Here is a 144,179-nt window from a genome sequence, read left to right as displayed (position 1 = left end):
AGAACAATCATAGAGTGGGCCTGATCAATCCTAGTTGTCGTTATTTCTTTCAGACTCTCTACCTTGCCCTTTTGTGATCCTAGCAATCCACCTTTAAGCTGTATGGTATTGTTATTACCTCCATTTATCTAGTGGTCAAACTTCAAGCAATCTTAACCCTTTGAGAGATGGCAGAGACATGTGTTTCTCAAATGTATGCTTTACATTGCTGTGTCTTTTTTCTCCCCCTACCCCATAACAACACTTATGGTCTTTGTTTGATGGAAATGATCTGGTATTAGTCATTTATACTCTAAGGCAATACTGCTCAAATTTAAGTGTACACCAGAATTACCTGTAGGGCTTATTAAAACACAGATTTCTGGGCCCGCCTCCAGAGTTCCTGATTAAGGTCTGGAGTAGGAATTGAGAAGGTGCATTTTTAAGAAGTTCCCAAGTGATACTGATGTTGCTGGTCCAAGGATCACATTTTGATGTAAGATAATTTGCCACGTTTCTCTGGTACTTGTTCCAGAGTATGTTGTGATTGGTGTTGTAATTTATATAAAATTTTCCAAGATTTATCAGAGTGAGACTCCTAATTAACAATCCCTAGATCGTAGATTAAGATTATGCAAACTGTCAAATACTCCTGACACTGAGCAGGGCAACCACACAATTATTTTCCTAATTCCAGGGAAGACAATGAAATCAAAATCTCAAGTTAGCATGTGAGAAGCCTGGCCTTTTAGCATTAACCAGTTCTTAACTAGTCAATCACTCATCTGTCCCTGGTTTAGCTTAAGCATTTCTATTTAATTTCCACTTGCCTCCCTTGCAGTCTCAGCTCATCTGTTGAACTTGGACCTACCTCTTCTCACCAAGAATCTGTTTCCCACCCGACTCCCCTGACATTGCCACCCTTAGAAGCCAACATGCCTTTTTGCTCTCTAGTCATGGGCTCTCTCCATCTTAGCTCCTAAGAATCTGAGAAACTTTAGTCTAACTACTTCCAGGTCTGCCAGTCTTCTAGATGTATGATAAATTACTTCTTGGCTGTATCCTTGGCATATCCTTGGCACACATCCCTGGGTAAGCAAAAGTGCCTCCTCAGTAGATGGCAGTAGAAAAGGAAGTTTTCACACACAAGAGTACATGGCTGAAGAAATGACAAGTCCTGCTTCCTTTGACTCTCTGATATTTTCATTAAGTGCCAACCAGAATGGTCTCTTAGAGCTTCATATAAGATGGTACACTGCAGAAAGACATTGCCTCTGGGGAGAAGGGGAGAAAAGTCCAGAGGAAAACAAGCAACCAGAAATGCAGGCTGCTCTACCAGCAGAGGGCGGCAGACCACATTACAAGGGGAACTCCACCGAAGGGGTCCACTGAACTACTATTATTGTTTCCATGTTATTAAACCTCATGGCCAGAATACTAACCAGCACTGAATAAGAAAAGAACACAAGACTTTGCGTCTTAAAAGGCAGATTCCAGCATTTTCCAGTTTTGGGACCAACCATCCAGAGTCTCCATTTTCTTATTGGTAAAATGGAAGGAAAAAATAATACCAATAGCAATTGCACGTGGCTTATTAACTTCACCAGTTTTCTGTGGGGATTGATAAATCATATGTATTCCCATTAATCCCAAAGGCTACCTCAGCAATTCATGCCACAGGATCCAATGCCCAAGAATTCATTAACCTTTTCTTGTATTGTGGAATGATACTCTGAACTCCCTCCTGCAGGAACAGAAGGGGTTTCTGAAGTAGGGGTCCATTCATAGAGGAACCAATTCCCTCTTCATAATTAATTGTACATGCCACTCCACCCCCAACCCAGGCACTGAAGTGAGGCTGGCAAACGAGAAGCCTGGAGCCACAGTGCAGGGAAAGATTTAAGAGAAAATCCAAATCTAGGGCTGTCTTTCCAAAACAATTACTAGAAAATTGCAGAACCTGTCCGCCCCAGGAAACCTCAGGGAAAATATTACTTTGATTGTGTGATTGCATCTTTCACAGAGCATACAAGAGCAGCACCAGGCACTGCAAGGCAGAAGCTGAGAGCCCCAGTAGTTACATTATGCCTTTGCGGAGTTGCCATGCTTAGCTTATGTTGAAAGAAGCACAAAATTAAAATGCCAAAGTTACAAATCACAATTCTGGTTTAAACTACAGGACAGAGTTCCAGATGATTTCCTTCTATTTTTATATGACAGGCTATTAATTGCAATCACTGCACACAATTTTTATTTTAGGACAGCTTACATTTCTCTTGCCTCCAAGCCCCAACCAGCATTGTACTCTTCTGCTAAAGAAATTTCTCTGACCAATCTTACTATATTTGCCTCACAGTCTTTTCAAGTTGATACCCGAGAGTTAATTTACACCTTTCAATTTTACAAAAACAATCCCGAAACGTACTAAGTGATCTATCCCATTTGAATTAAAAGTTTAAATTCTAATTTTCAGTCTCTCGTATGGAATGGACAAATGGGAACACTTCATGGGGAAACTCAGATGAACTTGGATAATTTTTCTATACTTCAAATTACTTTCTCAAGGTATATGTGCTGTTGCTTTTAAATCTACCTCTATCTTTAAGTTCTGGCTAACAAAAAAATAATTATAAATAGTGCCTTTTACAGGGAAAAGACACACATTACCATTGAGTTCTTCCTCAAGGAATTTATTAATGTAAGTAACTCTAATAGAACCATCATGGGAAGTTCTGTCTTTTCTGGACCTTAGGAGCAAATGTAGGAAACTTTTTAAAGTATAACTACTAAATATTAGAATTTTTAAAAACTAGTATGTATTGAACACCAACGTGGCTTTCTTTTGAATATATGTGATATGTGCCACTCACTGTCTGATCCCTGCCCTCCAGACACACAGTAGTATCACTTGTACCTGCCCAGTAAAGTTAGGAAAGGCCAAGTAACTTGCTCTGGCCAATGATATGAGAGAGACAGTGGTGAATTGCTTCTAGTCAGAATGCTTTAAGAGCCAATATCTGATTGGCCTGTCCCTTCACCCTACCACAGGATCCAGCAATATTCTCCTATGATGGAGGCCCCAACCACCTGGCTCTGAGCGGGGAAATCATGCATCAAAGTCACCTCCAAGATAAATATGTGGTATTGATGACATTGGACAGTAAGTCTTTGTTGTTTTAAGCCATTTAGCTATCAAGATTGTTTACACCACAATATAATCCATCATATCCTGACTGATGCATTTCAGAAAATCTTAACCTCTATCATGCACAATGCTTTCTGTGACTGGTGAAAGTCAGGGAAGGGGTCATGGAACAGAACTGCAAAGGAATATAGTCCTTTAAAAGTGGTAGGAAGAAGCACATTTTCAGAGTCTAGACATATCAAGGTTCAAAATTCAGCTTGGATTTGATTAAAAAGGCAAAAATCTCTCAGCCTCAGTTTTCTCCACCCTAAAATGAGAATAACAATGTATGCGTGTCTTAACCAAGAACCTACCTGCAAAATGTCTTCCACATAATAGATTCTCAAAATTGCAGCTGGTTTTATCACCTATTCCTATAGAAGAGATTCCGACAGCAGGAAGTACAAGAGCAGAACAAACATTTCCAAGTGTTCATCTTTGAAAAGTGTTATGTTAAGCATTGCCACTTATATTTTCTAGTTTAACTACAAGCCTTGTACAGAAGATACAAATTTTATTAATAGCAATATTGGCATCTTATGCATGCAGAAAGGGATAAATGTATAGATATTAGTACACAGAGTCAACAGTAGAGAGGGATTTATTTACATGCTGGATTTATGAAATGGTGACCTTGAAACTGTTATGCAAAAAACAGACATTAATCCTATTTTATAAAGTATACAAAACTAGAAACAGGAGTGGTAACAGATAAAGAACACTCAAGAATTAGAATGGCTTTTAAAGCAACATTTGTCTGTGCCCTTCTCATTAAGCCAATTTTAAAAGGTGAGGTATATTCCTGACCCCCAAAATTAAAATCCCTCACCCTAATCAATCCGACATTGAACATTGAGATATATCACCTTCCTCCACAAGCTCTCAAAGATTTTATAAACCCCAGGGTAACCAGAGATGAATTCCTTAATAAAAATTCAATTTCTAGGGTTTAGAGATTATTTACTCCTTGATTATAGAGTAATTTGTGAGCCTTGCCCAACATGGCTACATAACTTCTTCCTCTGGCAATGGGAGTAAAATTGATTGAATATTTTCACAGAATAACACATGAGTTAATCCAAATTTTTTTTCTCTCAAGTCTCACATATCGCCTTCTTATTTACTTTCTGTCAAAATAATCCCAGCACGCCAGCCACAAGGCAAAAAACATAGGCATTGATCTAAGAATTTTCATCTTTGTTTAGTAAATAATTCTGTGTTAAATAGATTCATCTTGTCACACCAAATCCACCTAGGAAGAGGCGGGGAAAAAAAGGTAACTCAGTCCTGCCCATTTGTTTTCTCTTTGTCAAAAATTTGCCGACACAAATCCTTGCTACTCATTTGTATAAGTGCAAATTTTCCTTATTTGTACAAAATTTTCTTATTTTGCACTTCCAGAGCACTAGTTATCTATAGTGATTGGTCAGGACTTAATAACACCCCCAAAGCCAGAAGAGAAGCATCCACCAACCATGCCTCGTGACTGCCTGCTGAGCAGGCCAGTTGGAGACACTGGTTCTTTGATTCAGCCATGTTTCATGGAACACTGGCATGTCCATATGGACACTGCAATGCAGGACATTCGGAACTTAAGGAAAAATCCCATTATGTTCTCCCTGACTTTATCACTTCAGGTCATAAATACTTGGACAGCATGCCTCTTTCCCATGAGAGAGTTTTTACTGAGAATGAGAAACATGAGCACATGTGGGTCTGCAGTAGAATTCCAGTAAATGGTGCCCCCTGAATGACCTCTCTGACCAACTGTTAATCATTCATCCAAACTTCAGTGGGGGGAAAAAAATAACAATAAAAAACTCAAATCGCACAATACATTTTAGGATAATCCCAAGCAGCGCCCATGAGCCCAATAACATGGAGAGGATATTTCAAAATTAAAAACCATCATTAATTTCTCTGGGGCTAGGACAGAGGACACAATAAAGGAGCGCTCTAATTGAAACTGCCCAGAAGTCTCCAGTCAGTGCTTCAGGCTCAAAGTCCCAAGCTCTGTGTGGAAATTGGCTGGGGTAGTCTGCATTTCCTTTGGGCCACATGCTGGGAATCTGGTTGCAATCATGGTTGTTATAGACCAGAACCAGACTTTGGTTGATGGCGTATGAAGTGGGATAAGTGCTATGTGTGCAAATGTACACAATTCATTGAGTTTGCTCTCAGATTCCCATACAGTGCTCATCAAAACAGGACAGGAGCTGCCCTCGTCAGGAATATCCGACCCAAATAGTCAGTTACAAGATAGGCCAAGGAGATGACAGCCAGAGAAAGGAATTCCAAAATGACAGATGTTTGACTGTTATAAGTTCAGAAAAGCAAAGAAAATGAGAAACAGAAGCATGAAGCTGAGGTTAGAAAGGCCTTGCCACAAAGCTGCTGCTCAGAAAGCACAAATGCCATACACCATGTTCTAAGAAAACGATCGACAAGCAGGCTGTGTCCAAAATGCTTAAGACTAGGGCGACCAACATTTTAGTCCTAGCCTAGATCACAAGTCAGAAAGACCTCCTGGTAAGAAATCATAAACATTTGGTTTGATAACATCTACAGAGCCTATTTTAAAAACAAATAGGGCTGAGGGTATATAATTCCTTGGTAAAGCAGGTGCTTAGCACGCATGAGGTCCTGGGTTTTATCCCCAGCCATGAAAGTAAATGAATACAAACAAAAGCTGAATTCTGGGTCCTTTCTGAAGATTTTCATAAAGGGGAGCTGGCTGGGAAGCAACAGAGGTATAAATTAGAAGGCACACTAAAACTTTCTAAACAACTTCCTTATTTAGCTCTGTCACCCCACCCCAACTTCTCCTTCTTGACACATACTTTCTCTGTCTCTTAAAATACCCCAGCATGAGCTGACTGTACTTCTCACTAATTGGTCAGCATCTTTCCTTTGTTTCTCAGATAGTTTCAGGCTCTTATATTCAAATCTCTGTGCCGCCTTTAATTTTTTTATTTGACCATTTCTCCAACTGGCTATAGAAGTTCTGCAAGGAAGAATCCTAGCTCCTGACAAGATAAAGAAAGAAACTGTGTCTATTAATTGCCCTTTAATGCTAATTCTTCTTTGTACACACACACACACACACACACACACACAGATGTGCACACACATGCATGCTTAGCTATAGTCATGGGCTACAGGGAGAAGGAGAAGCCAAAGTCATGAAGATGTCTGATAATAAACTGAATCTGTCCACCCACACTCCACACAACCACCTCCATTCATTCCCATGCTCTTGTCAGAATTCTGGCCATTACTGGACTATGTAAATGTCACAATGCTGCTGAAACTTAATGACTTAAAAATGATACAAATTTATTCTCTTCTGTAGGTCAGAAGTGTGAAATGAGTCATAAGAGGCTAAGAGAGAGGTGTTGGCTGGGCATGGTCTTTCTGGAAGTTCCAGGGGGGAAAAAAAATCCATTCCTTGCCATTCCTACGAGCAGATTTTTCGCAGGCTGGTGGCTGCATCGCTCTGGTTCCTTGCTTCTTCTGTTATTACATCTCTTACTACTTACTGTGATCGCCTGCCTCTCTTATAAGGACTACTGTGATTACATAAGACTCACCTGAGGGCTGGGGATGTGGCTCAAGCGGTAGCGCGCTCGCCTGGCATGCGTGCGGCCCGGGTTCGATCCTCAGCACCACATACCAACAAAGATGTTGTGTACGCCGAGAACTAAACAATAAATATTAAAAAATTCTCTCACTCTCTCTCTCCTCTCTCACTCTCTCTTTAAAAAAAAAAAAAAAAAAAAAAAAGACTCACCTGAGTAACCCAGAACAAGATCATGTCTGCAAAGTCCCCAAGGTCATGTAAGATAACATTCACAAGGCCCACAGGTCCATTTGTGGACAAAACTGGGGCTTGTTATTCAGCCTACTATACAGGCTCTCAGATGTCACAAACTGCATCTAAAAAAAATCAGTACAAATTCAATGCAAGGTGATTGCAAAATGAAATTGCCAGACTTGCAGAAGGTAAATAAATTCAACTGACAAAAGTTATGGCTAAGAACCACTAGAATTATGAACAAAGCCCCTGGCAAATGAGGGTCCTGCTGAGATAGAATTCTTCACAACTGAAAAAAAATAGAAAATTAGCAAGGATAAACAGCTGGGCACAACAAAGCACAAATTATTTAAATATCACCTGATTAAGAAAGAGTCAGAAAAACTGATAAAGCCCTCAACCTCTTGTTCATGATAGAAGAATGTGAAATAAATATCACATATAATCATACAATTGTCTTCAAGAAAGTTTTACTAAAAAAAAAGAGTCAATTTTGATTCATTCCATCTAAACTTATAATTGAATTATGTTAATGCTACCACAAAAAGAAAACTATTTTCATAATTTTTACTTTTATTTTTCAAGATAAATAACCAATTTAAATATTTTTCACTATTTACTAAGAAGTGTTGGTCTCCATTCTAAGTGACTTCATTTTCAGAGACTGTATTACAGTAAAAACTAGCCCAAGGATATGGGTAAGAGATAACTAAGGAGTAGGCAAGAAGCCTTTGCACAGCTGAGTAGGAGACTGTGAAAGTAAGACATGCCAACCTTAAACAAAGCCCCTTTTCCCCTACCTGAGCCAAAGATTTCTCCTGTAACTCAAGTCGCTGCCTAAAATTTCATCTGTAAGAGGAAAAGCACCAGTCTGGTAAACTTAATAATACAAAGTGTTCTCAAAGATTACATCAACTCATGGAAGCATCATTAAATTTGTTTGTGTGTGGATAAGTGCATGCTGGGAATTAAACCAAGGGGCACTCTGCCACTGAGCTACAGCCCAGCCCTTATTTTATTATTTTATTTATTTTCATTTTCATATTGAGACAGAGTCCAATTGAGTTGCCAAGATGGCCTCAAACCTGGAATCATCAGAATTACAGGCATGTGACACCATACCTCATTCACTAAATGCTTTTTTGAAAGGAAGGGGAGCTGGAAGTGGTGGCACACATTTGTAATCCCAGAGACTGGAGAGACTGAGGCAGGAGGATCACAAGTTTAAAGCTAGCCTCAGCAACTTAGTGAGGCCCTAATCAACTTAGCAAGACCCTGTCTCAAAAAAAAAAAAAAAAAAACTTTTTTAAAAAAAGAGCTGGGGAAAAAAAGGGGGGCTGGGGGTGTGGCTCAGTGGTTAAGCACCTCTAGGTTTAATTCCTGGTACTAAAACAAAAAAAGAAAGAGAGGGGGAAATGCAACATATATTGAGTAAATCCAAAGCATTAATATTGCATAGAGTTTGTTCTCACTAATCTTCTGGAAGTTGAGTACTATCCACTGATTTTTAGAGAAGTAACTGAGTTTCTATAAGAGTTGAGTAATTTGGGGCTGGGGTTATGGCTCAGGAGTAGAGCACCTTGCCTCGCACATGCAAGGCCCTAAGTTCGATCCTCAGCACCACATAAAAATAAATAAAAGTATTGTGTCCAACTACAACTAAAAAATAAATATTTGAAAAAAAAAAAAGTTTGAGTGATTTTCCCAGGATCTCACAGACAAGAAATAGCAATGACACAGTTCTTTCCAGGCCCAAAGCCCATGCTATTTTAACTATGTCAGGTTTCTTTGGATAGTGCATGCTACAACAGGTGCACATTAGTGTCCAGGACCTGTCTTTCCCTGTCATAAGGAAACTGACTAGATTTGTAGACATTGACTGGACTAGAACGATTAGCATAAGCAGGAACATCTGGGTCCATGCCATGTCCAAGACTTGTCAGACACTGGGAAATAAGGAATGCTTTCAACCTCTCAGAGATCTCTTGTTTTGTAAAAGGTAAATATTATTAATACCTGCATCATGAAGTTGCTGACTTCAAGAAAATCACCTTAAAATCCAGGTGAATAGCTAGGAAGATTCAATTATTAATTTAGGATGTCAGCCAGGCATAGTGGCACATGCCTGTAATCCCAGCAGCTCATGGGGTTGAGGCAGGATGATTGCAAATTCAAAGCCAGCCTCAGCAATTTAGCAAGGCCCTAGGTAACTAGTGAGACCCTGTTTCAAAGTAAAAATAAAAAGGGATGGGAGTGTGGCTCAAGAGTTAAGTGCTCCTGGGTTTAATACCTGGTAGCAAAAATAAGTAAATAAATAAATTCAAGATGTCCATTCAAAGCTATCTCAACAATGCACCAATAAGAATATTTGGAATGAAGCAAAATAATTGTTTATTTGGTTTATTTATTCATTTGTATGAGTACCTGGGATTGAATTCAGGGGCACTCAACCACTGAGCCACATCCCCAGCTCTCTTTTGTATTTTATTTAGTGACAGGGTCTCACTGAGTTGCTTAGCACCTTGCCAATCCTGAGGCTGGCTTTGAACTTATGATCCTCCTGCTCAGCCTCCTGAGCTGCTGGAATTACAGGCGTGCGTCACCACTCCTGGATGAAACAAATTAATTCTAAAGTTAATATGGAAATATAAATTTACCAAAGTAGTGTAGAATATTCTAAAAAAGGAGAGTAATGAGAAGATAAGCCCAAGAGGAAAGAAAAAGATAACTATAAAGTTATACTAATTAAAATAGTTGTGATATTACACATGAAAGGATACAAGAAGAGAACAGAACAGTCCTTACATACTTACATCTCAGGAATGTTTTAAGATATGATAAGAGTTTCTTTCCAATTCAGCAAGTAAAAGATGAATTGTTCAATAAATTTTTTAAGAACAACCAAGTAGTGGGGCTGGGGATGTGGCTTAAGTGGTAGCGTGCTAGCCTGGCATGTGTGGGGCACTGGGCTCGATCCTCAGCACCACATAAAAATAAAATAAATATGTTGTGTCCACCGAAAAACTAAAAAATAAATATTAAAAAAAAGAACAATCAAGTAGTGATCTAAGGAAAATATATTTCTGCTTTTTACTTTTCACAAAAGTAAATTATGTATAAATGATTTCAAAATACAAAATGAGAATGCAAAATTGCTAAATGGAAACATGGCAGAAATTTTAACAATCTCAGATTAAGATGGTCTTGAAACTATTTAGAGTTTTAAATTAAAAAATAACAATTTTTAATTTCTGCATGAAAAGAAATCATAATATGGAGAAAAATAGCCCCATGGTTCCTTCTGTTCTTCTTGCATGTCTCAAGGTATTTTAACTTGCTAGTCCTCTGCCTGCATATGCTCTTTCTCTGCCTTGCAAATAAGCAGAAGAAAATATTTGCAAAATATGTAAATATCTCAACAACTCAATAAGAAAATATCAGCAACTCAAAAGAAAAATGGGTGAACATGGTAACTCACAAAAAATGAAATACAAATAAATGTCTTTCCAGCATATTAGAAGGTAGTCAGCTTTGCTCAGAATAAGTGAAACTCAAATAACACTGTAAGATTCTTCTTTTTAATTGTAGGATTGATTTAAAAAAATTGTTTATTAAAGAAGTGAAGCATGAACTCTCATACAATGTTGGTGAGAATGTCATTCTACCTCTTGGAACATCCTCTTAATAGGCAAATTTGGAGTTATCTAAAAATATAAATATACATATTTTTACTCAAATTCCATTTGCATCAAAATTAATTATCTGTGAAATTTTCATATATTCTTATCCTAATATAGCCTATGATAATATTCTCACATATATACAACAAATATATTTAGGAAAATTAAATGCAACAGTTCTTGGTAACAAAAACATTCTGATGTAAAAGTGACCTATTAGTTGAAGACTAGTAAAATAAGTGATATCACATAAATACAACATTCTGCATTCATTAATACAAGTGAAATAGCTCTAGGTGCATTGAATGAACAAATTATACTTTTATGTGAAACAAAGTAGAGAATAGACTATAGGGTATCCCATCATTTGTGTGTATATAAGGTACATAAGTGTATAACTATGTGTGTACACTGCAAAGCCAAGGATAGAGGAAGACTTCTGTGTTTTAAATTTTTATCACTTTATACATATATATATATATATATATATATATATATATATATATTTTTTTTTTTTTTTTAAGTTGAGAAAGAAAATGTTCAAGCAAGTCCTTGAAGTACTGGGGCAGATTATCTGTGATTTACAGTTGCCAGCACCACTGAGCCTTGTTGTTGACATGGATAATGAAGAGTTTTGCACTGAAATTCAATGAAGTCCTAAATTCAGTAGGAGAGAGCATGAAGCATTTCAATTGCACAGTCAGTGTTCGTTGTTGTATGGCCTTGTTTCATGAAGTTTTCAATTCCTTGTCTTGAAAGCTGTGCAATCTTGAAAGAGGCATTTACATTTTTAAACATCAGTTTTCAACTATCAATAGGGACAAATTCTTGTGAGGTCACAACTGGGTAATATAACTGGAAGTTATCATGTAAAACTGAATGGGCACCATGTAAACCTAGAGACATAAATAAGCTAGTTGATATCTAATTTGTGACAAATTAGAAATTTCGTCTGCATAAAAGAAAATAACCTGGAAAACGTTAATGAAGGCCATGTGATAATAAGGAGTAATTAATTAGAAGAGCCCTCAGCTGCATCAGACAAAGATGCTCAATGAGCTCAAGAAGGGGGCACTGTTCACACATGTGCAAAGACATTTGGGCCTGGGGAAGACATATTTTTCTATTCAACTTGATCCCCATTCAAGAAACTATGTTTCCTCTTTGAGGTATTCAATGAATTCAACCCCTTACTCTGGCCTGGCAGATGCTGAACACAAAAGATAACCCAGCAGATGCTGGCCATAGAGCAAAGGGCTCAGTGGAAGGCAGAAAACTGACAAGCCATTTCCATGTGAGTGGGAAGCATTTCATCAATGAAATTTGAAAGTCCTATTTCCATAAAATTGTTAAAGATGTTTGTTCTGATTGACTAACCCCAAATGAAAACTGAAAAGAAAACTCTGCAAATAGGACCAAGGGCTCTAATATTAAAAAATGATAATTCACACAAAATAAGAATTTATGTAAAACTTTAAGAATGACCAAAAGAGAACAGGGTAATAAAAGTAGGGGAATCTGGATATAAAGATTTTAATGCATATATGCAAATTTTCCTGAAAATCCTATCATGAATAAGTGGGTTCTGGGGCTGGGGATGTGGCTCAAGCGGTAGTGCGCTCACCCGGCATGCGTGCGGCCCGGGTTTGATCCTCAGCACCACATACAAACAAAGATGTTGTGTCCGCCAATAACTAAAAAATAAATGTTGAAATTCTCTCTTTCAAAAAAAAAATAAATAATAAGTGGGTTCTGTGTCCCCTCTCTTTGAATCTGGGTTGATCTTAGTAACTGGTGGTAGGGAAACCAAACTATCCCACCAAACACATCCCATGCAGAAGTGCCAAGATTGTACACAAAGACATGCTCAGCCAAGACCCCAGCTTCGCCAGGGCCCTGCTGCTCCAGTTCCAGCTCATCTAAGGGCAAGGACATGAGAGACCAAGAGGCACAGCTTCCCAGCTGAACTCTTCCAAATTTCTGATCAGGAACTATTAGAGATAGCAAAAATGGTTGTCAGTGTCCTAAGCTTTTCCATTTTAAACTGATTTTTGACAAAACAGTTAATTGGAACAAAGGGTTATCCAGAATAGATTTGATTCCATAACACATGAGATCTTAATCTTTTTTGTGCAATAAAGAAAGAACAAGTAAGAATGGATTGAAATATTGTCTTTAGACCATTTCTTCTATTAGCTATTAAACAAAAAAAGTAGATAATTTAGGAAAGCAACTTAGCCTGAAATTCAGTAAACAAGCAAATCCTGATGAGTCACTTTCTGCAGTGAAATCTCAACCTGGAGCCAGATGAACCTGATGTATATTATCCCAATAAGCCAGATTCAGTGATGTAAAGAGATTAAAGAAAGACTACATCTTATTAACCTTACTCATCTCCATTCAGTTGTCTGAGATCAGCCCCCATGCTGCTGAACCCTTCTGCAGTTCTAACTTCTGATCCAGTTTGCGGGCGAAGGGATAATGGTCACCATTCATCAAGGACTCACAAATACTAGCTCTAATTCCACAGAAGAGTCCATGGGGAGGGTTTTCTATGCACAATTTAGTAATAAGGAAGGGAAGCTTAGGATAATGAAATAACTTTATGAAGTTAGCATCCATCAAGTGCTGGCTGTGCAGTCTCTGCTGCACATACCATATGCATCATCCCACTGGATGCTCACAGCCACGTTCTGAAAGGAGAGAATATCATCACCCCACTTTACAACAAATGATACCTATTTTCAGAGAGGTTAGTAACTTGCCCAAGGTCACAGAGTGGGAGCAAGAAGGTGGGTCCAAAAGCCTGAACAAAGCCTGCCTACTCTGGCAACTTCAAAGCCCAGTCTTGGACCACAGGAGGTTCTATTAATTCTTAAAAGCTACCTCTGTAGAAGAAGAAAAGGAAAGCAATGATTTCGACATCAAGAGTGTGGTCTTTGGAGAAGGAAAAGAAACCTCTCCCTCAACTCACATCACTTGTTATTAGATTATTGAAACATACATACTTTACAGGTGGGTCGATTTTATAATGATGTCATCATAAACTTCAATGAGTTTACTTTAGGGCCCCAAGGGCTCCATCGGAGGAATGGATCACTCAGATTTACTATAACAAATAGTATAAGATCCAGCAGTGAGGGGCTGGGGATGTGGCTCAAGCGGTAGCGCGCTTGCCTGGTATTCGTGCGACCCGGGTTCGATCCTCAGCATCACATACCAACAAAGATGTTGTATCCACCAAGAACTAAAAAATAAATATTAAAAATTCTCTCTCTCTCTCTCTCTCTCTCTCTCTCTCTCTCTCTCTCTCTCTCTCTCTCTCTCTCTCCTCTCTCACTCTCTCTTTAAAAAAAAGATCCAGCAGTGACTTGGGGAAAGCTCTCTGGAAACATACAGGCTTATCTTGCCCTACCTGCAAAGAATGTCTCTGTGTCTGTAGGCCCAACTGTCATTTGGTTCCACTTCAATTAAACAATCAAAGCAGAATAATTTAAAACAAATACAATCAGCTGTACAGTCCAGACTCAGCTCTGCCTCCATTACAAATGTGATCAGCACATACCCTAAGCTCTTCCTGTTTCTTTGGCATATATTCATGAGTTCATTGTGTTTTGTTTGCTTTTTGGGTTTTTTGTTTGGTTGGTTGGTTGGTTGGTTGGTTTGGGTTTTTTTTGTTTTTGTTTTTGTTTTTTTACAACTTTCACAACTGATTTTGCTGGCAGTTTCTAAGGTTAGCAACATCACCTCCATCAGACACCTCTTTTCCATCTCCTAGATGGGATCTTACACCATCTAGTCCCAATCATGTTTTCTTGCTTATTGTGTAAATTGCATTCATCACTCTAAAAGGACTTGAAACACCTTGACTGCTCTCTCTTATGTGGAACTTGAAATGCATTGATTTCTGTTGCCGTAGCCCTAGCTATATGTTTATTATCTGTCAGTTCTAGTTTACTTGGAAGTTATCTGTACAGAACCTGGCAGTCAAAGGCTGGCTCATTAAATAGGGAATCAAAAGCCATAGTCCATCTGCACGATGACACTTGCCATGCTGCCTCACAGTTCCACTCAACGCTTCTACAGGGAAGGTCCCTGGTGTTCAAGAGCTCTTGCTCCTTCAGGGACCAGCAGAAAAGCCCTCCATATACCTCCCACTCCTAGAAGAGAAGTTTTCTCTTCTTGGGATCACATTCAGAATATCCTGTTATTGTATCCACCATCATAGATACATGTCACATTGCAAAGCTATATGACCTTCAGTTCCAAGGGTCTCGTAAAATAAGGAACATGCTTATCCCCAAGTAGGTCCAAGGCAACTCTCTCAGAGAAATAAAGGCTCTCTGGAGGGCAAAGCGTGGGTTTTGGAGCCAGGTAAATATGGTGTTAAAATGTCATTTAACTTCTCTGGAAGTGTAGTTTTTTTTCTCTGTAAAAGGTAAAAATAGCCCACTTTCAGGGTCATGTATAACTCAGAAAAATATCCAACAACAGCTTGTTTTGAGGCTTAACAGAAGGTCCTCAGTAAACAATTTTTGTTATGAAAAAGAAAAAAAAATCTGGTACAATAGCTTTCTTTAAGATATTTGCTTTTTAACAAAGTTACACATGCATGTATTTTCAATGGTCAAACGGAGTTATTAGTCCTGTTATAAAAAAATTACCCCTTCTGCTTTGCGAGCAATGCAAAACTTTTCCAGATTGGTTGGATCTGTTTGCAATCCCATGGGCCTGAAGGCTCTTAGATTCTGGAAAAAAAAATTCTTTTCCTTCAATTCTGAGTTATTCAATTCTGAGTTATTTTTTAGGTTATTTTTTGTTCTACATTCTGGCTTATTTCCTCAACTTTCTGTTCCTTCCTTTGTTAAAACTGAATTTGAATGTTGATCATGTCCTCAGCCAACAATAAAACTGAATTCTTCTCCAAACTGGCAAAAAAAGAGAAAAAAAAAAAAAAAACCTCGTAAATTAGTGTCGTACTCAGATAAGAGGAGAAAAAAAAAAAAAAACTATATGTGAATGTTCCCAATGAGTGTCCCAAGTAATGAAATTAGAATGATTGGGTCAGTATCATGGCTTCCCCAGCTTACAACTGTGTCCAATGACGACATCAGAGCCATGCTGTGGCAGGGAGCAGTCATGCCCTGGGCATCTATTTCAAGGTCAGAGATGTAACATGCCTGAACTCTCTTGTAACCTACTGCAGAAATGAAGTTAATGGACCTGTCTAATGTGTTTTTAAATAATTCTCTTTTTCAACAGGTATGAAATCTTAGAAGACATAAGCTTCATAAATTTGGATTTAAGGTACATCTTGATTATTTTTCGTGTGCTGACTATCAGGCAATGACCCCTAGGACTATTGTTTAGGCTTATTTCAACAAACCTTTATTGTTCACTTCCTAAATGCCTAATATTGTATTAATGTGCTATGAAGTGACCAAAGATGATCCTCATTCTTTAATAGTCTAGAATATAATCAAATACAGGTGACTCTAACATCTTTTTTCCAGTGATTCAGAGGGCACTTGAGAATCTTTGCCACATCCCAAAAGAATCACTGTGAACATTAGTTAATGTTCTCCATAAATATGCTTATTCAGGGAAGGCTGAATAGTGTCTGTAAGATACACAAATGGCAAGAGACTGAGTTGCTCCCTTCTCTGTACCTCCACAGTGTTCATGGAATGCTGTGGAATGTGGAGGCTTGTTATAGTAACCCTTATGCAGAGATTGCCCTCTAGATTTTGAAGCGGGTCCCATTCCATTGTTGTACCTTCAGTACCTAAAATCAGGTAAGGTCTGTGATGTACACTCACTCCATGTGGGGAGTTAGATAATGGGCGAGTGGATAGATGGGTGGATTTCTACCATAGCCTTTCTATCTACTGCCTTAGAAAATGGGTGGCAGTAAATGCTAATACTGAAGATACTACGTAGCCCCTTAGAGCTGAGCATTAGCTTTACATGTAGTGATGCTACCATTTCTATAGCTGGAAGTGTGTGAATAAAGGGTTAACTCCAGGCCTTCGCTGAGGCAGGCCTGCTTGAGAATGACCTCTGTCACGGGTCCTGTTTCCTTGGAAACAGTAGAGTTAAGATAAATGGGGAACAGTTGTCTCTCCTTCATTGTGTGAAACAGAACCTGGGCTGGGGGATCTGTGAGCTGGCGTGCAGGCCTCAAGCTTGATGAAAACCATACACAAAATTGGTGGGGACTGTGGCCTCTCTGTAACAAGGTTACCCCCCACACCTTGGCTCTCACACTTGGCCGCATGTGGGTGAAGGGGCAAAGATAGTTGCTATTAGGGTGGTTGCTATGCCTCCCCAAGGCCTGAAAAGGCTCTGTCCCTTTGTGCTGTTGCCTGTGTTTTTTTCGGAAAGCTCAGTAAAGTGGTATTAGATTAAAGCCTGTGGTGTCTCCTGAGTGTAATTTCTCCATTTGAACTCATAACTGCAGCTGAGCTGTCACAGTGGGTAATCTTCATACCTGGGTACTTTCAAATCACTCTCAGCACAGAGAAGAGAAAGTTGAAATAAAAAAGAAGAAGTCGTAGTCAAAATCTTCACTACTTCATTCCCAAAGATGGAAAATGAGCTATTCACAAATATGTGGGAATGTTGTGAACCAGACCAGCTCCCAAGAGGGCAGTACACTTGATGGCCATGTCCCAGCAAAATCAGAATGCAGAGGATTAAGGTTAATCCAAGTGGCAATGTCTGGAGTAGGCACTGCACAATTTAAACTCCATCACCAAAGAAAGGCCAGTTGGGAAAGGAAGTGCAAAAGAGGAAAAGCAGGATGAGGATAATTGCATGACTAGGAAAAGGTCAAAGGGGCACCTTCCCTGAAGGTCCCTCTGGATCTGTGAAACAAGAGGGAAGAAAAGCATATGTATGCTCGTTGAAATTAAAACCCCTCTTAGGTTTTCCTCTCTGCTAAATTCTGGCTTGAAAATAATTCTAAGCCCCTTCCCCTCTGAATGAATATTTAGCCTCTTAAAGATGCTTTGCCTGGGGGGTTGGTATGTGCCTTTAAGACAGAAAAGCAGGGCCTAATATTCCCTGCAGTCTTTCTGTTTTGTTGTGTTTTGTTTTCCCAGCACCAAACAGAATTGACCAGCTAATAAATCCTGAACCAGCTGCATGGGGGACAGGAGAACACCACCCAAACAAAGCACCTGGCTCAGAGTCCTTAGAAATCATGCCCACTGGGCTGACCATCTTTGCTGTCAGTCAGACATCATCCCCTCTTTTATAAAGTATTGAGAGTCCACAAAGAACAAATCAAAGAGGCTCTAAATTTCTCTGACTCAATTATTTCATGCATTTGATTCCAAAGAGCAATGTACTACAGGCCACTTTCTTCATATATATTTTTTAACTTTATTTTATTTTATTTATTTTGTTTAGAGAGAGAGAGAGAGAGAGAGAGAGAGAGAGAGAGAGAGAGAGAGAGAGAGAATTTTTTAATATTTATTTTTTAGTTTTCGGCAGACATAACATCTTTATTTGTATGTGGTGCTGAGGATCAAACCCCGGCCGCACACATGCCAGGTAAGCGCGCTACCGCTTGAGCCACATCCCCAACCCATATTTATTTATTTTTTAATATGGTGCTGAAGATCAAACTCAGTGCCTCACATGAGCTAGACAAGCACTCTACCTAGCCCCTCTTCTTATATTTTTAAAAACATAAACCATCTTCCGTGGCCACAACGCTAGTCCCACTTCACATATATATATATATATATATATATATATATATATATATATATATATATATATTCAAATTTCTGATATTTTTTTACCTTCATTGTAATTGTATTTATTTATTTTTATGTGGTGCTGAGGATCGAACCCATGGCCTCGCATGTGGTAGGCGAGTGCTCTACCACTGTGCCACAATCCAAGCCCCCACCACTTCATATATTTTTAAAAATGTAAACAATTTTCAGTGGATTGATTCCAAGACATACTGATAGTCGTTATATTAAAACAAAATTAAGGTAGTTGTCTGTGAAATTATTCAACTTCTCCTAAAAAAATCCTAATTGCAAAATGTTTAGGCTAGATATACTACTGTTATTTTAGGTAAAAATGGCTTATTACTATAGTCTTCTGCATGTCTAAACATTTGGGAAAAAAAATCACCTTATTTCATATTTACAACAACCTGATGATAAGGTAAAGCAGATATTACTATAACTATTCAGCTTTCTTAGAAGCAAAGTGGTTTTAAAATTTAACACAAAAAGTTGTTAAATGACCTTAAATAACAAAACAGACCCTCTGATTTCTGACAAAATACTTCTGGTTCTACAAAATTTAAGTCAGTTAAACCAAGTAAAATGTGTTACACCTATCTCTTTCCCTCAGAAATGTCCATTTAAAACTTCCCGTATGTGGTAACTAAGTAATTATTCTGTAAGCTATTACTTTCACGATTCAAGTTTTTGAAAACTCTAGACATTAGTGTAAAGTTGGTAAGAAATTTATTCTATTTCTTCTTTATTTTCCAGGAAGAATTTCTCAGGCAAATACAAAGTCTAAAAATTCACATAGCTCAAGAGTAAGTTCAAAAAAGTTAATTCCAGCAATGGGAATACTTTAAGTTCCTGAGAATCAAAAGTAAAATTTGGACCCAATTCCTTTAGCACTCATTTTTAACTGTTCAGCAAGCTCTATATTTTGTTTCAGAACATACATAGTGGGTATTTCAACCTACTGAGCTAATCTTCAGATTTGCTTTAAATTCTTCTGGAAGATTCACACTTTTATAGCTGGGAAAGGAAATTAATGACTTCTTTAAAGGATGGAAAAAATATTTATAATGGGACTTAGGGACAGGAGCTTTGCAATTAAAAATACCATTTAAACATTTTACTTAAATCCAACTAAAGTGGAGTGTCAGCGCAATTCTATTCGTTAATTTTGACATGATTTACTGCACATAATCCCCTTAAGTCAGAAGCTGACCTCCACAGCATTCAAACTTCCTGTGGGATCAAAAGGAATAATAAGAAACATGTTACTACTGTAAAATAAGCAAGTCTGGTGTTGTGTGCAGGTTTGTTCCTATGTTGTCAAATAGACAAGCATGCGGCAAATACTCAGCAATAACAAAATAAATGTCCAGAGACCTTTTTCCAACCCACAAGCAGACAACTCAGCAACTTCAAACAGGTTTTTTTTCTTTTGGAGCCAATTCACTTGCAGTGTAGGCTGATAAAGCAATATTAATCTCCTGCTTTAAATCAAGTTTCTGTCACTGGGCTCCATTAATCTCCCCCCTGTTATCAAGTGTCTCCATGGCAGGAAATTATATTTCTAAATTGAATTTTGTTCTGTTTCGATGTAGTAAGAAATATTTTCCAGACTACTAATAGGATGCATAAAGATTGTGACTTTGACAATACCGTTAGATAAATAAAAGCTATAAATTAAAACCACCTTCATTCACTAGCCAGCATAATAGCAAAATAGAAAGCATTGATTACCTGGAAAGAGTAATCAAATAAAAGATTTTAAATGAAAAGTGAGGTAGCAGATGGTTAACTTTTTAATTTACCTTTTTATAGCAATTGCCCATAAAGGTAAAAGAAAAAAAAATCAATCCAATGGGTCTCTTGCTGCTAATAAAACACATATTGATTCTTAGTGCATATGCTTACTCTACAAAATGCTCGAACTTGGATCTTCCACAGGTAATGGAAGCAGATACTGTTTATGAGCACTTCAGAGGAGACAAATTTACAGTAAAGAAATGTCTTTGGGCTAGATTTATTATGAAAGAACAAAAACCTACAACCACAAACAACAAAGAGATTTCATTTTATGGGCAGAGATCCACTCACAGCCAGGACAATTTAGCCAAGTGGCAGTTCAGTGTCTGAGAGAGAACTGCAAAATAGCAGTCTCCTTTTTTTGTTGTTCTTGGTGAACAATACAGTGATTTCGATAAAGTTCAGATTTTTTTTTTCATTGATATAAATTGCTTTGTACTTTCCTCCTTAAACATAGGTCTGGGTTCTCTTTGACAGTAGTAACTGGGGGAAAGTCTCTTCAAAGTGTAATTGAAAGCATGGTCCCAAATGACCATTTAAAACTTCCCATATGTAAAGAAACAGTGAATGGAAGAAGCTTTGCATTGTGCGTCAAGTAAAAAGCTCAGAGAACACATAATTTATGTTAGCAAGATATGTGAAGGATAAGCAGGATTTGACAGCTACACAAAGGAGTCCAGGGAAGTTTTCCAGACAGAAGAGGTGAATGGATACCTGCATTCCCTTCCCACTCCAACCTACGGATCGTGGCCTAAAGAGGTAAGATATATGAATCGGATTCATTCTTCATCCAGAGCTTTTCAAACTTGGAATTATGATGGTACATTTAAACCACTATTACACATACTATCTTCATCAAGTTAAGTATTTTGATGCTCCAGTAAATTAAACCCCTAACAGATATTTATAAAGGATAAAGGAATAATTTGATGTCACAGATCTTAAAGTTTACAAAAGTAAAACTAAGAATCTGTTGGGTAATAATCAAGACCTTCAAAGTAATAAATGTTAAACCAAACTGAAAAGCAATCTGAAATGTAGTTGCATTACAGAAAAGGAAGAAATACATGTTCTTCAATATAAATAAAAGCAGGTGGTAAAGGAAAGACAGCTTATGAAACACACATCCTCCTCCTTTACCCTTTGAGCAGACCACATGTGAGAAAGTCAGAGGATGCAGCCTCCCAAAGGAGACAGCACAAGTCACATTTCTTTGTGCCCAAGAGAGAATGATCAGTTTGGAAAACTATAAGGCTTATGTTTTATTATTGTTGTTTAACACAATTTTGACAGGAAAGCAGACAATAATATCCTCCTGGGAGAAATGACAGCAAAAGAGAATGACAATCATTATTTTTCTATATGCTACAACTTGACAATGTACTTTGCATAAACACCATCACCAGATGTCTAGCCTCTGGACCCACTTTTTATTAGAAAGGCCAGTCATATCATTGAGTGTGATATACACATCAAGCATTTATACCACGCTCTGTTCAATGCCTAAAGGTTTGGTGGGGTTCCACTTGGAATTAACTTGCGATGCTCAAAATTGAGATTATTTAGACAAGTCCCAACTTAGAGCTGAGCCCATCTGCCGAGATGTTGCTTCATAATGAAATGTACTTGCTAGTGGCTAATTTTCACCTCAAACTCACCTATTAGTATATAAAATGTATAACTCAACTGCTACTTACTAAGAGGAAACAAAATCTACACTACCTAAATGAAATCTAAAACTGAACTCATGAATAAGGGTGTAAAGTGCTTTGGTCTTTCAGTAGAGAGATTCTTGAACTGCATCAACTGAGGTTCTCCAGCATCAATCATCTTCCAGACTGAATGTTTTTAAGATTTTCATTTTCATCATGAATTAGTCTCTTCTTAAAAGGAGCTCCTTACTTACTTAGAAAACATATTTACACACCTAGTTGTGTTGGTCCAAAGGCCTCTCATTCTAAATGTCTACAGGTAAAAAAGAGAAGTGTTAGAAGCCCATCTCACCTTGCCTTTTCTTGAAACCTAAAAAAGGCTGTTCAACCAACCACACTCCCGAATGTCAGGATATGGTCTGAGGCTTCATTCTTCCTCTGCAAAACAACGTTTCCTCAGGAAGGAAATCTTAAGTAAAAAAGATATCAGGAAACTAAAGACTGTGCCAGTGATCTGTAAAGAACTCAAAATACTTCAGAGAGCAAAATGTTCAAGCAAGGTTTATTTTGGTTTTTGTTTTTTTAAGAAATCAACTCCTGAGAGTAGCCAAGGTATCTCTATCTCCAAAAAATAAAAAATGGGCATTCATTTTCATTTTAAAAAATACTTCTTTAGGGCTATGGATGTTGCTCAGTGGTGAAGTCCTGGCCTAGCATGCATGAAACCCTAGGTTCAATCCCCAGCATCAAAATAAATAAATAAAATGTCTCCAGTCACTTCCAAGTACAGTTTTAAATATGTTGAGAGCTTTGCTTTAAAAAATGATGCTAGATTCTATAGGGATGCTTCTTGGGCCATTCTCCTTGAAGGTCAAATTGCTCAGGATGCCTCTAAATGAAAACCTCACTTTCAGAAAACACTAATACTTTAAATCTTGAGCTGAATAGGAGAATTGGTGCTTGATTTTAAAGAAGTTCCTCAATTTCTAGTTAAGTAGAAGAAACAATTCTCAGGGTTAACAAAGTCTCTTTGAAAATCCACCACTATAAATGACTTATTCATTAAGCATAAAAGCTTACGGAGGGAAGAAGGTTCATTTACATAGCTTCTTAATACACATGGTTCAAAATAGCCAATATTTATATTAAAAGGCCAAAGCTGATCGATTTTGTTGTGTGTATCTTCAGATCTAGCTAGACCTACAGTTTCCTTGAATTCCTTCAACTAAACTCTTCCACAGAATGCTAAGGACAAAGCAGGATACAAATAAGCTAAAAGAACAGAGTCCTTAACCCTGACCAAATTTTAGGACTTTTGAATTCTTTGCTATCATTTTAAAATTTAGACTGTACTTGGTGGCTCATGCCTTACCATCCCAGATACTTGGGAGGCTGAAGCAGGAGGATTGCAGGTTCTAGGCCAGCATGGGGAATTTATTTAGCAAGATTCTCAGCAACAAAGTGAGAGAATGTAATTCAGTGACAAATCACCTCTGCGATCAATCCCCACTACAAAATTTTAAAAAATTAAAATTAAAAAAGAAAAAGAAAAGAAAATTTCCCACAAATATCCAAATTTCTGTTTCCTTTTGCGTTATTGGGTATTTTGTGTTTGGGGGTTCTCAACCCCATTGTAAGGCCCAGTCATGCTGGGTCTTCATTCCCATCTGTCAACTACTGATTGGCGAACAATGGCTGCTTCTTAATCCCTGAGTTAGATAATCTACAAAGTCCTTCCAGGAACAAATTTTATAATCTAAGTATGACTGTAGCAACTTTGCTGTAAATTTCAAATCGAAATAGCATTTATAGAATAGAAGTCCTGAGCATGAAGCACAGCATACCTCTTTGAAGTAAACTGAATTCCTGAATTGTGATTATGTAAAATGACAGAGCTGAAGTCACTTGGGCTACACAAGATGGAATACCAAAGAAACACAAGATGGAAAACCAAAGAAAACTTCTTCAATGGACCCCTTGATTAGATTTATGAATGTGAGATAGAAATTTTATCCTCATATACAAAGAAGAAGGTGAACATAACTGAGGGATTAAAAAAGGAAAAAAGGAACATTCTATACCATTGTGGTAAAGAAAAAAAGAAGGAAATCACATCCAGGGAAGACAAAAAAGGAAGGAATTATTGTTTAATCCCTAAATTTAAACAAGCTCAACAGACTGACCAAGAAAAAAATTAAAATTAGCAAAATCAGGAATATAAAAGGGATCATTACCACTGATTTTATAGAAATAAAAAGGATTATGAAGGAATACTATTAACAACCATATGCTAATAAATTAGATAATTTAGATGCATCAAATGAAAAATTCCTAAAGAAACCCAAACTACTGAAACAAAATAAAAATTAAATAGAAAATCTGAAAAGATATGTAATAGGTAAAGAGATTAAATTATTAATTAAAAACTTCCCATGAAGTAAAAGCCCCTGACTGGACAACTCCCTTGCCTGAATTGTACTCAACACTTAAACAATTAATACCAATTCTTTACACTTTTCAAAAATATAGAACAAAAAAGAACACTTTCCAATATTTCCTATGAGGCCAATGTTAGTTACCCTGATACCAAACTAGGCAAAAACATCACAAGAAAAGAATAACCAATATCCTTTTTTTAAAAAAATAATATCCTTTTTAAATATAGATGCAAAAATCTTCAACAAAATATTAACAAACCAAATCCAGCAACTGATAAAAAGAATTAAATACCTAAGCCAATAGAATTTATTCCAGAATAGCCTGGGACAAAGTTAGTTTTGCATATAAAAATCAATGTATTACACCATATTATAGAATAAAGGAAAAAATCTCATAGACACACACAAAAAATATTAACATAATCTAACACCCCTTCAATAGACACACACAAAAAATATTAACATAATCTAACACCCCTTCATGATACAGCCTCTTAAAAAAACAGGAATAGAATGCAACTTCCTTGACCTGAGAAAAGATAACCCATGAAAATCCCACAACTAATATTATATTTACTGATGAAAAACTGAGTAGTTTCCTTTAAGAGCAAGAATAAGATGAGGATATCCACTCTCAATATTTCTAGAGAGGAGGCTCTAGCCAAGGACATCAGGCAAGAAAAATAAATAAAGTACTCATATTGGAAAGGAAGGAAGATGTAAAACTTTCTCTCTTTACAGATAAAATTTATATATATATGAGAAATTCACAAAAAAAACATCAGAACTAATAAACAAGTTTCCCAAATTTGCAGGATTTAAGATGAATATTGAAAATCAGTTGTATTTCTATATGCTAGCAATTGGAATTTTGAAAATAAAGAGAAGATTTTATTTAAAATAGCACCAAAAAGAATAAATTACTTGAGGATAAATTTAATAAAAGAAATATGAGACATGTACACTGAAAAGTACAAAACTGTTGAAAAAAATTAAAGACAACCTACGTAAATGGAAAGATATCCTATGTTCATGGATCTCTGGAAAACTTGTCATTGTTAAGATAGCACTACTCCTCACATTGATCTACAAATTAAATGCAACTTCCTTTAAAATTCCAACTGGCTTTTTAACAAAAATTTACAAAATGATTCTAAAATTTACTATGGAAATGTAAAGGATCTAAAATAACCAAAATAAATTTCACAAATAAAAGCAAATTGGGTAAACACACACTTATTGATATTAGCATAGGATAAGCAAATAGAAAGATGGAATAGAATTCCAAGTCTATAAATAAACCCATACATATGACCAACTGATTTCAACAATGTGTTGAAATGATTCTATAGGGAACAGGAGTCTTTTCAACAAATGATACCAAGAACTGAATATTCATTTGAAAATGGGAAGAAGCTGACTCCTTCTTTACACCATATACACAAAAAATAACTCAAAATGAATCATAGGTCTAAATGTAAGAGCCAAAACTATGAAGAACTAAAAAAAAATTAAATTCCTATGATCTTTGTTTAGATAGTGTTATCTTAGATATGACATCAAAAGCATACACCACAAAAATAAATTGAATTACATAAAATGCTAAAACTTTTATGCTAAAAAGATATTTTCAAGATAGTGAAACTGCAGAGAAATGAAAACGTTCCTCCACACAAAAACTTTCACGTGAATGTTCATAGCACCATTATTCATAATATTCAAAAAGTGGAAATAATACAAATTGCCATCAACTGAAGGATAAAACGTGTAATATACATACAATAGAAATACAATTATTCAGGGCTGGGGTTGTGGCTCAGAGGTGGAGTGCTCACCTAGCATGCGAGAGGCACTGGGTTCAATCCTCAGCACCACATAAAAAAAAATAAATAAAGGTATTGTGTCCACTTATAATTAAAAGCAAACAAATAATTTTTAAAAAGAAATACAATTATTCACAATAAAAAGGAATGAAGTACTGATCAACATGCTACATGGATAAATCTTGAAAACAATAAGTAAAAGAAATTGGCCTCAAAAGACCACAATTCCACTCATCTGAAATGTACAAAATAAGCAAATCCATAGAGGAAGAAAGTAGATCAGCAGTTGCCTCAAATTAGAGAAGTGACTGCTGGTGGGTACCTGGATTCTTTCAGGTATTGAAAATGTCCCAAAATTAGATCATCATGATGATTGCACAAGTCCATGAATGGATGGATATGTAACAATGCTCTTTCCTGAAAAGATAATTTACATTAAATTCACTACGATTAATACCATATAACCAATGTTTTCTGAGCGTGGGGCCACATAAAGATTGTGTTCACAGGGCAAACTAAACTCCTCAGAGAGAAAAAGAGAAGCCCATCAAGCCTTGTCCTCATATCCTCCACTTTCAACATCTTAGTTGACCTCCATATTCAAAAAGGTAAGGAACCTAAATATAAAAGCAAACTGTGATAAAAGTGAAGATGTGTATGAGTCTTTCCTCTTCTTGCACTACTTCCAAAACTAATTATTTGCTAACACCACGGATGGGTTGGAGGTCAGTTCAATATCATCTCAGCTTCCATTTTATCTACAGTGTAAGTAGGCTGATAATGTACATTCAGGCATTAGGCTTAATTTCACTTAAATCAGATGTTCCATTTAGTTTTATAAAATGGAAATCGGATTTTAGCATACTGTTATTTCAGCTTCCTTGTTGCTCTTGTTTTTCTATTAAATCCCTGGATCCATTCAGAAAGGGGAAAGAGGGAGATTCCTATATCCCAAAATACCTTTCATTGTTCAGCCCAGAAGACAAATCTTTTCTACTCCAATTCTACTGGTGGTCAATGTTAAATGCATGTAGAGCAGAGTGGAACTTCAAACACTGTTAATTATTTAGCAGTGCATTGGGTACAAATAGAGTTACTATTAAAAGCAATGTACTCTCCTCTCCCTCACATATGCCTGGGATCACTTTTGTTTGACATTTGTGCTCCCTCATGTTATTACAAAACCATACCCCAGAGCCTTGCTAACGCAGTTTTCTCTTCACTATCTTCAATGTAATTTTCACATCAAGGTGTTTCTATAGACTGGACCGAGTTAGAGTTCAGCTTCTTCTAGCCAAAGTGTTTAAATTTGACTAGACAGCAGCAATTGCTTTTTAATCTAAGCAAACTGATCTGTCAAAGCCAATCAACTCAGGGAAGTTATTCCAGGAGGATCCTAATAATCCCGATGAATCACACTGCCCTGTGTGAAACTCAGCCACTGAACTCTTGACATAGTGTGTCACAAGTACTTAGAGGAATAAGTACATACAGCTGAACTATGTGTTGACATACACACTCTAGCCTCTCATGCATAAGCTAATGATCACCACATTTAGTCTGGTGAAGGAGCACAGTGTTGTGTGTGGTGGTGTCAATTCATGTTTAATGATGTTAGAGCAAGTAGGCTTCATGTTGCATAACCCAGGAACCAAGGTTATACTTGATTCCTCTAGATGTACATAAAGGGTTATTTAGAGCTCTACAGTTACTAAAAACTTTAAGGATATAAAGTTGTTTAATGTCACAACATTGAGAGGTCAGAAGGTGGCAATATCATTTACATCGTTCATTAGTCACAGAACTGAGAATTAAACCTGGATCTTGTTTTTCAGATTTTGATGTTGTCCTGATGTCTTAAATTGTATTATTGGAGATTTTTTCCTATTGTTAGTATGACTGGGTACTATGGCTTGAGCCTTTGTCCCTTCTAAGACTCATGCACTGGAACCTTCATCACCAATGCAACAGTGTTGGGAGGAGGGCCCTAAAGGGAGGTGTTCAAATCATAAAGGGTATGTCCTCATGAACAGATCAATGCCCCAAAAGGCCTTTGGGGAGCATGCCCACTCCTTTCTGCTCTGCTGCCATGTGAGAAACAGCATCTGCCTACTCTGGCGAATGCAGTATCCAAAGGCACCATCTTGGAAGCTGAGGCAAAGCCCTCAGCAGACACCAAACCTGCCAGTGCCTTGAGCTTGACTTATCAGCCTCCAGAACTATGAGAAATAAATTTTTCTTTATAAATTGCCCAGCCTCATACTGGAGAACAAAATTGACCAAATTATATTGTTATATTGTATGCATATACAAATGTGTAACAGCTAATCCCATTATAATGCATAAGTATAATGCACCAATAATTTTTTAAATGAATTACCTAGTCTCTGGTATTCTGTTATAGCAACACAAAACAGATTAAGGCACCAGCATTGGGTATGGAGGTGTGAGATAAAGTAAAGCAGTACTTCTTGGATCTCTTTGCTTCCACAGAGAACTCTGGCAAACTAAGGTAAGAAATGAAAAGAACTGGGCTGGGATTGTGGCTCAGCGGTGGAGCTCTCACCTCACACAGGCGGGACCCAGGTTCGATCCTCAGCACCACATAAAAATAAAGGCATTGTGTTGTGTCCATCTATACCTACAAAATAAATATTAAAAAAAAGAAATGAAGAGAACAGGCTCAGTATAGTGATGCACATATGTAATTCCAGCTACTCAGAGAATTCAATGCCAGCCTTGATAACTCAAGGAGACCCTGTCTCAAAATAAAAAATAAAAAGGGCTGTGGATGTAGCTTAGTGGTAGAGTGTGACTAAATTCAATCTCCAGAACCAAGAAGAAAAAGAAAAAAAAAAAGTAACAATGAAAGTATAAATTGGCTGGAAGGTAAACTTGAAAGAGTAATAATAATAGTACTTAAAATAGCTAATATACATTGGGCATTTAATATTCTTCATTAGTTTAAGTGCTTTTTGGGTATGAATTTATTAAAGTCTCAACATTACCTTATGAAGTAGGTACTACTGTTCTGATGAGAAAAGTGAGGCAACAGGAGGTTGGTTAACCTACCTGTGACTACACAGCTAGTAAATATTTGAAGAATCTAACTAAGGCAAAATGATTCTCCAACTTGTGCTCTGATTCCAGTGTGACAGTAATAATGATTTGAGAGGGCTTCTTCAACTATAAAAATTTCAGTAGTTTTCTGACTCAAGAGCAATAATGAATATTTCCATTTCAGGCAATATTACAACCTCAGTAATTTGACTGACACTTCCACTGAAAATATGCAAAATTGATGCATAAAATCAAAAGGAAAAACTTTTTAAATGTGCCTATAAACTGACAAAAAGATAAGGGGCACTGAAGTGACTAAAAGTACTTGAAAATGTAAACACAGAAAGGAAAGCTGAATCCCAAAATCAGTTTCACTCTAATGATATTCACTTATCCAGATGACCTTGATATTTGATTTTCTTAGAGTCATGGGATATGGGGATACAAGCCGAAGAAACCTCATTGTAAAACTGAACCTAGAGATCTCACTTTCCCACCTTGGAGAGAAGAGGAAAAACTGACTTCTCAATCCTAACAGAGAAAGAAAAATCTCTCTCCTAAGAATTCACAAAATAGACCTTCATTTGGATTTCTAATTCAAATTCCGCTCCCCCCGACCCCCGCAACAAATTGCAGATTAAGAACATGATTTAAAATAGTTCTGTGCTGGGAGTGCACTCCAATGTCTGGCAGAATCAATAGCAAACCAGCTCTAAAGGCACCAACCTTCAAGTAAAAGTCAAAGAATTTCCACAGATAAACTACCTCAGAACAAAAACTCAAGAGCAGAAAATCACAAAACACGCAAATAAGCAAAGCACCTGGTGTGCGGAACCAGCAGACATCACAGTCTTATGAACAAGACCTGAGCAGATATTAGGTGGTGCAACTGGACAGTAGGGAAGGGCAGACGTGGTCTCTCATGGTGCTCTTTGCATTTACTTCTTGCTCTGTCTCCCTGCTTCTCTGATGTCAGTAAGGATGCTTTCAGAAATCAAGTAGGCACTCATGCACACATAATGTGGAAGGACAGGAAGACCGCCATCCCTGGGGTGACCCTTGACTGATGGGGTATGAAAGCTAATGGATAAATGATCTCATCTTTCACCCCTTTACAAGGACAATTTTACAATGTCAGCTCTTCCAAAGGTCCTGATGGAATACAGTCTCAGATGCCCCCAGTGCAGCTCAATCTAGGCTCCCTCCTTCATTGGCTTCTCTCCTTCCTGTTTCACTTTGTCCATCCCCCACTCCCCATTCCTTGGAATTGCCTCCCTCAATAAACTACTTGCCTGAAAATTTTAAATATGAACAAGGAACAACAGATTATAAAACATGAACTGGATGACTTGGAAAAAAGAACCAAATAGACCCTCTAGAAATTAAAAAAAATAATGAAAAATAATTTTTAATAAAAATTCAAAGGGTGATGAAACAAAAGAATGTATACTTTATAAGAAAGAACTAATAAATTGAAAGATAAAGCAGATAGTTTTGCATAACAGAACAGAGACATAAGCATATGAAAAATATAAAAGAGATGATAGAGTAGAAATTCCACTAAAGTCAAATTAGAATTTCTGAGGACAGAATAGGAAAAATTTTAGGAGATAGCATTCAAAGAAATAATGATTAGATTTTCCAGATTGAGTTATTCAAATCTGTAGGTTCATGAAGTCCTAAATTACAAGAGGAAAACAGAAAAACTGGACAAATAAGAACATGAATGAAGACAGTGGAAGTAAACATAAAGACAAGAGTAAACATATTTATGTAAATGCAAAAATAAATCTAATAAGGACACTATCAGAATGAATGAATTTTTTAATTTTTAATTGATTTTTTAAAAATAAATGATAGTGGAATGCTTTACAATTCTTATTACACATATAGAGCAAAATTTTTCATATCTCTGGTTATATATAAGTATGTTGACACCAATTCATGTCTTCATACATGTACTTTGGATAATGATGTCTATCACATTCCACCATGATTGCTAACCTCTTGCCCCCTCCCTTCCCCTCCAACCCCTCTGCCCTGTCTAGAGTTTGTCTATTCCTCCCATGTTCCTCCTCCCTACCCCACTATGAATTAGCCTCCTTTGAGGGGGATAGCTGGGTCAAATGGTGGTTCTATTCCCACTTTTCTAAGGAATCTCCATACTGCTTTCCATATTGGCTGCACCAAATTGCAGTTCCACCAGCAGTGTCTGAGTGTACTTTTTTCCCCACATCCTCGCCAACGAATATAAATTTTTTAAATCCAGCTTTAAAATGTTTTCAAAGAATTCTGCAATGTAAGTATAACATACGACTGAAAAATTAGAATGAAAAATTACATTTTATACACACACACACACACACACACACACAAACACACAAAACCAAAATAGAATTTAAGGCAAAAATCTAGAATAACCACAATTCCTACACATGAATGAGAATATACTGTTTGGTATACCACCACTTTGAAAAGCAAATAGGTTCATCTATTAAAGTTGGAAACGTAAATTCTCTGTGACTCACAAATTCTACCATTAAAAAATAATGCTAAGTGAAGTTAACCAATTCCAAAAAACCAAATGCTGAATGTTTTTTCTGATATAAAGAGGCTGATTCATAGTGGGGTAGGGAGGAGGAGCATGGGAGGAATAGACAAACTCTAGATAGGGCAGAGGGGTGGGAGGGGAAGGGAGGGGTATGGGGTTAGAAATTATGTTGAAATGTGATGGACATGATTATCCAAAGTACATTATAAAGACACAAATTGGTGTGAATATACTTTGTGTACAACCAGAGATACAAAAAAATTGTGCTCTATATGCGTAATAAGAATTGTAATGCATTCTGCTGTCATATATAAATAAAAAAATTAATTAATAAAACTCTAGCACATGTACAAATGTATAAGAATATTCATAGTAATGTTGTTTCAATAAAAATGGGAAACGATTTAAATTTCTACCATAAGCAAGACCACAATAAATAAATACTGTCCTTCTCTGGAAATGTGTGAAATTTCTGTGGAAAAAATAAAACATGATCACAGGCATATATGTAATTCATTTCACTAATGTTTTCCAGAATTCTTTCTAGAGTGGCCCAACCAGTCAATGCTATAAACAGTAGAGCTCAAGAATGCCATATCCTCTCTAAAGTTTGGTATTTTCTAATATTTGCTATTCTGATGTAGAATCTAATGTTTCTTTTATATCATCTTTTTCATAGTAGTTTTGTTAGCCAGTTAGTCTTCTCCTTCTGTGAACTGCCTAACCATATCCTCTGTCTGCCTGCCTATTGGGTTTCCTGTCCTCCTCCTTGTTGATTTGCAGAATATGTTTACCTATTCTATATATTATCTGTTGGGTATCAACTGTTGGATTTAGACATCATAGATATCTTTTCCTAGTCTCTAATATGTTAAGTTTGTCTATGCTCTTCTTCAAATGAAAAAAAAATCCATAATTTACAGTAGTCAATTTTCACCTAAAGTTTTGGGCATGGGCTGGGGCCATGGCTCAGCGGTAGAGCACTTGCCTAGCATGTGTGAGGCCCTGGGTTTGATCCTCAGTACCACATGAAAACAAATAAATAAAATAAAGGTACTGTGTCCAACTACAACTAAAATGTAAATATTTAATTTAAAAAAAAAAGTTTTGGGCATTAGGGGTCTTAAGTCTCTCCCTATAAGTAGTTTTAAACTTTTATCTATAAAGCTTTTTTGCATTCTTTGAAATGCTATTTCATAGATTGTAGCTTTAGCAGCTACTGTAAGTAGTATCTAATTTCCAGTTACATTTACTGGTTGGTTATTGCTGATAAAGATTAATGTTATTATTCTTATCTCCAGTCAGTTTTAACAGTCAGCTCATTCTGCTTATTTCTTATACAGAAAGAAATCATAACATCTAGAAATAATTTCAAATTTGTCTCTTCCTTTCTAATCCTGATTACTCAGTTCTCTTCCTAACACTATAGAATTGGCCAAACCTTCAGTGTTAAGCCAAACAGTGATAGTGATAGTGTTTTCATCCACTAGAAACAGCAAGGAATATATTCTCCCTCCAGAAAGAGACCTATTGACATCTAGATTTTAGCTCAGTGATACTCATTTCATTGAATCTGACCCCCAGAACTGATGATATGTGTGTGCTATTGTAAACCACTAAATTTGTGATAATTTGTTACAGAGGCAAAAAGGAAATTAATACAATATGTAATTCTTATTATACTTCTGTATTATAAATTGTGGCATAGAGAAGAAACTTGCCCAATGTCACACAGTTGAAGAATCTGATTCCTGTTTTAAAATGTGATTTCCTGGGAGTCTTCATGGAGAAAAATTGCTCTTTCTATGCTTGGCTTGGTGGGCCAGGAATGCACTGTAGTTCTTTGAAGGGAGTTACAAAGATTCCAGAACTCCCTGGCCAGTTATACTCTTATGAAAGTGTATTTGCATTCCAAACTCAGGCATCTTCACTCTTGTCATTATCTGTGGCCTTGGGCAGAGGTTTTCTTTAGACATTTCTTCCAATACCTCCTTATAGAGGATAAAAAGAAAAAACCTTGAAAAAACTTTTTTCCTCTTTGACTCAATCCCCACATTCCTAGTGGGTTTTCCCTCAGCAATGAGATGACTCCCGTGTCTGTGCTGCTGACCCTCCACCTGTGCACAGCTCCACTGGAGAAATGGAATGTGGAAGTCCTCCCTGAGTTTTAGCCTCTTGTCAAACCATCGCAGTAAGGAATTAAGGGCTTCACTCTTATTTTTGGCTTCTTGTTTTAATTGGCTACTCCAACACCTGGCAGCCCAACTCTCTCCCCCAGTTCTACTGAGCTTATAATGTAAAGGCTGGAATTGAAATCCAGGGTTGAGAGTCAGCTGCTGGAGAGTTAGAAGGGTGAGCTTGCTTTGGGTCAAACTGGAGGAACTATTCCTGTGAGCAAAGTGGGGAAGGAGGGAACATCCCGGCAGCTGCCTAAGCTTCTTTTGCTTAGGGGAACTCCTGCTTTCTCTCCCTGAGGGGTACAGGTTGTTCCATTGTGGTTCACTTTTGAGAAAAAGGAAACTGAACTCAGTAGAGTCATAACACCCTTGGCCATCTGCATGATCTCTGCCCTATGTATGCTTTGTCCAGTCACCTGCCATCTGCCACTGTGGACCTCTGACCTGCGCTGATGCTGATAACCCTTAACTGTCCACACTCCACCTGATAGAGAACAAGGTCTTCGGGTCACTTCCCCAACTTCACCCTCCTTCAGCAGGAAGAGGCTTGGAGATGTCGTTGCCCATTTTTCCATAGAAATTGAAGCTAGAAATTGAGAGCAGGGAACAGTGGTCCACTTTATGCTTTGAATATAGCCCTTGCTGCTCTGCCACTGCAATTGTTTTTTAAATGGATGTTTCTTTTTCTTCCTCTCTCCCTGCTCTTCCTTAATCTCTCCCCTTCCCAATTCTCAGGGAAACAGGATTACTTTTCTTCCCCATCCTAGACAGACTTAATGTGTCCTTGAGTATACACCCACCATAGGAATGAAGTAATCCAGACTTTGGGAATGTCACCAGAAGATGTCAGAAGTCACTGTCTCCAAAATTAACAAGTGAATTACAATTCTAACAGAGAACAAGTGGAATATAGGCTTTGAATCACCTTTTTAAAATCCCCCTGTTCTGACTGATGGGCAGATTCACAGCCTCTGGGACAAGAGTTCCCTAAGTGCTGACAAAGCTATATATGACAGCAGGATGCACTACAATTCTTATTACACATATAGAGCACAATTTTCATATCTCTGGTTGTATACAAAGAATATTCTGTGTTTCTCCTTTGATAGAAAAGCAATAACACTTCTTTTTCCTTTTTCTAAAAAAAAAAAAAAAAAAAGAAAGAAAGAAAAAAAAGAAAGAAATCCAGGCCACCTAGGTCCTGGACATGATGCTCTACTGCCCCCATTTGTGTTAGATCATTGTAGTACAAGGAGCTGATGGTGGCAACTTAGACAAGGGCAAAAGAAGCTGACTGATTTAAAACTGATCTTCAACAGGTAAATTCAACAAAAGTTGGTGATGAGCTACATGTACTGGAGAAAGATTAGAGAGAGGAAAGGATATGAGAAGTCTTCTCAGGTTTTGGCTAGAGTGATTAGGTGGCACCCATCTGCAGAGACTTCCTGGAGAGATTAGGATGGGTAATAGGCGGCACGAGATGGCAAAAAACTAAAGCTCCTCTCTGGACATACTTAAGGTCTGAGATTCCTAAAGAAGCAAAAGCCAAGTGAATACATCAAGCAGGCCATTCTATATGAAGCTTTGGAATTTGAAGAATACCAATGTATTTTTTCTCTATTGCTAGACATTAGGAAAAGAGAGAGATTATTTACAGGACTACTGTACAAACGCCACCTCTCCTCACTCCTATAGTAAGCTTTCAAAAAGAAATCAGATATTACTACTCTTCTGAGAAAAACGGAGGGCCATCTTCAATGTGGACAACTAGCAACCTCCAAATCATGGAACTCAATAGAATCAGGACCTAAGTGCTGACAAAACTAATCATGCACTAATTAAAAATTTAAAAATTTAATAACTGTCATACATTAGCCTTATTTTCTATTTATCATTTTTACCCTTCCCAGTTATTTGCTCAATCAACAACCTGATCAGTTTATTTGACTCTAAATCTACTTTAGGAATTCAGTTGGGTCAGATATTTGAAGCTGCCTTGGACAATGAGTTTACATTAAACCCATCTCCTGCACTAACATATTTCTGCAGCCAGTTTTTACAACTTAATCATATGCCACACTGCACAGTTTTAAACTCTGTTTTAAAATATGCCTTTCATCTGCCCAGCTGAATTTTATTTCCTTTGAGGGCAGTATCTGGATCACAGTCCCTAAACCAGTGTTGAGTACATTCAAGGCATTCAATGGAATTTGTTGAACTTATTTGAAAAGTAACTGTCTAGCCAGCTCCCACCTAGGACCGATTTCTCTCCATTTCAATCAACTGGATTCGATTCCCTCACACAGTGTACATGAAGTCATTAGATTCTCAGTTTCTAGTTTTAATGGTTTTGCAACATTAGATGCACAACATATTTTGAAGCACCAAGTATGCTTGAAATTGAACATTTTTATAAAGATAATAAAAGTTAATGACTACCCATGATCTATGATCTGACAATACATCTGTTCTTTCTCATTTTGAGATGATAAAATACCCACCCCAGCTCGTTGTGGCACAGTGGGAAAAAAAGAAATATAGTCCTATTAATCACTCTTAACTATCAACTTATTAAGCTATAGTTTCTCAACAGGCTTTTCGTACATGACTGTTAATAGGCTGCAGGTGTTTTTGTAAGTCATATTATAATGAAGTTATGTCACAAAGAGACAGCACGGTGCAATAGAAAACCTAGCAGACCAAGAATCAGAACATCTAAGTTTCAAATTCCAGTTTGGTTAACAAGTAACTCTAAAACCTTGAATAAGTCACTACTTATGCCTTTCATCTGACCAACTGAATTTTATTTCCTTTGAGGGCAGTATCTGGACCACAGTCCCTAAACCAGTGTTGGCATTAAATGGAATTTGTCTGACTCCCAGTTTCCCCATCTGTGAAATGAAGGGACTGATTGGAAATTAAAGTTGTAATAATTTGTACCAGATCAGTAGACAGGTAACCTAACCCAAAACCCAAGAAATTTATAATGGGCATTCTAACAGAAATCTTCCCACATTATAATAACTTAAAACAAATGATAAAATTGGGACTTCTATTACTATTACTGACCTTAAAAGACAACTCCATTGCCTAACAGCTGTGGAAGGACACAAAGACAGCGAAGCATGTTTCACATTAAAAAAAAACTTTCCTACTGAAATATGATAAAATCCCTTAAATTGTGTTGAAAATAACTAACATTCAGTATTGGCTAAAGACCTACTGATAAAGATAGCTGTATAATACAAAAAGTTCCACTCCATTTGTTACAAACATTCTAAACATTCTAAATGCAAGCTAAATTAAAGCTTAGCTCACAAGAGTATAGAAACCACTGACATAGTTTATACAATACTATAGTTTATACAATACAGGGAGTCACTGCTCAAGTTCTGGGCCCTACAAATAGAGCTTGTGTCATACAGAAGATGAATTTCTTCCTTTGTTCTTAGGAAGAAGACTGGAAGTTAACAATTATTAAAATAATTGACTTTGGCCATACCCTTCTGCCTCCCTTTCTATCCCACTTACACTCTATCAGGACATCTAGTTCTGACTATGGATGTAGCAATCCCACTCTATCCCACCTACCAAAGGGCTCTGTTTCCAGAGCACTTTCTTAAGCCTCCAAGCAATAAGTCTATGACCAAAGAGTAACATTACCATAGCTAGACTATAAACAATTTTTAAAGAGACAGCCTATTATCTATAAAAGCAAAAATATTAGAAATCCTTTTAACAGAATATTGTGCCATCACAAAAATGTTTATGAATAATTTTAATTGCATGAGAGATGTTTAAATAATGCTAAGGAAATAAAGAAGATACTAAAATACTATGTTCTTTATGAATTCAACATGGCAAAAAATATAGAGGGGACCTGGCAATATAGCTCAGCAGTAGAGGGCCTGCCTTGCATGCACAGGTCCTGGGTTAGTTAGATCCCAGCACCAGGGGTAGGGGGGATACAGAAGGAAATGTAATACAATTATTGGGTAGTAGAATCATAATTTATTGCTAGTCCATACTTCTCAGGTTTTCCCATATCAATTAAGTACCATTTTATTACTAAAAAAGAAAAATGAGGAGAGAAAAGTGTTAATTCGAATAAATCTCCAATTGGTAGAATTTTAGAAAGCTAAAAACTGTTAATTATCAAGCAATGTGGAAACAGCTTTGTGGGCAAGGGAGCATTCCCTTTTTCTGACTGTTTACAAAAGACTTTAATTAGGAGAGTTATTTTAAATTAACCAGATTAATTTAATTAGTTGATTAAGCTTATAAATTATAAGTTTTGTGACTATGAAAATATTACTTATCACTACTGCTGTGACATTTCACAAATTCAATAAAACCTACTACTAACAGTTCTTTTCCATATTAGAACTGGATGTTTCTTTTAATACATACATATATGTTTTCTATAATATAGGAAATAACAGACATATGATTTATATAAACAAGAAAAAAAAGGTTAGGCAGTGGAAAATGTCCATCCCATCTTATCATTCTTTCCCAGATATAGAAATAGTGTCTTGTCTTCTCCCCAGAAATTTTCTTTACACATATCCTCATATATATTTTATTTCACAATGATCATTTCTATACATCTATTACTACATTTAATAAATCTTAGAAATATTTACATATCAGTATATATTGATCCATTTCATTGTTAATAACTAATTGATATTCTATTCTATGGATATATTATTAGCACTCTATTAGACATTGAGATTATTCCCAGTTTTCTCATCACACAGATCAAAGACTGTGTGCCTTTTACAAATCTGATACTGCCAAATTGTCTTCCAAATAATTTATACCAATTTATACTCCAGAGGGATATTTCTGACGAGCACAGATTCTGTACAGCAGTCTCCAAAGTTTTCAATAGCCAGGAAGGTAACAAGAATCAGTAGTGAAGCAGGTTAGAGTAAACTGGAGAGCACCTCAGCCATCAAATAGCAGCTTCCACTCAATTCCAGGGCACTAATACTGCTTTGTAGCAATGTGCACCCAATGTTTTCAGATTGTCTCATTTCTTGAAAGAAACCAAAAACCTGGACATCTGCAGGAAACCTCTAGGTTTTCTTTATGTTGATAACTCAAAATTTTACAATTAGCACGACAGACAAAGCACACACGTGTAAGTAGGCATCATTTCAACTTGTAACCTGTACTTTAAAACTTGCTTTTTTCCCCACAACCAACAGACTGTCACAATAGTAGGGCTGTGGTTAGCAGATGATTTTGAAGCTGGAATTTCTCTATATTACATTTTGGATTTGGATTAGCTTATCTATGCTAAGTATTAAATTGGTTTTATTAAGTATGTGGTCACTGTCTCCTCAAACTATTTGGGATAATGCCCACATATTTTTATTAATCAGTTTCCAACAATATGCTTCCTTGTCTTATATTTTCATTCTATGAGAATGTTGTTCTGTTTTCTTCAGATTGGTCTTTTCCACCTTAAATACTTGCAAAGGGGATCAATCTGACAATGCAATTTTTTATAAACAAAAATAGGCGTTTGTAAACATTAGAGTTATAAGCAATATAATACTAAAGAAGTTATAGTGACCTGTATGAAAACTCAAGGACTATTTTATAATTAAATTTGGCCTGAAGGGATTTTATGTCCTATTTTCTTTGTTTCCTTTTCTTTCACACTTAGGTAAAGGAAAATCATTGACTAAGTTGGTCAAAGAAATCTGAGTTAAAGACAAAACCTGACTGGTAGGCATGGTTTGAGCATTTAAAAGCTATTAGAGCTCTCACCACAAACAGTAGGACTCCAGGAAAGGAGAGAATGAGCTAGTTGCCATTTATTCACCAGCCTCGAGAAAAATGTCCATGCAACAAGGTACGCTGTGAAAGCATTAATAGACCCCAGTCTTATGGTATTTCCCTCTTAGGATTCCCCCCTACACTCACCAGGGATTGAATTCAGGGGCAGTTAACCACTGAGCAACATTCCCAGCACCAATCCCGCCCCCCTTGTTTTTCACTTTTTATTTTGAGATAGAGTCTCAGTTGCTGAGGCTAGCTTTAAAATTGTGATCCTCCTGCCTCAGCCTTCTGAGCCACTGAGAGTACAGGTGTGTACCATCATGCCCAGCTCTCTTAGGTTCTTATCTAGCTCTGATAGATAAGAACCTAAGAGAGAACCCAAGACCCAATGAAAACATGGGATCCTTAATTTCTAAAAATCTGAGTACTTTGCCTCTTGGTACACATGCCTCTTTCATATATAAGAATGATGGTCTCAGAAGCTATAAATGTTTAAAAGAGATAAAAAGATCTCTTTTAATTTAGAATTAAGATGGCCAGTATGTGCAATGTTGCAGATAAACAACACTAAAAGAAGTACATGTTACAATGAGGGTTCTGTGGTTTGAATGTGCCCCTTCCAGAAGTTCATATGTTGGAAATAATCCCCAAATCCATGTTAATGGTATCTGGAGATGGGACTTTTGGGAGGTTATTAGGATTAGATGAGGTCATAAGGGTGAGCCCCTCTGATAGCATTTATGGCATTAAAAGAAGGAGAAAGAATTATTTTAAAATAGCAAGTTTATTGAGTCTTGCCACATGACACCCTCCACTATGTTATGATAGAGAAAGTACTCACTAGATGTTGAGTAGATGTCAGAGCCAGGCTCATGAGTATCCCAGCCTCCAGAACCATGAGACAAACAAACTAGTCTTTATCAATTACCCAGTCTCAGGTATTTTATTACAGCCACAGAAAATAGATTTAGACAGAGGGACCTCAAATTTATCCCACCAGGGACACTTACTGATTCTTAGAAGCTTCTAACAATGTTACAAAACTTTTACTGCCTTTTAAAAGATTCTTTATAAAAGACAAATGGAAAGGTTAAGTAACTGATTAAGAAAAAATGAATCTGCTAAGCTTTTCAGAGTTATTAAGAGTTATTAAGAAAGAAAGCTAAAGTGCTGGTACTCTGGTGAGTTTGTTTTCTTTAGGAGCCAAGGCATAGAAAATACTTTCTCTGCCCTATTTGTTAACAGGTTCTGCCCTGAACTCAGTAATCTAGCTAAAAATACAGAAACTAAATTGCAAATACCACTCATGGTACTAAATCGGATTCCAAAATACAACTTTCTGGCATTTCGTTGGTTATTTTTGAAAAGCTTTTTAAAACAGTCACATCTATAAGGGAAAATCTCCATTTTTAAAGATGTCTCCCTCTCTGCACCAGGAAAAGGAGGAGGATTAAGTCACTGGAAACTCTTACAATGGAGCAGGCACTGACTTAAATTTATATAGCAAGCCTTTCCTTTGTTTAGGGTGTTTTTCTGGCCATCTTTTCTTTATTGGACCAATGTCCTTTTTGGTTTGGGAAAATTAAACTTTTAAGTCTGTTCTTTTGAAGTGTAAATTCCCTACATTGTTTTATCCAAGAGTCATTCCTTAGGAAATACAAATTTAAGTCTGCTAACTGCATAGGCTGTTTTAGTCAATTTTTTCACTGCTGCAACTAAAAGACCCAATCAGAGCAATTGTAGAGGAGAAAAAGTTTTTTTGGAGGCTCACAGTTTCAGAGATCTCATTCTATAGACAGCAGGCTCCATTTCTCTGGGCACAAGGAGAGGCAGAACATCATGGCAGAAGAGTATGACAGAGGGAGCAGCTCACATAATGGTCAGGCAGCAAAGAGAGAGAGAGAATCCACATTCCAGATACAAAATATTTACCCCAAATCCCAAAGTCACACCCCCAGTGACCCACTTCCTCCAGCCACACTCCACCTGCCTCAAGTTACCACTCAGTTAATCCCAGGGATTAATTCACTGATTAGGATAAGGCTATAACCCAATAATTTCTCCTTCTTGCATTATCTTACACATGAGCTTTTGAGGGACATCTCATATCCAAAGCATAACACTAATGAAATAGGTAACCAAGAGACTGACAGTTGAAAAGGGTGAGAAAAACTATTTGGAAACTGTTAAGTTAAAAATCAAATGAAAGGGCTGGGGTTGTGGCTCAGTGGCAAAGTGCCTGCCTTGCACATGTGAGGCACTGGGCTCAATCCTCAGCACCACATAAAAATAAATAAACAAAATAAAGATATTGTGTCTATGTACAACTAAAAAAAAACATAATGAAAGATGAAAGATCTATTTCTATGTTTATGTATGTCCATATGTTATGTTATGTATATGTGATATTTTTCTTTCTTGGATGATGTTGCCAAAATTTATAAAAAGCTCTATCAAATTGACTTGAAAAATAAGTGCTTATATACAGTTATTACCCCCTTCTCCATGGGGGATCCACTCCAACACACTCAATAAATGCCTGAAACCACAGAGTGTAAACCCTATATATTTCTTGAACACAAATGTTTGCTGCTAAACAGAGCAGGCATCTTTAGGGGCAAATGACTACACTTTTGGGGGGTGGGGATAGAAAGCTGCCATTCCTTTAAAAGACTTTTTGTGCATTTTTAATGTTGCCTGTTCTTTTTCTTTCAGCTAAAACTTTTTGGAGCCAGACATGGTGGCATCACCTGTAGTCACAGCACTGAGGAGGCTATGGAAGGAGGATCCTTTGAGTCCAGGAAACAGAAAACTATCTGGGCAACATAGCAAGACCCTATCTCAAATTAATTAATTAACTAACTTTAAAAACTCTTTGGGAAAAACTTAGGAATAAGGCAAGGTCACTGAGTCACTCTGACTCATTCTTTTAGGAGACTTTAGAGTAAACTTGGCTCATTTTGATACTGAATTGAGCATGCCCAAAATTCATCTTTTCATTTTGAAAATTGCTTTCTGACCTTAAACTATGCATGCTCAGAAATGTGGCCACTTACACATGTACTTTCCTATATGTATATATACAGGTTCCTCAATAAAACCTCCACCCCACACCTTCTTTGGTCAGCAAAAGCATTGCTTTGCAAATAACTCCAGTGCTTTCCTTACTTACAGCAAGTCATACAACCTCCACCCTTATCTTCTGGTTGTGCTGTTTGGCTTTGCAATCACCAAGATACAAATCTTTGTTCACATAGGCACTACAATAGTGTTAAGTGACTTATGCCTGGGTAACACATACAGCATGGATCCGCTGGACAAAGCAATGATTTACTGCCAGATGAGATGGAGCAGACTGGTGCAAGATTTCATCCTGCTACTTAGAACAATGCATAATTTAAAATCTATGAACTTTTTTTTTTTTTTTTTTTGGTGGTGCTTAGGATTGAACCCAGGGCTTTGGGCATTCGAGTTAAGCACTCTACCAATTGAGCCATATCCCCAGCCCTCCAAAACCTATGAACTTTTCCTGGAATTTTCCATTTGATAGTTTCGAACCAGGGTTGACTGCAAGGTAACTGAAATCACAGACAGAAGAACTGTAGATAAGGAGGACTATTGTATTATCCGATAAAAACACGAAATAACTCAAATATTTTTCAGGTTTATGTGACATGGCTAAATCTTTGGTAAATAAGACTAATGTTGCTGGCTTAATGAAAAAGGCTGTGATATCTGAGAAGAAAAAAGAAATTTAGCTTTAGACTTCTTGTTTTGATGATAGGCCTGACAAGTAGATGCTGTGAAAATGGTTAACAGGGAAATAAAAATTTGAGATGATGGATAGCTTTTTTCTAATGTCTCCTGGAATTTTCACCAGCAGTCTAAGCATAATTGTTAAGAATAAGTAAATTAAGGTGTTAGTGGGATAAAAGTTTAGAAATTAACTATTTAATAATAATTTTTTTATTTTTTTTTAGTTATTGATAGACCTTTATTTTATTCATTTACTTATACGTGGTGCTAAGAATCAAACCCAGTGCCTCATGCATATCAGGCAAGCACTCTACCACTGAGCCACAATCCCAGCCCCTAATAATTATGTTTCATATCTTTACCTAAAAAGTTTTTCAAATCTTCTAAAAGTAACTTATACCTTTAGAATTTTGTTAATTTAAGCTGAATGATGAATAGTCATTGACTAATCAGATCATTTCCAAGTAAGATAAAGTGCTGAAATATTAATTGCTGAACATAAAGATTATGTTATTTTTGGCTTCTTTAATTTTATTGAAAGACAAAATATAATTGGATCTGTTAGTAAATATGTCCTGTTCCACACTGAAAAAACTAGGACTGGAGACAGGCAGCTCAGTGGTAGAGCACTTACCTCCTATGTGTGGGGCCTGGAGTTCAAACCTCAGCCTTGAGGAAAAAAAAAAAAACCACAGTGTGTCTAAAAGGAAAAAAAAATGTTCTACATATTTCTAGAAATTATGAAATGTATTTTCATAAAATTCTGGTGTACAAAAGTTAAAAATCCTATTTTCTGAAGTTTCACTATAAGTTAAGGTTAGCAGAAATAAAAATTCTAATTAATACATGGGAATTTAAACAACCCCATATGTGAGGGAAGTAAAACATGTTTGGGGTAAGAGAATCTTAAATGAAAGATGTGTTTATGTTGACAGAGAATAATTTTTGTCCTACAGTAAAATGATTGCTGTTATAAAATGACAAAGAGGCAAGACAAATAACTGAAAGGACATAAAAAGATTTAGAAGGAAGAGTGATTTTGTGGTAGACACTTTATATGACCAAGATGGCCCCAACTGGAAGAGAATTGCTTGTGCTTTTCTAAAAAATTGAGCATTCAAATAAAAAGTATAATGATGCAAAACAAAAATTTGGTCCTGTCAAAATGTTTTCTTGGCTACTGATCTGCTCTTAATAGGAAAGGGTTTTTCTTTATACCTAAAGGAAAATGCCTTGGAAACAAAAGTTCTGTTTTATCAAGATGGTTTCCAGTGGTTCAGTTTGTCTTTATTAAGTCTCTGATTAAGTCTTTGATATTAAATCATTGAGAAAACTGAGTCTTCTGGATTATAGAGCTAAGGTTTTTTAATCTGTGTAATCTTCTATATTTGCCTTTAAACACTATTAATTTTCACCTTGGTTAAATGGATGACTATTGTTCACCATGACCTGTGTTCGTATTTTGGTCAAATGTCTTAAACTTTTGATATTTTTTATGAACTTCCCAGAATCAGATTCTAAATCAACACTTTTTCTTGACCTTAAATTAACTTTTGGATTTTCCAGTTCCCTGGAAAGCTGCAAAGGATATATACAAGGTGAGAACCTTAAAGAGAGAGAGAGAGAGAGAGAGAGAGAGAGAGAGAGAGATTCTAAACAAATTATATTTACCTGATATGCTAGATTATAGGGGAGCACTGACAAATAAGAAGTGCTAAACCTTCTTTAGATATACTTACATGATTTTATTAATATGCTTCAAAAAGTAGATGAATTTCATAGAAATCTCATATTTTTGTATAGTATTATTAGTCATAATTGTTAATTTTTAAATGTAAACAAAAGAAAAGGCTGATTTTCCTTGCTTTTTTTTTTTCATTATTAATGTAAAGAACTCTCATCAGACCTGGCCATTTTAAGTCTTGTCCAAAGTTAATTGCTCTATTCTGATATTTTTATGGAAGCTCTTTGCAAGAAACTGTAACCTAAATTGTTGAGTCTTCAAGGTGATTCATGGAAAGGACTCTGATGAGTATAGGTTTCTAGTAACTTTAAGATCATACTATTAGACTGGATAAGAATTTTCAGAACTCTTAATAAATAATGTTACTCGTTTATAAAATTGCTAACCCATGATGGAGATTTGGACCAACTTTTTCTTCTAATAGGCACAGTGTGTCTGGTTTAATTCCTTTCTTTGATCCACTTTGAGTTGAGTTCTGTGCATGGTGAGAGACAGGGTTTAATTTCATTTGGTTGTATATGGATTTCCAGTTTCCTCAGCACCATTTGTTGAAGAGGTTATCAATTCTCCAATGTATGTTTTTGCCACCTTTGTCTATTATAAGACAACTGTAATTATGTGGGTTAGTCTCTGTGTCCTCTATTCTGTACCACTGGTCTACCAGTCTATTTTGGTGCCAATACCATGCTGTTTTTGTTACTATTGCTCTGTATTATAGTGATGCTACCTGCTTCACTCTTCTTGCTAAGGATTGCTTTAGCTATTCTGGGTCTCTTATTTTTCCAGATGAATCTCATCCCCAACTTCCTTAGTAAGACTCCTATAGCACAAGAATTAAATCAAGAACAATAAATGGGATAGCACAAGAATTAACATCAAGAATCAATAAATGGGATGGATTCAAACTAAAAAGCTTCTTCTTGACAAAGAAACAATCAGTGAGATGAATAGAGAGTCTACATCTTGGGAGCAAATTTTTACTACTCACACATCACTAATCTTGAGGGTATAAAAGAACTCAGTAAGCTAAACACCAAAAAAAAACAAACAAAACAATCAATAAATGGACCAACAAACTGATCAGACACTTCCCAAAAGAGGATATATAATCAACAAATATATGAAAAAATGTTCAACATCTCTAGCAATTAGAGAAATGCAAATCAAAACTACTCTAAGATTTCATCTCACTCCAGTCAGAATGGCAGTTATTAACACAAACAATAATAAGTGTTGGTGAAAATGTGGGAGAAAAGGAACACATATATTGCTGGTGGGACTGCAAATTGGTGCAGCCAATATGGAAAGCAGTATGGAGATTTCTCGGAAAACTAGGAATGGAACCACCATTTGACCCAGCTATCCCTCTTCTCCGTCTATACCCAAAGGACTACATATGAGCATACTAGCATACTACAGGGACACAGCCACATCAATGTTTATAGCAGCACAATTCACCATAGCTAAACTTTGGAACCAACCTAGATGCCCTTCAATAGATGAATGGATAAAAAAAAAATGTGGCATATATACACAATGGAATAAATAATACAAGAGAATAAAATCATGGCATTTGCAGGTAAATGGATGGAGTCAGAGAATATAATGCTAAGTGAAGTTAGCCAAACCCCAAAAACCAAATGCCGAATGTTTTCTCTGATATAAGTGGACTGATTCATAGTGGGGTTGGGAAGGGAAGCATGAGAGGATTAGATGAACTCTAGGGAGGGGTCATGGAGCTAAAAAAAGATGGTGGAATGAGATGGATTTCATTACCCTAAGCACATGTATGAAGACATGAATGGTGTGAATATATTTTATATACAACCAGAGATATAAAAAATTGTGCTCTATATGTGTAATATAAAATGTAATGCATTCTGCTATTATGTATAACAAATTAGAATAAAAAATTGCTAACCCAATATCAAGCAGAACAAGAATTAATTAAATACTAAGGAAATACTGAGGCAGATTTTCATGCTGGGTCAGGCAGTACTAAAATTGTGAAGATATGCAATTGGAATGATATCTGATTGATCCAAGTCAAATTACCCATGACAATTTGTTTAATAAATAGTGCTATACCTGAATTGAACAAATAAAATTGGTACAAGTTATAAATCTAGTACCAAGCCAAGGCTCATGAGTGCCTGGACAGCCACCAGTCTGAGTCTCTAAAATTTCCAGTACTAAAAGCTCTTCACTTTATGACTCCTCATGGAAAGATAAATGATCCAAATTATGAGAAAATATTGGTATGGTGACTGTTCTAAAATTGCTAAAAAGGTTTATGACCAATGTTCCATTTATGTAACCCACAACCCTGAGCAGACAAAACATTAAGTATGTTTCTATTACCTAATGGGCCATTTGAAAATTTACAGGGGACTTCATTCGACTGGCAGTTTCAGTGCATGTTTTCTGGTTGTATAGAAACTTACTCATGCAGGAAACCTGGTGCTGTAACAGGTAACTAAAAGGTTATTCAGAAATGTGTTTCTCTTGTGGGGAATTATTGGAGACATCAGCAACAGGGGTGTATCCATTTCACTGGATAAACTGTAAAACAGTAAGTAAAATATTACAATAGCCCTAGGCAAAGCTAACTGAATCAACTGAATTGCCTTGGCCAAAGGTATTATAGGTTGACCCCACTGTGGAAAACAAAAGTCCATCCCTTTATGAAACAGGCACTGGGAAGCCTATGCCCAAGATAACAGGATCTCCTCTTTCCCCACTCTCCTAAACTCCTATGAATAAATGATGCCAGGCTTTAATGCATGATGCCCAGGGGCATTTTAACCAGGTAAAGGAAGCTTTTTGTGAGTCAACAATGGAGGACAATCAAATCCTTCATGATCTGTAACCTAGATACTTCGGGGCAAGACCCCAACGACGCGGGGCAGCCGGGCACCGAGGGCCGACCTGAGGGCAGCGCCTCGGGCCGCGTGTGCGCCCCTCTAGTCCCTCTCATCCGCGGCCCCCACGCCGTGTACTACCGAGCCCGCCACGCACACAGCCATGGTGGGTCGGCTGAGCCTGCAGGATGTGCCCGAGCTCGTGGACACGAAGAAGAAGGGCGACGGCGTCCTAGACAGCCCGGATTCGGGGCTGGCCCTCAGCCCCAGCCACTGGGGGCTGGCGGCGGCCGGGGATGGCGCTGGCGGCGGGGAGCGCGCGCCGGCCCCCGGAATGCAGGAGCCCGATGCGGTGGTGACCCCAGCGGCCCCGAACCCAGCCTCTCTCCCCAACACCCTGGCTGTAAGCTGCTCACCAAAGCTGTGCCCCCTGTCCTTTGGCGAAGGTGTGGAGTTTGACCCCTTACCATCAATAGAAGTAAGGTACACTTCCTCAATCAAGTATGACTCGGAGCGACACTTCATTGATGATGTGCAGCTGCCCCTGGGCCTGGCAGTGGCCTCCTGCAGCCAGTCACCTGCATCCCCAATGGCACAGGGCGCAACTACAAGGCTGAGGTGCGCTTTGAGCACCGCCCCAAGCCCACACGCTTCCTAAGCACCATCATTGTCTACCCGAAGTACCCCAAGACCATCTACACCACCACCCTGGATTACAACTGCCACAAGATGCGTGGAGCTTGAGCCCACAGAGTTCCTGGGCAGCGATTGCCTCTCGAATGAATGCTGACTCAGAAGGAGGGCTTGGGGTTGAGCCAGCTTCTCAGCTGACTTGGTCCCCAGACCACCCTGGGCAAGTTTTGGGCGACATTGCCCTTGCTTATCATTCTAGCTCCAGAGTCGGGCCTGGGGATACCTCTAAGCCCAGCCTGGGGAAAAAGTCACTGCATCTTGCAATTATTGAGATATTCGGTTTTGTTTTTTAATTTTCAAATTATCTTTAAAAGGAATATATTTCCTGGTTTGCTGCTTTAAAAGGAGTATATTTCCAGACTTTCCCGAAAGTCTCGATTTGATGAGAAAATAAGAGCAAAAAAACAATGGCAACCCTTTGAACCAGGGAGGGCGGAGGACGGCTCTTGCTCCACTGTCAAGTGTGTCTGAAAAAAAAAAGCTTGGAAAAGTCCCTGGGACAGAAAAAGTGAGCTTTAAGACCTTCCAGCCACAGGTGCCTTCCCAGCAGGGAAAAGTGTAGCTGTTTCAATAGATTGTGATGCCCATATGTGTTCAATCTGGGGAGAGCTGAGTTTCATTCCATTCTTTATTTCCACTTCCAATTTTATTTCCTGTTAACCAAAACTTTTGGAATTCTCTTGATCATATATATATATATATATATATAAAATATGGAAAACCCCCAAACCAAAATAAGAGATGCCTCAAAAAAAAAAAAAATCCACTTCACTGCATTCTCTCCTTTCAGAAGGTCAGGTGAAAAGAGGGCCCAGTTTGGGGGCAGTGGCTTCCGTCTGTTCCCTGCAGGTGGGTTGCAGGCACAGGCATTGGTAACATCCTTGCACACTTGGCATCTGGTTCACATCTTGTGTAACTCTCCTGACAGGTAATGTGGGATTTCAAAACTACTTTCCCATTTTTTCATAAAGGAAAATATAGCAGAGGGCACTTCTGAGAGAGATGGCATTTTAAAAGAATGCTTTGGAAAACATTTTGGGGACTCCAGGAGGGAGGTTTCCACTCAGGACTGACACGCCTAAGACCCACTGCCACCAGGAAGAAACAGATGTAGATGTTTCTAGTGATCCAGTTCATCATGACTATCTTGATGGATCCAAGCTTAGGATTTTGGTGGTGTCAAAATTGCAGAGAAATTGAGTCTAATGCAAAAAACGAGGAATCTTGCTTAACATCCTCTGAGGTTATGCTTTGGTGAATTTAGTGTAAGGAATCACGTCACAACTCAGACTTTACTGCCCGGCTACTATAGCCAAAGTGGACATTTCTTTCCTGCCACTACATAAAGGGAAGTGACCACCATGGGATTAAGAGTGAACTGAAGATGTTCCCAAAGCAACCTCAAGAGCTCAGCAGAGCTGCTGCAGCAGGGATGGTGCTGGGTGGGGCAGAGGTGGCACCAGGCTGCCCTTCCTCACCGGACTCTCACCACCACCCCACCACACCCAGCTCCAACCCGATTCTCCTGCCAGTCTCTGCAGGGCTGGAGTGTAGAAAGTGGCAGATACCGCACGCAATACTGAAAAAAACCAAACCATACATATTTCCTTTGAATACATCCAAATTATGTCAGGTGCCCCAGGATTACAGCGCTCTGTAAGCTCTGCCTCCTGCTGTATCTCCAGGTTTTTATGGATGGCATTCTTGTGTCCTAAAAGCAGAATTGAGAGCTCTCTGGGAACCCTGGAGCCCTGATTTTTGTTATGATGAAAGCAGGAGCCATGATAATTGCTCTCATTTAAAGGACAAATTTAGAGCCATTGTTGAGGCTCATAAACATAAGCCTCTCTACTAAGGGAAGGTTCCCACTGGGGTTCCTAGAGGGCTCACTCTTGGCACTTGTGGGATACCAGTAGTATTAAACCTGAAACTAATTCAATTGGGAGAAAATCTTGCATTTTGTGGCCAACCAGACATTCCCAGAGGTGTAGATAAATCAAGTCACCCACCAAAAACCAGTGGGGCTGGAACATGCTTTTTTTTTTTTTTTAGTTGTATAGACACAATACCTTTATTTCACTTATTTATTTTTATGTGGTGCTGAGGCTCAAACTCAGGGTCTCACATGTGCGAGGCGAGCACTCTACTGCTAAGCCACAACCCCAGCCCATGGAACACACCTTTTATCCCAGACATTCAGAAGACTGAGGGAGAATGATCCCGAATTGGAGAAAGCCTGGGCAATTTAGCAAGGCTCCATCTCAAAAAAATAAAAATTTTTAAAAAATCTTTAAAAGTCACCCTTCAAAAATTATATGATAACATGTGTTCTAAAATACTTAATTGGGCTAGGGACATTAACTCAGATATAGAATGAAGGCTTAGCACACACAAGACCCTCAGTTCAATCGCCACTACTAATTGCAATGATAGGCTAACAATACAATTGGATACTTCATTAAACCAGACCATTCTATACCAAACTATGGTATTCACCAACAACATAGGCCGAATACAACACTATACATCAACTGGACTTAAATACTGTTAAACTATATTTACACTGCCTGAAGTTTGATTAATTTTGATTATTTCAGTTTATAGAAGCTCTTGTTCAGGAGTACACTTCAATCTTTTGGGATTATTTTCCTGGAAGTCATCATAAAATCCCCCGGTGCACCTTATCTCCACTCAAACCTTGAGTGTTGAATGATCTCACTTCAACTAGACCAGCAAGAACATAAAGAATTATGCAAGTGAAGTGACACTTTCACATGTGAATTCCATATTGAGACCAACTAAGTCTATTTATAATGGTGGCAGAGAATGGTGCAAAAGTCCAAAGTTTTAGTCAATCTCTCAAAATTGGGAGGACAACCAAAAGGGAGAAATCATTAAACTTAATTTGGCCTGATGAAGTCTCTTATTTGGACCTTTATATAACAAACTGAAAACATCATTTAGGAGTATATTCTCATAACAAATAGCTAAGTTTCAGCCAATACAGCAGACAGGCTTCAGTCAATCTGTAAGCAGTCAAATGTTTTAACCACGTTCAAACAGGCCAATGCTGAGCTGTAACCAATAGGGCTATCTCTGTACCTCATTTCCATTTTCTATCCATTAATGCTTTTCAACTACACAGCAGACTGTAGTTCTCTGAACTCATCCTGGTGCTGAGAACTGTTAAATTCTAGAATCACAAACAAAAACCAATTAAGACTTTCAAAACTAGATTAGTTTTTAAAGAATTCCTAATATTTCATGTAATTTCTTGAGATTATTTTCTTAATATTAAAAAAGTAACAAAACAGAGCCCTAGATAATAAAGAAAATTTTTTATATTGTTTGGGTCATGTTTTTGTTACTTTCAGTGTATAAATCTCTTGGTTAAATGTCACTGAACAAATACACTGGCTGCTCATCAAAAACACCACTGGATATTTTTAGTTGCCAGAAGCAAGGTGCTCCATCAGTATACAACGTTGGAACATGCCTGCCTCCTGTTAAATGCATGTCCTTATCCTGTGTGGCTTTTCCAAAATAAATAAATAAACAAACAAATTGACTGGATCATCCAAAAATTCAAAAACCCAATGTTCTGTATTTAGGCATTTCATTTGAGCAAAAGTTTACAAAAAGCAAACTTAAGAAATAAAACATTACATACTTAAATTGTAACCTACAGAACAGATTACTTCTTCAAATATGTCATCAGAGTTTACAGACAAATGTAAAGAAATACAGTAAAATACTATATTTTAATTTTACCTTCATTACAAATTAAAATAAGGCATAAGAAAAACTTCAAAGCCACAATATTGTACATGTGAAAACTGACCATGGAAAAATGCAAATAATTCATAATATAGTCTAAGCTCTAATATATAAATCAGATTTAATTTCATCAGCTGTTTGTTATTAATCAGCCTAAATTTTATATTATATATTAAAATACTAAAAAGCTAAAAAAACATCATTGCAATATAGATACAACGTGGGAAAATACATATTTGTAACTTTATACACAATCTAAATTAATCCATTCTATACAATAGTTTTCCAAAATATAAATGGCACTTTACATGCAATAGAACATACCAGTTGGATGTCCTCATATAATTTAATATATAGGAAAATAAGAGAAAATACCCTTTTAACAGTACAGTTACATAGCACATGTGGAATGTAGAATAAGATTTTGCCTTAACAAAATCTTAAATCAGATTAAAGAAATAGGGAAAAAAAAGTTTCTACTTTCAATTAACATTTTTAAAATGAAGTCTACTGTGATTTTTATATTCTCAAACTGTATCACAGAGAAAACATAAATGGGAAAACAGAAAGAAAACAGAAAACTTGATCCTTTATAAATTTTAAGCATCAGCCCTGCCTATGGGTTGCATTTAGGCTGCTTCTCTGTTGACAGTTTTCTAAATTGATTCTACCACTCTGAATTGTGCATCAGTAGTCAGATGGGTCTTCTGGACTCCATTATGCCATTGTGTAACCATAGCTGCCACAATGTAGTGCCACAAGAAGTCTGTCCTTGAGTATTTCTTTACTTGGATATTCAGGTAACTTGAGCATGTTGATGCTTTAAAATAAAAATATACTACCATTAAACAGAGAATCCATGAAAATTCTCATTGTTTTATCTAGCAGTGAAAATACTACTCATAATTAACATAAAACCACTCTAAAATTTGCATTCAAATTGGAAAACCCTGAAGTAGTATTTAAAAAGAAAAAAAAACTGCTGCACTGCAGTTTCTTTCAGCATGAAAATGTAGTAGAAGAAAATAAATTCCTTTTAGGGTAAAATAAACAAGGGTGGGCAATTTATAAGGGTAGTAATTCAAGTGATAGTAATTCAGTGATACTTTTGACAACAGAATTTTAGTGATACTTGAACCATATTCAATTAAACATTAGGTAGTTAGGGTTTCTCAAAATATTTTCCCAACCAAAAAAAGGAAGGCAACAAAAGCTATGTAATGACTTATATATATATGATTCCAAAATTCTGAACAGAGATCATAGTTGAGATTTTCCTTTCAATATATAACAGTTAGACCTCTGATCATTTAAAATTAACCAAAACAATGCACAACGCATTTAAACAAACTAACTTACCATGTGCTTGAAGTTGGTAAAAGATTTGGGGTATATGGCACAGCAGCAATTGTAAAGTTTTGCAATCCACTTCCACCCATGATATTAGCAAACCCACCATGCGGGACCCTGGAACTAAGAGTTTGTATCATAAGTTCTTATCATGAAAGAAAACATTTTGTCCAACAGATATGTTTCAAGCTCTAAGTTAGAGTAAGAATATATTCAACTCTAGAACAATGACAAGATAGCATGTTGAAAGAAATAATAATAAATAAATAAGTAAATAAATAAATAAGAGATGCTCTTAGTCTACAAAATTCCCAACTCATTCTTGCATTTGTGGCCAGTTACCCTTCCAAATTTCTATCAACTATATACTATACTTAAAAATGGTCACAGCACATACATCTACTATTTAATTTAGCAAGGTGCATTTGTAGTTTGCTTTCTTGTGCCTCCCTACTAAACTGGGACTGATTTGATGGCTCAAACATGTCATATTTATATCTGTATCAATGGAGTTAGCAAAATGCCTGGCATCTGGGCTGGGTCTGGGGTTCAGCAGTAGTGTACTTGCCTGGCATGTGTGAAGCATTGGGTCCGATTCTCAGCACCACATATAAACAAATAAAATAAAGGTCTATCAACAACTAAAAAAATATTTTTTTAAAATGCCTGGCACCTAGTAGACATTAAATATTTGCTACATAAATAAATGTTTGATTGATTAATTTAAGCAACAAAGGCTCTTACATGTTGCAATCCAAATGGTTTACCTCTTTGTGAAAAATATCTAGATCTAAAGTGTTTTCTGTTGTTCTATTTTTCATAGTAGAAAATTCTTTACATTTCTCTTTCTAGATAAACAGAATACCAAATGTATTTTTTAAAATTATTTTTTAGATGTTGATGAACCTTTATTTTATTCATTTATTTATATGTGGTGCTGAGAATTGAATCCAGTGCCTCAGACATGCTAGGCAAGCACTCTACCACTGAGTCACAACCCCAGACCCACCAAATATATTTTTAAGATGTCATCTAATATGGGGCTGGGGTTGCAGCTCAATTGGTAGAGCATTTGCCTTGCATGTATAAGGCACTGGGTTTGATCCTCAGTACTACATTTAAAAAAAAAGTAAATAAAATAAAGGTATTGTGTTTAAAAAAAAAAGTCATCTAACAGAATGAGGCCACAGGAAAGCTAAAAGTTAATGCATAACACAAATTACTAGAAATTTTAATATTGGGTAAATGGCTATAGAGGATTTAATTATAAGCTCTCAATTCTTACATATTTGAAAATAAATTAATATTTAAAATTAGTCTGTGTATATATCATGATTAAACAAACTGATCCTAGAAAAAACTTGGTTGCTTTTAAAATAAGATGCTGTGAGCTAGAGATATAGCTCAGTGGTAAAGTACTTGCCTAGCAGGCATGAGATCTCAGATTCAATCCCCAGAATCGCAAGCAATAAATAAATAAATAGATAGATAGATAGATAGATAGATAAATAAATAAATAAATAAATAAATAAATAAGAGATGCTTAATAAGATGCTTTTGGATAATTAGAATTATGACAAGGAAGCATTTAAATAGGTAATACATGACTAGAATTTGAAATATTTTTAACACAATTCATAGTATAAAGCATAATTCAGTCCACTTAAAAAAATGCTGAAACTCAAAATAGCCAAAACAATCTTGAAAAACAACAAAGGTGGAGGCTTACACGTCCTGATTTCAAACTTATAAGTATAGTAATTAAAACAGTGCATGGTGGCATAAAGACAGACATACAGACCAATGTAGTAGAATAGATAGCCCTGAACTAATCTCTTGCATTGATGGCCAAATCATTTTCAACAAAAATGCCAAGAACACTCAATGGGTAAAGAGCAATCTATTCAACGAAATACACTAGGAAAACTAGATTTAAGGAAAAAAAAAAAAATTTGGACCCCTGCCTTAAACCATATACAAAAATTAACCTAAAATGCACCAAAGACCTAAACACAAGAGCTACAACTGTGAAATCCTAGAAGAAAATATAGAAAATAGCTTCAGGACACTGGATTTGGCAATGATTTCATGGGTACGACACCAAAAGCACAGGCAACACAATAAAAAACAGATAAGCTGTACTTTATCAAAATTTTAAATTTTGTTCATTGAAGGACACTGTCAATACAATTAAAAGATCATCTACAGAATAGGAAAAATATTTAGAAATCTAAACTCTGATAAGGGACTGATTTTCACAATATATTTTTTAAAACACCTACAATACAAAACAGCATGATTTAAAAAAAAAAAATCAGCAAAGGATGGCACATTTTTTCAAAGATACACAAATGACCAATAAACACAGGAAAAGATGCTCAACATCACTAATCTCCAGGTAAATGCAAATCAAAAACCACAATAAAATATCACTTTACACTCATTAAGACAATTATTAACACGAAAAGGATGGATGGATGGATGGATGGATGGATGGATGGATGGATGGGAGGGAGGGAGGGAGGGAGGGATGAATGGAGAGAGAAGGGAGGAAGAAAACAAAGGAGCCAGTGAGCCAGCCTGAGTAATCCCAGCTACTTCAGAGGATGAGGGAGTAGGACAGAAAGTTCAAGGCCAGCCTGGGCAATTTAGGGGAACTGTCTCAAAATTTTTAAAAAGAAATAAGGGTATAAACACAGAAGTAAAGCACTTGTTTAGCATGTATAAAGCCCTGGGTTCATTCCCAAAGGGGAAGAAAATGAGTTTTTAAATATGACTATGGAATAATGGCAAAAATAAAAGGCAATTCATACCACACAAAATGTTATATATGATAAGAAATTATAGCAAAATAAAAATGATCATACATTGTGTTGACTAAAAAAAAAATAGGTACTAAATCTCCTCATTCCAAATGTTAATAATGATACCTCCTTGAAAGGTAAATGAATCATATGTATCAATGTTATAAAAATTAACATCTTGCTTTTTTTTTTTCCTTCAGGTGCTAGGAATTGAACCCAAGACCTTGCACATGCTAAGGCAATCACTCTTACCCCTGAGCTATACCCCTTACCCCAAATACTCTTATATCCAAATATTTTCCTCCTAAGAACGTATCCAATATAAATAATCAGAGTGGCCCATGAGGATATAAGCATTAGAATTCCTTATTTGTACAGCATTATTTATAAATAGGGAATTTTAGAAATAAAGGATAAGAGAAATTAAGGGAGTTTAATAAAGAGAAGAGGTAGTCATTTGAGAAATTATATAATCTATAAACAGAACAATTTTTAATAATCTACTCCTAAATTCAAAAAAATATAAATAAGAACAGTGGAATATTATATATATGGAAATAATTCTAGAAGAATAACCAAAATGTTAATAATGGTAATCGTTAGGGATTAAGATGGGAGGGGAATCTTTTTTATCTGAATTTTTTAACCTTTCTACATAGAAAATATAATTAATGTTTAATTCTTTTTATTAAATCACTCAAATCTCTTGAGTATCTTTTGGTACTCAGACACCAAATAAACCTGAAAACAAAGTTTTTTTCATACATTTAGCCTACAATCTGTTAAGTCATGTTTCATTTACTAATTAAAATTAGATTTATAGTATGACTCAACTATTTTTCTATTTATATAGTTAAAAGACTAGGAAAATAAAGCAAAATATTATTTGTAGTTATCTCTAAATAGTGAGATTACTTAACAATTTTCTTTTTGTCTCCATTTTTAAAATTTTCTATACTGGTTATATGCTACTTTTAAAACAAGAAAATAATGGATTTTACAAAATTATATATGCTTTATATAGATACACATTGATGGTTGTTTTTTTAAATGTGCAGAAAAAGAGATATGTAACATCAAATTGTTTATAGTAGTTACTGCTGGTGAAGTAATTTTCTGTTTCCTAACTTTCAGAAGATCTACACATTTACTCATGCAAAAACTGAACTATGTTTTCACCAATAGAAGAAAACAATATATTCACGAATGATGTGAATATACTTTGTATACAACCAGAGATATGAAAAATTGTGCTCTATACATGTAATATGAATTGTATTGCATTCTGCTGTCATATATAACAAACTAGAATACAAAATTTTTTAAAAAACTGAAAATCCATTTATCCGATATTAAAGACATTTTATTTTCTAATGTCATTATTATATTTAATTTACCCTATAAGTGAACTCTTCAAAGAATATTTAATCACAAATTATTTTTTAGACCATGAATCTTAACATTGCAAAGTTTTGATAAGAATTTTCTTATTTGATAAAATTGCTATGCATATATAAATTTTTCAAAATTGCTATGCATATATAAAATGTGCTTTGTGTGTCAATGTGTATATTTATGATTTATCCAGGGCAAACTGAATATCCTTTGTACTAAACACAAGTCAGTAACATAAAGATTATAAATTTGGCTACTGTAAAATGAAAAGACTACCAAATTATAAAATATACTTCAAAGATAAACAAATTATTCAGATGTAATAAGATTATTTAAGTATAATAAGTTATTGTTTAAAAGTCCTAGTTGGAACTGTCTTTTCAATGTGTTAAACATTTATCAAGTACTACTATAAATGTTTTATCTTTAGTACCACATAAATCTTTATTTAATACCTAAAATAGTAAAAAGAGGTAAGATACCAATAAGTTTTTTTTTTCTCTATGGTTATTTTCTATGGTTATTTTTATTTTTCTCTATGGTTATTTTCTAAGCCATTAGAAATAAAATACATTAAACTCTCTCTATGTCATCATAAAAACACTTCTTACCTGCCAGTAACAAACTGCAATAGAAGAACTCTCTCCTCTTGAGTAATGTCTTCTACAACTTCCCAGAACCACTAACAACAAAAATTCATATTTTAGAACAAATATAGACTCAATACCAAAGAAATACGCAATATTCATAAAGCATAGTTTATTCTATGAAACTCATTTATCAATAATGATTTCACACAAAGCTTTTATATGCAATATTCCCACAAGAAAAATTTATGGGGAAACTTTACTTTGTTAATTAATGTAGGTTATCATCCAATAGTGCTGAAAAGCTTACAAAATTAAATGGCAAATTTAACTTCATTTTAAGCTCTAGAGAGATTTTTACCTGAATAACTGGATCTTCTCTTTCATAGCCACTTGTGTATTCTGTATTTTTTATCCAATCACTCACATCAATTTCTGGCATGCCAGAAAGCAGTAGCTCCTTTGGGGGAGAAGGAAAATATTTCATTAATCTTCTTTGGGAAATAAAAAGGTTATTACATTTAAATAGTAAATTTGCCTTCATTAGAAACTAATCCCATATAAAACTGATTTATTTTTGTGACAGTTTCTGCATGCCATCCATTACAAGCACTACATGGGAAAGAATCCCTGTACTGATAATTTCAAATATTATGACATATGTTATCACTTTAGTACAATTAAAATATAAAAAGAAAATGCTTATAAGTTTATACATAAACATACACAACAACAGTTTATATATGCAACAATTTTATGAATATTACCTTTGATTTACTTTATTTTTATTTCATGATTTTTTTGCAAATATGTTAAATTCTATTAGAAGACCATATTCTCACATGAAAGTGACAAAGTTCTGAAATAAATATAAGATTAAACAAAGAAAGCTCTTCAAAAAATCCTTATCACTAGGAAAAATGGGTAATATAATAAAAAGTAATTGTTTACAAAAAAAGAATTATTCCAGAATAGAGTCTTTTAAGAACTCTATTCTGGAATATTCATATCAAAAGTCAACTTTCCCCAAGACAATAAAAAAATAAAACTTTCCTTTTTTTTTTTTTTTTGTGGGGCAGGGGAGCAGTGCTGGGGATGGAACGCAGGGCTTTACACACGTTAGGCAAGTGCTCTACCACTAAGCTATATCCCTAGGCCTTCTAATCACTCTTGATAGGCTTCTTATTTTCAGGAAGATCATCAAGTAGACACATACATAAAATCTCAATTATATAACTAAAAAGGAAATTAAGAATGGCAGAGTATTTACAATTAGGTTTTCCAAGGGAAAGGAGAACATGAGCTTGTATGTATGTATCTCTCAGCATGGTCATTTCACTGTGGATATGCTCATACAGTGAGGTTAGGCAATGATTGTGTATATGTGCTTACACATTAAGCAAAACTGTATGTTTGCTGTAACAGGGACTAGACACAATGTAGTTCAAAGCTATGTCTCCCACAGCAACTATTAACATATAGAATGTACTCTGAACAAAATTAATGTAAGCCAATGTCTGAGAACTCCTGGGGATTTTGAATTCTATTCAGTGGGTCTGCAAGGTTCTCCCTTTTCTAAGTTATGTGTGAAGTTGGAGTGTCTTCATATACTTCAAGCAAGATAGCACAACTCATTATATGCAGAAGTAGATAGGAGAATCCAGTAGTCTTCTACTAAAGCAGACATCACAAAATTGCAAAAACCTGCTAAAACATGCTACTCCTCCCCTATTTTTGTCTTGTTCCTGGGAAATGTAGGTTTTTGTAAACGTTGTTTATGTTAATATGTAGTGAATGGTCATATAAATTAATAAACTAAAAGTCTGTTTGAATTTCAAATATCATAAATATTCATTGATATAACCCACATAAACAAAAACTCGTTTGTTATAAGGGATCCAAAGATCAAGTTTTAGAACGCCAGTATATAATGTATTATTCCTCCTTGCCACAGTATTATTAAATACTCTTACTAGATAAAAATGTTTCGATCTCCATTTACCACCCCCAAACATATTCTCCACCTTCCTCTGTACTACAGACTGGCTCCCTTGCTACTGGCTTCAGATTGAATTTCACTACTGGGAAACACAGGGAAGAGTCTGCTCCCTCCCTGCTCAGAACCATATCTTTGCAATAAGCCTGTCTCCTAAGCCACAGCTACACATTCTAGGCAATTCAGACTCTTCACACTAATTCTTCCACTTGTATCTCCAGTCCTAGTTATGATTAAGGTGTTTCACTGTTGCCAGTCTCTGGATGCCTCACCACAACTTCTTCATTCCTTATAAACACCTCTGTAATAATCCCTTTATAAAATTTCTTTGAGCCATATGAGGAAATTCAAGGGAGGACCTTGAGATAGATCTGCCAAAAGGAAGTAGGGATGAATTTTACATGTCTCTTAAAATTCACAAGTTTAAAGATAAGTTTTTAATAATATTAAGTGTGCTTTTATTGTTAATAATTATGAATAAAAACGACGGGCACTATAGTCTCTCAAGAAATTTAAAGCATTTTATAATTATCATATTCCAATTTTTGTGAAGAGGAAAAATCTTTTATTTTCCTATTAAACAACCAGACAAAAAAAGTTATTAAATTGACCAAGATCATATAGATAAATAGAAATTTCACATTAAAAAGCACATAACAAAATTATTAAGTCCCAATGAATAATTTACCCATTTAAAAAATATTAACATGAGAACTAAATTTTTTAAATATAACAAAAGAAATGTCTATTGAAACTGGATATAATGTATATCACCAATACTAGCAGAATGTGAGTCATGCAAATGTTCATAGCTATAACCGTACTTAGTATTCACATTACTCAATGTTATTTTTTTATTCTAGTACCATCATGAGTAAAGTCTTGAGCACCAGAGAAAGGAAGGACAGTTTCTCAGACATTAGGTAGGAACCCCTCAATTACAACAGTATTAGAATGGATTAATGACAACACTGTTGGCAACATTTTCTTTTTCTTTCTTTCTTTATTTTTGATACTAGGAATTGAACTACTGGGCTGCTTCCCCAGCCCTTTTTATTTAAGCTTTAAATTGTATAAATCAGAGCCATGACTACAATGTTGCTAAACTAAAATTTGAATCAACTCAATTAAAGCCTGAGTCAAAGACAAACTAAGAAACCTGATTCAATACTAAAAATTGTGGTATATATGTATATTAAAAATTGTAATGCAAAAAAAAGTACATGTATAAAGGCATAAATTGGTATGAACATACTTTATATACAGGGATATGAAAAATTATGCCTATATATGTAATAAGAATTTTAATGCTTTCCACTGCTGTTGTGTAAATTTTAAAGAATAAAAAACTCCATCCCCTGGACTCACAAAAAAAAAAAAAAAAAGAAACCTGACTCAAGTACTACAATCAAAAACACCCAGTAGCAGACCTAAATGTGAAAGAATAAAAACTTTTAAAACACAAAAAAGTATCTTTATGACCTGAAATAAGAAAGTTCCTTAAACAAGACATAAAAAGGTTCACCATTAAGGACTGTAAATTGGTGCAACCACTGTGGAAAGCAATATGGAGACTCCTCAAAAAACTGGAAATGGCACAGTGGCGCACGCCTATAATCCCAGCAGCTCGGGAGGCTGAGGCAGGAGGATTTAAGTTCAAAGCCAGCCTCAGCAACTCGAGGAGCTAAGCAACTTAGTGAGATCCTGTCTCTAAATAAAATACAAAATAGAATTGGGGATGTGATTCAGTGGTTGAGTGCCACTGAGGTCAATCCCTGGTACCAAAAAAAGAAAAAAGAAAGAAAACTGGGAATGGAACCAATATTTGACCCAGTTATCCTGCTCCTCAGTATCTATCCAAAGGATTTAAAATCAGCATACTGAGCTGGGGTTGTGGCTCAGTGGCAGAGCGCTTGCCTCGAACATATGAGGCACTGGGTTCAATCCTCAGCACCACATAGAAATAAATAAATAAAATGAAGATATTGTGTCCATGTATAACTAAAAAAAAAAAAATTAAAATTATCATACTAGGACTGGAGAGATAGCTCAGTTGGTAGGGTGCTTGCCTAGTATGCATAAGAACCTGGGTTCAATCCCCAGCACCACATACACACACACACACACACACACACACACACACACACACACACACACACACACACAAGCAGCATACGACAGTGATGCAGCCACATCAATGTTTACAGCAGCTCAATTCACAATAACTAAGCTATGGAATCAACCTAGATGCCCTTCAACAGATGAATGAATAAAGAAAATATGATAGATAAATACACATATACATACACACCCAATGTAATATTACTCAGCCTAAAGAAGAATGACTATGGCATTTGCCAGTAAATGTATGGACCTGGAGACTATTAAGCTATGTGAAATAAGCCAATTCTAAGAAGCCAAAGGTTGAATATTCTCTCTGATATGTACAAACTAACCCACAATGGGGAGGGCGGGGAACAGAAGCTCAATAGATTAGACAACGGGGAATGGAGAGAAAGGAAAAAGAACAGAAAAGGAAAGGTGGTGAGAGGAATCTGACTTGATCTTCCTATGTAAATATATGAAAACACCACAATAAATCCCACCATAATGTACATCCACAAGAATGGGGTCCTAACTAGAATAAAATACATTCCATGCTTGTATAATTATGTCAAAATGGATTCTACTGTCATGTAAACTAAAAAAAAAAAAAAAAATTAGAAAAAAAAATTTTAAGTGCATCATTAAAATTTTTAAAAAAGATAGGCTGAACTGTGTAAAAATAAAATTTTTTTATTCACTGAAAGATATCAGATATTCACAATACATATATCTGATAAAGGACCCACATAAAGAATCCTCCAAACAGAACAACAGAAAATAGTAATATAGACAAATTACTTGACACTTCAAAAGCAGAATTCACAAATAACCAATAAACAACTTCATTAGTCATCAGGGAAATACAAATTAATATCATTAAAAAACACTACAGATCCACCAAAATAGTAAAAATGAAAAAAGACAAAACAGAAAATATCAAATACTGATTGAAGATATGGAACACCCAGAAATCTCACTGCTGATTGGAGTGTATATTGACACATAAATTTTGAAAACTATTTGCTACTTATCTACTAACATGGAATTCACACACACTCTATATCCCAGCAATTCTATTCCAAGTTGTATATACTACAGAACATATACATATTTTCCTCCTAAAGACATACTAGAGTGCTTATAGTAGCACTACTTGAACTAGCCTTTAATGAAAAAGAAGCCACAAAAGTTCATCAAAAGTAGAAATGACAATAGGAAACTAACACAATGAAATACTACACAGCAATGAAAATGAAAAAATTACAGTTGCATGTAATAATAGGTGTGATTCTCACAACAAAAAAAAACTGAGCTCTTTCCATTGGCACACATTTTATAAATATGTAAACCTAATATGATTTTAGAAGTTAAGAGAATGATTATACTTGAGAGGGGATACTAACTGGAAGGGGACACAAGAAGAAAGGATTTCTGAATTAATCTGGGAGCTATTTTCACAAGTGTGTTCATTTCATTAAGATTCACTAAGCTTTACATTTACTATGCACAGCTTTTTATTTTTATAAAGTTATCAGTATCAGTAAATTATCAAGCAATTTTTTCACCAATCAATTTTGTTGTTGCTGTTTTTCACATACAGATAGGTCTAGAAAATAACTTAATTCTTTCTTAAACTTCACATGACTAATTTAACACAACTACATAGAAAAAGTCAGATTTAAGTAACGTGTAGTAACAGTTCAAAAGCACTTCCTTCATTTTTAAGTGCTAAAACTTTTATAATTACCTAAAAAATGAATTTATGCCAAATGAAGCCATTAATCTTTCAGCTTGAAACAATTGCAAAACTTACATTTAATGAAATTAAGTTGCAATGAACTTCAAAATTAGCAAATTTTTTTCATTACTAAACTAAGATATACTATGAACAATAAACTGAAAATATCAACATATGTAAAAGTAAAGGTATACATCAGTGTCTATCATATAGTAAAATGAAAAGGCAAAGTGAATTTACTATTCCTAATTATAATTTTTAAATAAGAAGCTATTTCTACTTAAAATACTGTTTTATTAAAAACTATAATGCAAAGAATCTGAAAATAACTTATTACAAAAAAAAGGATATGGAAGAAAAACCCAGACATAAATCATATAAAATTAGAAATTCTGTTAGATCACTGTAGATGGCAGATAAGTTACAGGAACAAAACAAACAAACATTAGGAACTAAAGGATAGCAAAGAGAATGAACTCTACAGAGGTCTAAAGTAGAAATTTATAAAATTACATATATGGTAAAATAAGAAGCTGAAGAAGACCAGATAAGTAAAATAAGAAAAAGCCCTTTTAATTTCTTTTGTAAGCACAGCAAATTACTATCAGCATCCTTACTTGATATGGCCAAATAAAAATTTCAGGAGTAATGTGGAATATTCTTACGGGAAGAAGACTGGCCTTCAATATCTCCTATGTAAAAGACATTAGAAATACATCCATTTTTGTTTATCAAAACCTCACCCCACTTCACATTAAGGAATTGTTAATCTGCTTATTAAGTTTAAGAGAATTACAACCACAAACCTTATAACAAATCTCAAACATGAATACTAAACCACAATGCCTCATTATACCTTATTCCATTCATTATAGTACTCTAAAATTATTTCTGAATTAATCAACTAGAGTTCTACACTCTTAAATAACAACAATAACAAAACCCCACATTTTTCCTTACCAATTCATATTCATCAAAAAGCTGTATGAGAGAAGGTGGAATAAACATATGAAAGCCCTGTAAAAAAGCATTGATCTGAGGCTGAATGGCTCTAGTCATTCGAAGTTCAGTAACAAGCTGGACATACTCTGCCTACAAAAAAAAAAAAAAAAGTTTTTGTGATGACTTCTTTTTAAATCTCATGTAAGATAATGTTGATAGAACAAATTTCTCATTTAAGAGGTAAAGGTTTGGAATTAATTTGGTGCCAATATTCATAAAACTCAACAAAACAGTACACCACCATTCATTAAGTTGTTTAGGCCAAAATCCTAGTAATCAATCACCCATGACTTCTCTCAGACTTTGTCGGTGAGATCTATCTTTAAAAAATATTCTCAATCTGACTTAGTCTTAACTACCTCTACTTCTAGCACCCTGATCCAAGCCATCATCATCTCTAGCTTGATTACAGCAACACCTGTTTCCATTTTGCTTCCTACCACAGCTAAAGTGGCTTTTAAAAATACAGATATATTGGGCTGGGTTGTGGCTCAAGTGGTAACGCGCTCCCCTGGCATGTGCGAGCACTGGGTTCAGTCCTCAGCACCACATAAAAATAAAATAAAGATGTTGTGTCCACCGAAAACTAAAAAATAAATATTAAAAATTCTCTCTCTTTAAAAAAAAAATACAGATATATAACACATAACTTTCCTGCTCAAAACCCTACAATGACTTCACATGACCCAGTAAAATCCAAATAAAAACCTTTCCCAGTCTGTAAGGCTCTTATTGATCTGGGCTCTGCTTTGCTCACTGATCCCATTCCTTTTCACTCCTCCCCTAGGTCGGTGCATTCAATTCTCTTCCTTGGCCGTCCAACTATTCCCCAAACACAAGATCAATTAGGCCTCTCTGTCTTTATACTTTGAGGCTTTCTAACCGAAATGTCTCATTAGAATATAAACTCTCTGCAGACAGGAACTTTGTTTTATATTTATCAGTATATATCCCCTGCTCCTAAGAGTGGCTGCTACTTTGTAAATATTTAATAAATAAGTGATAAAAATGAATGCATACATTAACAAATTAACAACACACATTCTAAGCTTAATAAAATGACTCATTTTATCATAGCCAATTCAATTTTGAGTTAAACTATTTTCACACATTATTATTAAAATTTAACTGATAATAAAAATGTATTTTGGCACAGACCAGAATGAATGATTATCATATATACATGTATGTGTATATAAACTATTGGATGTTATCCTTTATATATTTTTCTAAATTACTTCTAACTTTTTCCCCCTAGTACCAGGCATTGAACACAGTGGTGCTTAACCACTGAGCCACATCCTTAGCCTTTTTTTATATTTTACATTCAGACAGAGTCTCACTGAGTTACTCAGGGCCTTACTAAATTGCTGAGGCTGGTTTTGAATTTGAGTTCTTCCTGCTGCAGCCTCCTGAGCCACTGGGATTACAGGCATGCATCACCACACCTGGCCTAAGTAAAACTTTTGAGAGTTAAAAGCAATATGCTATGTAGAGTTCTCAATAATTCGGAGTGAATACTCTAAACACTGAGGAGAAAAAGGTCTTAACAAATTATAAAGTATGAAAATAAGATTTGTGAATTGCCTAAGTAAAGTTTACCTATATTAGTTGCATTCCATATCTATTGGATTTAATCAGTTCCTATTATGTCCTCATACATTCAATTTTTAAATTTTTATATGTGGGGCTGGGAATGTGGCTCAAGCGGTAGTGCGCTCGCCTGGCATGCGTGCGGCCCGGGTTCGATCCTCAGCACCACATACCAACAAAGATGTTGTGTCCGCCGAGAACTAAAAAATAAATATTAAAAAAATAATAAATTTTTATATGTGTACTAATCTTTCCTCACACTTTTATCTTTTATTCCTTCAAACATTAATTATTTTCTGTATTTATTTCAGTAACCAGTCCATAGCTACCAGATATGGATTTGTGAAAATCAGCTCCTTCACATCCTAATCCTCATAGCAATTAAGGAATTTAAATGTGACTGTCTCTTGGTTTAAATTACCTTTCAGTAAAATAATAAAATCCTAGTCATTATAAACTTTGAGTTGTTTAGAAGAATAAAGATAAATGAAAGATAACTGTGATTAATCAAACTGCCTCTAATATATTTTTCCCTGTCTCTTTAAACAGCACAACTTCAAATAAAATTAACATCTTCTTGGCAATCCAATTGTTACAATGAACACTTACTAATTTTACACACTAACATTCCAACTGTTTTTGTTATGCAGAAATATAATAGCTACCTTCCATTACCTATAAAGGGCTTATAGGTGATTTTATATCCTTGCAAAATTACACTGTTTCATATAAGCTTTAAGGAAACAGTGCACACATAGATGATAGCCAATCCATAAAACAGTGGAATGAGAAGTGTCAAAACTAAACAATAAATATAAATCAAATCTAAAATCTGACTTTGCTCTAAGGTATTAAAAAAACTAATATATTCATTCTCACTACAAAAAATAGTCAGTATTTGAGGTAATAGATGTGTTAATTAGCTTGACTTATTCATAAGTCATAGCATCAATTTGTATCCATAAAATATATACAAACATAATTTGTTAAAATACAATTAAAAATTTTTAAAAATAATAAAACTGATAAAAGCTAAGAGTAAAGATATTTTATCCCCAACAGATAGCATATACTGTTCCTAATAAGTTTTGCAGTCAATTCTTTGAGGGCATAAAATATGAGATGCTATGGAATTAAATTGGAGAAGTGACCATATATAAGATAATACGTTGACATACAGAAATATTCAACCTAGAAAGCCTCAACAGAGAATAAAAAAAGAGCTCTAGCAACTTTTTTCCAGCACAACCTCTGAGCCTGATAATTGATATAAAGATATAAGAGAAAAGTAACTATAAACGGAATGCACACTAAGACTAAGGTGATTCAACTTTCAGACATTTACATTCCAGTTCAATTACTGTCTACTTATAGAAACATTTTGCTTCAGTAATCTCCTAATCTTCTTAATATGTAAAATGAATAACATCATCCCTCAAAGACACTCCTTAAAATTTTAACTTTTCTTCAGGTTTTAGGCCTAAATTATGTCCTCCAATGGAGTGCATTGGGGACACTGAAAATTGACACATAGTTCTCTAAGCTAATTTCCTTCTTTTTTTTTTCTTTTTTTTTTAATTGGTTGTTCAAAACATTACAAAGCTCTTGACATATCATATTTCATACATTAGATTCAAGTGGGTTATGAACTCCCATTTTTACCCCAATTACAGATTGCAGATAATCACATCGGTTACACATCCACATTTTTACATAATGCCATATTAGTAACTGTTGTATTCTGCTACCTTTCCTATCCTCTACTATCCCCCCTCCCCTCCCCTCCCATCTTCTCTCTCTACCCCATCTACTGTAATTCATTTCTCTCCTTGTTATTTTTCCCATTCCCCTCACAACCTCTTATATGTAATTTTGTATAACAATGAGGGTCTCCCTCCATTTCCATGCAATTTCCCTTTTCTCTCCCTTTCCCTCCCACCTCATGTCTCGGTTTAATGTTAATCTTTTCCTCCTGCTCTTCCTCCCTGCTCTGTTCTTAGTTGCTCTCATTATATCAAAGAAGACATTCGGTATTTGGTTTTTAGCGATTAGCTAGCATCACTTAGCATAACCTGCTCTAATGCTATCCATTTCCCTGCAAATTCCTTCTTGAAAATCTTTTTTTACTATTTCTTGATATATACCTCAATAAATCATAGTTATTTGAATAACAGTTAAATAATTTTTAATAGTAAAAACAAAATGCTCTTCTCCCCCTTTAACTAGATTGATATTCTTGGCCACATTTATAAAATTGTTTGGAATGGTTTGTGGGTTTTTTCATTTGTTGGATTTTCTTTTTTAAGCAATCAACTGTTTAAATGGTACTATTACTGACAATTCACTGTTTATATAAACTGTTGGTAACAAAACCTTCCTTCCTGGATTTATCTCCCTGATTATTATTGCTCTGGCATATAATAGTTTTTACTGAAAATTTCAAATGAGTATGGTATGGCACTCCTGTAATCCCAGTGACTCCGGACAAGAGGATCAAAAGTTTGAGGCCAGCCTCAGCAATTTAGCAAGACCCTATCTCAATACAAAAAATAAAAAGGCCAGGCACAGTGGTGCACATCTGTAATCCTAGCAGCTAAGGAGGCTGAGGCCTTAAGCAATTTAGCAAGACTCTGTCTCAAAATTTCTCCATTAAGAACTCATTTTTTTTTTCCTAAAGAATACAGTATCTTGCTTAAAAGCAGGTTTAAAAATATATCTAAGGGGCCAGGATTGTGACTCAGCAGTAGAGCGCTTGCCTAGCATGCATGAGGCACTGGGTTCGATCCCTGGCACCTCATGAAAATAAACAAATAAAATAAATGTATTGTGCCTATCTACAACTAAAAAACTATTTTAAAAAAAAATGTATCTAGCACAGGGGTTCAAATCCTAGCCTCACCAATTATTAACTGTGATTTGGGTGATGCTATTTAGCCCTATATATTTCCATTTCCTCACCTGTACACTTCAAACACTGCCTAGAACATTATAAGCACCTAATAAATGTCAGATAGTTTTAATATTAAGACTATTTTCATATTGGATAAAGAGAAATAATTCAATCAAAAGGTTACTACAGTAAATGAAAAATTTAAAAGTATATAATTCAAGTATATGAAATATACAAAAGGTAATCCTATTATTATCACTAGAAAACAGAAATAAAGGGCAATGAGATAAACAGAGAGTAGAATGGCAACATTATGAATCATTTGGAAGTAGAATCCACAAAAGTTGCAATCACCCTTTAGTCCTTCCTCTTTCTCATCTTTCCAAACAATTACAACCAAGTTCTATAAATTCTATTAAAGTTATGTCCTCTTCTCCATTCTCACTACCACTGCCTTAGAAAACTCCTCATGCTTGCTCCCTGAAAACAATGCAACAGCCTCCTATTGGTTGCCCGACTACAATATTGCTCCATTTCAACACATTCTTCATGCTCAAAGTTAAGTTCAAAGCAAAAATGGAAAAAAAAAAAAAACAACCAGAACCCTTATTTAACATTTGCAATCATCCCTACCTATAGCCTCAAATTTCTTGTTATAGGTGCAGTCTTTCATAATTTGGCCCCAGTCTACCTCCCCCACCTCATCTTTTCTCTCTCACTCATTATGCAATGTAAGCCAAGCTCCAAGACTCTGAGCTACTGTGGGTCCTCAAATATGCCATGCTCTGTGTCATCTGTGTGCCTTCTGAGGAGCCCAGAACATTTCCTTCTTTCTTTCCTTATTCTTACCTGACCACTTTATATTTCTCTATAATTCAACTCTCCTACTGCCTCCTCCATCCATTCCCTGAGATCCTGCCCTACCCCGTGCTCATTCCATTATCCAAGTCTGCATGAACTTTATGATTAATATTGTAAAAGCAATGCTAGTATTTAAATTCCATGTAGTTTATCATTCAGTTCCAAGAGCTAAAACTGAAGATCTAAGCAAAAAAGGATGCATCTAACTCAAGAATTATGGCTCTAATATTTCAGGTTTTGGTTAAGAATAATCAAAATTATTTTTAAAGAGATGGAAAAACTCTTTAAATGTTAAAATTTCAACTTCTGATAATACAACTATTTTCCAAAATGAAAACAATGAGGGATTTTTTCCCCTCTAGCTTTTAAAACAAATCACTAACAGCTACAAAATTTAAAACATTATATATCCAAATGTGGAACTAATATATATTCTTCTGCCTGTATTACATGCATTCATTTAATATACTGGATTTTAGAGAAAAGGCATTTTGGGGTCTGGGGATGTGGCTCAAGCGGTAGCACGCTCGCCTAGCGTGCGTGCGGCCCGGGTTCGATCCTCAGCACCACATACAAACAAAGATGTTGTGTCCGCCGAGAACTAAGAAAAATAAATAAATGTTAAAATTCTCTCTCTCTCTCTCACTCTCTGTCCCCCTCTCTCTCTCACTTTCTCTTTAAAAAAAAATAAAATAAAATAAAAGGCATTTTGTTTTCATTCTGTAATTAACAAAGGCCTTTAATAAAATTTAGGAATAATAACTCCCTCATGTGGAAATCAGTTTAAATAGGATCTCTCTTACTAATAAGTTTGGCAAGTCATTTAAATTTCAAAACAGTTAAAATTATAAAGTTCAACTCTAGACATGACAATTACAACTATATACTTATAAACATAAGTAAATAATGGACTAGTTCTAAAGTGACAGTAAAGTTCATGGTAGAATGCATAAATCGAAAAAAATTATATTCTTCAGGTTTGATTTTTTAAATGAACATTTTATGTACTAAATACTTTAACAATTTTAAGGCAAGTAATCAGTTTAAGATGTGGTATGTTCCTAAAGATTTTTAAGTTTTAAATTAATCTGGTTGTTTATTAAATAAATATTAAATGTCTAAACACCCAAAAATTTGATAATACAATTATATTGGTAACTTTAGAAAATGGAGACTCGATTTATTGTGAGAAATTTTTATATGAGAAAAATAAAAGTTGAGAATAATTATTAACATATTTATGACTGAGATCCTGCTATTATCAATCCTAATTATTTTTTTTAAAGTTAGCTCATTATCAACCAAGCAACTGGTCAAATTAAAAAGTGTTACACTTAGAAATAAATGTTTCAAACTCTTTAATTACCATAGTATTCCATCCTCAGACAAGACTCACAATGAAAGGTACATCCTCCATGAGCATATTTTAATTTATAATTATTTAATTACTATTTCCTTCTTTCTAGATTCCAATAAAAAACATGAATGTAAAAACTAATAAGTATTTTATAAAATCTAAATAAAAATCATGTCATTAGTGGAGTGGCTAGAAAATGCAAGCATAAATAGAGCTATGTATCACTGAATTGTTAAATGGTCATTCCACTTCATCAAACTACTCACTAGGTATAGTATTCACCAATAAGAATTACATTTATGGTTCTTCCCTGAAAAACAATTACCTGCTTAATAAAGATTCTATGGGGGCTGGGGTTGTGGCTCAGTGGTGGAGCGCTTGCCTGGCAAGTGTGGGGCACTGGGTTCAAGCCTCAGCACCATATAAAAAAATAAATTCAATAAACATATTGTGACTATCTACAACTAAAAAAAAAAAAAGATTCTATGACTTCATTACCTTTAATTGAAGGTTGGTCTTCGGTGTAAAATAAAATAATAAATGTACTACAAGGTGAACAATCTAAAGATTTTTAAAATATTTTCATTCACTCCCAAGTTCATACAAATTTCAAAATTAGTTTAAACACTTTACTATCTTAATTTTCAACAGTCTAACATGACTCATTATATTAAAAACTAGGTAGGTTTTTCCTCAATATGATTAATTTTGCATACAGCATGAAGAACATTAGACTTGAAATTAAGAGACCTGAGTTTTGGTATTACCTTTGCCATTAACTCTTTAGGATTCAGTGTCCTTGTATACAAAATCAGAGGGAAAGCTAAAAATTTCTAAGTATAGTGAGTAAAAGCTCAACTCCCAATTTTATTTCTAATAACTCAACTGCATATTTTTGTATAAGTATAGCACAAGAGATTTAAGAAGTAAAATTGTATATCTTAATACAGGTTCATAATTTCCTTTATATATGTGAAACTAAGAACATACTATTTAAGAATACTACCCAATAGCATTCTTTACTACTACTACAACTTTTGTGCTACTTTTCATTTTACAGAATGTCAATGACAATTCTGCATGGTAGATATTATTATTCCAGTTCTATAGGATGTAGAAAACTGAGGCTCAATGAGTTGTTAAAATGTGACTAAGTCTTTGGCCAGCAATGCAGTTCAGTGGTAGCAGGGAACATGACTATCATTGCATAAGGTTCTGTCTGGGTTCGGCCCCCAGCACTATTATAATAACAACAACGACAAAAAGTCTACAATCTACAAAATGGTTTAACAGACAATCTTTATGGTTAATTCTGAAGTTGTCTTGGAATTAAAACATGACTAAGGAATGGAAGAAGGTTTTAGGTTTGTTTAACAAGAAGATGCTATTCATACATAACTGGAATTCAAAACCAGATTTTCTGATTCCGAATCTCCTTCATAATATAGCAAAATATAATACTGTATTGTATATTTGATTATGATTTTCAAAAGTTTATGATTTTCAGCATTTAAAACAAATGCAAGATTTTGTGATAACATGTATAGAGAAGATACAATAATAAAAACAACCAAGATATAAAATTAGAAATATATACATCAAGAGGTCTAACAGATTTACTGGAACTTAAAAGCATTTCCAAAGTTTAAACATTGGTATTTCTTCTTTTCTATATTAAAACTTTTTTAAAATATTTTTTTAGTTGTTGATAGACCTTTATTTTATTTATCTATATGCAATGCTGAGAATCAAACCCAGTGCCTCATATATGCCAAGCAAGTGCACTACCGCTGAGCCACAGTCCCAGTCCTATATTAAAACTCTTTAATCACACTTTTGAAATAGTGATTATTACAAGTATTATTTTGATTAAGTTTGCATTATTAAAATTTTCAAATGCATTTGTAAATGTACAATTGGTATGATCAACTGAAACGTCCAGACTGCTTTAGGAACCATCTCAGCGTACCTAGGTAAAACAATACTGAAATGATCCTTTCCAATTCAAGTTTGATATTTGATAGTTTTGTTAACTCAAATGTTTTAATCTACAGCATAAAAGCTTTTCTAGCAAGTACTAGAACAATTTGGAGTAATTGGCAAATTATCAAATCCAAACTTCAAACAATAATTAAGGTAAACATTCAAATACTCACTTTGTTATTTTGTGTCACAAGAATACCTCCACCCCCAGGTTTCAAAGGCACCTCTTCCATTGCTCCAAACACATCAGTTTCAACAGAAAAAGTTAATTCTAGACCTAGATCACTAATATCATTATCTAAAATCCACTGCAAATTTTTGGCATATTCTGGATCAATGGATGCTACATCTTGGTAATTTACAGGAATACCTAAAAAAATGCAAAAACACAGCAGTTACAGTCCATTTTTCTGTCTTTCCTCATCTGTTTAATGGTAAAATACTGCCCTCTACGGATACATTGAAAAACTGCAAAACAGAATCCAATTCACAGCATGGCTTTAAATGGATCTAATTCCTAAATGTGGAATTCCAAATATTAAGCCTTTTTTTTCCACATCTTTACAATGAAATCTTTCTTTAAAATAGATATTCTGTAAGTTGTCATAAAATTTCAGAAGTACCAAATATCTTATTAAATTGTATTCTTTGCACAAACATATACATGATAAAAAACAAAAATTTAGAAGTGTTTTTTTAAAAATAGGTCATTTTTTTTGCCTCTGACCCCCAAATGCCTTACACATAGATGGTGTCCAATCAAAATAAAAATTATCTCATTCAAATGCCAATGATTACCTACTTAGTTCACCCTTAAAAACTTAAGAAAATTACTGTAAAACATGTGTACAGAAATAAAAAATAAAACCATACCAAGAATGTGTTTGTAGAATGATCGTGTGAAGTAAATATTGACCAACTGCCTATGGTTCAAAGCTAATCCCAAGATCTGGCCAGCAAACCGGAAATAGTTCAAGTGATCAGGATTTACATAGGAGTTGCTATTAGGCTGAAAAGTTGTTCCTATTAAAATAAATACCAAAAAAATTATACTTAGGAATCTATATGCAGAAGAGAGATAACTTAAATGCAAATAAATTAAATCACATATAACTTCAGTAAAGCTAATCATATATAAGCTTCCACAGGAATGTTCTTTGTGGATACACAAACAGGCAGTAGAAATGGAAGTACTGAAAATAACCATTAATTCACATACATTATCAGAACAAGTCCAAATATAAAGAGAAAATTTTAGAATACTTTCAACTGAAAGTAGTTGGAAGAACATTAGATACCTCCAAAAAACCTAGTAAAAGACAATACACAAACACGTATGAACACCCATTTTCCTAGGCAGTGTGGCAATAAATACTAGGCTATAAACTAGGGCAGATATTGTCTCATTCATCTATATATGTCCAGGGCAATTATTAATCACTTATTTTTGCTTCTCAAGGAAAGCAAACAGTTATGAGAAAGAATAAAACTTTTAAATGTATAACTGTTCTTAATAGACCTAGTCATTGATCTTAATGCCTGTTAAACAATGATCAGAAAATCATCTAAGTTTCCAAGTCAACCACTTCTTTCACATGGCAAATAATCAAGTTTAAACAATTAATGCTGAGGTAAAAGGAAAAATGGCAAGAGTAACAGTTACTGGTTACAGTGTCAAAATCTAATTTTTAAGAGTATAATTCCACTTTTATGAAATATCTAGAATAAGTGAATTCATATATATTCAAAGTAGATTATACTTCAAGTCGTTACGTGAGACTAGGGAAAGACTGAGGAGTTATTTAACAAGCAGAATTTCTGCTTCGGCTGACAAAAAAGTTCTGGAATCAGTGGTGATGGTTGTACAGCATAATAGGTCAATAGTGTCAATAAGTTGTAGACTTTCAAATGGTTGAAATGATCAATATTACATATTTTACCACACAAAAATACATAGTCCAATCGAAAAACCTAATGTCAACTTCTCAACTTCAACTCCACTGATTCTTCTGTGATGATCATTAACCTGGATTAAAAATTCATTCATTCAAGAAACATATGAACTCATGCTATGTACTACTTACTGTTCTAGGTACTGAGGCTAAAACAAAGGATAACTGATAAATATAACAGAAATAGAATCAAAGAAAAATAAAGTAGAAAATATTATTAGTGAAATGTTTGGTCATTTGGAATACATATTTGTGATAATACTTTAAGCTTTGATTTCTCATTGTTGAAATTGGATTAAACTGCTGTCACCCATTTAATTAGATATAAGGGAAAAAATTTAGAAGCTTATGGTTGAATGGGCTAAATAAGCCACATGAAGTTTATCATTCACTCTTAAGTACCTTTGAATAATTTCCAGTCATGAGGTATGACTGGATATGAAAAGACAGAGCAAGGCCTTGGAGAAGAAGAAAGACATCAAAGATTAGCATAACCATAATTCCAAAACCATATTATTTTGAGAATATCACAAAAATTTTTTTATCTGTTCAAATAGTGAACGTTAGGGTTACTGGTGAACCAGCACTTATTGATGAGTCTATTTTCCTCTCCTAGCTTTGTGTAATTCTTTCACTATCTAATACTTTCTGGGAAATTTAGATTCTTAAAAGAATAGATAAGGAGAAATTTAAAGAAAAAAAAAACAGTATAAAATTTATATTAAAATTTTTAAGTTCAAAATAATCACAGCTATAACGGTCCCAAGTTCTTGTTTTCACTATTAAAAATTCTGGGGCTGGGACTGTGGCTCAGTCTAGTACATGCAAGGTCCTGGGTTCGATCCTCAGCACCACATAAAAATAAATAAATAAAATAAAGCTATTGTGTCTAACTACTTCTAAAAAAATAAATAAATGTTTAAAAAAAATAAGTAATCTAGGGATAATCTAAAGTATATGGGAGGATATGAATAGGTTAAATGCAAATACCAGACCATCTTATAGAAGGGACTTGAGTATCCATCCACAAATTATGATGTGTTTAGAGGGGGCCTGCACCAATCACTAGCAGATTCTGAGGGATGACTGAACACTGGCATGTGTTCTGAATTATCTGAACCATTATTCAGATAAATATGATATATTGAGATATTTTTCAAAATATAATGAAAAACTTTTTTTTGTGGTGCTGGCAGTCAAAGGGCCCTGTGCACACAAGACAAATGTTGTACCACTGAGTTATATCTCAAGCCCTGAAAATACATTTTCAAGAAGGAAATCCTACTACATAATTATTTTCAAAGAATAATAGTAACAGTACCTAATACTTATTTTATGCTTTCTTTGTGCCATGCATCAAAATAAACATTTTCACATCTCAGCTAATTGACATATCCACTAACTGAATTCTCATTATGTTATAAAACAAGTTATCACCATTTTCAATTAAATGTAACTTCACTAGTCTAACATCAAATTTAAAAAGTGGCAGAGCCGATATTAACACCTAACGTAACCCCAAAGTCCAAACTCAAACAGTATCATAAGCTGCTTCTCTATCATGAGCATCTTAATTTGATTAGAAAATAAGTTTTTTTAAAAAAATTGGTACAAATAACAGTCTCCCCAGATGTTCCCCACATTCAGGAACTCTTAAATCCTAAATGAAATTCCTTCATGAAACTAAACTTAATAACAAAATAATATTTCACTTAGATTTTTAAATTATTATTAAAACCATGACCCCAAAGAGAAAACATGTAGTTTACAAAAAGAACCACAATTTTTACAGTCTATCCCCTCAACATTTGCTTTGTTATGTGGTATTAAGGAAGTACCTCTAGTAATGATTTTCACATCAAATCTGAATTTCAGGTATGAAACTAAACAGAGGCAGAATGAGGGGACTATAAAGAAAAGAAAATCCTAAAATATGCTGAATTGAGTTTTAAAGATTAGGCCTAAAATCTTTAAACTTAGCGCTTCATTGAACTTGTCACACTGTTCACAAAGACACTAAATTCACCACAGAGCAAACAATCAAAGGTTACAAAATTAAAGCAGGCAGTCCCATATTCTTAAGTAATTTCAAATACCCAAGGAGCGCATTACATAGGTGAATGCCTGCAGCTTCCTAGCTTCATTGCAGCCCACTCCTGTTGGCCTCTCCTAAAGTAATCCTTCTTATTAAATGGAGATTTGCTGCTACACTTGTTTGGAAGCAGTCAGAAGCTACAATTAATTAGGTATTCTCTCCTTGTAAGAGAATGTAAATACTGGAGAAAGAAAAGATTTGCAGGAAAAACAATGGAACTGTGCGCAAAGCATCTGAAATCTAAAATCCTACTTTCACTTCAAATATAAGTCTTTATTACAGAGCTCTCAAACATACCCTCACAAAAATGAGGTGGTAACCAATTCCATTTAGTCTACAATATCAAATTACAATCTATAGGTCCAAAAACCATTTCCACAAAGAGAGCTATTCATCTGTATTATATGGTTAGGTAAGAGCTTTGTAGTTGTCAGGTCTTGATCTCGTAAAAGAACTGAAAAAAAAAAAAGTCAGCATGCATAAATAGATTATGAGTTAAGATTTAACATCACAATTTCTAGATTTTTGGTTTTCATAACCAATATCTTTTTTTCTTTTTAGAATAAAGTAACAGAATTTATTTCTGAAACATAAAGGAAGCAGAACTCTCACAATGGAGGAATCACACTAAATTTTAGATGTAGAAATTCAAATAGGGTTAGCAAATTTTTATTTTTCCAAATAAGGACTTTTTTTTAAGTCCATTACTAGCAACACTATTTTATGGAAGAAAACGTTAGCCAAAAAAGTAGGCTAGGATGTGGCTCAAGCGGTAATGTGCTTGCCTGGCATGTGCAGGGCGCTGGGTTCGATCCTCAGCACCACATAAAATAAAATAAAGATGTGTACATTGAAAACTGAAAAATAAATATTAAAAAAGTAGGCTAAAGGATAAATATTAATTGAATAAACTTCAAAGGGCAGATAAGAACTTGTTCAGGACCTCAAGACAAGCATTTGGAAACCAACTCTACTACACTAAGTCAAGTTCCATTTTCGGTTCTACCACTTGTCAGCTGTGTCAATATAGACAAAAACTCTGAATTACAGTTTTTGATATGGGAATGCCTCATCTAGTTCACAGGGTTACTGTGGGAATCAACAAAATGTACTGAAGTAGTTTGAAAAATATGACAGGTCACCAAAAAGTCAAGACCACAAAACTTACCATCCGCTGACTGGGTAAACAATGCATAATCGGGATTGACTATCTCATTAGACAGAATATCAAACCACTCTCGAACAACACCTTGACCCTAAGGTTCAAGAAAATGGAATTTAGCATCAACAAAAATATATTATGCTGGAAATTTTTTTTCTGAATGAGAACAAAATTAAAATCATTAAATTTATTTATCAATTAAATATTAACCTTCATTCAAATGTGTTTCTTTTATATACAGTAATTTCCAAATCACTTATTTTTATACCCACCATGCCTTCTTCTCCATGGAATCGTACAGCAATCCCTTGTTTTAGCTTTGCACAGTTTGCTTTTGATACAACTTCACAGCTACTCCTAAAAATAGAATCTAAATATGTAGCATTAGTTAATTTTACATATTAAAATTTATAATAACAAGTACTTTGTGCCTCACACGTATATCATTTTCTTTTTTAAACATACCTCTGTGAACCAGCAGAATGTCATTTTCATTTACTGGCCTGTGCACCATGTCTGAATCTGGTTGTCCTGAATGCAAATGTTCATAGAACCATTCACAGCGATCTTTAAATGGCTACCCAAAAAAATGACAGGAAAATATATTAATAATACTTCAGTCACCTAATTACCAGATTTATTAGCATACTAAATGCTAGTAAATTTCTACAAATAATCATTCTTAGATCTCTAATTCGCAATAAGTATTTATTAGACAATGTTCAAACATTTCAGTAACTATTCACAAAAAGGCAGATGCTAGCTGAAATACTTTGACAACCTAGACAATGTATTTTTTAACATCCTTATATTTTCATTGCTTCTTGGCCATTTGGCTAGGATCAAACATAAAATTCCCACATTTTCAATAGAAAATACTGATAAGTTATATCTAAGAACTTAATGTTGGATATATAATTGAACATATTTATTCTCAATTTATTTTAAACCCAACAAAACTTACAGGAATGAATTTTCACACCCAGAAAAAGTTACAGTGAATGTTCCACTTCAGTTTTTATGAAAATAATCTTTTACACCTATCTTCATTCTTATTTCTCTTTTGAAATACAGACAGCAACTAGAAAGTTATTTGTTATCCTTCTGTCTTTCTTTCCTCCACCCTAAAAACTGAAGAATAAGATCTCTTAAATGGTAAAGAAAATTTCTGTCTTTTATTCATCTAACAGGTAAAGCAAACTGCAAGTGATCTATAATTTTTATGATTAATCTGAAAGTATTATTGAGTACCTAGTATGTGCCAATATTAAAACATAAAAGCTGTATAAGTGTCACTCTCCATGTTGAAAACTACTTAGTAAAGTTGAAGAGATGAGAATAACATAGAACAGTTCAATAGTATATATCAAATTCTAAAAAGTGAAGTACAAACTACTGATGCAACTAAGAATTTAGAAACTTGAAGATGAATGGAGTACACAGGTTTCACAAGTCATTTTCTGAACTAGAATTTAAAGCTCAATAGGACTTGCTCAAGCAAGGAGAAAAGGGGGCATATCAAGTTAAGAGAGACAAAGAGAAAGGTACAAAAGGAGAAATCATGTCTCTCTGGAAGATGTAGTGAAGGCACTGGTATAAACAGAATTCTATTTCTATACATGTTGAAAGAAAAATGTTTGTATAAGTAAACTGAGCACATAATTAAGGATCCTGAGAATCCAGTAAAACATACAGGAGCCACTATGTATATTGGTTAGAAGAACATAATACAGTAATCAAAGTGAGTGTGGCACCAATTTAAAGGGAGATTATCCAAGTACAAGTTATAAAAACAGCTACTAAATAATGAGGTCCACATAGTGGTAGGAAAGAGGAAGTATGCAGTACATCTAAGAGCCATTACTCCTCTAAATAAAAATGAAAAGTAAAAGAAGATCGCTAGAGATAGAACTTACTAACAGATATAACTTGGAGGGAGAGAAACTTTCTCCCACAACTTATTGCCATACTCCTAGAAGGCACTGATGGGAAAACAATAAACAAGGTTTTATGTATCCTGAATTTAATTTTATTGTAGGATATAACTATTAGGGGTTTGGAAATAAATACTTGACTCTGCTACACTTGGAACACTAAAAACAGAGTCCAGCTGAAGTTGGAAACAAGCTAAGGTACCTTGTTCAAGAGAACAGAACATAACCACCAAGAAGAAAGAAATTTACAATCCAAGGTCAGGATTGAGAATTTGCTCAGCAAATAACACACACCACTAAAAAAGTTAAAGGATAAACAAGGTGGCACAATACCGCAGAAGCTACAGGTTTCAAAAGGTAAGGATGAGCAATACTACCCCCGAATACCACAAAGAAGTTACCTTTCAGGAAGTTTCTAGGTTATCAGTCAATTTCTTTAGTTGAGCTAAACTAAATATTAGTTTTGCTTTAAAAGACTTAACGCTTTTTATTAGTTCTTAATAAAATATTATTAGTTTAGATAACTAATATTATTAGTTTAGATAACTGGTGAGAGATTAACTTCTATCTTTTAATATTTGCTCTTTCACATATAGTATGCACATATTTAGTAAACAGACTGGAATATAACGTACTTGAAATTTCAATGCTAATTATTTCTAAAACTTTGGTAAAGAGGAGAAAACAAAACTTTACACTGAAGCAACATATTTGCTGGCTCAGTCACTTATTGAATTTGTAATCCTAGGGAAATTACTAATTCCCTCACAACTTAGTTTTCTTACTCATAAAATAGATAAAATAATAACCTACTTCAAGGATTTATTGTGAGAATTTTTAAAATAATGCAACAGAACATAATAATCATAATTATAATCACAAATTAGCTAATGCTTTTTAAGCACCAATAAGCCAGGTATTGTTTCAAGCCCTTAAGGTGCATTAATCACAGGCAACCCTCGTAACACTGAAAAAAAGGTACACTTAGCCCCATCTACAGAAGCAAAAGATATGTAGCACTAAGAAGCTAAGTAACTTGTGGAAATACTCAACATCCACAACAATAAATAGATGATGGTCTATTACCACTCCCATAAATGTTAAAATTGTCAGTAATTATGACAATACATGACAGTAAGCTTACTTGCCATTTTAAGATATTAAACTGTCTTGGATCTATAAAATGTGAACCAAGAAATAAAAACAAATGCAATTTTTTAAGTAATTCATACAGAACATTAAAAGGTACCAACTGCTACCTTCAAAATCTAATAAAGATATCTATAAGACCAATATACACATGTGCACGCATGCGTGCACACACAGTCACACATATACATACACAGCTCTACAAAGCTGAAGTGCACATTTTTGTATGTAAACTTTCTGAGTACCTGCATTTCCATATATAATTCACAAAACAGGACTGATTATAGAGGCTCCTCTTAATAGCATTTGTACAGCAACACAAAATGTGTCTCCCTTTAACTACTGGCCACCTGAAAACCACCAACAGAAGAAGAAGTCAATCCTTTAGAAATAGCTGGTCTTCAACTTGTTTGGAAGAAACAGTCTCCAAGTTACAAAAAATTTCTGAGTACAGAACACTTTTTTTTTTGATGTGAGAGTAAGTTGCCAACATGCTGCCCAGTACACTCATAAATACTTTCTATATATATTTCCTACAAAGAAATTATCCTACATAACCAGTTAACAACTACTAAAAATCAGGAACACTGGTACACTACTGTATCCATATTCCCAGACCCCATTTCAGGTTTTGACAATTTCCCAAAGATATCCTTTATGAGCATAATGATTCATGAACTACATTTAATTATCCTGTTTCTCTATCTCCTTCACTCTGGTTACAGTTATTCAATGTTTTCATAACTTGACACTTTTAAAGATTGCAGTTCACTTAATTTTGTAGCACATCCCTGTTATCAGAGTTAGCTTAATGCTTCCTCATACTTAGATTTAGGGTATGCATCTTTAGCAAAAACATCACAGAAGTGAGGCCATGTTCTTCTTAGTGTATCCTATTAGCTGGCACACTACTATGTCTGCTCTGATTACTGCAAAGCTTCTCCACTGTAAAGCTCCCATTTTCTCTTTGTAATAAGTAGTCTATGAGGAGATATTTTGAGACTATAAATACCCACCCCTTATAGAACTATCCAAATTCATTCATTAATTTTTCCAGTTTAGACACATGAATTCCTATCTTATTTATAATATGCTATTATCATTACTTATTTTGATATTCCAATTGTTTCAAATTTGGCCAATGGGAATCCATTTCAAACTGGATTCTGAGTCATTTTGACATAATTCCATGATTCTTTGAACACATCTTTACTTTCCTGCACAAGAAAATGTTACAGTTTCATCGTGTACTTTTCCATAACCTGACCTTATAATTCACCATTTCTCCAATGGGCCCTGCTTCATTTAGAACGTTATTTAAAGACCAAGAGCTATATGCCAAGTTTGCTAAATCTTAAAGAATGAAAACTGTGCTCACACTGATATCTGTTAATTCAAATTTAATAGCACAGAATTTGTTCTAGTTTCCTCCATTTTGTAACTCCCTTCTCCAACATTAGGCTCCCATACTTATCTGATCAACACTCACCTCCTCTCTACCTCCCATATATAACCAACTTCCTATTGTTGACATGGCCCCTTCACTGTAGAATGCTCACCACCCCACTGAGGCTCTGTCAAGTAACTATGAGAAGCTGCCACCATCTTCCACATGGACCTCCTCTTTACACCACTCCAATTCATCTATCTCATCATGAGCCCTCTTTTAAACAGATACCTCCTTACCACACCCAAACTCCAAAGCCCCACACTAGGCCAGCAGGATGCATGTGAATATTCTTCATCCTGGTAAGTTAACAAAACTCTCTCACTTGGTCAAAAAGGACAGATATCGAATGCAGATGCTTTTCGACTAAACTGTTTGTAAAGGGGAAAAATGAAAAACAGAAATAGTATTAAAATAGCAAATTATCTCTTTTTCAACAACTAAAAGCTTCTTTTACCTAGTATCTCATTTGCCCTAGTAGATAGCCATATAGTACAGGTCAACAAAATGAACTTAAGGGGCCAGTGATACAGCTCAGTGGTAGTGTACTTGCCTAGCATGCACAAGGCCCTGGGTTCAATCCCTAGAAACAAACACATATGCACAGACACACACACAAAGAAAGAGAGAGAGAGAGAGGAAAAGAGAGAGAGAGAGAGAGAGAGAGAGAAAAAAAACATGGATTTAAGACATTGGTGATGCAACTCAGTGTTAAGAGTTTACCTTGCAAGTGAGAGGCCCTGGCTTTAAAACGCAGCATCACCACCACCACCACAACAAAAATAAACATAAGAACCAGATAGACTTTTAAATCCTATTTCTTACACTTAATAGCTGAATGGCTTAAACATGTCATTTAACCCCTTCAATTCAGTAAAAGCAAATGATTGTTCCGAGAACTAAATAATTAATGTAAAGCAAATACATGGTACTAAAACTATAATTAGCATTCAATAAGCATAAGTTATATCATTGCCTTCTTTTACATAATCATTATTAAACAGGAATCAAAAGATCCCTATGTACATCTGTATAATTTTATAAAATGAATTCTTAACTCTTTTAACTTCTGAAAGGGTTCATGTTCCTAAAGACACTAAAAACCCTATGGTATTTATTATCTCATGACTACTAATGAAATCACATCCTCTAGTCTATCCTTTACATCTGATAAATTATTTTCTAAAATGATTTTCTAAAATGTTGCCAAGATTTGTTATTCTCCTGAAGCTTCCAAACAATCTAACAAACAAAGAAGATTCTGCAATCTGGCAATCAAGGCTCAATACAATATTCCAATATGAACCTATTCTACCTTTCCAGGTACTTCCACCTAACTGAAATTTCCATCTGCATGTGCCAGCCCATACTTTGGCTACAATATTTGTCCTCCTCTTTACTCCCATCAAAATACTGCACGTTTCTCAAGCTTTTCAAAGTCATTTAAAATATACCTCCTTTTTGAAATTTCCTTTCACTAGAGCAACCAAAAGCAAGTTCTTCCTTCCTTAAAGTCCTGAAGAACCAGGTGATACATAACTACTGACTTATAGGTACAAATATTATCTTCCCTGCTAGATTGAATTTGGATCCTCTTGGAGAAATGTGATTTCTATCTCCAAATCAACTACCATTTATTAAGCATATATACCAAGCACTCTTCACAGGTTACTCTTCACAACAGTCCTATAAAGTTGGTTCATTATCTTTTATAGATGAAGAAATCAAGGGTCAAAGATGTTAAGAAATGTGCCCAAAGTCATATAACTGGTTAGAAGCAAAACAAGTTTTTCCCTAGCATTTTTTCACAAAACATGAGATATATGGAATAAATAGGTTACAATCTTCATAAGGGGAAAGACTGTCAGGTCAAGTAAGTTTAGAAAGATTAGCAATGTTAAATCACTATTTTTATCCAAAGATTTTCTCAAAGCCTTTTAACATGCTACTCAAGTACTTTACATATTTCCACAGGACATAAGTCTATTTATTTCCCAAATGTATTTGGGGATAAAATCTTTTTCTCAAAGACCATCCACGACACAGGACTATTGATTCGTGAAACTCACTTCAGGAAATGTAGTAGTAATGTATTCTGTAGTCTTTGCACGGGCATTTGCACATAGTAGGCACTCAATACACATTTCTTCAAGAAGAAAAATTTATTTCTCATATTAAAGCAACATGTAATTCCATCCCTCTTACTTACAGGAGGTTTTAAGTATAATGCTGACCACACCCAATAATATTTGAATTTTAAAAATTTATTTCATTACTAAGACTAAAAACAAGATGAAGAAAATTTCTACCTGTGCTTTTATGATATGCATGAATCTTGACATCAACTCAGGACATTCAAGGAGAAAGTGAAAGTGGTCAAAAATAATTTTAGGATTTCTAAAAGAAAAATATATTTTGTTAAATGAACAAGAAATACAAATACCATTAAATGAAATGCAAATTCAGATATATAGATAACTGAAATAAAAGAAAAACATATTAATCCTCTCCTACTGCATTTTGAATTGTTATTGAACACATTTTGAATAGAAACAGAAATAGCATTTTTTTCTATTTGGAAGAAACCAAACTTAAAGAGAAGAAAGAGTGCCAAGACAGTCCATGAAATCTCAGAAACCCTTACCTGTTAACAAAACATTTTAAAACTTCATCATGTTTGCAGACAAATTCAATAAAACGGGGTGAAGTCATTCTGTGGGGATTAGGCAAAAATCAGAACACATAGACAAACACTGGTGATAAGATACAGAAAATCTGATAAATATGTATTGAACTGGACAGGCTTGTAGACCATAAGAAAGAACTTGGGTTTGGATCTTCTTTATAAATTCAGAAAACTAAGGCATGCCTAGTCAATACGTAGAATGAAATAGTATGTATGTATGTATGTATAGATATATATATACACACACACATATATATGTATATATATAATATATATAAAACTTCTCAATAACAGATGACATAAACAAGTAACTTTTTTAAAAATCTTGAAAGTATGAGCATCTCTGCTCTAAGAATTTCAACCATATAATTAAGATATCCTATATAAAATGACATTCTCCATTCTACAAAGAAATTTTGTACAAGAATCAGATTAGTGGGGCTGGGGATGTGGCTCAAGCGGTAGCACGCTCGCCTAGCATGCGTGCGGGCCCGGGTTCGATCCTCAGCAGCACCACATACCAACAAAGATGTTGTGTCCGCCGAGAACTAAGAAAAAATAAATAAATGTTAAAATTCTCTCTCTCTTTCTCTGTCCCCCTCTCTCTCACTCTCTCTTTAAAAAAAAAAAAAAAAAAAAGAATCAGATTAGTGCAATGAGTACTCTAAAACAGGATTAGAACAGGATCTTTAAACATCAATAATTACTTCTTGTTATTGAAATTACAAAAACATCATATCTCTTCTTCACTTATGAGAGCAAAAAATAATAAGCTGAAACCTTCTTACCCTGGAGGCATCTGACAAGAACAGCACATGTAAAAAGCTTGAATGACAGCACTTAGCCGGTTGGCTGTCATAGAAATAACATCCTGACAATCTGCATTGGCTTCCTGTTTCCCTGCAAGAGCATCTGGTTTAGATTCCCCTGTGCCAGTGGATAGATTTTCATAGCTCCCAGGTTCAAATGGTGGAATGGAAGTGGCATCTTGATCTTGGCCTTTTTGTTTCAGTAAAATAGAAGTGATATCTGTTGAGTCCTTTTTGTTTTTCATCAATTCTGTGGCTATTAAAACTAGCCATTCATCTAATGAGTGCCAAAGCAATTCCAGAGGCTATGAAGAAAAGAAAAGTTTTTTAGACATCATTCTTAAACTGCATAATTAAAAAAAAAAAAAAACCCACACTGCCAGACATATAGTGTAAAAGAGAAAATTTACTCTAGATACTTCAGTTTTCCCATATTAAAATGACAATAATGCTTCAAGTAACAAAAATATATGTTTCATATAAATGATAATTTCTTCACTTATAGCAAAATTTAATTATTTGTGTATGTATTCCTGGTAATAAAAAGATAAAACTAAAATCTAACAATAAATTATAAGCAATCGTTCTTCTTTCAATTTCAAAAATTTAGTTTTAAGATTCTACTTTCATAACACCCCTAACATTTACTGTCAATAATTATCAATAATGTCAGTAATTTTCAATAAAACAAAAATAAGCCATTTCCAACTTAAAATAAAATTAGAATTCCCAAAGAACCTAATAAACAGTTTAAAATTCTCCTTTCTTACATGAATTCCTAGAATTTTGATAATTTGTCATAAGAAATGATTAAAATATGACATTTCTATGAATAAGTATATAATCATACAATATATCTTGTTTATACATACAGTCCATCTCAAATAATTAATAAAGAAGCACAATTACCAAACTTCTATCAAAATACTAATTAGCAAATTCCTTTTTGTGTGGTTTGGGGAACCAAATGCAAGACTTCACACATATTAAGCATAAACTCATTCAGCTTTGCCCTCACAGCTCCTTACAAACTCTTAATTCCAAGATTAATGGGGCTGGGGCTAGGGCTGGGGCTGGGGCTCAGCAGTAGAGCACTTGCCTAGCATGTGCGAGGTACTGGATTCGATCCTCAGCACCACATAAAAATAAATAAATAAAATAAAGATTGTGTCCAACTACAACTAATATATATATACATATATATATATATAAAAGATTAACATTTAAAAATAATAATAATAAGAGGGAAGAGGGGAATCAAACTGCTTTTTTACTCCTACAATATCTAAAATATTTAAAATATTTCTGAGAATAGTGAAATGTCTTCTGTGAATTAAGAGCAAATAACATTTTATATTTAAATCACTTTATCAAAAATGCTACAATAGGACCAAATACTAAAAAAAAAAATGAAATACAAACATGATCTATAATAATTAGTAGTTTTAAAACAAATACAAATGTCCAACTACTTTTTATTAAAAGAGCTGCTAGAATATTTTTAATCCCAAATAAGGATTAACAGTTTGAGAGTAGAGGGGTTATCATTCATCTTACACAGTATTTTAAATATTTTAACTAAACAAATAATCTTACTTTTAGAAAATACTATGGAAAAAGATCACGCAAGCATATTTGTTTCTGAAATCTTAGAGAATGTCTTAATAACCTGTTATGCCAGAAAATTCTTCTCAATTATTATCTAACAATACCTTTACAATATTTTCATTGTTTGTTTAATAATCCAGAACTTTATGAAGTAACCAGAATATTGTACTTATTATTTGCAAGTAATTAAATCATCACTAGCTCTTCATTCATACGGTGAACCAAAAAGCAAAAACAAAACAAATAAACTGAACTACCACTACTACAATCAACAAAACTTAGTACACTAACTAATTAAGCAGGAAAGCAGTTTCCTTTTTAAAGAGAAATTAATATTACCCTGGATGAGACTGAAATAAGGACCCCACTCATCCACAAAGAGGGCTTTTCTAAATTTAGGCCACAGCTGAAAGATTTGAGGCCTCTGCTGTTTAAGGAAGGGCAGTTGCTATAAACAGTGACATGACACTTTTACTGAAAATGGCTTAGAATTATAATCACCATCCAAGTTTGAGCCTACAGTTACTCCTCATGAGCAAAACAGTAAACCTGCTATAGAGGCTGAATAAGAACTTTTTATGTCACAAACTATTTAGTTTTATATTGGAAAATGAACTCCAAAATAGAAAGAACAGGTGGTCACGTAAATTACTTCAAACCAAAGAAAAAAGAAATAATTGGCCTCTAAATGAAAAGTGATAAAACCTGGAAAACAGACACAGTGGATAGAGATGAGGCCTAAGGCAAGAATGATACAGGCTGATCATGTAGATAAACACTGGGCCTAAACTCTTACAATCCTATTTTCAAATACTGGCAATGTGCAAAAAAATTTAAAGGCAAACTTTGAATAATACAAAATAATAACAATACAATGGATCTGTATGAAAAGATAGATACAAAAATCCTAAAAGTTAAGAGTTTTCAACAAGGAATAGGAAGAAAAAAAATAAAGAATATAAGCCACTAGGGGTCTTTCTTTACTTTTCTTTTTGCTACCACCTTTCCTTTTTTCACAACACATACACTAAACCTAAATTCAAACCATGAGGTAACTTTACATAAGAAATTGTCTCTTTGAAGATCTATTTAAAAAAGCACTCCTCAATCACAAACAAGAATACCGTAAAAAATAACTTTAATTTATAATTGTGGCCACAGCCACAGACAAAAAAAGATTAAAATAAAGTTTAAATTTTAAAATAAAATATTGCAGTCTGATTTTCTAGCTAATTGGTACAGAGTGGTTGGCTAACATCCATCTCCAGCATTACAAAAATATAAATAAAAATAAACTATTGCATACCATATCTGTGATGCTTTCAAAATTCATAAATAATAAATATATTAGATAGGATACAAAACACCATACATATAAATTGTTACTGAAAAATAAGTCAATTACTAAAGAAAATAGTAGCAGGTTCCTCGGCACTTTGAAAATATTGCTTCATTTCATGTTATTAAATGATTGCCACATTCACCTCTATAGTAACAATAAGACAATCATAGATGAGTTACAAACATTTTAAATTACATTTCTACACTATAATACAGAATTCCAAATTTATTGAACAAATTTTTTAAATTTTATGATGTACTGAAGTAAAGTAGAAATGTGACAGGAAATTGATACTAACAGTTCATTAATAGGGGGTACTGCCTTGAAATTCTTTGTTAGACTATTTCAATTCAATAATGTTAAAGGTCACAACCCAAAAGATATTAAAGTTTAATTTTTCAATCTTTCTTGGCTTCCAAATTTTCCAAATACAATTCTATGAAACCATTAACAGTCACAGCTTACTATTTCACACTCAAAAAAGGGCATATCAGATTCAAAATAACCTAAACTGTCTTCCTCATGCTTGCTTACTCACTACAATAATAAAAACAACTTTCTCCTTCAAATACTCCAAAGTTCCAAAGGCTCTAGATGAAAATCTCTTAACACTGAAAGAATGGTTAGTATTAAGATTAACTTAAAGGACTTCTAATATAAATCAGAAAACTAATAACAGGATGTTAAACAATTTCACCTACTAAAAACACATGGCCTATAAACCTACTCATTCTTAATGGAAAACCCATTAGTTAATCCTAACAATAAAGTAACATGTTAGAATACCTAGTTTCTGAAATAGAAAGTAGAGATCAATTGCTACCTTACACAAAATGTAAGTTAAAATAGTATTCCCAGTCTAATGTTGTGCAACTCAACAACAATAAAGATTTTTAATTTGTATTACCCCACAAAGCAGGAGACCTTATAGGCATGATGGCAATGTACAATGTCTACTTTCAGCCAGACTGGTGGGAAGGCAGATCATTTTGCTATCTCCCCAAAATTCCATGTTTTATTCATAAAATTGAATGGAAAGAGACTAATAAATTTCTTAAAAGTCAACACTTGTTAATTGTTTTTTAATTACCTGAGTTTTAAATAAAAACATTTTACCAAAATGCAAATTAAAAATTTAAAGAGAAAATAAGTGGTCAAAGAGGCAAGAGTACTTATTCATGATGCAGAAAACACCTTTAAAAATAAAATGAAGGGCTGGGGATATAGTTCAGTTGGTAGAGTGCTTGCCTCACATGCACAAAGCCCTGGGTTCAATCCCCAGCACCACAAAAAAAAAAAAAAAATGAAGATACTAACAAAATAAACTGGAAGAAAAAAACTTTATAGACAGATAGCTGGATACATATAGAGATATACATATATATGTATGTATGTGTGTATGTATGTATGTATATCTCACAGATACATGACAAAACACAAAGTTTGAATTCCATAAAAAGGAAAAAGAATGATATCTTCCTTTACCCTAAGTGTACTGACTGCCTAAATAGAAAATTGACATTTAAATCGAGCATGAAATACCTGTAGAGACTACTTAACATACACTTAATTTCTGATATCAATTAGCAAGTGACAGATTCAAATTTTAAAAACAATGAAAATCAGACAATACTGAATATAATCTATACCGAACTTAGATAACAGTGACCATATCTATAACTGATTTGATTTTCTACTTATCATTTTAGATGAACAGAAAGGATGAGCTGAAATTAAAATCAAGGGTAGAAATCAGTCCTAATAGTGAGCTATGCCAGAATGCATGAAGAACAATTAAAAATGATATGAATGAGCAGCAAAACTCACTTTAAACAGCACTAAAAGAATAAATCAATAATTTAGACTGAGATTTTAAATGACAGCAAGTTGTCAATCCTAACTAGTGTTAGAGGAGGTAATATACGAAAAGTCAGTTTGAATTAAAAGATGATGCATAATTTTCTTCATCCAAAAGGTAGCACGATGGAGGAAGGCCTATAAATGTACATACATGTATACAACTGAAAACTTTATTTCCAACACTGATTTTCTCTTATACCTATTCTAATACTTAAAAATATATAAGTGTCAAAATGTTTGCAAAACATTTATTTTTAAGTATCTACCAGTTTTTCCATGTTACAAAAAAAGAATCATTTAACAGAGACTACTAATTTAGCTTCAAATTTTATAGATAGCAGAGTTATTAATTTAGTTTTCAAGGAAGTAGCACATAAAAACATTGCTTTTTGGATGTAATGGGGCTCAATGGCAGAGCACTTGCCTAGCACTGTGTGGCACTGGGTTCGATGTCTAGCACCACATAAAAATAAACAAATAAAGACGTGCTGTCCATCTACAACTACAAAAATAAAAATAAAAAAACAAAAAAATATAAGTTCATGAATGCGAAAAGAAAATTTTATACCATGAAAATCTCTGGAGAAAAATTACCTTTTAAAAAACAACATTAGTGGGCAGGGGGTGTGACTCAGAAACAGAGTACTTGCCCAGCATGCACAAGGCCCTGGGTTTAATAAACACCACCACAAAAAATATATGTAATAATAATAATAACCATTAAAATATATTAACTTAAATGTAATCCCACAATGCTGAGTGCAGTGGTACATGCCTGCAATTCCAATTACCTGGGAGGCTGTGGCAGAAGGATCACAAGTTCAAGGCTTGCCTGGGCAACTTAGCAAGAACCTGTCTCAAAATAAAAAATAAAAAAGGCTGGGGATATAGCTAAGTGGTAGAGCACCCCTCCAGTATCACCAAAAAATAAAATATATACAGTACCACAAACAAGCATTAATAGCAATAAAGTAGTATCTATCTACCTGTGTGTGTGTGTGTGTGTGTGTGTGTGTATTATTTTTTAATTTTTTTTTTTTACTTCATAAAATTACAATTTAACATACTGCCTTTTGGTTTTATATGGAATCATTCTTCCAAGGATCAATCTTCCACTCATTTGTACCTGTATTAAAAACATTGCAGAAGCAATACAAAATATTTTAAGAAAATTTCTCAGTGATTCTTTCCTGAGGTAATCCCTGGAATTAACTGTTAGTACACCTAGTAAATAAAAGCAACCTTACTTATTTTTTCTAAGGGGGGTACGACAGATTGAACCTAGAGGCACTTTACCACTAAGCTATATCCCTAGTCCATTTTTTTTTACTTTTTGAGACAGGGTCTCACTAAGTTGTTTAGGGCCTCACTAAGTTGCTGAGGTTGGTCTCAAACTTGATATTCTCCTTCCTCAGCTTCCCGAGTTGCTAGGATTATAGGTGTGTACCACCACACCCAGCAAGTAACTTTACTTCTAAAAGCACATACAGAGACACACATACAACATACATACACACAATAATAAAATTTAATAAAACTAGATATTTTCTTTCTAATAAGAATTTTTTAAATGGTAGTTGTCTATTACATTAGAAACATTCAATAAAATTAAATTTAAACATTAAATATCCTTATGCTTACAATAAAACACTAATTAAATAAAAATTTTATATCTAAGAAAATATAGAAAGCTCACTAGTTAAACTTTATATTGATTAGAGAGAACTGAAAGAAAAAAGGTGTGCCTAATTTAAAAAATGGTAGAGGTGGGCTGGAGATGTGGCTTAGTAGAGAACTTGCTTAGCAGGTGCAAGGCCCAAGACCACAAATAAAAACAAAAAACAAGTGGTACAGATATGAACCAAAATTACACCCTGTTTGTGAGGTGTCTAATTAATGAAGGCATGCTTTGTCAAATTCATCTTTTATATATGTCTGCCTAACAACAACATATTCTTGTCTGACCTTGAACACCTGGCTTCTTGGAGTTTTGTTCCCATTGTAACCCATATCGATTCCATTACTGGGGGAGGAAGGGCCAATTCGAAAGACATGACAAAATATCCTCACAATCCTTAAAAGGCTCTTCATTTGAGCATCATAATTGCTAGATAGGCTGAAAAAATTAAAACATGAATAGATTAGATGGAGCAAACAAACTATACCTTTAACAGTTTCATTTCACTGACCTTTGGTTTCATAATAAAACTGGGGTAAAATTCTCTTCTTATCATGATAGGAAACAAAATGGTTTAACAGCAAAGTATTGAATATACATTATTTTAATAGCTTATTAATAGAATGATAATTTTAAAGTACCCAGAATATAACCAAAATCAAGGTGTAAATGTGGGGGGGGGGGATACTCCTCTAGAACAATTGGTATCTTGATACCCCAACTTCAAGGTAATCTTCAATTCTCCCTTCCAAAAGTACATTTTTAAGTTGAGCTATTTAGAACTCTGAAAACATTTCACAAAGAACCAACTCTAAAAGTATTATGTTGTAAAAGTATACAGCTGCACAAAAGCAGACCAACCCATTGCTCAAATGTTTAAACTAAGAAGCTGAAACTCTATCTAGTCTATCCATAACTTCATAGCCCTCCCTGTCCAACAAGAGTAACCAATTATTGGCATATAGAATATTCACAAATTGAATAATCTTAAAGTTACCAAATAATTGCATTAGGGTTGTTCTCTATGTAATGGGTTGTACTATGACTCCACATAAACGTAGGAAATAAACCCCAATGTGGAAAAGAAAAAAAAAAAATTCAACTAACATTAAATCATACAAAATATAAATTTTCTTAAACACATCTAAAAGCCCTTCAGAACCCCAAAGTACCTTGGGATTAGTCAGAATCACAAATACCAATCATTCCTCTTCCACAGAGAAGCTGAAGAACTTCAGTTAAATTCATAATTTAATTCAATTTAATAATATATCTATAAATAATTTTGGGGGTCTAAGGAATATTTTATTTTAAAATCTCTAATATCAATTATTTTGTATTATAACTGTTGCACAAACAGAGTAAGGAGTTTCATGAATTTTCAGGCAGAATGGCATAATTGTGTTTGTAATGAATCTAATTATCAAAAGTCCTCTGTATATTTTACCCAATTCATGGTAACATTTCTAGTTAACATTTAAAAAAAATAATAAGGATTAATAATATGGGAATAGAAAATGTCTATTCATTAAAGTATTTACTACCACTTTCTAATAAAATGGAACGAAATCCAAACTAAACGGCAAATTGAATATAAGGAGACATCTTGTCTGTTTTATTCACAACCACCTAATAGAATGTCTGGTGTCGGGCAGCAGGCATTCAAAAATACACATTAGATGCATGGATGAACAGTAAAGGAAACTCCAAAAGGTTAGTTGCTAAGGCCACACAGTTAGTAAATGGTGTGTCTTTAGTTAGTTGCTAAGGCCACACTGTTAGTAATGGTGTGGATTTAAACTTGAGTCTGGCAAGCTCCAAGGACCATGCTTTTAATTAGCATATCTGAATCTTAGAAAGGCTTCATCAACAACGTGTAATACTGGGAATGACTAAAATAAGAGAATCACATTATGGGAACCTGGAATTCAATAATTCTTATAAGATTCTAAAAGTAGTTGCAAAGAGAATAATTTTTTAAACTAGCAAATTGTATATTGAGTAGAACCACTGAAGAAACTTTGAACAGTTTAAAGAATGCAAGAAAGTGATCTTGGCACCAAGAAAAAATAAAGAGTCTTAGAGTACAGAAAATGACTCTCATTGAAGTATATGAAAAGTTGAGGGGAAAATGAAACAAAGGACTAAATTCATGAATTTGACAATGTAGATGAATTATAGAACCTGCATGTTGTTGGGAGGAAAAAAGTTCAGTAGCAACTAAAAAGGTAGGAGACAATCATGACCTATCAATATAGAGATGACTAGTGAAAAAATAATAATAATAATACAAAGGAGAAAAGCATCTAAATTAAAAGAGGGTCAAATTTATAAATTAACATGTAATAACAGAGAATTATATAGCTCAAGGGCATTTCTTAATAGCTACTTACTCCTAATTAGGGTGACTAACCACAAAAGAGTGTTGCTGTGGGAAAATGCCATATATATAAAATGAAGTAATATAAAGGCATTAACTTCGTGGACTTAGTGATGAGCCACTAAAACCACAAAAACTTCTGGAAAGAATAAAGAAACGAAATGCGACAGGGTAGGGAGAAAACTTCATGCTGAATCTCAAAAGTATTTTGAAAAGTTGAAGAAAAGCCTCACTTTTATAAATTAGTGAGCAAGATTCCTGAACTACTTTTTGGATTCTTCTTCATGTGTATTTACTTACATAACTAGTCTAAGTAATACTTTCAAAAACTTCCAAACACATATGCCAAAACTCATTCAAGTATGCTCCAGTTTCTTTAAGATCAAAGTTTCTTTAGGTGATTATCTTGGTCCTTTTAAATAAAATAATGATACATCAGCAAATTTTCATAATATCTTATCACTGCAAAAAGGCACCTCACAGAATAACTATTCAGGCAGAAACTGCTACCTATTGAAATGCTGAAACACTTACCTAAGCAGCTTGTGACCATTTGTTGTAGCAACTTCAGCAAGGCTTGTTAGAATCTTTAGGTACTGGCTTTCACTTTGCTGAGACAAATGCTCCAGAACTTGCCGTAGCTAAATATTTATAAGTAAAAAATTGAGATTAAATAAACTGTTAAATTTTGTCAAAAAATTAAGTACTTATTAATTTATTAAACACCTTAAAGCCAATCGGCTAAAATAGAAACCTTTATACTTTGCTTTGTATAAATTTAAAAGTTAATATGATAGATGATAACATAAAATTTTGTTGAAAATTACACAGTAAACAACAATTTTAAAAAAGAGAGAATAAAAATCACCTAGTGTATCTATGGAAATTTAACTCCAGACTTCTCAAATTTCAGAAAATTTTAAATTCTATAATTTTTCTAAGATTATAGCTACTATAAATAATAGCACTCAGGGATGGGGATGTAGCCAAGCAGCAGAAAGATTTGGAGTTAATCTCCAGCATAGCAAAAAGAAAACCAAAAATAAAAAAACAGTGCTTGGTAAACTAGTGATTACAAACCATAACATGACATTCCTTCTCAGATTCTTTTCCTCTATTCACAGGGAATAGTTACCTTAAGGGAAGATCAAAGATCCACAGAACAGAAGAGTTAGAAGGCCAAATATTAGCCCAAAGTTTGTTAATTATTACATATGTTTCTTGGTATTTCTGGGGACTAACACCTGAATTCCCAAGGATATCAAAATCTGCAGATACTTAAGTTCTTTATATAAAATGGCATAGTATTTGCATATAACCTATGAACCTTTTTCCACATATTTTAAATCATTTCTAGATCACTTTTCATACCAAATGCAATAAAAATGCTATGCAAATAGTTCTTGTACTACATGGGTTAAGAAACAACAAGAAAAAAATTGTAATGTTCAGTACGTATGCAATTTTTAAAAATGTTTTTGACCCCTGATTGGTTGAATCCATGCATGGAGAACCCATGGATATGAAGGAATAAATGGAATTCATACTTATCCTATAGTGCAGATAAGCATATTCAAATTATTAAAATATTTGTATTAATAAATAAAATTACTAAGCACATTTGGAAAGTTTCACATATATAAGCCTGAATAAAGCTTGTTCATTTCCAAGTTACTAGCACAATTATATTACCATGTTTTCTCGGAGGTCTTCATTCTGTGTCATTTGAATAATAGTCTGAAAAAGCCTAGGATGATACTGAATTAATACTTCACAAGTCTCTCCATATCCACCCTAAAAACAAGACTTAAAATTACTCAACTTCAAAAATAAAGTTTTTCTTAACAGTCATTTATACTTCACAGTATAAAAATATTTGCACTCATCCACTCATTTATAAAAAAAATGATTTTATTATTCTCAGTTTCTATCTTAAATGGGCTCAAAATATATATTGAAAACATACCTGTACACATAAATCCAGAGGAGTTACTCCATTTTTATCTGGCAAATATTTGGCTCCTCGGAATAGAAGAATCTGTGCTGTATCTCTCTGACCATGACTATATAGAAATAGAACCAAATTAAAAATAAAATATTTTTTATTTTTAATAAATTTATTTAACTAGCCAATTTATTATATTTTACCAATTTGATATATTTGCTTTACATATACAAACAGACATAAACATCTTGGAAGATCAAGTTTTTATCTTTGAAAATCATTTGTAAGTCTAAAAATAAAATATTTTAATAGCCTCTTCAACAAATGGTGCTGGGAAAACTGGAAATCCATATGTAACAAAATAAAATTAAACCTCCCTCTCTCTCACCATACACAAAACTCAACTCAAAGTAGATCAAGGACCTAGGAATTAAACCAGAGACCTTGAGCCTAATAGAAGAAAAAGTAGGCCCAAATCTCCATTATATTGATTAGGCTCAAACTTCCTTAATAAGACTCCTATAGTGCAACAATTAAAACCAAGAATCAATAAATGGGATGGATTCAAACTAAAAAGCTTTTTCTCAGCAAAAGAAACAATCAGTGAAGTCAATAGAGCACTTACAGATTGGAAGCCAATCTTTACCAATAGCATATCAGATAGAACACTAATATAAAGCACTCAAAACCCTTAACATCAAAAAATAAATAAATAAATAACCCAATCAATAAATGGGCCAAGAAACTGAACAGACACTTCTCACAAGAGGATATACAATCAATCAACAAATACATGAAAAAATGTTCAATACCTCTAGCAAATAGAGAAATGCAAATCAAAACTACTCTAAGATTTCATCTCAAGCCAGTCAGAATGGCAGCTATCAAGAATACAAACAACACTCTCCTTGTTTATTTTCCCATTCCCCTCACAACCTCTTATATGTAATTTTGTATAGCAATGAGGGTCTCCCTTCATTTCCATGCAATTTATGAATTACAGTAGATGGGGTAGAGAGAGAAGATGGGAGGGGAGGGGAGGGGGGATAGTAGGGGATAGGAAAGGTAGCAGAATACAACAATTACTAATTGGGCATTATGTAAAATTGTGGATGTGTAACCGACTTGATTCTGCAATCTGCATTTGGGGTAAAATTGGGAGTTCATAACCCACTTCAATCTAATGTATGAAATATGATATGTCAAGAGCTTTGTAATGTTGTGAACAACCAATAAAAAAATAAAAAATTAAAAAAAAAAGAATACAAACAACAGTAAGTGTTAGTGAGGAAGTGGGGGAAAAGGCACACTCATATATTGCTAGTGGGACTGCAAAATGGTGCAGCCAATATGGAAAGCAATATGGAGATTCTTTGGAAAACTTGGAATGGAACCACCATTTGACCCAGCTATCCCACTCCTCGGTCTATACCCATAGGACTTAAACAATAGTATACTACAGGGACACAGCCACATCAATGTTTATAGCAGCACAATTCACAATAGCTAAATTGTGGAACCAACCTAGATGCCCTTCAGTAGAAGAATGTATAGGGAAACTTTGATATATATACACAATGGAATGTTATTCAGCATTAAAAGAGAATAAAATCATGGCAATTGCAGGTAAATGGATGGAGTTAGAGAATATAATGCTAAGTGAAGTTAGCCAATCCCAAAAAACTAAAGGCCAAATGTTTTCTTTGATATGAGGATGCTGACTCATAATGGGGGGCGGGGGCATGGAAGGAATGGAGGAACATTAGATAGGACAAAGGGGAGGGAGGGGAAAAGTGAGGGCATGGGGATAGAAAAGATAGTGGAATGAGTTAAGACATCATTACCCTAAGTACATGTATGAAGACACAAAAAGTGTGAAAATACTTTGTGTACAACAATGACTTGAAAAATTGTGCTCTATATGTGTAATAAGAAATGAAATGTATTCTGCCGTCAAATGTAACAAATTAGAAAAAATAATTTAATAAAAAAAGAAAAGTAAAAAATCTGGATTCCATAACAAAAATAAAATCTTTTAAAGTCTTTCTCTATGAATTATGGATGGTTAATATGAATCCTACAATAACTCATAACATTTTGAGATATGTAACTATTTATCAAACTCTGGTCAATTTTTTTCCTTCCATTCACTTTCTAATCCCTTTCTCAAGTCTATCCTGACCTCCTTTCTACCACAAACACCCAAATTTTTAGACTAAGGCCCTGGGTTCAATCCTCAGCACCACATACAAATAAATAAATAAAATAAAGATATTGTATCCAACTATGATTACAAAAAAATCAATATTAAAAAAAACACATTTCATAGCACTTTCTTTGTTAAAAAAAAAAAAAAAGAAAAAGAAAAGAGCATCAAAATAAGAACTTAAGGGAAGAACACAAGTGAGAATTACAAGGAAAAAATATCTATCTAGCTTTCAACCTTTATCAACCCACTCAGTTTGGTTATTCAATCTAGTCTAGAATAAACAACTTTCCTATCCACATGCCTTTCTCTGATAGCTCTCCTTGTACTACTACTCTTTCAGTTAGAACCATTATACTCTGGAGGTAGCAATCAGTAGACCCTAGATCTTATTATTCAATGAGTTCTTCTGATTCAAAATAAAGTCATCAAAAATAAATAAATTTACAATTCAGAGACATTAAAATATAAGGCTGATTTTAACAAATGCTTAAAGAAGTTCCACAATTTAAAAAGACCATCTAATACAAAAACTTTACTTTGAAAGTGAGAAAAGCAACTAAACTTAGCAAAATGGATTTTTTTTTAACATTGATTCAGATAATTTTCACTTCCTTGAAGAGGAAATAGAAGTTATCTCTCAAACACTTTCATTCTTCTAACTTCAGACTTTGTGAATTTGAGAACTTGGATAGAATATATAATTGTACAAATAGAAGCAATATTTTTTGGAATAGCCTGAAACAAAATGACCGTATTTTCTAAGGGGATGTTCCAAATCTAACAGTTTATAATTCTGAGTCTAATGTCTATTTTACCTGGCTATTTACAGAGTTTGATAACTAAAAGGAGTTGCCTGGCAGGAACTATGAATCCATGCTCTGAATTTTCCCCTTTTATAACTATTACAAAGCTCTAAAACTCTATACATGTCTCACTAATTTACTGTATCTATACATCTCAACAAAATCTTACTTTTCCTAACAAAATGAAAGTTATCTGAAGATACAGAAAATACTTGAAAATCTAAATATCACAAGTACAATTAAAAGTCTGCCTGTAAATGTTTTCTGGTTTTACTTCTCAACACGGACTTGTATAACTATCTTTGTTCGAAGCTATCCGATGTTTGCTCGTTTAGAACCTAGGCATGTACAAGGCCCTTGGTGAATTCTAAGTACCAAAAAAACAAAAAAACCCTTAATGATAGAGGGGAATATAGTAGTAACAGAATGTACTTCTAAAAACATCTTTTTACCACATTCCAACATTCAGACTATGGGAATATCTCAGTTCTGTATTACCGTACTTATATTTACTATTATAATGTCACTGTTTCATACAAAATATTTTTCAAGCATGAAATTACAGTGACTCAATTCATTCTAAAACATCTTCCAAAATGAAATTAAACCTCTATCTCTCACCATAAACAAAACTCAACTCAGAATGGATCAAGGACCAAGAAATTAGACCAGAGACCCTGCACCAACTAGAAGAAAAAGTAGACCCAAATCTTCATCATGTCGGATTAATCCCTGACTTCCTTTACAAGACTCTTAAAGCACAAGAAATAAAATCAAGAATCAATAAGTGGGATGGATTCAAACTAAAAAGCTTCTTCTCAGCAAAGGAAACAATAATTGAGGTAAAGAGAGAGCCTACATTATGGGAGAAAATTTTTACCACACGCACATCAGATACAGTACTAATCTCTAGGATACATAAAGAACTCAAAAGACTTAATACCAAAAAATAAACAACCCAATCAATAAAAGGGCTAAGGAACTGAACAGATACTTCTCAGAAGAAAATATACAAGCGATTAACAAATATATGAAAAAGTGTTAACACCTCTAGTAATTACAGAAATGCAAATGAAAACCAAGATTTCATCTCACCCCAATCAGAATAGCAGTTATCAAGAATACAAGCAATAAGAAGTGCTGGAGAGGATGTGGGGAAAAAGGTACACTCATACATGGCTGGTGGGATTGCAAATTGGTACAACCGCTTTGGAAAGCAGTGTGGAGATTCCTCAGAAAACTTGGAATGGAACTACCATTTGACCCAGATATCCTACTCCATGGTCTATACCCAAAGGACTTAAAATCAGCATACTATAGTAACATAACCACACCAATACTTATAGCAGCTGAATTCACAATACTAAACTGTGGAACCAACCTAGATGCCATTCAGTAGATGAATGGATAAAGAAAACGTGGTGTATATACACAATGGAATATTACTCATCAATAAAAGAGAATAAGGCATTTGTAGGTAAATGGATGGAGCTGGAGAATATAATGCTAAATGAAGATAACTACTACAGTACTCTAGTCAAGACGTAACAGTTTCAATGAGTTTAAGAGTGGAAAAGTTTCAAAACAAATTCTGAATGTAGAATTTACAGAACTTACTAAATAAGTTCCAAGCTGAGGGTCCAGAGAGAAATTAAAAAAATAATGATCTGGTCTCTGGCTTAAAGAACTGGAGAATAAGGAAAATTGAAAGAAAGGTTTGAAGAAGAAAATCAGAAACTGTACTTTGGACATGTTAACATCTGAGATTCTATGAGATTTTTGAGTGATGAGAGACACTCAAATTCAGAGCTTCAAAGAAAACTCTGATCTAAACATAAATTCTAAATAGGGTATGATTTCAGGTAATGAAACAATTATATTATTCATAAATTAAGAACACTATGGAAGGAACTGCTATTCTAGCCAACCAACCAAATTTTAAGTATAAGAAAAGGACTAGATTTAGACAAAATCTAGATGTATAAAGATCCAAAAGCTCCTGTACATAAGAGCCCCTTGAACATAAGAGTCTAAAATTTTATAAATTTTTAAATTCATAAAATTTAAATCAAAGGACAAGATTCACTACAATGTTTGGTGAACTGCTTCTAACAAAGGTAGTTCAATAAATAATCTGAATCAGTCTGATCAAGATAACATCAGAGACCCAACAAGAAGCTAAAGAGGAAAGGCAGGTCTTTCAGTCTAAAACAAACATACAGATTTTTTGTCATTATTCCCTAAACAATACAGTATATCAACTATTTATACAAGATTTACAATGTATTAGGTATAAGTAATTTAGAGATGATTTAAAGTACACAGGAGGATATGCATAGTTTATATGCAAATATTAGGCCATTTTATATAAGGGATCTGAGTATTAGAGAACTTTGGTATCCATGGGAGAATTCTAGAACCAATACTAGGGGATACCAAGAAAGCACTAGAATTTAAATCAAAAAGAAGAATCACTATAGTTTTTTGTGCACTGCTTCTCTCTGTAAGCTACATTTATATACCATCCCAACACACAAACTCTCGTATATGTAAGTGGGTGTGAATACATGTGTGTAATTTTTATGTTACTCTTTAGATACTGGAGTTTTTTTTTGTTTTGTTTTGCTTTTGTTATTATTTGTTTTGCTTTCTATACTGATAGATCTGGAACCCAGGGCCTTATACATGCCAGACAAGTGTTCTACCACCAAGCTACATCCCAGCCCTACTTATTACTATATCACTAATACCTATAACATGTAGTGCTAGCTACGTGTTTGCCAATTAAGTGAATGAACAAGTGAACAAATGTCCAAGTCAAGAAAAGATCAAGAAACAAGCACAAAAATAATGTATAACTCAGTAACTAACAGAACTGATTCAATATTTTAAAGTTACAGATACAGAGAAAGCAAAACCATGGCTCTGGACCAAAACATATTTCAATAGCTTATCCCAAAGGAACTCACCTGGTTAGTTAATAAAGTGACCTATGGGAATTACTGGATTATTGATTTTTCTTAAAACTGAAATAATCAAGTAAATCAAAAGCTCCCACCTACAGCATAAAAACACTGGCGATGAAATATAATAGAAAATGCTTTCCCTCATGTAGTTAAGTAACAAAACCAAAATGCTTTTCTTCATCTTAAAAGAGAACATAATATTTTTGTGAAAATAGAGCTGTAGAAAATATACAGAAATATTTGCTTGAAAATATGGTAGATACACAACTTTGTTTTTTGGATATATGAAAATATAAAATATCATACCTGCAAGCAAAGTACAATGGAGTGGCTCCTGACACATTTGGCCTGTTAATATCAGCACCACTGTCTAGCAAGCATTGCACTGTCTAGGGAGGGGGGAAAAAAACAATTAAAATCAAAGAAGTCAAAAGACACAATTCTCAGAATTTAAATTCATATAAGGAAAGTTCTTCCCATAACTCAAAAGCTTTAAAGAGAAAATGAATGAGCATATGACAATTATGATGGCTGCACAAACTCAACTTTGATAAGCTCTGAGTCTCTCAGGCACCATATGCTATGTATGGAATTATCAGTGTGAGATAAACTGTTTTAGCATGAAAAAAAACTCCTTAGCAGCACTGTTTCATAGCTAATATAAAAATATTAAAAGTTCACACTTGATGATTAGAGATAAGGCAAAGTACACCTAAAAGCCTTAAAAACTAAATGTGTGTGTGTGTATACACACATACATTTTATACATATAAAAATACACACACACTTATTCTGGTTTTATTTCTATAATCTTCATTTGAGTTCCTCCTGCAAAAAGAAATAAAATATGTAAAAATATAGTTTTTTTTGAACAAAACTTTTATTTCTTCTGGATTGAACACATGTATTCATTTTGATTGCTGCTCTAAAACCTAGTAGTGTGTTACCATACACCTATACAAGGAAGAACAAGAAAGAATATACCAGTGTATTAGATAAGCCAAAAGGTTTTTGAAAGATGGCAAACAAATGGAGGACCAGTAAATTGACTCAGCAGATAAAAGAAAGCTGAGTCCAAATGGGAATTCTAATAAGAAGTAACCAAATTCTTTTTTTTTTTTTTTTTTTGGAGAGGGAGAGAGAGAGACAGAGGAGAGAGAGAGAATTTTTTTAATATTTATTTTTCAGTTATCGGCGGACACAACATCTTTGTATGTGGTGCTCAGGATGGAACCCGGGCCGCATGCACGCCAGGAGAGCGCACTACCGCTTGAGCCACATCCCCAGCCCCAGTAACCAAATTCTTAATACAGCACATATACAATAACAAAATTAAAAAAAAAAAAAAAACCTACCACAGGAAGTACCAAGTACCAGGATACCTCTGAAAATAGGATGTTTACATAGAGCTGAGAAATAGGAGGAATAGTTAAAAGTCTATAAAACAAACAATTCCTCCTTAGCAAGGACCCTTCCTCCCATGCCATAGTATTAGACTCTACTATGTTAAGACAGGTGATTTATTCTCTAGACAAAGTGAAAATGGAGGCTCTAGACTGGCAAACAAGAAATACAGGTACAAGCAAGGTTCAGGAGCCATGGTGGAAAAAATTAACTAAGTGAAAACCTCTAACTCCATATTTCTCTTGGGTCCCCAAAATCCAGCAGCCAGGCTTCAAACCTCATGAGAAATTGAAAGTTTCCACTCTATAGCCTGGCACCAGAAAGAAAGCCCTAAAGATATTAGCCCTAAGGATATTAACTGTAGAGTTCCTAATGAAATAATCCAGTTCAAGGCAATGTTCCTACAATGGAGTGATTCTCAACCAAAGAATGTTTTCCCCATGTGGGACATTTGGCAATCCCAGGAGATATTTCAATTTTTGTGACTAGGGATGGGAAGGACTATTGTTACCTAGGGAGGAAAGGCCAGAGATACAGCTAAACATTCTATAATGCACAGGACAGTCCCTACAACAAACAATTATAAAGTCCATATATAAACAGTGCCAAGATTAAGAAAACTTGGTGTACAAAGAAGCCAAACATCCAACAAATTTGGCCCCCAAACACAATGCTTCCAGTCAACATCTTAGTATCTCAGCCTTACACACAGATGGACAGACAATATTTTAAGACAGAGTGAAGAAACAAACCCAAACAGCAAAAATTTTTTAAAAGAAACCCAGAAAAATAAAAAAAAAAGGGAACACCAAAGAAAAAAACCAATATTAGAATTGCTAATATTCTCAGAGAGGAGAGGAAAAAAGGTATTATATCCTTGAAACAATAGAAACCCAAGGGGAAAATATTCAGAGAATAAGAAATTAAAATATTAAGAAGACACAACAATTCAACAGACAATGTGAAGAAACACAATGCTTAGAAAATCTACAAGACAGAAAACAGAATGAAAAGACAAATAAAAAGAAAATAGAAAAGATGAGAAAATCAGTGGATCAATCCAAGGACACATTGCAGAAAGTAAGCATAAAGAAAATGAAGAAGTTGGGGAACAACACAGGGATCAGTAAATAATACTAAAACAAACCCCAGGGGCTGGGGTTATGGCTCAGTGGTAGAGCGCTTGCCTAGCACTTATGAGGCCCTGGGTTTGACCCTCAGCACCATGTAAAAATGAATAAAACAAAGCCAAATTTAAATGGCTCATCAAATCCCCAGTCTAATAAATTATAAGAATGTCAATAAAGCAACAAAATAAAATTTCATAATACCAAGCATATAAAATCTCAAAAGATAAACTAAAATCAGATTGATAAGATATACTTCAACTGTAACACCAAAATCTAAAAGGTAAAAAGCCTTTAAAGCTATAAGGTAAACTATTTAAAATACAAAATTCTCTTCTCGACCATACTATTATTCACATCAGTTATAAGTTTAGAAACATGCTTAACTATGAAAGATTTCAAATTTTTTAAAAAATTAAAAAGCATCTTTTCTCAAGAAAAGCATACCTGGGAGCTGAACAATATCCTCCCCAAAAACAATGGAATAAACCAAAATAGAAGATGTGGAAACCAGAATATTGGAGGTCAAACACAAGACAGACACTAAGAAATCTCCAGGTTTAAAGGAAGAAAAAAAAAAAAAAGAAAGACAAACTGACAAGATTATTTAACAAATGTGTCTTTGTAGAAAACAGTACTGAGAGATACTTACAGAAATATAAAACATAGAAAGAACTGCTGATTCTTACAAAGTAAACTAAGCAAAGTCAATTACTTCTAGAAAGAAAATGTTATAGTTCCCTACCTGACTTAACAGTAAACAACATTTACCTAATAATAAATAAAATGAATGTTACTTAACCAAAATTTGTAAATCCTAACCTGCCATAATAAGAAATTATTAAGTAACATCTAAACATCATAAATTAAAACAGTAAAACCATAGAAGCCTATTATTTAGAACTATCTACCAGAGAAAAAGCTAAAAAAGTCAAAAATTGTTCATGATCATGATTTGACAAAGAATAAGGGTTGGTTTAAGGGACAACTATTTTTTTATTTAAAATATTTTGATAAAAATTTTAAAAATATAGTTATTTTTAAAATAACTGCTATTTGAATTTACTTCTATCCCAGTATGAATTCTAAAATCTAAGTAATAGAAATATTGTTATAGGGCTAAGGGTATAGCTCAGAGATACACTGCATGCTTACCATGCACAAAGCACTGTGTTCAATCTCTTAAATAAAAAAAAAAAAGGCTATATAAAACTAATATTATCAGCTATGTAACTCTTTTAAACTTACACAAGTAAAAACTTTCAAATATGAAAATGAGAAGCATTTAGAGGTCACTATTTTATAAGAGAAGACATATTTCGGTCCTTTGATCCTGGTTTTCAACCTTTCTGATTTTTGACGTAGCAGCTCTGTGTGTGTGATCTCAAAACAGAAGTGAAATAGCACTAACAGTGTCTACAACTCTTATAGAAAATATAGACAATAAGCTTTCATTGTTGAAAAAGCCCAAGAGAAGAGAGATGAAAGAAAATACATTGAAAATATCTATTAATGTACATTTAAAACCTAGTAAGCCAGAAACTGAAATAAGTTAACAAAATACAGGACACATTCAGATAAATTATAGTTAAAATTATGTAACAATAATATGAATAACCTTAACACGTGCCTAACACTACCCTAATAAGTATTTATCAATTCATTTATTGCATCATCCTGTGAGAAATGTAATATTCTCTCCACTTCTACAAGCAGGAAACTAAGGTTTCAAAGAGGTCAGGTAATTTGTACCCCAACACACAATGAAGCAATGATAAAAACTTAAACCTATGTTCATACTCATAATCCTATTTACCAGAAAGTAGAAATTCTAATTTTTCTGAATTCAGATTACTAAGTACTATTATGGCTAATCTGACATATACCGTCATTAACTACATTAAACACAGATGATCTACTAATTCCCTATCAAGTAACTATTAGACAGCCAAGCTCAAGTGACTCAACAGCTGCTTGTGTTCAGTTTAAAAATAAAGTCATTTTTAAAACCATATACTTTTTACAGTGCTTCTGTATTTTTATGTATATTGTAAAGCTTATAGTATAAAAACAATTTAGCTATTAGATTAACATATTACTCCACTGTTTTCAATAAAGTAATGAGAAAAATTTTATGAGCACATCTTAGAAGGCATCATTTATAGTATGAACTGAAACATGTTTGTCATACCCTTGTCATATCCTTGCCCTACAAAGACATTAAAATTCTTTTCTTATATACCTGTCATATCATTGTACACCCTACAAGACATTAAAGATTCTTTTTTAAGTCAGCTTCAGTGGCATATGCCTGAATTCTCAAGCTACTGGGAAACCTAACATAAGAGAAGCAAAAGCTCAAACCCAGCCTAGGCAACTAAGCAAGATCCGGTCTCAAATTTAAAAAGGGCTAGAAATGGGCTACGGTTGTATCTCAGTGACAGAGCGCTTGCCTAGCACATGTGAAGCACTGGGTTCGATCCTCAGCACCACACAAAAATAAAAATGAAGGTATTGTGTCTATCTACAACTAAAAAAAAAAATTAATTAATTAGAAAAGGGAGGCCTGGAGATATAGCTCAGTAATGGAATATCCCTAGGTTCAATTTTTAGCACTGGGAGAAAAAAAAAAAACTTTTCTTTCCTTTCTTAAGATGAAAGAACATCTGGTTAAGGTAGTGGAAACTGTTGATTCTAGTATTTTATTTTCCATTCAGAAGAGTTTCTGCTTTTCTGTATTAAAAAATTTATTTCAGTTAAGACCTTCAAAATATACAACTATTAAAGGAAACATTTTTTAAAATTTTCAATAGCTTCACTTATATATAAAATGTTGCCTAAAGAAAAAGAGGGAGAATTCTCTTAAAAGTATTAAATAATGTATAAATGAATTTCAACATGAAGAATAAAAAATTGCCTTGTAGCACTATAATGAATGAAAAGCCATCAACCTTTGTGATTAAAAAAAAAATGTTTGCTGATTTCTTTTTGTAAAAGTTCTGACACAAAAGGATAATAGGGCTGGGGATGTGGCTCAAGTGGTAGTGCACTCGCCTGGCATGCGCGGGGCACTGGGTTCGATCCTTAACACCACATAAAAATAAAATAAACATATTGTGTCCATCTAAAACTAAAAAATAAATATTTAAAAAAGAGAAAAGGATAATAAAGAATTCAATTATTGATTCAATGGTGTAACAGGAGAAGTAGCAAGAAAGTCACAGATAACCTTATTCATAGTTTTTTGTTTGTTGTTTTTGTTTTTTTATCAATCATTTCTCTGAGAGGTACTGGGTTCAATTCTCAGCACCACATAAAAATAAAATAAAGACATTGTGTCCACCTAAAAACTAAAAATAAATATTTAAAAAAATAAATAAATAAGTCAAGTACAAAAGAGATCTAAGAGGTATTCATCTCAACAATTAGTAGACTACATTGTGGTGTGTGGTAAAGGTAGCAAGCCAGACCTACATGGTATCAGACCAGGGCACAAAGAGTACAACACTTATCCAACTCACCCTATCATTGTACTATTCTGGCAGTTCCCACCGAGCCCTGCAGGGGAAGTAAGTCCTTCTGGGTCCCTTATTACATCTCAATTAAACACAGGCTAGTGTACAAAATGAATTCTCATTCCCAGATAATCCAGAGTGATAATACTTCAATGATAAAGCAAAAGATCTAACCACAACAACAAATTATTTTCTTGTTGACAATATACACATACAATTTGGATGTGAAATATCATGAAAGGTAAAGAGCTACATAAGATTGCAAATACATATTGCCTAGCTTCAACAACTTCAGTTTAACAATAGAGTGTGAGGCTATATGATCTTCAAAAGTATAACAAAGTAACAAATGTTTCCATCTATGTAAGACTGTTAATATGTATATGAAGGATAAAATTCAGGAGGAAACAAAATATTATTTATTTTCTAAATTAAATACATTAAAGCTCCTGAAAAACACTACCATATCAAAACACAAGGCACAACATAATTAAAGAATTAACTTTTAAAGCCCCCTAAGGATTTTCAAAACCAGTGTTTGACAGTAGATACAAATAAATCCAATACAACCTTTAGAAGAAGCAGGGCCATCAATAAACACACCACTTAAAAACACAAAAATGTAAAGAGGTGACAAACATTCACAAATGCTAAGAAAAAACACAGAAAAAAATGATATTGCATTTGAGTGGTTCATTCCATCCTTCAGTTAAAAAAAAAACCTCATGTCTATTATGTACAATGAACATAGAGTTACAAGAAATAAGGGTGGGGGGAGGGGCCCAGTCTTCATGAAGTTTACATTATAGTACAAAGGGCCAATAGACAAAATAGAAATAAACAACATGCAATGTGTTCGATGGTAATCAGTAGTAGCCAGAAAAATGAAACCCAGGATTCTCATTTTTTTGGATACAATTTATTTTAGAAAATATCTTTTCCTGTAAACCCTATACACAAATACATTCTCTAAAGACTGCATTGGGCTATGATCCGTAAAAGGTCCAAAAAACATAATGAATAAGATCATAATTTCTCTGAAAATGAGAAATTTTGGCTTTTCATTTTCTTACAAAAATTAAGGTCAGTGGCTTAAAATAAAAAGTAAACATGTGGGCTAGGCGAGCGCTCTACTACTGAGCCACAACCCAAGCCCACATGTGTGAGGCCCTGGGTTCTATCCTCAGCACCACATAAAGACAAATAAATAAAGGTATTTTGTCCGTCTACAACTAAAAAATATTAAAAAAAAAAAAGTAAACATGTAGACCAACATAAATATCTGTGACTGAGTTAGCTGTTTATCCATAACATGCATAATTTTAATAACTACAGTGAACTGAGATCACTATAGGTGAATAAAATGACATCAGCAAAATAAGCTCTTAAAATTTTCATAATTATAATTTCCTGCTCAATCTTCTTCAACCACTACCAGCAAAAACTATTCTCCTGATTCCCAAATATCTAGAATAGGAATCCCTTCTCTTTAGAAAATAAACTGCTCAGGAGGTACCTAGAAAGAAAAGCATACAAAGGAAATTTTCATATGGTCTTCAACAGATCCTTAAGGAATAACACACTTTCAATAACCTTCACAATGTTTCAAATGATAAAACAGTTTCCTAAGTGGAAAAATAATGTACAAAGCTAATGCTGGGTCAATCTCAAAAGTCATTTAACTGAAGATAATGACTAAAACCACCTGAGTCCAATACACTGATAAACCACAAAGCAAAAAAATCAAAAGCAGCTCTTCTTTATTAATGTCAACTCTCAAAATAATGCTGGTCAAAGTAAAAAGCAACAGATATTCAATAATAAAGCTATAAGCAAAAGCCTAAGTTGTGGTATTATCATTTGCTAAAAGGGAACTAAATAACCAAAAAGCATCTTTATTTTTTATTAAATAATTCTGACCATATGACTTATGACAATGTACACATAACTTATACACTAAGAAAAACTGTCAAACCACTAATCAGTGACTGATTCTACAGGGTTTCTTTAGCAACCTGTTCACCTAAATATATTGACGGTTTGAGCCTGTATTCAATATCCCACAATAACGATTATTCTTCAGTTGTGTTCGGAAAAATATCAGTAATAGGACTTTCTATTTTTTTTGTTGTTGTTGTTCATATTTCCCATAAGCAATTAAGGAGAATTCTAGCATTGAAATAAATAAAGTTACTCTGAATATAAAAGTACTTTGTGAAATATTAGTCTACCTACCTTTGGGCCTCAGAGCTGAATCTGATTAATATTTTTGCAAATACTTTACATTAAGCTCACATGACTGGTAACTCTCTGGATGAAAAGCTTAGAAGACAGCTAAGGATACAACAACCAAGAGAGCTAAATGAATGTAGGTAAACACTGTCAACTAACAAATCTACAGAATTCAGTCCAATTTCAGTAACAAAACAATTGCTTTTAAGTTACAAGAGTGTAAATCTATCCAAACCAGAATACAACAATCACTTTATATTGCTTGAGAAGCTTCATAATCAGTTTAATAAATTTAGGAACATAATATTTATTCTTATAAAATATAATTTATTTTTAAATAAACTATAGACTAATCCCTCAATTAATTTTGCTATGTAATGTAACATTTAAATTTTGATTAAACTACATGACAGTTCTCTAGTGTTACTAAATCCAAGTTATTCCAGACAATAAACAATCATTTGTGGCAATTCAACATATTTATAAATCTTACAGGATAAAAAAGGAAAAATTACCAAAAAAGGAAGTTGAATTTATAGTCACAAAAAGAAAAAACTGAGTAAATTTCATATGTACAATAACGGTACATTATTTACTAAACATTCTAAAAATAAAATTTAAAAAGAATAACAACAAAATCCAACAACACAGACTAGCTTCTTACACAAACATAAAGGAATAAAGCGGTCTACATATTGCTCTCTGTACTTTCACACAATCACATTATACATTATTAATAATGACAGTAACAACAGCAATAGATATTAATGCTGTTAAATGTCCAAAGCATTCACAACATTTTCCTTAATTATATCATCACTAGACAGCAGATACCTTCTGAGAAGGTTAAGAGCAGAAAAAGTTGCCAAAGACTGAAAAAACAAAACTGAAAGAATTTTGTTGTTGTTGCTATGTTTTTTGTGGGATTTTTTTTGTGTGTGTTTTTTAGACAGGATCTCTATATGTTGCCCAGGCTAGTCTCAAATTCCTGGGTTCAAGCAATATTCCTGCCACATTCTCATGTACCATCATACCCACATAGTCTGAAATGATTTCTTTTTTTTTTTTTTTAAATATTTATTTTTTAGTTCTCGGCAGACACAACATCTTTGTTGGTATGTGGTGCTGAGGATCGAACCCGGGCCGCACGCATGCCAGGTGAGCGCGCTACTGCTTGAGCCACATCCCCAGCCCTGAAATGATTTCAATATTCAAAGACAAAGCATAATTCTGGTAGTATACCTAATAATGCAGTATAACAGTTGATATAAAGAAAATTATATAAAAATAAAGTTATAAATTATAATCACTGCTTTCATCTTATTTTTAAATAGGAATATAAGTAAATTAAGATCATGATGTTATTACATTGCAAGGACAAAAAAGCCAGAATGCACTCTTCATCTGCCAGAAGCATATCCTTCTAACAAAAAGATAATGAGGCCTTTATGATATTCACCTCTGACAGATGCTTGTATATAAAATCATAGTAAAAATTATTCAGTTTCTTAATTATGACAAAAATTAATGTATTTCCCAAATCTTTTCTCTTTAAAACAAAGTTATATAAATCTGGAAAAGCATTTCTGGTCATCAAGTAAGAATATTCAATTACAAATCTTCAAAGCTTTAAGGTTCTTGGGCAGTTGCTCAAAATCTTTTCATACACTCCTGAGATTTCCACTAAAATGAAATTAGAAGGCAAATTTCAAGGATTTCTTCATTATCTTGGTTTCTTTAATTTGAAAAACTTTTTAAATATTTTTAATACAATCTCCTTCCCACTTGAAAGTTTAATATTTTATCTGACAAAATATATACAATTGATATGCAAGATTTTAAACTTAAAAATTTTTTAAAAATCTTGAAACCTACATGTACTAGTATTTTTCTACATGGACATAAGTTCCAGAGATTTTCTAGTGAATTAGTGCAAGTGCTGGCTACTTTTGAGATAATAAAAAAGGTCATTTTGACTTGCCACTAAAATACATCACTCCAAATTCAACTTTGAAAAGATACACAAAGATTCTAAAAAGTCATTAATTCCTATTTATCGTATTTTACAAAACAGTACATTATATCCAACTCAGGAGACAAGGATAGCTAATCCACTGAGATATGAACTAGTTCCAGAATTCTAGAACAAAGGCAATATTAGCACAACTATCAACATACTTTCAGAAGTATAATTCAGCCTGGAGACAAGGAGATAAGACTAATTTTTAAGGCTCTTTTGTCCAAATTGAAAAAAAAAATGAAAGATATATACAATGATTCAGAAAGCAGTGCTAAATATTTCCTTTATCTGTACACAAACCTCAAAGATAATCCCAACTGATCAACTATGACAAGAGGAACCTCATGGGCCAATGCAATCAACAAGTCAATATGGCTTTTGTATTGTTTCTCCTCTACAATATCTGCAAAAATCTCACCTGTGAAACTCATCATTAGTAAAGTTAGGCTTTCTATAAATCTTTTGAGCATACAATTGTTCAAAGGCATCTGATTATGAGGAATTCTCTATTACTTTACCACACCTGCTTTAGGTTGTAAACCATATGGAGTATATTATACTCATACAACCTAATCTTCAATAACTTCAAAAAGCTATTCTAAATTTTTAATGCAGCCTGCCATGCACATGTTTTAAACCAAAGTATTCTTAGTAATTCTTGTTTCTCCACTAGCTCAAGGCAGCAAATATTAGTTTTTGTCAATTATTTCTAAGCTGAATCCCAGGGGGTTTTCTGTACAAGAGAAAGGCCTGCAAGTATCATTTACTATGATACTCTGTTCATTTGGTACAGCAAAGATCCTTTACAATTAAGTAGGTGCTTTCCTGTCCTGTGAGAGCTATACATAGAACTTATTTTCAAATATGCAGTAGTTCCTTAAAAATCTGGGTCACTGGGGCTGAATATGTAGTTCAGTGGTAGACGCTTGCCTCACCAGTGTCTGGGATTGATTCCCAGCAGCACACACATTTTAAAACAAAATGGATCATTCAAGATATCTCAGATCTTTTTTTTTTCCTTCACATAGAATATTTTTTGAATTTAATAATACTGACTCAGAAAGTAAGCACCAAAGAAACACTTCTTGAAAACACTGATTAGTTTTCAGATGATAAAAGACAAAAAATATAAACAAACACTGGTGTTCACAAGTTCCAGACTATTTAAGCAATATCAGTACTCATTTTCCTCACTAATTCCAATAACTGAGGTTTAAACTGGAAGAAAAATTATAATTGCTTAGAATACATGTAAATACACATTTAAATTTTTAGTGTATTCAGCCAACCATGGTAGTGCATGCATAAAATCTCAGCTACTTGAGAGACCAAGGTAGGAGGATCACAAGTTAGATGCTAGCCTGGGTAACTTAACAAGACTTGTCCCAGAACAAGTTTTTCAAAAAAACAGGTAGAGATGTAACTCAGTGGCAGAGTGCTCATCTAGCATGCACAAGGTCCTGAGTTTAAGTTCTAATACCATGAAAAAAACGTTAATTTAGCTATTAAGATTTATGAATCAGATATAAAATTAGAGTACAAATTACAAATATTTTGAAGAATTAAGAGCATTATTTTCTTCTATTCCCTTTGTCTTACATAAAATTTAATTCCCAGAAGCCCACAGGATTTACAAAATAATATTTTATTATAAAGCTTCATGTTCCAAAATACACAATGAAGTTTTCAAAACAAGCACAAGCAACATCAAGCCTTCATGGGTGTACTTACTGTTTTGTGTCCATTCTGGCAGGCCACATGCAGTGCTGTCTGCCCCATTGCATCCTCAACATCGACATCACTGACATGTTGCACGAGGTCATGGAGCAGTTCTGTCCGCCCATTCACAGCCAGCCAGTGTATCTGTGAAGTCATTTAATTACTTAATATTTGTGCAAGAATATTTCATAAGAAAACAAAAAATAATGCTATTATTTCTCAAATGAATATGATATACAAATTAAAGATATTTTAAACCCATATACTTTTTCCCTTTTTTTTTTTTAACATGAGAAAGACACATGGCATCAAAATACAGATTACTCCATCAGGTATTATAAAATCAAGTACTTGAAGACTAAAATAGTATGGTTCCTAGGCTGAGGATCACCAAATACTTTGCAAGAAGATTTAGACGATGATGTTGAAGAAGTCTCCCATAAAGCACAAAGAAAAAAAAAAAAAAAAAAGAACAAAAGAGAAAACATAATAAAATTGATGACCTAGTCCAAGTGGTCTAAAATTCAAACATAAGAGTTAGGAAAAGAGAGAACAGGGGAGTGGGAATCATCCAAGTCATAATGTATGAAAATTTCCATGAGCTCCCATTATATAAGTTTCTAGGTTGTTGGAAATCAGTGTTATCCAGTCAAATGACTAAAATAAATCCAACCAAAACATATAATCATGAAATTTTAGAATGCTGAAGCACAGAGTAAATTCTGTAAGTTTCTAAAGACAAAAAAAAAAAAACAGGTTTCACATAAAGGCTCAAGAATCAAAATGGCACCAAACTTCAAGAATGAAAACTAAAAGACAACAAAGCAATGCTTTCAAAATACAAAGGGAAAATGATATCTAGCCTAGAATTTTATTGTCAGCCAAATTATCGATTATATAATTGTGCAAATGCAAAGAATCAAGTCATATTCAAACATGCAAAGTGGCAACAAATTTATCTCCCATGCACCCTTTCTCAGGAAACTACCATTTGACGTGCTCCAGCAAAGTGAAAGAGAGAGACATAAGACTCAGATAACACAACTCAAAGCAAAAGAGAAAAAATAAATAAACTAGAACTAATTAAGTGAGCTCAGCAAGGTTGTACAATACAAGATTCACACATACACACACACAAAAAAAAAGCCCTGCACTTTATATACACTAACACTAAACATGCAAAAACACAATTAAATGCAATACTATTTACACAACTGCTCCAAAGAAAATGAGATTCTTGGCTAAATGCTTAATAAAACATGCACCAAATCCCTATGTTGAACAGTACAGAATGCTAATGAAGAAATCAAAGATATATATGAATGGAAGGATACACTGTGTTTATGGATTGGAAGACTCAATCAACATAAGATATCAATTATCCCCAAATTGATCTTTCAGTTTAATATAACTCCAATCAAAATCCCAGAAAGGTATTTTTGTAGACACAGACAAATTTGCCCTAAAATTTATATGGAAATAAAAAAGAACCAGAATAGCTAACACAAACCTCACAAAGAAAAATTAAAGTGGGAGGAATTACTCTTGTGATATTAAGTCTTGCTACAGAGTTGCAATAATCAAGATAGTATAGTACCAGGGTTGCGGATATAGCTCAGTTTGGTACAGTGCTTACCTTGCACACACAAGGCCCTGGGTTCGATCCCCAGCACCTTCCCCCCCACCAAAAAAAAAAGAAGATAGTGTAGTACCCACAGAGGGGTAAACACATAAATCAATGGAATGAATGAAAAGCACAGAAAAGGCCCAAGTAAATATGCCCAACTGATTTTTAAGAAAGATGCAAAAACAATTCCATGCAGAAGGGACAGCCTTTTCAACAAACAGTGCTAAAGAAACATAGACAAGGACTGAGATTGTAGCTCAGTGGTAGAGTGCTCGCCTAGTAAGTAAGCATGAGGCACTAGGTTCAATCCTCAACACCATATAAAAATATTGTGTCCACCTAAACCTAAAAAACAAATATTTTTTAAAAAAAGAAACATAGATTAAAAAAAGCATTCATGGGATTTTTATTATTTCTGTAGTCCCCTATGTGTTTATAATTTCACAAATAATATCTTAAAAGTTTTTAAATGAAATAAATGAATATCTATATGCCAATGAAAAAAAGAACTTCTAAGCCCATATCTTATACAAATATTAACTCAAAAGAAATCACAGACATAGATGCAAAATGTAAAACTAACACTTTTAGAAAAAAAGGGATAAAATCTTCAGGATGTTGAGCTAAACAAACAGCTCTTAGCCTTTATACCAAAATCATGATCTATAAATGGAAAATTTGATAAAGTCTACTTCATCAAAATCAAAAACTTTTGCTTTTCAAAAGACCCTGATAAAATTCAAAAAAAAAAAAAAAAAAGATCCTCATGAGAGTTTGAAAAGCAAACTACAGACTGGGAGAAAATATCTAAAAATCATATACCTGAGATAAAGCCCTTTTCTCTTGGATATATAAAGACTTCCTACAACAGTTTTTTTAAAAATCCAATTAGAAAATGGATAAATGACATGAATTGGCATTTCGTTCCATATAAGAGGATATACAAATGGCAAATAAGCCTATGAAAAGATGTTCGGTATCACTGACAATTAGGCAAATGCTTACTAAAAGCACAATGAGATCATTACACATCCATCATAATACTCCGCAAAAAAAACATTCAAGCTTCCTGGCTACACATCTGTAATCCCAGTGATTTGGAAGGCTTGAGCCAGGAGGATCACAAATTCAAGGCCAGCCTCAACAACTTAGTGAGACCCTATCTCAAAATAAAATAAAAAGGGGAGGGGGTGTGACTCAGCAATAGAGTGTCCCTACGTTCAATCCCCAGTACAAAAGGTGGGGAAAAATGGCAGCAACTGCTTGCAGCAAATTCTGGCAACAAATTAAAAAACTGTATCACTCAGATATTATTGGCAGGAATATGTAATAGCAGAATGTGCATTATATATTCTATACAAAAAAATATCAAAATTAGCACTCAGAAATATTTAGACACTAAGATATGAAATTTTTAAATCCATTAAAATAGCTGAGAAGAATTGCCAGATAGGTAGACTTTAGGGGGGCAAGTTTGGGAAAGCCAAAAGACTTGTTTCCTTCACCAACCCTTGTCGAATCATTTGACTCTACATTTGTGCATGAATAATTTTATTCAATAAAAATTTTAAAATTATTTTCTACTCCATCTTCCTTGAATTTCAGGAATTAAGCAAAGAAATTAGCAGATAAAAACATATGTGATTCAACAGATTAAATTAACAACAGACACCTTATATTGCCTAAACTGGGTATTATCCTAAAGATCTACATCATTTCAAAGAGTTCACACCTCTATGGCACCTACCAAATCACTAATTCTGTAGATACACAGAACACAATCTTTCCTTACAGAGTAGATGATATTATATTGCTAATATATAACAAAACCTGTGGAGCCCATAATCATGATTAAGCTTATTATTTAATAAGCCACTCAAAAAAATTCAAATTTTAAGGAAGGTCCTCTCCTGAAAGGACCTTGCCCTCTCAACTGAGGGTATCTTTTCTTTCTCCTCTAATAAACTTTACCATATTTTAAAATACATATATAAAATATACATAGATTTATATTCTGTATATAATTTTAAATTTTATATATACCTATAAGCATATACAAAAAATACTGTTTTTCTTATATCTCTCCCCCAAAAATATTTAATCAAAAAGGCCTTGAAAACTGGCTTGGTAAGTAAATAGTCAATATTCTTCTTTATTTACAAATTAAAAGGTAAAAATCAGGCTGGGCATTGCCTAGCATGTGTGAGGAACTGGGTTCAATCCTCAGCACCACATTAAATAAGTAAATAAGTTATAAAATTCTGATAAAGAAATAGATTTTTTTAAAAAAAGATAAAAATCTACAAGTATCATCAAAGGAAGGTGAAATTCAATTTAACAAATAATACTTAATATCTTCTGCCATGACTTCAAAATTATTGTTCAATAATTCTATTTTATCTCTACTTTCAAAACGAATAAGGCTCTATTAAATGATGATGATGATTGGTTTAAAATTCTGAGATTTCAACAATCCTATTAGTAATAGCTCATACCACCTGCCCTACAATATTTACATGGCTCAAAACTAGATTAACCTGCCAGGCATAGGGGTGCATGCCTGTATTCTTAGCAACTTGAGAGTCTGAAGCAGGAGGACCACAAGTTTAAGGCCAGCCTGGGAAACTTGAGACTTGCCTCAAAATAAAAAATAAAAAGGGGTAGGGACGTAGCTCAGTGGTAAAGTGACCTTGGGTTCAATCCTCGGTACCAAAAAAAATATGGCAAAATGGATAAAAATACTAGTTTAAGATATAACACATCTAAAACAATATAGGCCAAATATTAACTGTGATTACCTCTGAACCCAGGGATTATAAGGAGTGCTAATTCTCGTTTTTACTTTATTCCTTTCTCTCTAGCCACACCATTTTCCTAAAATGAAATATTAACAGTACTCAAATGGACATAATGAAAACAGCTCTCCTACAATGAACTGATAACATATCTTAGCAGAGATGCTCCTAAGAAGTCCCTTGAAAGTCAGTGACCAAAGTTAGGCAAATAAGACTTCAAAATAAATGATAGTCATAATCTAATAAAGAGAAGGGAGAAATACAGTGAACTACAACTTAACTGAAAACTATATCTCAAATCATTCTACACCTTCTTAAATACTATAAAGAACTCACAGAAACACTCATACTACATTGTTCATTGCCATCACGTATTCAAGATTGTATTCAAAAAATTATTTTAAAAAATCTCAGATAAAATAGCACTTACTGCTGTAAGGCCTTCATTATTACAAATGTTGACATCAGCACTGTATTCTAATAATTTACTCATACATTTCTTCTGCCTAAAAAGAAAGACAGTCACAGATAATTGATACTAGAAAAAATATAACAAACTACAATTATTTTACTGAAATATTAGTTACAATCAACATTAGTTGATATATATATCTGTATTTTCAACTATAACTGCAGTATTTAAATGAACACTATTTGAAATAAAATATAAAATTGTTTCTATGATTCAAAGATAACATGATAAAGAAATAGCCATTAGGTTTTCATGTCATTGGAACAAACTTATCATTCAAACTACAGAAATTTCTAATGTTGACTAAATGGAATAGTAATTGCCATAAGAAATATAAGCATAGCAAAATGTTTCAATGCTGTACTCCACATTCTTGATTATTTTACTGAGTTATAAAAACACAATCAGAAAACCTGTAAAATGTATGTTCATGCATTCCTCTCTACCCACTTCATTTTTTCATTCATTTTTTTATGATAAAATACACATAAAATTTATCATTTTAAACATTTAAGAGTAAAGTTTTGTGGTATTTTACATAGTACAAAGTCAAAGTTCATCCATGTTGTAGCTTATGTCAAAATTTCCTTCCTTTTTGAGGCAGAATAATATTTCATTATGTGTATATGCCATATTTTGCTTAGCCATTCATCAGTTGATGGACACTTGTTTCCACATTTTAACTATTATAAATAATGCTTACGTACACAGGTATGTGAAATATTTCTTCAATACACTGCTTTCAATTCTTTTCAATATATACCCAGAAGTAAACTGCTAGATCACATAATAATTGTATTTTTAATATTGTGAGGAACTGCCATATTTTGTTTTCATGTTTGTTTCTGCAGTGCTAGGAATTGAACCCAAGACCTCATGCATGTAAGACAAGCAGTCTATCACTGAACAACATACACCTGCCCCAAAGAACTATCATATTGTTTTCCACAGCAGCTCTTCCATTTTACATTCTTACCAACTAAGGGTTCCAATTTCTTCACATACTGGCCAATATTTGTTATTTTCTGGGGTGGGTTTTTTTTTATAGTAGTCATTCTAATGATTATGAATTGGTATCTCACTGCAGTTTTATTTTGCATTTTCCTCATTAGTGATGCTGAACATCTTTTCATGTGCTTATTGGCCATTTGCATATCTTTAGAGACATGTCTCTTCAAGCATTTTGCCCATTTTTGTACAGTCCACTCACGGCATTTTGTTCACAAAGTTTCTTCTTAGCCTATCCATTCCTAGTTACTATTCAATATACATCTTAAATTCCCCTTCATTAATAAAGTCTGTATGAATTCCTGTAAACTACATGGAACCTCATATTCCTCTGGAAGCATATTACTTACTGGTATCACTCATTTGGCAATCAATACACACACACACACACACACTCACACATACACACACAGGGGCTTAACTATGCTCAGCACTGAACTGATTGAGGAAATATAATCTGTTGCATGAAGTTATGACCTAAATGAATAAATAGAAATATATATAAAACAGTGTATATAGTATTAATATATGTATTAATAATATACTATACATAGTATGTAGTGGTATATGCAGAGTAAATGGCAGATATGTATATATTACTATTTAGTCAACTAGTTCATAAACTTCTGCCATGTTTTATATCATATTTCCTTAATCAACTCATAATCAAGCATAACCAGACCAATAGTGGCTCTCAAAATTTCACTACTCAATCATTAAAATTATTAATGATCACATAAATCTTTTAAAAGAAAAAAAGGACTAGCAAATTACTTTTTTTTTTTGCCAATCACTTTTCTTGTTTTGAGTTTTACACTTAAAACAAAGTTAAATGTCATTTAAAAGTCAGATTATAAACTAGGCTAAGACTAAGGCAGGAGAATCCCAAGTTCAAAGCCAGTCTCAGCAAATTAGCAAGGCCCTCAGCAACTTAGTTTGTCTCAAAATTAAATATAAAAAGAGCTGGAAATGTGGCTCAGGAGTTAAGTGCCTCTGGGTTCAATCCTGGTGCCAAAAATAAATAAATAAATCACATTATGATCAAAGAAATGGAAGAAAATAAGGCTCAGAATAAACTCTTAAGTTTGAATATTTACAAACTTTCCTCATCTCACACATCATTATGAAGATCTTAGAAAATAAATTCTCACTAAGCACGGTAGGGCACACCTATAATCCCAGCTACTCCAAAGGTGAAAGTAAGAGGATCTCAAGTTAGAGGCCAGCCTGGGCAACCAAAGAGGACCCTATTTCAAAGTTCTTTTTGCTTTTTTTGTTTGTTTGTTTATTTGTTTTTTTAAAGAGAGTTGAGGATGTTAAAAAAGAAAATTCTCAGCTTCTATGGAAGCTTAATGGGGCTTCTTTTAGAAAGGAAGGCAATCCAACACAACACTAATAGTAAAAAGAAAAATACTAAAGCAGGCCAACAGAAATATATTATCCATCTAACAATGACAGCAAAGGAAGCAAAAGAAAAACTAATGGACCAGCAAAAGTAGTAGAATTCTCCTGTGACTTCTACTTCAGTATGGACAAATTTGAATTCATAATGAAGTTATAGAAAACAGCTATTTCAGAAAACACCAATAGCTTTAGGAAGTAACAAGGATTCAAATCAGTTAGCAAACATTTACTGAGCATCTCTATATTGTACAAGGCATCAATTCAATTTTTAAAAAGCTAAAATATTTAAATATTGGATATTAAAAGCACACTTTATTAAAAATAGAAAGGCAACCAAATTAGCAAATGGGTGATGAACTCTTCTAATTCCTCTTCTCTTGCTGACTTGATAAGTGAATCATGTAATACCTGCCAAATTTCTTCATCTTTAAAGTATAATGGTCTTTTCAATTACTATTGACAGAAACAGTGATCAAAGCTATGTACTTAAAAAGCCTGTATACTGGAAAACAATATATAAAACATCCTTTTAGCAGATCAAGAACATCCTGTCTTTCAAGTCTAAAACATACTTCTTGATCCTCACATTGAAACTGTATGAGTAAGTCTACCTACAATTACAGTGGACTTTTTAATCCCTGCCTTGTACCAATGTATCCTTCCATTTATGATGGTTGACAGAACACATATAAACTTTTCAAAGACTATTGTCACTAGCCAGGCACAGTGGCATATACCTGTAATCCCACCAACTTGGGAAGCTAAGTATTGCCAAATTCGAGGTTAGCCTTAGCAACTTAGTGAGGCTCTAAGCAACTTAGAAAAATCCTCTCAAAATAAAATACAAAAAGAGCTAAGGTATAGCACGGTGGTAAAGTGCTCCTGGGTTCAACTGCCAGTATCAAAAGGAAAAACAAAAAAGACTGTTAAGACTGTTGTCACTATCCTATTAACACCTGGGACAACAGATCTGAGATCAATTCAGCTCTATGATCTTGAGTTGACACACTACAATATACCTAAAGATTTTTATAAAAGCAACTGTTTAATCAGCATGTTGTTATCAGTTAAAACAATAGACAATTAAGCTGGTTCATGTGTTAACGCATAAAATGAGACACATCGGACAGTGTGAAAGACTATGTCTTTCCCCTGTCCAACCCAGACATCACTATGGTTCTTTATCTTTTTGGTTCAATTTTTATCCTTATATGCAAAATTTGTGCCTCAGATTGATGCAGTGGGTAATCTTATCCCAGTTTATAACAGGAAACAAAAATATCTCCAAGATTAATCAAGAGACACAACAGGAATGTACTTCCATAAAGAAGTTTTATAGGGCTGGGGATGTGGCTCAAGCGGTAGCGCGCTCGCCTGACATGCGTGCGGCCCGGGTTCGATCCTCAGCACCACATACCAACAAAGATGTTGTGTCCGCCGAGAACTAAACAATAAAAAAAAACATTAAAAATTCTCTCTCTCTCCTCTCTCACTCTCTCTAAAAAAAAAAAAAAAAAGTTTTATAGTACTCAAAAAAGTTCCTCAATGCCTCACTCAAAATCTACTTATTTTCATTTAAATTTAATTCCAATCATTTTGGTATCATTTCTTGGTCCAACAGAATTACAGATGAAAAACAGTGGCAGAGGCAGACACAGAAGTGTGACACAAGAATTCCTCATAGAAAAGAAAAACAAAAACCATAAAAATTAGAGTAGGGTTTAGAATAGCACACAATAACACAATGATGTTTAGATGATGACCAGAATTAAGAATTGGCAGAAAGAGGCAAAAATTTACTCAATACACAAAGTTTTTCACGTTTTGAAAATACTCTTTTTTTTTTTTAAGCACAATCATTTATTGAGGAAACTTTTTTCACAGTTAAAATGAAAAGTTTTTTAACACTGAAAGTACTCTTAACTAGAAAGTTTACATCAATACAGTTATTCTCAAACAATTGTAAACTTGGTACAATGTGCTCACTGTCCTTAATTCTACTACTAAAATTAACTAAACAAGTAATTTGGGAATTAAGCCATGGAGTTATGAGTGGCAAAAGACTGCAGGGAAAAAAGATAACAAAAAACAGTGGTTAAAATTATGCTTTTCAGAAAATGTCATTATAATACAAGTAATGATGAACTACTGCAATATATTTTTAGGAAGAAAAATATTAGTGAATAATAAGTTATTAAATGATATTTTTAAAAGTAACAATGACCCAAGACCCACTTTAAAGAGAAAAAATACTTATATATCCTTAAGAAACAAAAAAATTATAACAAGTAAAATGTATTATTTTTCTAATTTCTCCCTAAGACAATTATGGAGGGGAAGGTCATCAAATCAAGGTAGAGTGAAATACCAATAATAAAGCTTTAGCTACTTTAGGAAACTAAATATTTTACCCATTTCTAGCTGCCAAATGAAGAGGTGTACAGCCTGAAATATCTTGATAGTTAGGATTTGCTCCTTTCTTTAACAGCAAAACCAAGCATTCCACTGATCCACAACTAAAAAATATTAAAAGACAGTTAAAATACATTCAACGAAAGCCACACTTGACAAAGTTTAAATAAAAAACAAAAACTTCTATTAAACATTATTTTAAAACTCTGTATTTATCTACAATTTGATTTAACTTCTGTCACAAATACCCTCTATCTTCAAAATGGTACATTCTATTAGGAAAGCCAAAAAGGATTTGAGATGTTCAAATAAAGCAAAATAAAGAATTCATTTATAAAAGAAGCTATATAGTACTCTCAATTTTTGGATTTCCAGGAATCAACTTAATCATAAACAATTAATTTAAACACATCTACCTATAGCCAGAAAGAAGAACAGGTATCAATAAATTAACTGATTGATTATACAGTAGAAGACTACAGATAAAAAAAAATGGTACTCCCACAAAGATAAAAATATAGATTGCTGTATGTATACACACGGATGTATAACCAATGTGATCCTGCAATCTGTACACATAGAAAAATGAGAATTCATACCCTATTTGAATCAAATGTATGATATGTCAAAATCATTATATTGTCTTGAGCAACTAAAAAAAAAAGATAAAAATATAAAACGAATGACTTCAAATACATTTAGCTTATTCCTTCTATCCCTTTTATTGATGGGATAAAAGAAAAATTGGGTGAATTCACACTCTGTGTATGCCAGAAAAAACAACCCCATACCTAACCTAGAACAAGCTAAGACAATAGGAACTTAAGACTTGAGTTCAATCCCAAAGTTAATCATTTATCTAGAGAGAATACATAGCATACTATTTCCTAAACAGGATAAAGACTGCCTGTACTTATCTCTCCCTGTAAATATTATGAGACAATGGTGAGTCAAACTCATGATACTTAGGTTAGACCAGATTTTAACAAAAAATATCTTTAGTCTTACTTTGCTGCAATGTGAAGCAAGCTTCTTTTCACACGTCCAAATGCATAATTGACATCAAATTTTGAATTTGACAGTAGTTCAGAAACAGACCTATGCTCCCCAAAAATAAAGATTAAAAAAAGAAATCAACATGTAAACAAAAAATTTTAAACATAATAAATCAAGTTAATAGCTCTTTAGGTCTTCTTAATAATTATTCAAGGGCTGGGGGCTGTAGCTCAGTGGTAGAACACTTGCCTAGCATATGTGAGGCACTAGGTTCAATTCTCAGCACCACATATAGATAAATAAAATAAAGATCCATGGACAACTAGGGAAAAAAATAAAAAATTCTTCCTAAAAAAAAACATAATAATAATTATTCAAAAGGTTCTATTTCTTATCAACCAAAAAGTAAAGCACTATTCTAAAGTACAGAATGGTAGCCAGAAAATATTACCCATAATTGAAATGCCCTCACCATAAACTGGTGCTGAAGGTTTCCTAATTCGCCACTTAAGTTGTGCTGTTACATGTTCTGAGGATATCTAACAGAGTAAATTGGCTTCAGCTCTCCCCAGATCCTTGAAAAACAAAGGGAATAGGCATAGCTGGTCCCCTAGCCAAAAGTTGAGTCTACCTATTATTAATTTTAGCCAAGTAAAAAAAAAAAGTCAGACAAAAACACCTTTTAAATATACTAGAGAGAAAATATAAAGCCAAAAAATAACTTATGTTTTAAATTTACTTCAAAAAAATTTTTCTTCACTTTCTTCTCATTGTACACCCAACTATCCACTAGCCAACTAGAGCAGAGCTGACTGCTACAAGAATAAAAATCCCTTCACAAAGCCTGTATTTTAAACATGCCTCTATAAAAAGAGTGTCAATACTACATCAATAAAAAGAACATCAAAGTAGAAGCACAAAAGGAAAGTAAGCTACCCTCAGATGTAATCTTTCCTATAAAGATCAGTAGTAATCCTTAAAAGAAACCACTGCAATGTTTTTTTCTATTTCAATAACCAATTAAATACTGAACATAAAATCTAATTATTCATTTAGAAAATCTCCTACCATAAAATTTTACAGCTTAGATATAGTTCTTGGGAAATTTTGTTCCTTATTTCACAACAGAAAATTATAATAGAGATGTTAAAACTGGCCTCAGGACATTTCTATATGCAAACTGTGAATCTGTGTGTGTCTGTGTGTATAATATTCAGAAGAAAGTTTACTTCTAAGGCATAAATTTATGAAAGAGACACTCACCTGTGTTGATCAGCCATAACCATTGGCATTAATGTGTAAACTGCAGTTTCATTATCTGAGTTTCAAACAAAAGAAAAAGACTTAATTAATAGTCTACTTTTTACAAAGGGTGATATTTAAGATTAAAAAGTTTTCTTTTGAGACAAGGTCTCACTGTGTTGCCCAAGCTGGCCTCGAGCTCCTAAACAATCATCCAGCAGTACCCTCCCCATTATCTGGGACTACAGATGTGCACCACCATGCCCACTCTAAGATTAGAGTTTTCTTAACTCTACAAAAAAAATGAGAAAGAGAGGTAGAAGAAGGTAAGAATAGTGCAGAATAGCAAAGGTAGTGAAAAATTTATAACTACTACATAATTTCTCATCTCCTCTACTGTGGTCACAAAAGAGATGCAGCTTTCGGATACAAGGAGCAAATTGAAGAGCTTATATTTTCTGTAGTTTTAATAACCATAATGTATTTCCAAAGTGATATTTTATCATACTTGCATATACACTTTGAGAAATTTTAAATATTTATGGATATTAAAGATACATATACTAAGCTAAACCAGGCACAGTGATGCATACCTGTAATCCTAGCAACTCATGACGCTGAGGCAGGAGAATCAAAAGTTCAAAGACAGCCTCAGCAACTTAGCAAGATCCTGTCTCAAAATAAAAAAATGAAAAGGACTGGGGTTGTAACTTAGTGATTAAGTGCCCTTGGGTTCAGTCCTTGGTACCGCCTCCCAAAAATGCATATACTAAAATAATTTTGCAACCTTAAGCTCTTCAGTTTGCTCCTTATATCCGGAAGCTGCATCTCTTTTGTGACCACACTAAAGGAGATGAGAAATTATGTAGTAGTTGTAAATTTTGTACTACCTTTGCTATTCTGCACTATTCTTACCTTCTTAGGTAAGAACCTTAGACCTGGTACTTCCTTCTTGATAACATAATAGAAGAAATTATTTTCAAAGTTTTAAGAAACAGAATTAAAAACAATTTTACTTATTACATTACACTATTCAAATTTGCAATCCTTTGTAATCCTGTAAATTAACAAACACATGATTCCAAAGAAAAGGTTAAAAATCAACACCTATAATGCCATATTATTCTCATGTACATTTTACCTAATGTTTTGAACTTATTATTACTAATAGTCATGTCTCAAGTCATTTTAGAGGTTTATATTTTTTAAATTATTTACAGAGAGGAAACCTTGAAAATCCCAAATAAAATCAGTGGATTAAAGTTTGAAGAGAAACAAGGTATTTCCATTGTATCAAAGTATCTCCCCAAAATATTAACTAATTACAATGGAAAATGGTAAATTTTTTTTTAAAATATTTTTTAGTTGTTGATGGACCTTTATTTTATTTATTTGTATGTGGTGCTGAGAATCGAACCCAGCGCCTCACACATGCTAGGCAAGCGTGCTACCACTGAGCCACAACCTCAGCCCCAGAAAATGGTAAATTTACAGTAAAGAACCCAGCAAATACTACCTTAGTCAACTGACAAATGATAACATCACTAAAAATAATTCATATCAATACACAGTAGCTCCTGATATGATCAACTGAGGACACATAACTTTTGTAAATACACACACACACCCCAGACCTATAACATTCTTGACCAAAATGTACAACTTCAATCTAATTATGAGAAAACACCTGACAAACCCACGTTATGGGGAATTCCACAGAATGCCTTATCAGTCAGTCCTCTTTAAATCTCCAGGTCACTGGATAAAAGGAAAGGCTAAGGAATTATTCACAGTTTGGGAAAAAAATAAAGAAACACAGGGGCTGGGGTTGTGGTTCAGTGATAGAGCGCTTGCCTCACACTTGTGAGGCACTGGGTTCAATCCTCAGCACCACATAAAAATAAATAAACAAAATGAAGGTATTTAAAAAAAAATGAATAAAGAAACATAACTAAATATGTGGCATCCTGGACTGACCCTAAAATAGAAAAAGGACATGAGTAGGAAAACTTGTGAAATTCTAATGAAGTCTGTAAGGTAGTTAACAGCACTATTATATGAATATTAATTTCTTAGTCATGATAATTGTACTCTGGTTATACAAGATGTTAACATCAGAGAAAACTGAGTGAAGGGTTATGGGAATGTTGTATTATTTATACAAATTTTCTATGAGTCTAAAATTACTGGAAGAAAATTTTTAGAGGAGGAGAGACTGTTATAGAATAAGAGTCTGGGCTGGGGTTGTGACTCAGTGGCAGAGCACTTGCCTAGCACATGTGAGGCGCTAGTTTCGATTCTCAGCACCACATGAAAAATTAAATGAAGATATCATGTCCATCTACAACTAGAAATATTTTTTTAAAAAAGAGTCTTAAGAGATGGATCAACTAAATGTAATGTGTTGACTGAATACTAATTCAAACAAAGCAACTTTAGAGAATTTTGCGGGGAGGGAGGCTACCAGGGATTGAACTTGGGGGCACTAAACCACTGAGCTACATCCCCAGACCTGTTTTGTATTTTATTTAAAGATAGGGTTTCACTAGAGTTCTCAGTGTCTTGCTTTTGCTGAGGCTGGCCTTGAACTCGAAATCCTCCTGCCTCAACTTCCCAAACTGCTGGGATTACAGGTATGCACCACCATAACCAGCTTGAAAACCATTATCTTAAAGGCATTTTTGTTTTCACTAGGCTAGGGATCCAAAGGCACTGTTTTAAAAACTTTATATATATGATCTCTTTTTTCTTCACAATCACTTTATGAAGTACCATTATCCCCATTTTACAAATGAGAAAACTGAAACACAAAGTAACAAGCTGTGTAATGGCAACAAACCACGGATTCTATACTCTGATAATATTATATGCCTTATAGTGTACCCAGAATATGCTATATACAGTAACCAAAAAGTCCATGATATGATACACTCTAATTTGTTTTATCTTCTTCTATTTCTTTCTTTAAAATGCTAACTGCAATCCAATAAAATGTTCTCAATAATTACCAATGAGTCACTACCAGAAGTTGAAAAGATTACACAAAGCCTCCTTTGGTATAACAACATTCTTTCTCTCAATAATACACACCCCAATTAAAAAAAATCTGAGTCTCTAAACAATGACAATTTCCATAATTTAAAAAAAAGTGATAAACAGGTAATACCCTTTTTTGTAAATTTAAATACAAATCAAAATAGTACATAATTGTAAGTGAGCATCATAAGATTTACATTGGTTTTATCTGTAAGGTTTTTATTTAGATAAAATTTAGAAATCAGGCATGGTAGTACATGCCTGTAATCCCAGCAGTTCAGGAGGCTGAGACAATAGAATCCAAGGCTCCAGGCCAGTCTCAGCAATTTAGCAAGACCCTAAGCAACTTAGTGAGACCCCATCTCAAGGACATGGCTCAGCGATTAAGTGCCCCTGCATTCATTCAATTCCTGATACCAAAAATAAATAAAATTTAAAAATTTTAAATTTAGATGTGGCTCTTATATTTTAAGTCTCATTTAACCTTGTAAATATATAGGTCACTACAAGGATAGGTAAGATAAAGAATATATCCACAACTATATTCCTAAAAGGAGACTAAAAAATATTAGACTAAGAAAGAACAGTATAAAATTTGTTGCCAGATGCTTCCTTTTCCACACCTAAGTAAATACCCGGAAACCTAGGTAAGTTTTCAAAGTGATAAGCAAAATTTAACCTCTTGCTTTATAGATATGTTGGCCATTTTTATTAATAGTTTTGATTTACTCAACTATTAAAAGGAAAATCTTAAATAAAAAGGAGCTCAATTTATTATAAATAATTTCTTTTCAAACCATTAATGAGAATAATTTGTTTTAAAGCTGATAATTATCCTAATGATCATTCAAATATGTATGCTAAAATGCACTCAAATTCTTATTAAACAAACTACCTTCACTGTAAATGCAATAATTTAAACTATTTTCTCTACATATGTAAACAATATACACAAATCTTCTAAAGTTCCTTGATAATCCACATCCCTGAAATAATTTCTTTGCCTTCGCCTGTTTTTCTCTCACAAGGCTATTCCTGTATTAGCCCTGCCTAGGATGACTCAACAACCTAGACTCCATTTCTTGGTGGTCATACTCAGGTTTTCACCACCTCAAGGAAAAAACTGTGCCCCCTACCCCCAGTATCCAAGTCAGTAAATCATGCAACAAAGTTGACTATAGAGTAAAAGACAGCTTAAAACTTTACAGTTGTTAAGAATTTAGTCTAATTAGATGCTTACTAACTGCTGAGTTTTAACAAGGCAAAAAAAAATCTCATTATTTCTTAAATGTACACTATTAGCACTTCTGTTCATTCCTCACAATACAAACGTTAATGTGAATTTGTAGAATGTACTATACACTCAGAAAATTGAAAAAATAATCAGAAGTTAGGATCGAAGATAAATTTAAGAAACAAAATGAATAAATTCATCATAAATCAAAGAAAAAAAACAGATAAACAAGATACCAGTTTTTCCTAGCAACATAGGAAAAAGTCTTACTTTTAATTGTAATACTCTTAGTTTCTAACCACTCAGACTGCTAAGGGTAATTTCCAGGTGTAAGTTGAGAACCTGATGCTTAAATGTTGATATAATTAAATCTTATTATTCTTTTTCTAAGAATTAACCATGGGGAAACAGGCAGAGTAAGTCTTAAGTATAAAGTTGCTCCCATAAAATCAGTTATAAAAACAAAAATCATGCATCTTATGAAATCCTGCGAAGTCATTAAGCATATAAGAATATAAAAAAATGTTTATGAGGGGCTGGAGGTGTAGCCCAGTGGTAGAGCACTTTTCTGGCATACCTGAGTTTGATGCTTACTCAGCACCACTCCAAAAAAAAAAAGTTTGAGACGTTTTCTAAATGCACAATAAGACTATATGCAGTACAATTTTATTTTGACGGGTAAAGAAAAGGAACTAACAATGGAAGGAAATAAAGAAATGCTAACATTATTTATTATTGATATGGTGGTAGAAATACTATCAAAGTCTTTCAAATTATATTTATGTAAAAAATATTGGATGCACACTGGGCAATACAAATTCCAATGTCAATGAAACTACACACAAAGTCTTCTCAACTTATACCGATAATCTGACTTGGAAAATAAGTGAGAGCAGCACTTAAAGAACAGATTCAAAGATGGAAGTTAGAATAGAGAGAAAAAGTTGCAGCTGGAAATCTAGTTACTAAAATCCAGGACTTAACTACTTCATACTAACAAAATACCAAAGTGTCTGCCATAAATCTTCCTTACTCTGAATCTTAAGTAGAAACTCAGGAAATTTTTTGCAAGAAAATTATCCCAAAGTCCCCAATCCCACAATTCTTTCAAGATTCCCAAGGGGTGAGGAGGAGGTTATGGCTCGGAGGTAGAACACTCCATGCCTGAGGCATTGGGTTAGATCATCAGCACCACCTAAAGTAAAACAAAAACATTGTGTCCACCTATAACCAAAAATAAATAAATATTTTTAAAAAAGATTCCCCGGCTGGGGTTGCAGCTAAGTTGTAGAGTGCTCGCCTATCATGCACGAGGCACTGGGTTCGATCCTCAGCACCACATAAATGTAAAATAAAGATATTGTGTCCATCTAAAGCTTAAGAATAAATATTTAAAAAAAAAAAAAAGATTCTCAAGTCCTCCTTCCAATAACCTATAACTTTCCCAGCACCAATTCAAAGAAAGTTATTTTAAAAAATGAAACAACATAAACTACAATTAAGTGGGAGGGTATTCACCAGCCCTAACTCCCTCCTAATCTCACTTGCTCACTTGGGCATAAAAAGCCATTCTCTTAGAGGCATCACTGCCACCTCCTTCAGGCACTAAAACATCTGGATTCCTGAGGCTACAAACAAAACAAAACGGAAGCATTTTTCTCTTTTATTATTAGAGTTTTACCTATCCTGAAGGAATGCTGGCACACTGAACTAATAAGAGTTCTGAAATACAGGGACCCTGTCTTCTTCCTCTTTTTTGACGCACCTCAGTTTCCACCTGGCCCACTGAATAAATGAAGCATGAAGGGAGGCATGCCTATTAAAGAAAAATGTATTTGTGTATACACACCAACTTTGAGAATACCTAAGTGATGACTGATGATCTTTTGTCAACAGACAAAACACAGTAGCGCCCAACATCTTAAATTATTAAGAATAAAATTGCTTGCCCCCGCCCCCGCCCTCCAGCAGCATAAAGTAAATAGGATCTTTGGAGCCTCTCCCTATCCCCCAAGCAATACTGTAAAATGGCTCGTAACTAGCGTTCTCTGAATACGGGTCTCCACCATCGGCTGGTATTCCTGCTCAGTCCCCCAAAATCGACAGTCAGGAAAGACCCCTGTTCGGATTGTTCCGGCAGCAGATCCCTAACAGACACGGCCTCTCCCACAAACTCCCACCTGCCGGGGCAGGAGCAACCCGCCAGGGGGGTGCTGGGGGTCCCGGCCCGGGCCCTACCAGCTCAAGAAAGTAAAGTGGGCTTTAGGTTAGTTTTTTCACTACACCTTGACACGGCCCGAGCCCAGACCTCTCTGGTCCCTAGCCCCGCTCACCCTCCGGCAACTCCACGGTGCGAGCACGGCGCAGCGAGCGCGTCAGGCGGTTAAGCTGTTCCATCGCTCTCTCCATCCTCAGCGCGTCCTACGAGATCGCCGCGCTGCGCCGGCGGCCTTCGCGCCAGCGCCCTACATCCCGCCCCAGGCCCGGCCAGTGGGCAGAGAAGTGGAATCCTCCAGGCCAGCACCCGTGACTGCGACAGAGGCTCGGAGCTGTGTCCTGGTTCCAAGACCCTCTGCTTCTATACAGACCACCAGCGCGGGGGACCACCCGCAGCCACCTCAGCTCGCGCTGTTCCTACAGAGGCCGGCGCTCCACAGCGGCCGGGGCTCTTCTTCTGGACTCGCACGGCCTTCTGGGAACTGTAGTTCCGGGCTGGCAGGGCGCGCTCCTGGGGCGGAGCCACGCCGGAGGCTGTGCGCCCCACCCAGCTCCGCCCAGCCCTTCTGCCACTGGGCCAGGGCAGTGAGTGAGGCGAACAGTGCTGTTTGTACCTCCGAATCCCGGAGAGACTTCCCAGGCGTTCCCTCCGGAGTTGTACAGGAGCAGTTACCTTCAATTCTATCACTCCCCTAAAACTTAATGAGTATAAAACACAATTGGGGATTTCACAATTATTCTTAAATCATCACCAATATCCATTCTGGTATTGATACATTCTTTTTTTCCAGATAAGTGAACTCTTTAAATATTATTTGTCAAATTTGAGGAGTAATAAGTTAAACAAATGTGAAAGCAAACTGCGCGTTTTCCTTCTCTGTAAGAAAGTAACAATAGCTTAATACTTTGTGTCTCATACTGAGTGACTTCTGGGGGTAGGGGCAGCCTTGCTAGATCCTTCTAGTTACCACAACACCTAGCACCAAGTTGAAACTTGGGGAATGATTGAAATAAAAACAGCTTGAAAGAAAATTTTGGTACAATGCAGTCTCAATGTGATGACATCCTAATGGTAAATGCAAAAGACTTCAAAAAACCTTGACAACAACAAGTGTGGAAGAAATTAATAGAAAGCAAATCAGTGGGAAAAAATCGTATTTGTCATCTGTGCATAGCAGTTAAACACCAAGCCAGGTTACGACGGAAATTTGAGCACCTGAAACTTGGAAGAATTAATCCCATCAGGGTATTAATAGGAGCCTGGTTAACACAACTGATGATGAAAAGTTAAGGAAGAAATTCTTAAGTTTGTTACCAGTGCTAAGGTGATGCTTGAGTAGGGGAGAAGGAATGGGTTTGACTTTCTCAACTTCTTCTCCCTCAAAAAGGCAAAGGTATCCCTGCAATGGATGGGCAGTAAGCATAAAAAAGAGAGTCTCATCTGCCCATACAAGATATGAAGTGGCAGATTGTGGTTGTTACTGTTTGGGTGTTCCCTGTCAAAGCCATCCTAAATCAGTTCTAGCCTATAACTGCCATCACCTTCACCTAACCTGTTGGTTCAGATAAGACTAAACCAGTCTGGCAACAAGATGGGAGAAGTCAACCCTTCGAAGGTATTTCAAATGCTGTGAGCCAGCGTGGACCATGCCCAGTCTTTGCAGTAGCTCTGGAGATGGGCGTAACCTATTGGGAACTGGACAGCCCACCTTCTGTCTTTTATGGTGAATAACATTCTTTGGAAGGTCTTTGATGTGCCCTATATAAATAAAGCAAGCCCAGGCTCCATTTTGCTTTTTAGTATAGAAGATTCCTCTGTATGATTGGCTTAAACGTCCAACCCCCGGTTTTTGAAATTATTTCTGTATTGTATCCTGTGTTTTTTTTTTTTTCACCATTCTATTTTTCTTAGCTTTTATTCCACAGCCAGCCCATTCCACCGAGGGGAACCACATTTCCACTGCCCAGTGCGAGATGTGGGGGGAAGGTCATATGTGTGAAAGAAAAATAAAGGTGGAAGCCACAGTTTAGGTATACCTAAGTTCAACTGTCTATAACCATGTAACCAAAACTTAAGTCATTCCAATTTCCCAAAATGTTATCTCTAACCATAAACAAAACATAAACTTTATGTCCCTGTCAGCATGATTCAGTGAAATTAAACTAATCAGCTATAGAGAAATCAGCTTAAATAGCTGTTTGATGTTAAAGAAAAAAAATGTTAATAATACCAGTCAATCACAAAAGAAATCAAAGTTCTTCCTCCTTTTTTTTTTTTTTTGTGGTGCTAGAGATCAAACCCAGAGACTTATGCATACAAAGCAAGTACTCTATCAACTGAGCTATCTCCCCAGCCCTCCTTTAATGCTTTATAAACTGTGCTGTAACTGCAATAAGGTGTCTTACTACAGTTCAAAATCTCCTGGATCACAATCTGTACTCTTTGAATGCCAATAAATTTTTAACTTTTTTCTAACTTGATTTGATTTGATTTTTTACATATGAAAAGATAAAACAAAGCATCTATTTGCTCTAAGAGACTGCCTTTTCCTCAAATTTCAAAGAGGAATTGAAGATAACATATATCTGATAAATATTAACCAAAACATAAGGTGTTTGGATCTGCCTGACTTTGGATCCCAGTATTCCACTGTGTTCAATCTAGGTCAACATTTTCTTTCATCTTCTCTTTCTTTTTTAAAACTGTTGTTTTCTAATTGTACAGATTATAGAGGTCAGGGCTGCTGGGCTCTGCCTTCTTTTTCAGTGTCCTCTCGCACTGGGATCAAGGTTCTCCAGAGAAACAGAACCAATTTGTGTGTGTGTGTGTGTGTGTGTGTGTGTGTGTGTGTGTATTTAAGAGATTTATTATAAGGAACTGACCCATGATTACTAAAGCTGGCAAACCCAATGTCTATGGTGTGTGGGCCAGCATGTTTGAGACCCAGGAAACTCATTGGAATAATTCCAACCCAAAAACTGCTAACCAGGGACAGCCAATGCTGCAGATGAAGTTAAAGGCAGTTAGCTGGAGAATTCCTTCTTGCTCTAAGAAGCTGGTCTTTTAGTACTATTCAGACCTTCAGTTGATAAGTCAAAGCCCACCCACATTATGGAGGACAATCTGCTTCACCCACAGTTCACAAATTTAAATGTTAACTTCATCCAAAATTATCATCCAACTTGATACATAAAATTAACCATCATAAACAATATTAAAATGAACAAAATTAAAGCAAAAATAAAATAGTTTTTAGAGTGCAGGAGAATCAAAAGGCAGTTTATCATTGTCCTCAGCCTACACCTAAAAACATAGACTAAAAATAAAACTACACTTGGCAGAACTACAAGAATAAATTTACCACCACAGCCATAAATTTTTAACACCCTTCACTATGAAACTGATAGAACTAACAGAAAAAGAAAAAAGATAGGTATGAATATAGAACATTCAAAATATTTAATGACAGGCCTCATTAAAGGGCATATATGAACATTCACTTCACCTAACAAAGAGGAAATACAGATTCTTTTAAATTATAAATGTTAGATTTACAAAAATACAAAGGTGCTGGGCAAGGTGGTACATGCCTATAATCCCACTCTGTGGAGGGGCCTTTTCTCAGGGTTAAAGGCCACTTGGGCAGGGCCCGTGGGGCTTACCATATTCTTGTCTGTCTTCTTGAATTCTGCAGTTGTAATTCTGTGCAATCCAAAGGTGACTGTCTTGGACTAGAGGTGTTTTGTTCATCTGGACAGCTAGCTATGCAGGACAGTGGGCAGCACTGCTTTTGACTTTTCTGAAGAACAGCGGTTTGGTAAGAAATAGGAGTCAAACTTCACAAAGTCCTTCTCTGTTCTCATTGGCCACCGTCCTGATGCTTCCTAGATCTTGGATCTGCGTGACTTTGGATCCCAGTATTCCACTGTGTTCAATCTAGGTCAATATTTCTTTCATCTTCTCTTTCTTTTTAAAAACTGTTGTTTTCTAATTGTACAGATTGTGGAGGTCAGGGCTGCTGGGCTCTGACTTCTTTTTCAGTGTCCTCCTGCACTGGGGTAGGGTGACCTGGCCATACTCTCCCTCTTCGAGGCTCAAGGAAGGTCAGGCCAGTGTGGTCTAGTCACTGCTGTTGACCAGGACAGCTCCAAGCTTATGCTTTCTTTTCAGGACTTGAGCTCATCTGTTGGGGAACCTCTGGCAGCTGATCTCTGAAGATGACGCCTACCAGGGTCACTCTGAGACTTGTCTTCCAGAGGAAACTCTATGGATCCCAGATCTCTCCCTGTGCCTTCAGCCTCTTTCTTCTTAGCCTCTTCCTCCTGTTGTGTGTGGGGACAACAGGAGGAGATGCTCTGAGCTACTCTCCTCCCCTGTGCTGGACTTTACCCTTGCTCTGGGTAAAGTTGCAAGCACCTGTAGGGCCTGCCTCTGAGAAGTTGGAGGTCCCTGTCCCTGCTCTATGCTGAAGGTGTGGCCACTTCCCTGGTGCCCCAAGTCTCAGGCTGGGGGTGGTTCTTCTTCTTTTTTTCCTTTTTCTCTTCTGAATGCTGCCTTCATTGACCTCTTTCTCAGAAAGAAAGACAGTTTTCTGTCTCTTTCTCCAAGTCAGCTTTCTTCAAAAGCTTATGTCCCTGCCCCCCGCCACCACCACCACCTTCCTTGACTAAGGGCTTGATCATCTTCATCAGTAGAAATGTCCTCAGGAAAACTGAGTTGAGAAGTCACCTTTAGTGAGAACTTAGAACTTTTTGATTAGTTTGCAGAGATGCTTCTGGTTGAAAGGAGGGATGCTTTTCTTGTTGGTTATTTCAAGGAGTTTGTTGGCAACAGCCTTTTAGTCAAACTGGAGTAGTAACCCTGTGTCCTTGAAGATTCCACAATCTATCCTTTCTCTTTCTTCATTGATTCTGTCTCTCTGGGAGTGGTATTTTCCCAGTGCTGTCTTCTTTCAGCTGATTGCTGCTGCCTCATTTTCAGAAGTCTCTTCTTCAGAGGTCACCACTACACACTGTCATTTTCTGTTCCTCCATTGTCCTTTCAGGTACAAAAGAAAACTAATCTACAATGACTTCTAAAACACCTCAAGGTATTGTCTGTATCAGTGTATGGTCCTTGGTCTTGGCAGCAATTTTGCAGAACGGATCAATAAACTTGAGGTTCTAAGCCAAAAGCTCTTTCCTTCCCACTTTGGGAAGTTCATCCAGGTAAATATTAATAAAGTGGAATCTCACTCCAGGAGAATGACTCTCAGGACGCAGGACCTACTTCATCAGAACATACAGAAAAAAATCTTGATTCAGCTTTCTTCCCAGCCATTCCATTTCAGAACTTCAAAAAACTGCCTCCAGTCCAGATGGATCAACATATATTTGTGCAGGCGCAGCACGTCTATTCTCTTCCGTTCTCTATTCATGGTTTGCCAAAAGGTCTGAATGAACAGGTGCACAAATGCTATGAACAGGGAAGTTTTGAAAAACACGAAAACATCAGAACTTAAGAGCCTCTGAGCTAGCTGTTAACAAAATGGATGAGTTGGGAAATAGTTTTCGCTAGCTCCTCCTGCAGAAGGGGTTCATACTACACCCACAGTAGAAGAGTCCTTTCCATATTTTTAGGAGTTCTCCTTGGCTGAAACTTCTTTTCTGAATCTGCGCCTTCAAGGTGAGGTACTGGCGCAGCTTCCTCACCACCTGATAGGTCGCTGACACCCTCTTCGCGGACACTAGCGGCTGAAAGAACTGGAGATCCACTGGCTGCACAGTAGTAGAGCCAGTACCAGACCAAGCATCCCCGGCAGCACGCTGTAGGCCGCGCCTGCGCAGAGAAGGATATAATTATCTTATCAAGGTAAATCTGAAGAGAGAACTGGGTAGATTGAGAAATGTTTTTGTTTTTGTGATAAAACAAATAACATTTAATGATGGATTGGGTAAGGGAAATAGGGGGGAAAGTCTAGCTTATATGCATGTATGAGAGTACCATTCTCTGGAACAGAAAACACTGGAATAGAATCAGATTCAGAGAAGATCATGTCATGGAAAATATGAAATACCTTCAAGGTATTGAAATAGAGACACCAGGTAGATGATTGGACCTGCATGACTATTGTGAGCTAGAGATACATATCTGGATATATAACTGTATGAATGGCATTTGCAGCCTAAGGAGAGTGTGTAACTGGAAATAAAGAGTTAATTTGTCCAAGACACCCCTACAGATTGATCTCTCATATACAGGAGGTTAGTTTCCTAAAAAGTCCAATGAATACTGCAGGCAGTTTATCCCTGTAGAATATTGATATATTGAATCAGGCTGTGTTGGAAAGAAGAGTATTAATAAGGAAGTAAATAGAGTGGGATGTGGGGTTGAGAGAAGGTTTTTTGTTTTGACTTTTTAAAAATTATCAGATCAGGGCTAGGGTTATGGCTTGGTGGCAGAGCGCTTGCCTAGCATGCATGTGTGAGACACTGGGTTCTATTCTCAGCACCATGTATCCATAAATAAAATAAAGGTCCATTGACACTAAAAAAAAAAAATTATCATATCATTGAGGGTGTTTTCAATGCTCTAGTTGAAACTAAGTGACTATTTCAGAGAAAGAGTAATGATAATATAAGATCCAAAGCACAGGAAGCTTCGTAAATAAATTAATTAAAACTAGGGGGAAAAAACAACACCCAAAAAGAAAATTGCTCATTAAGTTGTGGTATTTATATAATGTAGTATTTTTCAGCCATTAAAAATGATGCATGTGAGCCTTGAGTGATGGTACATACCTGCAATCTCAGTGACCTGAGAGGCTGAGGCAGGAGGATCACAAGTTCAAGGCTAACCTCAGCAGTTTAGCGAGGCTAAATTAGTGAGACCCTGTCTCAAAATAAAAAATAAAAAGGGCTTGGGATGTGAATCAGTGGTTAAACACCCCTGGGTTCAATCCCCAGTACCAAAAAAAAAAAAAAAAGATACATATGAGAAAAGGATAGTATTGACCTAAGTAACAAGAACTGTTACTGACCTTGGGTTCTTGAACTCAGAGTTCAGAAACAAACAATGGTCCTGGAAAGAATTTAAACATGGGCATGGCTTTATTAAGGACTTCTGCTTGAGCCAGAGGGAGACATCACATGAGGGACAGAGACCCAGGTTGGCTCAAGCAAAGAACAAAGGGAGAATATCTTTCATGCCATCCCCAGGGTAGGTAGGATCTTGGTGTTTTTTGTTGTTGTTTGTTTGTTTTGTGATGCTGGGGATTGAACCCAGGGCCTTGTGCATGGAAGGCAAGCACGCTACTAACTGAGCTATATCCCCAGCCCCAGGATATTGGTCTCTTGATATCATTGCATGAAGAGGTGGGACTTCAGTTATGCCTGTGCTTTTCCTTATTATGCTTTTTCATGTGTTGCATGTTTTATAACCATCTTGAGTCTGTACCTATGGATGTGTGTTTTGCCATGCTAATAGGTAAAGTTAACTGTGAGTTACCTTAATGACAATTCTATGCATGCATTTGTCCCTCACCCACCTGGTATGCCCTTATCATCTAGCAAAGTCTTTTTTTTTTTTTTTTTTTTAAAAGAGAGAGTGAGAGAGAGGGGGACAGAGAGAGAGAGAGAATTTTAACATTTATTTATTTTTTCTTAGTTCTTGGCGGACACAACATCTTTGTTGGTATGTGGTGCTGCTGAGGATCGAACCCGGGCCGCACGCATGCTAGGCGAGCGCGCTACCGCTTGAGCCACATCCCCAGCCCCCAAGCAAAGTCTTTAAGATTATTACTTTCAGAACTGATATTTCTGCTGACCATATAATCTCAGAAGGCTAGCAAGACTCAATAGCACACACCTTTAATCCCAGAGGCTCAGGAGGCTGAGGCAGGAGGAAAACAGATTCTAAGCCAGCCTCAGCAATTTAGCAAGATTGTGAGCAACTTAGTGAGACCCTGTCTCAAAATAAAAAAAAAAAAATTTAAAAAAAGGGTGTTGGGGATATGGTTCAGTGGTTAAATTCCCCTAGGTTTAATCCCTGGTATCAATCATCATCACCACCATCACCACCACCACCACCACCACCATCATCATCATCATCATCATCATCTCAGAAGGCTGAATTGACTTCCCCAGACTTTTATCTGTCTTGTTATTTCAATCCTATGGCCTCAAAAACTAGTTCACTTTTTAACTCCTCATTTTTTAATATGACCATTAGTTAGCCCTGTAGGACTGAGAGCTAGCTGTGTTCTCCTATTGCCTATGAGAGGTTTTATCCCTTAGTCCAAAGGGGGTCCTGCTGTTCCTGGGGGTCTCTGAGTGTGTCAAGGCCAGCCATATGAGGAAGACTTATCATTGTATACCCCCTCAGATCTTTCTAATTCTTACCTTTACAGATTCATTGCCTAGTCAAACCTGTTAAAAAATGATTTTGGGTTGGGTGGGGGTTATAGGGATTGAACCCAGAGGTGATTTACCACTAAGCTACATCCCCAGCCCTTTTAATTTTTTTTTATTATTATTATTTTGAGACATGTATCTCTCAGTTGCTTAGGGCCTTGCTAAATTGCTGAAGTTGGCTTTGAAATAGTGATCCTCTTACCTCAGCCTCCTGAGCCACTGACATGTGCCACTGCACCCAGGAGTGATAAAATTATTTTAAACAACCCAAATCAAAGATGCATTGTGTATGAAAAGTATTCATAAAATGGGCATCATGGTTGTATCCAAAACATCTAGTCAATTTTTTGTGGCAATATATATCCTCATTTTTTTTGAGGGAGTGGTGGATGACTTTTATATTTTTATTACAAAATTTTCTTATAAAAAAAGTAAACAGCAAAATAAAACTCACCACCCAACCAATTTTGTTTTGTCAATATCCCCATTTATTCTACCATTTTCACACCAAGTTTTTGTAATGTAAATTTCAGCTATCATAGCATTTCACCTATAAATACTGATTATTTATCTCCCAAAGATAAGGATTCCACAAAATAATTATAATGTAATTATCATACATAAAATATTTGCTAAAGTTAATTGATAACATCAAATATCCAGAGAATATTCAAATTTTCTCAGTTGCCTTACACATTTTTTTTGTGTGTGTGTGTGTATGTGGTACTGGAAGTTGAACCCAGGAACACTTTGTTACTCTCCCACTGTTACATCCCCAGCCCTTTTTATTTTTAGAAAATAAAAATTTTTAAAATTTTTAAAAAATCAAACTTTTGATGTTCTTGCCTCAGTATCCCTAGTAGCTGGGTCTGTGGACATAGGTCTAAGACATTTTTTTTTTTATTGTTGGTCGTTCAAAACATTACACAGTTCTTAATACATCATATTTCACAGTTTGATTCAAGCGGGTTATGAACTCCCAACTTTACCCCGTATACAGATTGCTGTATCACATCAGTTACCCTTCCATTGATTGACATATTGCCTTTCTAGTGTCTAAGACATTTTTAATAATTTACTCATTTGAATC

General features: G+C 34.6%; 1 protein-coding gene and 3 pseudogenes across 5 annotated transcripts; 1 reads left to right on the top strand and 3 right to left on the bottom strand.

Moving 5' to 3' along the window:
• Window positions 1-48,227: 48,227 nt before the first annotated feature.
• LOC101974850 (refilin-B pseudogene) lies at window positions 48,228-48,871 on the top strand (annotated as a pseudogene).
• Window positions 48,872-52,358: 3,487 nt separating this feature from the next.
• On the bottom strand, window positions 52,359-135,184 carry Hace1 (HECT domain and ankyrin repeat containing E3 ubiquitin protein ligase 1). Of its 5 annotated transcripts, XM_078019556.1 has the most exons (25): window positions 134,815-135,183; window positions 128,233-128,287; window positions 126,982-127,071; window positions 125,973-126,077; window positions 121,108-121,183; window positions 116,268-116,399; window positions 104,545-104,627; window positions 98,282-98,378; window positions 98,008-98,109; window positions 96,850-96,956; window positions 94,223-94,373; window positions 87,427-87,752; window positions 86,597-86,665; window positions 86,262-86,349; window positions 79,888-79,999; window positions 79,695-79,792; window positions 79,429-79,516; window positions 75,087-75,236; window positions 74,387-74,583; window positions 65,488-65,619; window positions 65,145-65,219; window positions 59,049-59,147; window positions 58,712-58,782; window positions 53,911-54,024; window positions 52,359-53,371 (listed from the first exon to the last, which is right to left on the bottom strand). In XM_078019556.1, exons 1-25 carry the CDS (start codon window positions 134,888-134,890, stop codon window positions 53,269-53,271), a joined length of 2,796 nt encoding a protein of 931 aa, XP_077875682.1. In that variant the 5' UTR covers window positions 134,891-135,183; the 3' UTR covers window positions 52,359-53,268. The 5 variants fall into 5 exon arrangements, with proteins under 5 accessions (XP_077875682.1, XP_005330178.2, XP_021585389.2 ...); XM_005330121.5 differs by lacking the exon at window positions 65,145-65,219; XM_021729714.3 differs by lacking the exons at window positions 65,145-65,219; window positions 65,488-65,619.
• A 3,105-nt stretch (window positions 135,185-138,289) lies between these two features.
• Window positions 138,290-139,381, bottom strand: LOC101967298 (ribosomal RNA processing protein 1 homolog B pseudogene; annotated as a pseudogene).
• A 59-nt stretch (window positions 139,382-139,440) lies between these two features.
• On the bottom strand, window positions 139,441-140,256 carry LOC144365770 (ribosomal RNA processing protein 1 homolog B pseudogene; annotated as a pseudogene).
• Window positions 140,257-144,179: the final 3,923 nt, after the last annotated feature.

The sequence above is a fragment of the Ictidomys tridecemlineatus genome, chromosome 8, assembly GCF_052094955.1.
Source record: "Ictidomys tridecemlineatus isolate mIctTri1 chromosome 8, mIctTri1.hap1, whole genome shotgun sequence".
Lineage (NCBI taxonomy): Eukaryota > Metazoa > Chordata > Mammalia > Rodentia > Sciuridae > Ictidomys > Ictidomys tridecemlineatus.
This window is presented reverse-complemented; position numbering and strand designations above follow the sequence as displayed.

Excerpts from the sequence above, each read along its gene's own strand:
- Hace1 (XM_078019556.1), bottom strand. The coding sequence starts at position 134,890 with ATGGAGAGAGCGATGGAACAGCTTAACCGCCTGACGCGCTCGCTGCGC. Across the intron at positions 86,350-86,596 it reads TTAAAATGTTTTGTTAACAG|AAATCCTAAAATTATTTTTG; the intron begins GTAAGGGTTTCT and ends TTTTTCTTTTAG. Across the intron at positions 75,237-79,428 it reads GTTTACCCAGTCAGCGGATG|GAACAACTTTTCAGCCTAAT; the intron begins GTAAGTTTTGTG and ends TTATTTTAATAG.